Here is a 144,179-nt window from a genome sequence, read left to right as displayed (position 1 = left end):
ATGGTCGGGGACGCCGACCGGAGCGCTGCAGCCCGCAGGACGCCTTGAGTGCTCCGGGGAAGCCACGGAACCCGGAGCACTCGGCGTTACAGTACCCCCCCCTTAGGTCTCCCCCTCTTTTTGGAGCCCAGGTACCTGTGGATGAGGTCCTTGTCAAGGATATTGGACTCGGGCTCCCACGACCTCTCCTCAGGACCACAATTCTCCCAGTCAACCAAAAAAAACTTTTTACCTCTGACGACCTTGGAGGCGAGGATCTCTTTTACTGAGAAAACGTCAGAGGACCCAGAGACAGGAGCAGGAACGATGACCTTGGGGGAAAATCGGTTAAGAATGAGGGGTTTGAGGAGGGATACATGAAAGGAGTTGTGAATACGGAGAGAAGGAGGAAGATGGAGTTTGTAAGAGACAGCATTAATTTGGCTTTTGATTTTAAAAGGCCCAAGATAACGTGGACCCAGTTTGTAGCTGGGGACCCGAAACCGGATGTATTTGGCAGAGAGCCACACTCTGTCCCCAGGAGAAAAGACAGGAGGAGTTCTTCTTTTCCTATCTGCATGTCTCTTCATACGAGAAGAGGCGAGGGTGAGCGACTTTTGAGTCTCTTTCCAGATGGAGGAGAAGTCCAGGGTCAAGTCATCAACGGCAGGAACTCCAGAAGAAGTGGGAATGGGGAGGGGGGGAAGCGGGTGACGGCCGTACACCACAAAAAACGGGGATTTGGTGGATGACTCAGAGTCTCTAAAGTTGTAAGAAAATTCGGCCCAGGGCAACAAGTCGACCCAATCATCCTGACGGGAGGAGACGAAATGTCGCAGGTAGTCACCAAGGATCTGGTTAACCCTCTCCACTTGTCCATTGGACTGAGGGTGGTAGGCAGAGGAGAAGTTCAATTTGATCTTCAATTGGGTGCAGAGAGCTCTCCAAAACTTTGAGATAAACTGAACGCCTCTATCGGAGACGATGTGTGTTGGAAGACCATGGAGACGAAAAATGTGTAAAAAGAATTGCTTTGCCAGCTGTGGCGCAGAAGGGAGGCCAGGGAGCGGAATAAAATGTGCCATTTTAGAGAACCTGTCGACAACCACCCATATGACTGTGTTGCCATGGGATACAGGAAGACCTGTGACGAAGTCCATTGCTATGTGGGACCAGGGCTGTTCAGGCACTGGCAGAGGGAGAAGAAGACCTGCAGGCTTCTGGCGGGGAGTTTTATCACGTGCGCAGACAGTACAGGCCCGAACGAACTCCGTCACATCTTTCTCAAAGGAAGGCCACCAATAGTGTCTGGCAATTAGTTGAGTCGTCTTTTTAATTCCAGCATGACCCGCCAGGTGAGAGGAGTGACCCCATTTGAGAGTCCGCAGGCGAAGACGTGGAGGAACAAATGTTTTCCCTGGAGGAACTGGTACCAGTGAAGCAGGGGCAGTTGAAATTAGACACTCAGGAGGAATGATGTGTTGAGGAACGGTTTCATCCTCGGAGGCATCGGTGGAGCGTGATAGGGCATCCGCCCTAATGTTTTTATCAGCAGGACGAAAATGGATTTGGAAGGTGAATCGGGCAAAGAACAATGACCACCTGGCCTGGCGTGGATTAAGGCGCTGGGCAGACTGAAGGTACGAGAGATTTTTGTGGTCAGTATAGATGGTGATCGGATGAGGGGATCCTTCCAGAAGGTGTCTCCATTCTTCCAGTGCCAATTTAATGGCTAGAAGTTCACGATCTCCGATGGCGTAGTTCTTTTCAGGGGGAGAAAAAGTTTTTGAGAAGAAACCGCAGGTGACGTTTTTCCCTTTAGCAGATTTTTGAAGAAGAACCGCTCCGGCTCCAACAGAGGAGGCATCTACCTCCAGGAAGAATGGTTTCAGCGGATCAGGCCTATTCAAGACTGGAGCGGAGGCGAAGGCGGCTTTAAGACGAGTAAAGGCTTCTTCAGCTTGGGGAGGCCAGGATTTCGGATTCGCATCTTTCTTGGTTAGGGCCACAATAGGCGACACGATAGTGGAGAAATGGGGAACAAACTGACGGTAATAATTGGCGAATCCCAGGAAGCGCTGAATAGAGCGAAGGCCTGAGGGGCATGGCCAATCCAAGACTGCAGAGAGTTTGTCAGGGTCCATTTGAAGACCCTGTCCAGAAACTAGGTATCCCAGAAACGGCAGACAGCTACGTTCAAAAAGACATTTTTCCATTTTGGCGTACAGATGGTTGACACGAAGGCGCTGGAGCACTTGACGAACATGGCGACGGTGTTCCTCCAGGGTGGAGGAGAAGATTAGAATGTCGTCGAGATAGACCACTACACAAGTATACAACATGTCTCGGAAGATCTCGTTGACAAAGTCTTGAAAGACTGCAGGAGCGTTGCACAGGCCGAACGGCATGACGAGATACTCAAAGTGGCCATCTCTGGTATTAAAAGCGGTTTTCCACTCATCTCCCTCACGGATTCTGATGAGATTATAAGCGCCCCTGAGGTCAAGCTTGGTGAAGACCCTTGCTCCGCGCAGACGGTCAAAGAGTTCCGAGATGAGAGGCAAAGGGTAGCGATTTTTTACCGTGATTTTGTTAAGACCGCGGTAGTCAATACATGGGCGTAGTGACCCATCCTTTTTGGCAACAAAGAAAAATCCTGCTCCGGCAGGAGAAGAGGATTTCCTGATAAAACCTTTCTTAAGGTTCTCCTGAACGTATTCTGACATGGCCTTGGTTTCAGGGATGGAAAGAGGGTAGATCCTGCCACGGGGTGGCGTGGTACCAGGAAGCAAATCAATGGGACAATCATAGGGTCTATGTGGTGGTAAGACCTCCGCCTGCTTCTTGCAAAAGACGTCAGAGAAGTCCAGATAAGCCTTAGGAAGACCGAGCAATGGTGAGGAAACGGAGACTTGTCTAGTAGGTACCGACTTGAGGCAATGAGTGTGGCAGGTAGGACCCCATGATTTAATGTCCCCAGAGGTCCAGTCGAGGGTAGGAGAGTGGCGCTGGAGCCAGGGCAGGCCAAGAAGGACGTCAGAGGTGCAGTTCGGTAGAACAAAAAATTCAATGGTCTCTTGGTGGAGGACTCCTATGGTCATGAGCACAGGTTCTGTGCGATAACGCACGGTACAGTTTAGATTCTCACCGTTAACTGTAGAAATGAAGAAAGGCTTGACGAGACGGATCACAGGAATGTTAAAGCGGTTTATGAAGGAGGCTCTAATGAAGTTTCCTGCAGAACCAGAGTCCAAGAAGGCCTGTGCAGGGAAGAAGACTTTAGCGGTAGAAGAAATCCGTACTGGAACCATCAAACGTGGAGAGGAAGACTCTACACCCAGCGACGCCTCTCCTACGTTCACTAGGTGCGAGCGTTTCCCTGACGCTGTGGACGAACTGGACAGTCCTTTAAGAAATGTTCGGAACTCCCACAATATAAACATAAATTCTCATTCCTCCGGCGAGACCTTTCTTGCTGGGTCAGGCGAGCCCGATCCACTTGCATGGCCTCCTCGGCGGGAGGCGCAGCAACCGGTTGCAATGGTTGCTGGAAGAGAGGTGCCAGGCGTGGATAACGCCTGTTGCGAACAAGATTCTTTTCTTGGCGAAGTTCCCGGCGTCTTTCAAGGAAGCGCATATCTATGCGAGTAGCCAACTGGATGAGTTCCGTCAGGGAGTCAGGTATTTCTCGTGCGGCTAGAGCATCCTTGATATGGCTGGATAAACCTTTTTTAAAAGTTGCGCAGAGGGCGTCGTTGTTCCAAGACAGTTCGGAGGCCAGTGTGCGAAATTGTATAGCATATTCGCCTACTGTAGCGTCTCCTTGGACGAGGTTTAGCAAGGCCGTTTCTGCTGACGAGGCACGGGCAGGTTCCTCGAAGACACTGCGGACTTCAGAGACGAAAGACTGGACGGAGGCAGTGGCAGGATCATTGCGGTCCCAAAGTGGTGTGGCCCAGGCCAAGGCCTTCCCAGACAATAAGCTGACCATGAAGGCCACCTTAGATCGTTCCGTAGGAAACTGGTCGGCCAACATCTCCAGGTGTAGGGAACATTGGGACAAGAATCCCCGGCACATCTTAGAATCCCCATCAAACTTGTCCGGGAGAGACAAACGGATTCTAGCGGAGGTGGCGGCCACCGGCTGCGGAGGTGGAGCGGAAGCAGAAGCAGAAGCAGGCGGCTGCTGCGGTGCGGTAGGAAGCTGTTGCAGCATGGCGGTCAACTGTGCCAGTTGTTGTCCTTGTTGGGCAATCTGCTGGGACTGCTGGGCAACCACGGTAGTGAGGTCAGCGAGACTAGGCAGCGGCACATCAGCGGGATCCATGGCCGGATCTACTGTCAGGGTCCGGACTGGCGGCAGGTGATGGCACTGGAGGTGGATCCTCTGTGTCAGTGAGGGATTGGCGTGGACCGTACCAGGGGACCGGTTCTAAGTTACTACCGGTTTTCACCAGAGCCCGCCGCAAGGCGGGATGGACTTGCTGCGGCGGTAGCAACCAGGTCGTATCCTCCGGTAACGGCTCAACCTCAAAGACAGCTGATTCAGGCGCGGTACAGAAGGACAAGGCAAAGGCAAGGTCAGACGGAGCAAAGGGTCAAGGAAGGCGGCAAGGTTCGTAGTCAGGGGCAACAGCAGAAGGTCAGATACACAGGCAGGGAACGATACACCAAAAGCTTTCTCAAGGTACCAAAGGCAACAAGATCCGGCAAGGACAGGAAGGGGAAGTGGGTTTTTATTGAATTTGGGCTGATTGGACCAGGCACCAATTAGTGGTGCACTGGCCCTTTAAATTTACATGCTGCGGCGCGCGCTCGCCCTAGGGAGCGGGGCCGCGCGCGCCGAGAGGAGGAAGGAACCCGGCGTGCGCCGGGAGCAGAGAGGACCCGGCGGGTGAGTTTCACTAATGCGGGGGAACAGCGCTCATGGTCGGGGACGCCGACCGGAGCGCTGCAGCCCGCAGGACGCCTTGAGTGCTCCGGGGAAGCCACGGAACCCGGAGCACTCGGCGTTACAACTGAATGGGTTTCAATTATCCTACAGCTGATTTATACAGATTTACAGTTACACCATACGTTCAGTAACATAACAGGTAAATGGTATTGTCTCAAGTATTACTCTCTTTTGCCTATTTGATTTACTTTTTCAAGTATATATGTGTTTTGATGGTGTTAATCCCAGATCCTGAGGAAGCTAACAGTCTACCCAGAAGAGGACAAGGAATTTTCGGCCTGGAAGGCAAACACCACTAATTGGTTCTTTGAAAGTAGGCACTTTCATAGTAGGCCTTCCTTGTTTTTTCTATTATTAATGACATTTTGTTAATATTAGCCACAGATTCTGAAGAGGCCTTTAATCTACCCAGTGATAGACTAGAAATGTTTGCCCTGGAAGCCAAATGCAACCAACTGATTCTTTCATGGTAGACACCTTGATGGTAGTCCTTCATTGTATTTTCATTAGTATTAGCATTTATTTCATAATAGCCCCAGATTCCAAAGAAGCCTATAATCTACCTATTGGTGGACTAGGAACTTTTGGACCAGTTGGCAAATACAACCAACTGGTCTTTTCGTGGTAACATTAGATTTCTGTGGGCTAATGAAAGTGGACCAGCATTGTCTTTCTTTGTGGCTCTCAGCATGTAACATGACATCTAAAGCCACAAAGGAAATTAGTGCTGGAAGATGTCTTGCTAGAAGCTGTGATCCCAGGTCTGTAAAAAGAAGTGGTTTGCTATATCATACTCACCATTTACCAATGACTATAGGTACCTCTCTGATGTACATTAAAAAAGAACATGCAAAAGAAATTTTTACCAAATTTGAAGACAATCCATAAATAAAAATGGGGATTTGGTCCCACCATATGGCCATATAGTGCTCAAGCCCACCACTGCGTCAAAGTACCCCATTATCAGTGGGTCCTACACTATCCATGAAAAAGAGATGAATCCAGCCTTTCTAACCCTTGGAGATAATACTCCTTGCTGGGAAAGATGTGCAAATGCACTACAGGGGACTCCTCCTATATCCACTTGATAGTGGACACTGATAGAGTACAGGTGTGTGTGGGGGGTGGGTGAGGGTTGCTCAACCTCGGTAGTCTGGTCAGACCGAATACATAATAAACAAGCAAAACATTTTGGGGGAGCATACCCATGTATTTCTAAAGCTGGTGCAGCTATGAACCAAAAGATGTAGGTCTATGCCACACCATAACAGGGACTTCCCAATTGTGCTCCTACGTTGTCTACCTGTCACAAATGCTCTACAAGCGACTGTGCGCAGACATGGTTCACCGTTGTCGATAATGGGAAGCCGGCCCAGAATAATGATGTGCAGCCGACTCTGCAGTTTGTGCATGTAGACAAGAGGTGGCTCAATGAGACTGGAGGCAATCAACAGTAATGAGTTGAAAAAAAGGAAGAAAAAAAACAAAATAGATTTTTATTAACCACTTGCCGACCGCCGCAAGTACATATACTGCGGCGGTCAGCCCCTCACAGGCAAAGTGACGTATATTTACGTCACTAGCCTGTGAGGCTCTGGGGAGCGAGCGCGCGCCGCCGGAGGTGCGCTCCCGCGCGGTCACGGGCCCCCCCCCCGTGTGTGTGCCCGGCGGACCCGATGTCCTCACCTGATGTAAATAGGCCGCCTGTCATTCTCCCCTGTGTAGGAACAGTGATCATATGGTTCTACTATGTAGGACCGTTGATCACTGTTCCTACATCTCAAGCCACAGCCAATCACAGTTAGAATCACGCCCCTAGGGACACACACCACCCCTCCCTCTCAAAAAAAGTTAACCCCTTCACTACCAGTGTCATTTTACAGTAACAGTGCATATGTATATCACTGGTAACCCCAAAAGTGTCAAAAATGTCAGTCAAGGGTCCGATCTGTCCGCCCCAATGTCGCAGTCCCGCAAAAAAATCGCAGATCGCCGCCATTACCCGTTAAAAAAAACAACAAAAATCTTTCCCTTAGTTAGTAAACGCGATAACTTTTGCACAAACCAATCAAAATACGCTTTTTGCGATTTTTTTTTTACCAAACATATGTAGCATAAAACAAATTGGCCGAAAATGTTAAAAAATTTTGATTTTTACATTTTTTTGGGGGAATTTCATATAAAAAAATGTGAAAAATATTGTTATTTTTGCAAAATTGACGCTCTTTTTTTGTTTATAGCGCATGATAAAAAAATCGCACAGGTGATCAAATACCACCAAAAGAAAGCTCTGTTTGTGGGAAAAAAAGGACGTCAAATTAGTTTAGGTACAGCGTCGCACGACCGCGCAATTGTCCGTTAAAGTCAGGCAGTGCCGAATCGCAAAATACCCCCTGGTCAGGAAGGGGGTAAAATCTTCCGTGGCTTAAGTGGTTAAAGAATTTAAAAATGTTTAGCTTAGTTCATCTTAGACAGTGCTTTAGCAAACGAAACATCATTTGGAGTGTGCGTCTACTTTAAACTTTAGAAAGCCTTCAACTGCTCTGACACTAGTTACACAACATTAAGTTGTTGGTGTATGTTTGAAGAAAGTGTATGTTTGGAGAAAGTCTTCCCACCCAGGGTGAGCTTCTTCTCTTTGTCATATGGAGAAGATTTCCTGCTGAGCTGAGAACTTTAAATAACCAAAGAATAACAAGTCATTGAGGTGCTGAGGCTCAGATCATGTTACCCATCCATCCTTTCTTCACTGTTAATGTGTCTTTGTGTTACAAGAGGTCTTTTGCAGGTCTAAGTCTTGCCTGTAGCGGATGACTTGAATGAGTGCAATGAAGCTCCGGAGGAATTTAGTTGGTATTTTCTTCTGTCTCCTCTGTGGCCTCTCTTCTGGAGATGTTGGGTGGCAGCTGCCAAATAAGAACTTCTCAGAAGCAGATATCAGGAAAGAGCTTAACCAGGCTCTCCAGATTGTGGACCAACCAACATTCCAAGGATGGAGACCTGAACTCATAAAACAGGTCAGCACAACATTTTCTTTAATTTGGGAAAGACTTGTTTAAGTTCTCTTGTGTTATTGCTATAGTCTAGAGCAGCCTTTCTCAACCTTTTCAACGCAAAGGAACCCTTGCAATAACTTTACGATCCCGCAGAACCCCTGCTAAAAATGACTATATCTACAACTCATGATACATTAGTGCAGTATTTCTCAACTCCGGTCCTCAGGGCACACTTACAGGCCAGATTTTAAGTATTAAAGCGGTAGTATCCCGCTTTTTTACACTTTTACCTACAGGTAAGCCTATAATAAGGCTTACCTGTAGGTACAATTAATATCTCCTAAAGCGGCACGGTTTAGGAGATATTTGCAGTGCATGCAGCCGCTCACGCGAGCAGCGCATGCGCTCTGAAGGTCCGGGGGGACCTTCAGTTTTGCTTGCCGGAAAATCACTCCCGGCCAATGACAGCGCCGGAGCTGCCGAACCCGGAAGAGACGGCGAGGGATCATGGCAGCGACCGCAGCGATGTCCGGGGGTCTGTGTCGGGGCTTCGTTCTAAGGTAAGTAATATATGCGATGCATACTAGCTCATTATGCCTTTGTCTTGCATTTTTTTTTTTTTGCGTTTTAGGGTTTGCAACCGCTTTAACTTGGGGAGATGCAGACTAGAGTACTGCAATCACTGCGCAGCAAATGATATCACCTGTGATGTATTTCAGTTTTCTTGCAAACCTGGCCTGTTAGTGTGCCCTGAGGACCGGAGTTGAGAAACGTGTGATAGTCATTGGGAAGAATGCTCCTTTCACTTGTGGTTATTGGAAAAATTTACCAGTGCACAGATAGCTAAAAGGATCAATGGTGTCAGTGGGAACGTATCTGATAGGCAGAAACTGATCATTGCTCGAGGAACTGCTATCAACATTTGAAGGAACCCTGGTTAAAAAACCCTGGTCTAGAGAGACTTGTTTGGGGAACTATTGGCAATTACTTGAAGCAGTGACTTTTTTCAAGATACCCTGTCACCTTGCACATTCATGGCAAAGTAACAAGGTTTTATTTAATACACCCCACTCCCCATTACCACTCTAAACTAACCATCACAGAACTCCCCTGCTGATTCTTCCTCTTTTGCAGCAGTCACAAAATCTCTGGTGCTTCTAGGTATAGAAGAACATGTGATTTTCTCCCTGATATAATGCTTAGATTTAGCGGCCAACTGTTTGGCCCTAACACTGTCACAGGGCAAAAGGGGGTGGCATTTTCACCCAGTGTAAGCCCGTACACCAGGTATTTTGCAGCAGCTGCGGAAGAGATGGAGCAATGGGAAAGAATTGTGAAGGTAAGTATAAGGTGGGTGGGTGGTGGGCTTTATAACAACCCTATCACATGCCCTGAATAGACAAGATTACAGGGTCTCTTTAAATTAAAGTTGACGCTTCAAGTAATTACCAAAAAAGTGCTTCCATTTAGGTCATTTCAAGGACAAAGAATACAGATTTCATAATACGTTTCTTAACTATTAAAGCTGGTGTTGAAACTGGTACACTTTGGTGATTGCTCGACCAAAGCCCGACCAAGTCTTCCATAGCTTTTTACATCTAGATACTTTGAAAAATTCCCGTGATCTAATAGACCAACATCCATAGTTGCATAGTAAACAACAAGAAAAAAGGGGTGAATTCAGGCTTTATAGGCCACAAAAGGAGGGGTGCTTACAATTGATGTAATTGTAAATTGTAAAATGTATTGCTTTGGAGACCTTCACTATGTGTTTGGAATCTGTACATCATTCATATTCCTATTTGGAATATTTTATTATGTATTGTCTTATCCTATGCATTTGTTTTTTTATGTTTTGTATCAAATAAATCTATAAATGTTTTATCAATTGTAAGCACCCCTCCTTTTGTGACCTATAAAGTCAGAATTCATCCCTTTTTCTTGTTTTATACTATACGTCTAGATACCTAAACAAAAAGGCCTCTTTCACACGGCCGCTCTGCTGTTTTTCTCCGCTGCAGGACTTTTTTTTTTTTTTCACGGAGAGGATGACACTTGTGTCATCCGCTCCGTATGTCCGCATGTCATCCCATCCGTTTGCGGATGATATGCGGACATAATGTAAGTCTATGGGCACTGCGGATGTCAGCGGATGACACCGCTGACATCCAATTTTCCTTCCTTTCCGTTTTTTGAACGGAGGAAAAATAGGGTTCTGTTCCGTTCCAAAAAACGTAACCGAACTGAAAGGAAGAAAATCGGATGTCAGCGGATGGTATTCCGCTGACATCCGCAATGCCATTGACTTACATTATGTCCGCAAATCATCCGCAAAAAAATAGGATGATTTGCGGGCATACGGAGCACCCGTGTGAAAGGGCCCTAACTTTTCCCTGCCGTAATTCCGGACTCTGTTCCTGTTCACCAGAGGGTTTTGTGTTTTCCTACTATTGTGTGTTCCAGCTTAAATAAGATAAAATATCTAGCAGTGATGGTGGGGCACCCCTACAATTGGGCAGAGCAGGTGTGCAGAATCAGAATCTTAGCATAGAGATCTCACCAATAAAGTCCCCAGGAAATAGAATAAACTGTGAGGGGTTTTAATTATCCAGCATCTACCAAACTCTGAATGATTCGTTTCTGATGGACTGACTCTTAAAGGGAACCTAAGCTTGAAATTGAAAGCCATAGGCTATAATGGTCAACATTGGCATGGCGTTTTGGTGCAGACGTGTAGTGTAGAAGTTACAGTATCAGTGTCATATCAGCTGGCTCTCAGATCTCATACAGTGAGCCGATTATCATCTGTGTTTCAGGCTGTCCCCAGGATGTACATTGGACTGGTTGAATTATGGCTTCAGTTCCAAAATTTGCAGAAGGAGCAGGAAGAGGCATGGAGGAAAGTGAAGAGGATGACAAGAATGTCTGCCGGATCTTGCCACGGTACATGATTTCTCTTGCACCTGTATACCATTTATGGAACAATTTTTACACTTCTGCTATGTGCCTATTAATTCAGCATTAACCTTGTAATTACTTTAGTAAACAAAGTAGTACACATATTCAGGGGCATAACCATACCTCCCAAACATCCCGGAATGGGTGGGATCATCCCAAGACTTCATTGAAATCCTGGCGTCCTGCAGATCCAGGCTACATCCCGGATGCCGGAAGTATATTACCATTTTATTTTAAATTATTACACAATTGGTTGTTAGTATTCCTAGGCTCAATATTTTTTTAAAACGTCTTTAAATAGTGGCTTATTCTTTTTAGCTGAAAAGCCGCTCTGGGAATTTTTACCTTTGAAAGGGCTGTGTAAAGCAAGCCATACATGATGGGCTAAACAAGAGAAGATCAACAGATAGCCCCATCCAGGGTTGCTGTTAGAAATCACGGGGCCCCATACAGCCTATCTGACTGGAAAGCTGAAAATTACATAGATTTATTAGTCCATTTCCCTGCAGCCTCAGCTCCTCAGATGAATGAATAGGAAGCACTCTGAGGCTTCCGGCTCCTTCACAAACTGAAGCACAGTTTACTATGCTTCAGTAATGCATGGACACAGGAGTGATTGGTACCAATTTCTCACTGTGTTCATTCAAAGGAAGGGGCCAGTAAATTACATATTTACCAGCCCCTTCCCCTGATCTCCATTGTGAAACATCCCCCTGTGTACCCGCAGAAGCTACCAGCAGAAAAGAGGGGAAGCTGGCAGCGCTGCAAGGGAAAGGGGCACAAAGGGGAGCCCGGGCAGAAGATGGAAGGGGCGCATGTGCTAGAACCACACCCTTTTCTGTGCAGCCAGGGGGAGAAAGAGGAGGAGAAGCTGGCAGCACTGCAGAGGGAGGCAAAAGAGAATTAGGGTCTGCCATAAGACAGTACAGCCGGCCCTCCTATTCAGCAGGTGCCTGGGTCCCCCTTTTTAACTGATAGGACCAGGCCCAGTACAGAAGGGCTGGCTGTATTGCCTTATCAGCGGCACTGGCCCCATCTATGCTAAATATATGATTAGATAGATCAGTGATGGCGAGCCTTGGCACCCCAGATGTTTTGGAACTGCCGTATTTATCGGCGTATAACACGCACTTTTTCCTCCTAAAAATGGAGGAAAAAGTAGCAGTGCGTGTTATACGCCGATATAAAAAAAAAAAAGTCCAGAAAGCACTAGCAGCGCTGAGAGGTAGAAGGGGGCGGGCGGCGCCGAGGAGAAGGGTGTGTCATTGGAAGTCCCGCCTCCTATGCCGACATCAATTGTAGGCGCTGGGACTTCCGATGACAGCGCATCCTTCCTTCTCCTCGGCGCCGCCCGCCCTTCTACCTCTCGGCGCTGCTTTCTGGACAAGTGATTTGTATAGTGGCACTGGCGCTGGCGAGGCTGTAATTATGGGCGCTGGCAAGGCTGCAATTATGGGCGCTGGCGAGGCTGCATGTATGGGCACTGGCAAGGCTGCATGTATGGGCACTGGCGCTAGCGAGGCTGCAATTGTGGGCACTGGCGCTGGCGAGGCTGCAATTATGGGCACTGGAGCTGGCGAGGCTGCATGTATGGGCACTGCGCTGGCGAGGCTGCAATTATAGGCACTGGTGCTGGTGAGGCTGCAATTATGGGCACTGGCGCTGGCGAGGCTGCATGTATGGGCACTGGCGCTGGCGAGGCTGCATGTATGGGCACTGGCGAGGCTGCATGTATGGGTACTGCACTGGCGAGGCTGCATGTATGGGCACTGCACTGGGGAGGCTGCATTTAAGGACACTGTTCAAGGCTGTTTATTTTAAATTTCAGCTTTTTTCCTGAAATTTCTGCCCTAAAATTTAGGTGCGTGTTATACGCCGGCGCGTGTTATACGCCGATAAATACGGTATATTTACCATGATGCTCAACTACACTGCGGTGTGCATGAGCATCATGCAAAATTTAGTTCCAAAACATCTGGGGGGCCAAGGTTCGCCATCACTGCTATAGATGGATCGAAATTCAGGCCGGTCCCTGCTAAACCGGCTGAATTTCCTTCCATCTATGGCCGGCTTTGGTTAACAAACCTAACACACCAGGATAAGGATGTTCTATTTATCTTCAGCTGAGTCCAATAACATCTGAAAACAGTCACATGGCTGAACATAGCGTGCCTTAGGCTTGTGTAAAGTTTTGTGAATCGAGCCGATTGTCTTACAAAATGATTCTATTTCCTTTACAATTTATTAAAAATAAAACGCAAAATAAACAAAATCTTAAAAGAAAAAGAAAAATTTTTTTTAGCTTCAAGTAAATTTCAATCAGGAAGTTTAAACAGAGCTGTTGGACAGAAGTGGAGATTTTATGGTGACCACGAACACCACCTGCAATGCTCCCGGTTGCAAACATTTCTTGCCATCACACGGCACATATTCTCACACAGGAAGGTTTAACCACTTTAGCCCCGGAGGATTCGGCTGCTCAATGACCAGGCCCTATTTTGCGATTCGGCACTGCGTGATTTTAACAGACAATTGCACGGTCGTGCGACGCTGTACCCAAACAAAATTTAAGTCTTTTTTTTCCCCACAAATAGAGCTTTCCTTTGGTGGTATTTGATTACTTGTGCGATTTTTATTATTTGCGCTATAAACAAAAAAAGAGCGTCAATTTTGAAAAAATAACAATTCTTTTCACATTTTTTTATATGAAATTCTCAAAAAAAATGTAAAAATCTAAATTTTTTAACATTTTAGGCCAATTTGTTTTCTGCTGCATATTTTTGGTAAAAACAAAATCGCAATAAGCGTATTTTGATTGTTTAGCAGAAAAGTTATTGCGTTTACTAACTACGGGAAAGATTTGTCATTTTTATTGTTTTTTTTTTTTACTATTAATGGCGGCGATCTGCAATTTTTTTTTGCAGGATTGTGACATTGCGGCGGACAGATCGGACCCTTAACTGACATTTTAGAACTTTTGGGGGTACCAGTGACATTACTACAGTAATCAGCGCTATAAATATGCACTGTTACTGTAAAAATTACACTGGCAGGGAAGGGGTTAACTTTACTGGTAATCAGTGAGTTAAATGTATCCCTAGGGGGCGTGATTCTAACTGTCAGGGGGAGTGGCTTGTGAAGTAATCACAGAGACATGCGATCCTATATAGCAGGATCACATATTACTTCAGGGAGAATGACAGACGGCTGTGTTTACATCAGCCGTCTGTCCTTCTCTCTCTGCTGCGGGAGATTGCGAGTGGCCGGCGGCCATCGGAGCCGCCAGTCACACATGCTGGCTCCCCTGCTAACGAGCGGGGGTGGGAGCGCGCCGCTGCCGCTGGTGCGCTTGCCCCCTACAGTCTCCTGAGCGAGCGGCGTAGGGCTACGTCGCTTTGCCCAGCAGCGGCTGAGTGCCGCAGTAAATGTATGGTGGGTGGGGCTGAAGCGGTTAAAGAATAACAAAGCCCCCCATTCACAATAAACACGGCTTTGAAATTGCGCAACTTCAACTGAACTCATATGATTTCAAAGCCGCATTTCAGTCCGGTTTCGGGGATGACTTAAAAAAAGACATCTGTGCGGGTTCATGCACACACGTCGAAGTCGCCCCCGAAGTCACCAAAAGTAGTGCAGCAAACTACTTTTGGAAGTCGGTGCGGCGCACTGATTGGGACGGTGCAATTGCCGGCAATAGGCTGCGATTTGACATGCGATTTGACTTGTCAGATCTCACTGATGTGAACGGGGGCAAAAGGGAAAACTTTTTTTTTTCTTCTGTTGGATAGATTGGAGAGGGATTAGAATGCTTGTCAGTTTTAATGTTGTCTGTGCCCCCGATAAAGTGGTGCTCCAGCCCCCCCCCCCCCCACGAAAAATTAAAAGTCAGCAGCTACAAATACTGTTGTTGCTGACTTTTAATAATAGGACACTTACCTGTCCAGGGAGCCCGCAATGTCAACTACCTAGCCAACTCTTCATTCAGCTCTTGGGTATTCCTGCCACTATTCCTTTTAAGAAAAACTGACAGTAAAGCCTTTTGGTGGCGGCAGAGAGACAAGGAGGGCGGCTGAACGTCTGGTGGACCTTGCGGCAAGGTCACCCAGATGTGGGGACAGGTACCTGTCAAAAACAAGTACTTGCTCCCCCTCCCCCCGAAAGGTGCCAAATGTGGCAGCAGAGGAGGGGGGGGGGCTCCGCTTTAAGGAGATCCCCCCCCCCCTTCTATTTGTCCTGTTTTCCATTATCATTGAAAATTAAAGTAAAAGAAAATCGCTAATTTTGGGTTGTCCCCAGAAAAGTAATAGAGCGGAAATCTTCCAATGGGGACACTAGTTCTGGTGACCTGGGGGACCCAAGGAATTCCCTCGAATTACAGGGATTTCCTCTCACTTCCTGTTTGGTTAGGGGACAGGAAGTGAAGGGAAATCTCCCTAATGGGACACAGATGGAGGAAAACACTCAGCAAGGGTTATAATCCTCCATTACTCTATCCAAAATAAAAAAAAAAGAAAAGTTTTGCCTATAGTTCTACCTAAATTCCCCATTGATCCTTTCCTTGGACATGGAGCAGGTGAAAGGATCACAGTAATGCACATGTACTGCATTTATCGTTGGTCCCTATGAGGAACTCTATTAATCCTTATCAGGGCTGGGGTTGTATCAGAATACCGCTACCCATCAGAAAATGCAACGGAAGTAACGCTGTGAACAAAATTGCTTACTGCGCTATGCGTTCCAACATGGCCGCTATGCGTTTCAATTAGTGATCGTCCGATATCGTTTTTTCATTGCCGATACCGATATTTTGGTCATCGCGTATCGTTATAGGCCGATATGGGCTGATATTTTCGTACATTTAAAAAATCATTTTTTTTTTTTTAATTTTTACTTGACAGGTACTTTTGTGGAGGGACCTGGGGGTCTACAAGACCCCAAATTCCTCCTCTGCACTTAAAAGCATTCAAAACGCTTTGATCAGGTCTTCAGCGGCCATGCAGGTAGGATGCCCGGGTCTCCCGGTGGGACGGGAGACCCGGGCGAGCCGCAGAAGGCAGCGGGAGGGGGGGGGAGGGGACGTCTCCTCCCGCTTCTTGTAATGACAGCAGAGTGGCTTCTCAGCACCATTGGTTATCATTACAAGACAGCCGACTGTTGGCTATGGACGGCGGTCCCGGGGTGATGCCTCTAGCTGCAGGCATCACTCCAGTACAGCACTTTCCCAAAGTATCGACAATATCGGGAACCTCAGGGGCCGATTCCGATATATCGGGGAAAGTGCAGATCGGCCCCCGATATATCGGCTTTGCCGAAAATCGGTCCATCCCTAGTTTCAATAGGTTTCCTAATCTGACAGAATAGGAAGGTGGCAGGGGAGATCTTCTTACACCCAAGCAAGTCTTAAATTTCACACTTATTTTAGTAGTTAACTCCCCTTATATACTAAAATAGCCTATTTCACTATATAATCAGTTTGGGGCTGAGCAGTGCGGGGTGTACCAAGATGGCCGTCGCAACCTTCTACATGCAGGCATGTCGCTGTATATACTATAATACTAATAACACTATAATAATAAAAGTTGAATCTTGTATCTCAGCATATAAGGTGAGTTTACTGCTAAAATAAGTGTGAAATTGAAGACTTGCGCGGGTGTAAGAAGATGTCCGCTGCTGCCTTCGTGTTCTGTCACATTAAGAAACCTATTGGAACGCATAGCGGCCAAGTTGGAACGCATGACGCATGCGCAGTAAGCATTTTTTGCCCAGAACCTCACTTCCGTTACATTTTTTGAGGAGTAGCTGTATTCTGCAAGGACACAGGGACAAGGGTTGGGCGAAAGGGAAAGCTGCCCTGGGCACTGTGGTATCATATGAGGTGTGGGGGGCACCACGAGGAGATTGGATGAGGGATTTGTGTTGGGGGGTGAATTCAGAGAGGGGGGCAGGGGATAAGAGTTGTTCTAGGAGGGAAAATTAGGGGGTTTTGCTAGGAATGATGATTCGGGGAGATTTGTGTTAGGAGGCGGGATAGGGAAGAGAATTTGTGCTAGGAGAGGGTATTTAGGGGGGTTGTGCTTAAAGAGATGATATGGTAGTGGGGGGGGGGATTTGTGCTAGGTGGGGAATTGTTTTTTTTTTTGGGTGGGGGGGGGTATCTGTGCTAGTAGGAATGTTTTTGGGTATTTGTGCTAGGAGAACACATTTTTTTTGGGGGGGGGGGTTTGTGCTAGGGGGGGGATTGGGGGGGAGTTTGTGCTGGGAGGGGGGATTTGGCAGATGGGATTTGTGCTAGGAGGTGTGACTTTTTTTTGGGGGGGGGGGGATTTGAGCTAGTAGTGATGGTTGGTGGTATTTGTGCTAGGGTGGGAAATTTTTGTTGGGGGGTGATTTGTGCTAGGAGGGGGAATTGGGTGGAGAGTTCATGCTGTGAGGGGAGATTTGGGGAGAGGATTTGTGTTAGGAGGGGTGATTTTTTTAGGGAGGGCGATTTGTACTGGGGGGATTTGGAGAGAAAGAGGATTTGAGCTTGGAGGGGGGGTCAAAGATTTGTGCTTGCAGGAGGGATTTTAGCAGGGGGGACAGATTTGTACTAAGGCTTTTTGCTTAGGGGGTAAGCATGCAGATTAGTGCTCGAGGGGGGGGGGGGATTTTTGCTAAGACAACATAATGCACATACATTTTGGGAGGGGTGCAGTTTGGTATGTTTACCCTGTAGTTGACCTTGTCCCGACACTTATCCTTATAACCAAATCTTGTTTTTTTCAGAACTAAAAGAAAATGTTACAGAACTTTTCAGCCGAGTGCCTGCCAGACTGGACACCATAGAGAATCAAATGGTCTTGATACAAAAAAAAATGGAAAATATGGAAGAAACATTAAAACCGGAATCTGCAATCCAAGCCCCCGTTGACGCCACAGAACCCGGGAACCAAACAGAAGTAAACCAGACCATCTCCGAGCCGCCAGCTCACAGGCCCTGCAGCTCAAAGACTTGTAGGGATAACATGACGGGGCGCAAGAAGGTCAAAATCAGCAATACCCAACTCGCCCACAAGGTGGCCGCTCTCACTGAGTTATTGAATGGCCACAATGAGCTCCTGGAGGAACTGTACCAGCGGGTCACCGCACTGGAGGCGGCACGGAAAACAGGCCAGGTGTCACCAAAGTCAAAGGAAGGGAGTGGAGGTGGCCATTAAATGGAGGCAGACCAGTATTTACGTGGTTAGTCTAAAGAGGACCCGTCACTTTTATACAATTGGATTGAGGGTTGTTAAAGAATGTTATCTACTATATTTATCCCAAATAGCTTTTTTTTAAGATGCCCCATTTTTTAAAAAAAATACCCTCCATGGCTGGTCTATTTTAAAGCCCAACGCTAGCCAGATATTTTTTTTTAGTTTTGGATACATTGAGCAAGTAGGAGAACTTCTATCAAGTTTTTATTTATTGTATATGAAGCAATTTCCCTTCACTGTGTGTTTCATTGATAACCAGTAAAAGAAATGGGAGGAATGGGGGTCACTGGGACAGAAAGGTGCACAAAGCACAAAATCTGAGCAATGGTGTAACTTTCCGCTATACCAGAGAGATTCCGACCAGAGCAAGTTTACATTTCCACTATCAGACTCTTTATTTGGCAATCACTTTGTCTTTACTCAAAGTGTCATTAAACCCAAAAGCAAACATTTATTATGTTCCCGTTTACCAAATGTTAGATGTGATGGCTGCATTCGTTTTTTTTTTTAGGCTTTCTTTCCTTTATTTTCACCTGGTGATCCTGCCAGTTAGTCTGTTGTTTTTCAACAGAACAAGCTGTCCTGCAGATGTATCAGCTAGAGGGTTAAGACAAACCAATTTAACACTGAAAGGGGTTGCTTACAATGGTCAGGCTTTATTTATGTATGTAAAACCTTTATCCCAAAAGCAACTTGTGACTTCTTAAAACGTTTTACCTGGAGTCTGGCTTCAATTTGTTAGTTTATCTAAATCTGCTAGTACATTGAACACTCCTTTTCCCCCCAGATTAACAATGCTGCTGTCCAAAAGTGTCTCTGTTTCTCATTTATCCAGAGTGGGGGCGCTCTAAAACAGGAGGTGTGTTCTTTCACCTTCACCTTTTAGACACTGGCGAAAAAATTGAGGTACTTCCTGAGTGGGAGAGGTTATATAGGGGGTCATCACTTCTGATTGGTTGCCAGTGTCCTTCACCTATAGGTGGCTATATAACCCATATGTTATGATTTATGGCTCTGTGTCCGGTGATGTACGAAAAGAAAATTAAAGTGGTTGTAAACCTTTCCATATACCCAGTGAAGTGACAGGCCTCAGCTGATACAACTCCTCCTACATTAGTTGTATCTGTCTATCTGCAGTCTTCTCTTATCCACATCAGTTCAAAGTGCTGAATTTATAAAGCTTGCCTGAGCTGTCAGAAAACAGGGGGCGGAGAGCTGAAGTTACACTCTGCAGAGCTCAGTGAGGAGAGCTCTGAGAGCTGATTGGAGGGAAGAGACACGCCCCCTCCACACAGCACACTGGGACAGAGCTGAGGCTGTCAGTCAGCTGTAGATCCCTCCCCTGTCACCATTTTTCTCTTGGTGTCACCAAAACTTGTCAGAAGTGATAGCAGAGGACAGGGGCGTAACTACAGGGGTTGCAATTGCAACCGGGCCCCATGCTCCAGGGGCCTGTGCAGCTCCCCTGTACACCTGGATAGGAGGGGCGGCGGGGGCAGCATGTAGAGAAATCACTGTCCTCCTTTTTCCTCCTGTAGCTGCAGGAGGAAAATGGAGGAGATTGGTTCCTCTGTATGCTGCCCCCCGCCACTCCTCCTATCCAGTTCACTTGTGTTCTGCTGTCTCTGGGCCCCTGTGTGCTCCCCTGCCCCCCCCCCCCCCCATTGTGCTGCCCCCACTGTGCTCCCTCCCCTCTCCTGCCGGCTGCTGCAGGGGATGTGTCACAATAGAGAACCAGGAAGGGGTCGGCAAATATGTAATTTACCAGCTCCTTCCTTTTCTGAATGGACAGAGTCATAGTCAGTGACATTGTAAAAAAATAAAATAAAATGATAAAAAATAATACAATAAAATACCAAAAAATAAAAACTACTGACACCAGTGGGTGAACTTCCAGGATTGCAAAGGTCACACTTGCGACCGGGCCCTGGCATTCCACCACCATGGGGAGGCCCCAAGATGGCAGGAAGGGGGCCCACTGCAGAACTTGTGAAAGGGTCCCGCTGCAGGACAGTAATAAAGGGCCCTGCAATGAGAGTAAAGGGCCCCAGGATCAGTGGGAAGAGCCCCAGGCTTAAAGGGAAGGGCCCCGGCCAGGGGTCTGGAGGGCCCTTCATGGTTTCTTGCACCGGGGCCCTGAAGGTTCTAGTTACGCCTCTGGCAGAGGAACAAAGCAGCAGACAGAGTTTACACTTAGAACTCTGGATTGAGACAAGTACACACTATAGAGGGATATGCTTTGTTCAAATGTCATGTCTGAGATTTACAAACACTTTAAAGCAGAGCTCCACCCAACAGAGGAAGCTCCACTTGTCTGCCTCCTCCCCCCCCTTTGGTGCCACATTTTGCACTTTTTTGGGGGAGGGTTGAGCGGGTACCTGATTTTGACACCTGGGTTTGGCTCCCACCTCAGGCTGAGTTCGCAACGGAAGCTCAGGTCCCCTCCTCACCCCGCAGACTGCGGCCCATTCACAAAGAGCAGTGCACTTCGCGCATGCCCAGAAGTAAACCAGCTGTGAAGCTGCAAGGCTTCACTGCCGGTTTCCCTTAGTCAAGATGGTGGTGACAGCACCGATAGCCAATTGAAGAATCGGCTCGGGTGAGGACACCGCTGGATCCCTGGACATGTATATTAAAAGTAATAAGCTACAGTATCTGTACCTGCTGACTTTTATTGTTTTAGCAGGAGCTCCTCTGCAATATATCATATTTTTGGTTTTGGATTTAATACTGCTTTAAGATAACAAAGTAATACAATGATTTATTTTATTTTGGTTGGGGGAGGGGGGGGGGTTTAGGGATAGACTCTCTTTTAGCAAAATCAATTTGCAAAGATGTTATTTTCTATGGAATATGCAGACAAAAAAAATCAATAAAAGAAAAACATAATTTTGTTTTACAGTTTTTTTCTTTATTATTATTATTATTATTATTATTATTATTATTATTTTTTTCTTTTATTTTTTTTTTCTGTTTTTATTTTAAGGGAGAATGCAGTTAACATTAGGGGTGGCCGCGAAATACAATTGGCCAACGACATGGTACAGGTCCATAGTCCCAGTTTTTGTTTTTGTTAAAAGAGTATTTTTACTGTACATAAAAAAATGTACAATTTATTTTATAATCTGTCCCATCTAAAATGAAGTTCTTGGCACAAAGCATGGCAACGTTATTTACTATAGAATAAAAGGTGTTTTGTTTCACTGAAAAAGTAACAAACAAAATGAATGAAAAAGAATAGATTAATGAAAAAAAAAAAGCAGAAAAATTACAGTTAAAGAAAGAAGGGTAAGAAGGGGTTAATTATGGTTAATTAAGGTTAACTAAGGGTTAATAAGGGGTAAATAGAAGGCAAGGGATGTCATATGCAGTTCAAAGCTCACACACATGATCTACATGTGAATGACATAATCAGGGCTGCTGTTAGAAATCGGAGGGCCCCGTACAGACTACCTGGCAGGGCCCCCCAAGAAAATATTAAAGATGTATTTAGCTACAATTACAACAAAATCACTATTATCAGACACAAATATAACATAACTCACATAATTCCTGCTAAATAAAAAAAAAACTATGTTAATAAATAAAAATGAAGATAAGATGAAAAAAATATACAGGCGGGCAGTTGGAGCTCCTGGATCAGAGAGACAGAGGGAGAGAAACAAAGTTACAAATAAACTCCTGAGCAGAGATAACATTAGAGCCAGTGCTGGGAGGGGGGACCACACAGGAAGGGGGATTAGTGAGGGACGACTGTCTTTCTCAGCAGTTAAAAGCTGATAGCAGGGAGAGGGACAGATCAGATTCAGGTGCTGGAGGAAGATTTCTGTATTTATTGTCCATCACTAATCCCCCTCCCTGTGTGGGCCCCCCTGTGTGCTAGGGCCCCCTACAAGAGGGCTGGTGGTCCCCCCCTATCAGCGGCCCTGGACATAATAAATACAATGAAACAATACATTGTTCCATTGGAATTACTCAATGACTGTTGCACACAATGTATAAGTGTTATTTTACGTTGGATGAGGTGGAAAGTGTGATGTCACTGCCCTGCCTCTCCACTTCTTCCAATCACAGAATACTTTGCATTCATTCAGAAAATGTAAAGTGGTTGAGTGGCCGACCTCCTGTGTTCAGAATGCAGCAGGGCAGTCACTCAGGACGGGACCCAAGTGCAAGTGAAGATCACTGGAGACTGCAACAGTGATTTCCATTCAGAAATCGTGAATCGGAAAGGTATGGTATAGTACAGTGGTCTCCAAAATACGGCCCAGGGGCCAAATATGGCCATTTGCTTGCCTTTATCCAGCCCTTGGGTTGCGTTGCGTTAGTGCCTTAGGGTGCCATTCAAAATGACTGCCATACATGTAACATACTGCCGTTCTCACAAGGGGAGCAATTCATTTCCTAAGTATATGTGTCAGTAAAACACTGTAAAAGGTTGGAGAACATTATGTTTTGGAAAAGGGAGGTGGAAAGGGTGTGGAGATGGAGGATTATAGAAAAAATTGAAGAATTAATTTAATATTTGGGGTAAAGGAGGGGAATAGGGCATGAAGAGGATATGCCAGATGTAGGGTTGCTGTTGTTCTTCCTACTTTCATTCTTTGAAGGTGGAAAAGTAAAGGGAAGAGGAGTCTGAAGGTATAGATCAGCTTTTCTCAACCTTTTCAAACCAGAGGAACTCTTGAAATAAATTTCTGGCCTCCTGGAACCCCTGCTAAAAATCTATAACTCATGATACATTAGTGTGACAGTCAGTGGGAAGAATGCTCCTTACTCTTCTCATCATTGGGAAGAATTACCCCCTTACATAGAGCTAAAAGGAACAATGGTGTCATTGAAAACTTATTCGAGAGGCAGAAATTGCTCATTGTTTAAGGAACCCCTAGCAACCTCAGGAGGAACCCTAGTTGAGGAACCCTGGTGTAGAGACTAGCATGTTTGGATTTGTTATAATTCCTCTGTATAGAAGTACTTATTCCAACAGAACCAAGCAGCGCAACATTGTTCTGTACTTTCCAGAGATCTTGTTAAGTCTTCTATGCGTCTAATATCTTTGACATGGAGAAACCATTGCTAGATAAATGAGAGGGACGTCAACTTCCATATCACAAGGATGCAGGAACGTGCTGTGTTAACTAAACCAGTGTTTCTCAACCTTTCTTCAGTCAAGGCACCCTTTAAAAATGATGGACAGTCTCGAGGCACCCCATTCTAAAATGCAAAAACTATTCTAATAGTTTTACATAATGCAACAACATCCACAAGTTCAAGTAGGACACCCAACGTTACAGGTGATTCATTCTTCCAAAGCAAATACACTTTTTGGTACTGACTAGTATTCCAATGTTTCTCTTCTCCCTCATTTTTTCTTAATCACTCAGCAAACAAGGAGGCTATGCAGGTGACTGACATCCTCCTTATGAACTGATGATCTCATTGGTTGTTAGGACGCTGGCAGCTAAAAGGTTGTAATTGTGCACAATGAAAACCTTTGACTTCGTGTAACTAAAACGCAGCCTTCATTCACACGCTGGCTTGTATACAATTTTTGGGCAATTTTTTGACATTTTGCCAAGGCACCCCTGAAGAAACCTCAAGGCACCCTAGGGTGCCTGGGCACCCTGGTTGAAAAAGGCTGAACTAAGCAATGCACCCCCATTTTTTGTAGGCTTTCATGGGGACCTTGTTATGGTTCAGAATTTGGGTACAGGCTATTCAGTAAATTTTTGGATGATATTGCGGACCTGCGTCAAGAAGGAATTGAAGGGCTGGGCTGGGCTGGACCAAAAAATATGTACCGCATCTCCAGCAGGTTTTGGGCATTGAGAGGTACATTTTGTGCAATGTGGATGGCATTCAGTACTAGTGGGTACTATTTTATACCCCAACTCTTGGTATTCACGGATGACCTATAGAATGAGGTCAAAATGTTTGACCATTCCTCAGGTGACAACGTGAGTTAAGACATTTTTTTCCATTGATCTAGAAAGTGAAGTGGTGTTTGCAGAGCCTCCAACAGGAGTAGCTGGTAAGCCCAGGAAAGTTTGTGTTTTAGGGATCCCATGACTTGGTGTTCGTGTTCAGAATGAGTCAGGCCCTCTTCTGGCAAGGTTTTGTGGTAGCAGGAAAGTTGTGATGGCCTTAGCCTAGCCAAGTTTGGGTTCACATAACATTTGACTGGTTATCAACCATTTGGGACCATGTAGAAAGTGCATGGCACAGATTCAGAGTAGAAAGCCCCGCACACACGCAACGATTATCGGCCGACCGATCGGCCGACTTTTGTCCAGTGTTGTTGTGTTGGTTGAAATGTGCTCTAGACTGCACACGAATTTTCTCGGCCAACAAAAATCTACTTCAGAAGTGATGTCATGTGCTGGTTTACTTTCCGTGTGTTCTTTCTTCTCTGAGCATGCCCAGTCTTGCTCATCAGATTTTTGTCTGCCGAAATCTGTACTGACTGACGGAAAATCGGCCGTTGTGTTAATGGCCAACAAAAATTTTATAGCATGCACACCAGATTTTTTTTGGCCGAAAAGTCGGAGTCGGTTGTCGAAAGCATCATACTAAGGGCTCTTTCAGACGGCCGCTCCGCTGCTTTTCTCCGCTGCGGGACTTTTTTTTTTTTTTTCACGGAGCGGATGACATTTGTGTCATCCGCTCCATGTGCCCGCATATCATCCCATCCATTTGCGGATGATATACGGACATAATGTAAGTCTATGGCATTGCGGATGTCAGCGGATGACACCGCTGACATCCGATTTTCCTTCCTTTCCGTTTTTTACACGGATGAAAAAATAGGGTTCTGTTCCGTTCCAAAAAACGGAACAGAACTGAAAGGAAGAAAATCGGATGTCAGCGGATGGTATTCCGCTGACATCCGCAGTGCCATTGACTTACATTATGTCCGCAAATCATCCGCAAAAAAATAGGATGATTTGCGGACAAGCGGAGCGGCCGTGTGAAAGAGCCCTAAGGGTTCTTTCACACGGGCGTTCCGTATGTCTGTTTTTCATCCCATCCGTTTGCGGATGAAAAACGGACATAATGTATCTCTATGTAAATACGGATGTCATCAGATGATCATCCTCTGACATCCGTTTTTTGTCAGTTCAGTTCAGTTTTTTTGAACGGAGGAGAACCCTATTTTTTCTTCCTTTCAAAAAACGGAACGGAAGCAAAAACGGATGTCAGTGGTGTCATCCGCAGACATCCGTATTTACATAGACATGCATTATGTCAGTTTTTCATCCGCAAACGGATGGGATGAAAAACGGACATATGGACCGGATGACACAAGTGTCATCCGTGTCCGTTACAAAAAAAAAAAAAGGACCTGATCGGGCAAAAAAAAAAAAAGGAACGCCCGTGTGAAAGAGCCCTAACAAGCCGAAAATCGGCCGATCGGACGTTGGCCGAAAATTCACGGCTAACTATCGACGCGTGTGTACGAGGCAGAAGTGTAGTGAAAGTCACAATCTAATTGGTGGAGAGGGGGGTGGGTGAAATTCCATATGTTGTAAAGGCATGTACACATGCTTGCCAAGTAGGGGCAATGGTAGGGGAGTTTAGCCTTTGTATGTGTTTGAAGCTGTGGACCAGCCTGCCTGATTTAACATGCGATTATTGCTAGTGGCTGTTATAGCCACTGTCAATATACTCTGCCCCCCCCCCCCCCCAGCAGGGAGAACACAGAAGGGTTGATTTACTAAAAGCAAATAGACTGTGCACTTTGACAAGTGCAGTTGCACTCTGTAAGAGCAGTTGCTCCAGAGCTTAGTAAATGAGCAAAAGCTCTCCTGATTCCATCATCTGATCACGTGCAAGCAAAAATGCTTTTTTTTATTTTCCTTCCACGTGATTGGGTATTCATTACAACGTGAAGCTTTACCTCATTTACTAAGCTCTGGAGCAACTGCACTTGCAAATTGCACAGTCTATTTTCCTTTAGTAAATCAACTCCAATGGTTCTGTGGGAGGGATTCCCCTGTCAACACTGACTGCACCTGTGGTTGCAGGAAATAAACTATGGCCGGCCTTTAGTCGTATCTGTTTATAATATACATAGTTGCAACATTTTTATAGTTATTTACCAATGCCCGATGCATGTATCATCAATTATGTATGACACCAAGTAATCCGACTGAGTTACACAGAAACCTGTTATCAATCCTGACGTTTTATCTATGCCTTATTATTTGTCACCATTTATCACTTTATTATCTATCAGTTTACAGCTTCACCTTGTCAGTTAGAGTTGTGTGTACTGTAGGATTGCATTGTTGCCAAAGGCTCCAATGTATGTACTATGGACTTTTATTGTCAACACTATCATGTTTTTTTATTTTCTGAAACAATATATTTTATCTCATCCTTTTATAATAAATAAGATCTGTTTCTATTATTGTTTTTTCTACAAGCCTTTTGTCCTGTTTTATAATGAATTTTGTCATGATTTTTATATTTATGTGTAGCACCCTACAGGTAGGTGCTAGGTAAAGTATAGTGGGCCTTGGCTGCCTAACAGCAGGGCCATGATTTCAGCTGGACTGTCATGTCTCCCAGGTGAGGTTACTGAGAGGGGAGTCTCCCCTCTGGCTCTGTGAGAGGATTCTCATTGGGCAGTGGAGGAAACCCAATCAGTGGCTCAGTTGGGCTTGTATCTACCCCAGAAGATTCTGCTGCAAAGGATTCTGGGAGTGGGTATAAGTTTGAAGGGAACACATGACGCAGTCAGAGGAAGCGGGTTTCCCGGGTGGCGGCCTGGGAATTCAAAGAGTGTAAAACTGAGCTGCTGAGGGGATCCGGTGTGCCGAGAACCAGCGGAGAGAGAGAGAGAGGGGTCCAGTCCCAGGAAAGCCTACAAAGGTTGTGAGTACTGTGGACTACCCCTGGGGGTCTGCCTAGAGTCAGAGTGGACCACTCCGGAGAAGGTTCTAGGGATCCAGGAGTCAGCTAGCTGTTAAAGGGGGTGCCTGGTCAGAGGACCCCGAAGTATTAGAGGGGGTACCTAGGTAGAGGACCCAGAAGTGTTAAAGGGGGCGCCTGCAGTTTGGGCCCTGAAGAGTCAGTGTACAGTGGGAAGTGTACACGTTAACCGCTTGCCGACTGCTCACAGTATATTTACTGCGGCAGTCAGCCCCTCACAGGCAGAGTGACGTAGGTCTACGTCGCTCGCCTGTGAGGCTCTGGGGAGCGAATGCGCGCGCCCGCGGAGGCGCGCTCCCGCGCAGTCACGGAGCCCCCCGCGCGTGTGACCGGCGGACCCGATGTCCGCCGGTCACTCGGCGATCGGCGGGGGAGAGGGAGAATGTCAGGCAGCTTGTGTAAACAAGCCACCTGTCATTCTCCTCGCTGTAAAAACACTGATCACATGGATCTACTATGTAGATCCGTTGATCAGTGTCCTTACAGCTCAAGCCACAGCCAATCACAGTAGAAAGCACGCCCCTAGGGACACACACAGCCCCTCCCTCTCAAATAAAGTTAACCCCTTCACTACCAGTGTATTTTTACAGTAACAGTGCATATATATAGCACTGATTACTGTAGAAATGTCACTGGTAACCCCAAAAGTGTCAAAAATGTCAGTCAAGGGTCCGATCTGTCCGCCCCAATGTCGCAGTACCGCAAAAAAAATCGCAGATGGCCGCCATTACACGTTAAAAAAAAAATACCAAAAATGACAGAAATCTTTCCCTTTGTTAGAAAACGCGATAACTTTTGCACAAACCAATCAAAATACGCTTTTTGCAATTTTTTTTACCAAACATAGGTAGCATAAAACAAATTGGCCGAAAATTTTAAAAAATTTTGATTTTTACATTTTTTTTGGGGGAATTTCATATAAAAAAATGTGAAAAATATTGTTATTTTTGCAAAATGTACGCTCTTTTTTTGTTTATAGCGCAAAAAGTAAAAATCGCACAGGTGATCAAATACCACCAAAAGAAAGCTCTGTTTGTGGGAAAAAAAGGACGCCAAATTCGTTTAGATACAGCGTCGCACGACCGCGCAATTGTCTGTTAAAGTCACGCAGTGCCGAATCGCAAAATACCCCCTGGTCGTTTAGCAGGAAAATCCTCCGGGGCTTAAGTGGTTAAGAGTTGCAGCAGTTCTTTTGAGCTAAAGCAGTGTCTGGAGTCAAGTGTTCTACAGTCCTGGATCTTCTAAGCTAAAGTCGAGGTTCCAGCACAGTTTCAGTACTACAGTATCATTAGGCATCAGGAAGCGCTGGTCGGCATTCAGCTGGCGCCAAGACAGCGCCAATAGGCATTTTTCTTCAAGTGTCCCAAAGTGTACCTAGTTGAGCCAGAGGAGTATCCCACTCATTTCCTTCTCCCATCCCCTAAAGACAATAAAACAAAACTAACCAATGATGCCGGAATGGTCATTGTCTCAGTTCTCACACCTGGGTTCACAACTCAAAAGTGTTGGAGGTGTCACCGGTAACAATGGCAGACCCACATCAGGTACAAGGCCTGGAAAAACTGCTACATATACTGTATATCAGCCCTAAGGCTGATATATGCCCTAAGATATATGCCCTAAGATATATGCCCTAAGATATATGCCCTAAGGTTCTGGTGATTGTACACACGTTCTTGCAGTGAATGTTCTGGTAGGCGCACTGTGGTGCCATTCATTTTAAAGGCACACCAAATGCACCAGCAACCATACAGGAGCTAAGTCACACCATAACACATAGTAACTTATTGCCATGTGTTGTAGTATAATGAAAAAAAAAAAAAAAAGGTGACTGCCCTTCACTTGTGCAATTGTCACGCATAGAGCAGTCCACTGAAACTAATAGACTACCCTACACACAAGGCACTAAAGCACATGTGCATCATTGTATCTGCATCAGTGTGAATGGAGCCTAGCATAAACTGAACTGATCTATAGTTTATATCTAAACTGCGGACCTTTGCTTGCCTATATCCAGCCCTTGTTGCACTATTTCTTCCACTGACACCAACAATGGGACACTATTGCTCTCACTGACACCAATGATGGGGAACTATTCCTCCCATTGATACCAACGATGGGGCACTATTCCTCCCACTGATACCAAAAATGGGGAACTATTCCTCTCACTGATACCAAAGATGGGGCACTATTGCTCCCACTGACACCAATTATGGGACATTATTCCTCCCACTGATACCAATGATAGGACACTATTCCTTCCACTGACATTAATCATGGGGCACTATTCCTCCCACTGACACCAATGATGGGGCACTATTCCTCCCACTGATACCAACGATGGGGCACTATTCCCCCCACTGACACCAATGATGGGGAACTATTCCTCCCACTGACACCAATGATGGGGCACTATTCCCCCCACTGATACCAATGACGGGGCACTATTCCTCCCACTGATACCAACGATGGGGCACTATTCCTCCCACTGATACCAATGATGGGGCACTATTCCTCCCACTGACACCAATGATGGGGCACTATTCCTCCCACTGACACCAATGATGGGACACTATTCCTCCCACTGATACCAATGATGGGACACTATTCCTCCCACTGATACCAATGATGGGGCACTATTCCTCCCACTGATACCAATGATGGGGCACTATTCCTTCCACTGATACCAATGATGGGGCACTATTCCTCCCACTGATACCAATGATGGGGCACTATTCCTTCCACTGATACCAGTGATGGGACATTATTCCTTCCACTGACATCAACAATGGGGCACTATTCCTCCCACTGACACCAATGATGGGGCACTATTCCTCCCACTGACACCAATGATGGGACATTATTCCTTCCACTGACACCAATGATGGGCACTATACCTCTCACTGACACCAATGATGGGGCACTATTCCTCCCACTGACACCAAAGATGGGGCACTATTCCTCCCACTGATACCAATGACGGAGCACTACTCCTGCCCTAATACTAAACGTGGGGAACTATTACTCCCACTGATGCTGGGACATTTTCTACTGTACTCTCATTGGCCACAGTCTTGCCCCTCTAAGGTCTGCATGACAAAAAAGTTGCCCTTTGTATAGAAAGTTTGGAGACTCCTGTTCTATAGAAATTCATATATTTACAGCCATTTTTATATCTATATTTTAGCACTGGTCTATGTTGTCTTATTAGGAACTAATACCAATATTAACCCCTTGCTGACAGATCCTGCTGGCCTCTTAAGCAGATCTTTCCACTGGTAGGTGGAGTTCCTGATCATCGGACCTCTGTGATTGGCTGTCACAGCAGTCGCATGATCGGGAGCCCATCCCACCAGTTGATTGTAAACGGTGACTAGGAGCTGTAAATGACTGCTTAGTCAGTGTGCTAGGAGTGCGCTCTAAGCGCCGAACGGTGAACGCATACATGTGGAAGCCCAGTGTTAAAGAAAAATTCCAGGTTTGGAGATTTTCGACATAGTTACATTGGTCCAACTTGGTTCAACGTAACTCGCTCATCCATGTCTTTATGGACCTTGCTTTGTGCACTGGTGTGCAGTCATGTTGGAACAGGAAGGGGCCATCCCCAAACTGTTCCCACAAAGTTGGGAGCATGAAATTATCCAAAATGTCTTGGCATGCTGACGCCTTAACCACTTAAGCCCCGGAGGATTTGGCTGCTAAACGACCAGGGGGTATATTGCGATTCGGCACTGCGTGACTTTAACGGACAATTGCGCAGTCGTGCGACGCTGTACCTAAACGAATTTGGCGTCCTTTTTTTCCCACAAACAGAGCTTTCTTTTGGCGGTATTTGATCACCTGTGCGATTTTTTGATCATGCGCTATAAACAAAAAAAAATTTTTTTTATTTTTTGCGCTATAAACAAAAAAAGCGTAAATTTTGAAAAAATAATCTTCTTCACATTTTTTTTTTTATATGAAATTCCCCCCCAAAAAAATGTAAAAATCAAATTTTTTTTTAAATTTTTGGCCAATTTGTTTTCTGCTACCTATGTTTGGTAAAAAAAAAATCACAAAAAGCGTATTTTGATTGGTTTGCGCAAAAGTTATTGCGTTTACTAACTAAGGGAAAGATTTTTGTCATTTTTGTTGTTTTTTTTTTTAACACGTAATGGCGGCGATCTGCGTTTTTTTTGCGGTACTGCGACATTGCGGCGGACAGATCGGACCCTTGACTGACATTTTTGGGGTTACCAGTGACATTTCTACAGTAATCAGTGCTATATATATGCACTGTTACTGTAAAAATACACTGGTAGTGAAGGGGTTAACTTTATTTGAGAGGGAGGGGCTGTGTGTGTCCCTAGGGGCGTGCTTCTTACTGTGATTGGCTGTGGCTTCAGCTGTATGCAGAGTGATCAACAGATCTACATAGTAGAACCGTATGATCATCTCTCATACAGAGGGGAGAATGACAGGCAGCTTGTTTACACAAGCTGCCTGACTTTCTCCCTCTCCCCCGCCGATCGCAGAAGAGTCGCGCGGGGGGGTCCGTGACCACGCGGAAGCGGGAGCGCGCCTCCGGCGGCACGCGCTAGCTCCCTAGACCCTCACAAGCTAGTGACGTAGCCCTACGTCACTTTGCCTGTGAGGGGCTGACCGCCGCCGTAGATAGTCGTGCGGCGGTCGGCAAGTGGTTAAGAGTTCCCTTCACTGGAGCTAAGGGCCCAAGCCCAACCCCTGAAAAACAACCCCACACCATAATCCCCCTCCACCAAATGATTTGGAGGAGTATCCCAATACTTTCGGCAATATAGTGTGGATGAGAGAGTTTGGGGTGGAGGAACTTTACTGGCCTGCACAGAGTCCTGACCTCAACCCAAAAGAACACCTTCGGGATGAATTAGAGTGGTGACTGCAAGCCAGGCCTTCTTGTCCACATCAGTGCCTGACCTCACAAATGAGCTTCTGGAAGAATGGTCAAACATTCCCAAAGACACACTCCTAAACCTTGTGGCTGCAAAGGGTGGGCCAACTCAATATTGAACCCTACGGACTAAGGCTGAGATTCCATTAAAGTTCATGTGTGTGTAAAGGCAGGCGTCCCAATACTGTTGGTAATATATTGTATGTGGAGATCACTGAAGTAATGAAATCTGTTTAACCACTTAAGCCCCGGAGGATTTTCCTGCTAAACGACCAGGGGGTATTTTGCAATTCGGCACTGCGTGACTTTAACTGACAATTACGCGGTCGTGCGACGCTGTACCTAAATAAATTTGACGTCCTTTTTTTCCCACAAACAGAGCTTTCTTTTGGTGGTATTTGATCACCTGTGCGATTTTTAATTTTTGCGCTATAAACAAAAAAAGAGCGTACATTTTGCAAAAATAACAATATTTTTCACATTTTTTTATATGAAATTCCCCCCCAAAAAAATGTAAAGATCTAAATTTTTTAACATTTTCGGCCAATTTGTTTTATGCTACATATGTTTGGTAAAAAAAATCGCAAAAAGCGTATTTTGATTGGTTTGCGCAAAAGTTATCGCGTTTACTAACAAAGGGAAAGATTTTTGTCGTTTTTGTTGTTTTTTTTTTTAACGTGTAATGGCGATCTTTTTTTTTTTTGCAGTACTGCGACATTGCGGCGGACAGATCGGACCCTTGACTGACATTTTTGACACTTTTGGGGTTACCAGTGACATTTCTACAGTAATCAGTGCTATACATATGCACTGTTACTGTAAAAATACACTGGTAGTGAAGGGTAACTTTATTTGGGAGGGAGGGGCTGTGTGTATCCCTAGGGGCGTGCTTTCTACTGTGATTGGCTGTGGCTTGAGCTGTAAGGACACTGATCAACGGATCTACATAGTAGATCCGTGTGATCAGTGTTTTTACAGCGAGGAGAATGACAGGTGGCTTGTTTACACAAGCTGCCTGACATTCTCCCTCTCCCCCGCCGATCGCCGAGTGACCGGCGGACATCGGGTCCGCTGGTCACACGCGCGGGGGGGTCCGTGACCGCGCCTCCGCGGGCGCGCGCTCGCTCCCCAGAGCCTCACAGGCGAGCGACGTAGACCTACGTCACTCTGCCTGTGAGGGGCTGACTGCCACAGTAAATATACTGTGAGCAGTCGGCAAGCGGTTAAGACCCCTTTCACACTTATACGACGTGATTTTGACGCGACTTTGCCGCGATTTTGAAAGCTATGGCTATATACCTCAAAACACATTAAAATCGTGCGACTTCAAAACGCACAGATATGAATGGGGCTTATTGAAAATAATGGAAAACAACTTGTAAAGCGATTTTGCGGTCCAAAATCGCGGGACAAGTCGCACTAGTGTAAAAGGGGCCAAAGTGATTTCCAGATTCCAGGGACATTGGTGAAACATGCTATATTAGTATTCTACAGGATTTATATAGTGCCAACAGTTTACACAGCAATGTACAATATAAAGGGGGACAGTACATCTACAATAAACTGAACTTCAGTACAGAAGGAATAGGAGGGCTCGCTCGTGGAGCTTACAGTCTAACGTATATGCATTAGTTACATTGGTCCAAGCTGAATTAATGTAACTACATATAAACTATTCATACCTGGAATTCTTCCTAAACTTTCCCCTTTATCTAAAACTAAAAAAATAAATAAAATTTGCTGGCGTAAAAATGAATTTGTTGCTCTGAGCAGCACCAGTACCTTCCTTTCTTCCAGATGTCTCCTCTATGATTGCCTACATTTATATTTTCTTCTATAGATACTTTTCATGAATTATGTTTCACAGATTTGTCATACAAATAAACAATGTAACGAAAATGATAATTGTTGTCAAAGTTGAGCCTTTATTGGACTTATTTGAAATTCAGGTTATAGTGAGAGCACTGGGTACAAGGTGACCAGCCGAGATGCCGAAGACCTATGGGTAGCACCAGGATTCTGGTTGCATCCATCTAGGACAGGGGTCTTCAAACTATGGCCCTCCAGTTGTTCAGGAACTACAATTCCCATCATGCCTAGTCATGTGTATGAATGTCAGTTTTACAATGCCTCATGGGATGTGTAGTTCCGCAACATCTGGAGGGCCGAAGTATGAGGATCCCTGATCTAGGAGGACCAGGGTCATAGCCGAGGAGGTTCAGACTTAGCCCAAAACACTTTGAAAAGTGATAAAAATATTTAGAAGTGTACAAAATGAAAGCTAAACTCTAGGAAGCTATAATGCAGCTCTGTAATCATTAATATGTTAAACAAAAATCTATATTTTTAATGCAAGAAGTGTCATTTCCAGAATCTGACCTGTAGTCCCAGTACAACTGGAGCAGTGAGCTGGAGTGTGGAAGCCCATCAGTTCATGTGCTAACAAGAACAATGCTGATAGGAGGAGAAAGCAAAGTGACAGAGAGATGAACTCATCACAGCGCTGCTTCTCCTTTCACTGTCCAGTCACAGGCTGGGGGCGGGTCCAGGGCAACCTGGGCTCAGAGGAACCGGGTCGAAGGATGCTGGCCATCAGACTGAGAATATCTAATGGCAGAAAAATACTGTGGGGGAAATGTCTGGATCAAAGGTAAATAATACCACCAAAATTAGTTCCATTTTTTTTTTGTCTTATACCGCTTCTGCACTGTTTTACTGCGGCAGGCAGCCCCTCCTGAACGAACCAACGTAGCTCTACGTCGGTCACGTGCCTGCAGCTAGGGGGTGAGCTCCCACTCATCAGTGGAGACTCCGATGCATGGGGCAGGCGGCTTCGATAGCGGCCGGCCACCCGCGATCGCTCCCCGCTGAGAGAGAACGGTCAGCTGTGTTTACATTCCGTTCTTCTCTCTGGAATGATCACAGAGCGCCTGTGATCCTGCTATATAGGATCACAGGTCTCTATGATCATTGCACAAGCCCATCCCCCATTAGAATCACTCCCCTAGGCTCACATTTAACCCCTTGATCACCCACAGTGTTAACCCCTTCTCTGTCAGTGTCATTATTTCAGTAACAGTGCATATTTTTAGCACTGATTACTGTAGTAATGTCACTGGTCCCCCCAAAAGTGTCAAAAATGTCAGTTAGGGGTCCGATCTGTCCGCCGCAATGTTGCAGTCCCGCAAAAAATCGCAGATCGCCGCCATTACTAGTAAAAAAAACCCAATAAAAATGACATAAATCTTTCCCGTAGTTAGTAGATGCAATAACTTTTGCACAAACCAATCAAAATGCGCTTATTGCGACTTTTTTTTACCAACAATATGTAGCAGAAAACAAATTGGCCTAAAATGTTAAAACGCCAAGTTTGGCTGTTTTGAATGCTGTCATTTATCTGAATCTGGCGCTGAGTACCCGGAAGTGATGTCATGACATTACTTCCGGGTGCGGCTTTGATGGGGTCTTCTCCTCGGTGGCCATGCAGGATGGTTGCCTAGGTCTTCCGGTAGGACGGGAGACCCGGGGGAGCCACGGAAGGCGGCGGTGGGGGGGCGTTCCCTCCCGCTCCTTGTAATGACAGCTGAGCGGCTTCTCAGCCACATCGGTTGTCATTACAAGACAGCCGACCGTCGGCTATGGACGCCACTACCGGGGTGATGCCTCTAGCTGCAGACATCACTCCAGTACAGCACTTTCTCTAAATATCGGTAATATCGGTCACCTCCGGGGCCGATTCCGATATATCGGGGAAAGTGCAGATCGGCCCTTGAGACATCAGCTTTGCCGATAATCGGTCGATCCCTAATTTCTGATCCCTATTTGGATTGCTCTTCAGAGATCATTGGATAGGTGGGAAGGAGGAATTTGTAGCACATCCCCTAAGGAGCCGCTGGTGAATACGGTCCTAATTCACCAATAATAATAATGGGTTTATTGATCAGAGACAGGTGGTCAGGGTTATCCTGGGGTCAGAGGTCAGGAGGCACTCACACACATACATGTAATATACAAGAATTGTCAACAGCAACCAATCACATCCCTCCTTCTATTACTTCCAGCCAATAGGAGTGGAAACCCTGAGAAGTTGCTATAGGTAACAGCCGCACGTGCAGAGCGGAGAAGCAGCGATCAAGTGGCTACACCCAGACTCTGCCGCTAGGACTACATCTCCCGGCATGCAGCGGGGGGTTCACTTCCCTGTGTGGTCTCAGGGGCGGTCCGTAGCCGGTTGGTCACGTGATTCAAGTGGAATCTGTGAGAGCTGAGGGTGTCACGTGCCCAAACACTGACCGGCGGAGACCCAGCGGGAGAGACATGGCCAACGTGGCCACCCGAGAGTCCTGGTCCGGCCGGCCTGAGGAGGAGGGGGGAGCCGCCGAGAGGACCCCGCTACTCAACGGAGCCGGGACCCCGAGACGGGTGAGAGCCCCTCATAGGGTGACACCATGACTGAGAGCCCCTAGGGTGACACCATGACTGGGAGCCCCTCATAGGGTGACACCGTGACTAGGAGCCCCTCATAGGGTGACACCGTGACTGGGAGCCCCTCATAGGGTGACACCGTGACTGGGAGCCCCTCATAGGGTGACACCGTGACTGGGAGCCCCTCATAGGGTGACACCGTGACTGGGAGCCCCTCATAGGGTGACACCGTGACTGGGAGCCCCTCATAGGGTGACACCATGACTGAGAGCCCCTCATAGGGTGACACTATGACTGGGAGCCCCTCATAGGGTGACACCATGACTGAGAGCCCCTAGGGTGACACCATGACTGGGAGCCCCTCATAGGGTGACGCCGTGACTGAGAGCCCCTCATAGGGTGACACCGTGACTGGGAGCCCCTCATAGGGTGACACCGTGACTGGGAGCCCCTCATAGGGTGACACCATGACTGAGAGCCCCTCATAGGGTGACACTATGACTGGGAGCCCCTCATAGGGTGACACCATGACTGGGAGCCCCTCATAGGGTGACACTATGACTGGGAGCCCCTCATAGGGTGACATCATGACTGGGAGCCCCTCATAGGGTGACATCATGACTGGGAGCCCCTCATAGGGTGACACCGTGACTGGGAGCCCCTCATAGTGTGACACCGTGACTGGGAGCCCCTCATAGTGTGACACCGTGACTGGGAGCCCCTCATAGTGTGACACCATGACTGGGAGCCCCCTCATAGGGTGACACCATGACTGAGAGCCCCTCATAGGGTGACACCATGACTGAGAGCCCCTCATAGGGTGACACCATGACTGAGAGCCCCTCATAGGGTGACACCGTGACTGGGAGCCCCTCATAGGGTGACACCATATGACTGGGAGCCCCTCATAGGGTGACACCTCATGACTGGGAGCCCCTCATAGGGTGACACCTCATGACTGGGAGCCCCTCATAGGGTGACACCTCATGACTGGGAGCCCCTCATAGGGTGACACCTCATGACTGGGAGCCCCTCATAGGGTGACACCTCATGACTGGGAGCCCCTCATAGGGTGACACCGTGACTGGGAGCCATCTCATAGGGTGACACCTCATGACTGGGAGCCATCTCATAGGGTGACACCGTGACTGGGAGCCATCTCATAGGGTGACACCGTGACTGGGAGCCCCTCATAGGGTGACACCGTGACTGGGAGCCCCTCATAGGGTGACACCGTGACTGGGAGCCCCTCATAGGGTGACACCGTGACTGGGAGCCCCTCATAGGGTGACACCGTGACTGGGAGCCATCTCATAGGGTGACACCTCATGACTGGGAGCCCCTCATAGGCTGACCCCAGCACTGACCACACTCCTATTGACTTGGTGATGCAGTACTACACAGAGAACAGACTACAGACAGGTGACCGCACTACAGAGCCCAGCCCAGTCAGGGTATATCAGAGATGTGAGTTGATAGAAGACACATGAACAGGACCAGAGAGAGACCGCATGGAGGACTGATGAGATGTGGTGGTGATTGGTGACAACACACAGATTACAATCATCAATCCTCATCTAATCTGTCTGCTCATTGTGAGCCATTCAGTGACATGGGGGAAATGTACTAAAACTGGAGAGTGCAAATTCTTGTGCAGCTCTGCATGGAAACCAATCAGCTTCCAGGTTTCATAGTTTAAGCTTAATTAAACAAGCCAAAGAAGCTGATTGGTTGCCATGCACAGCTGCACCAGATTCTGCGTTCTCCAGTGTTTAGTAAATCTCCCCCAATGATGGACACTGCCATTCACAAGCAGATCAACCCCGGCCATTAAAGCTGGATACACACTATACAACTTTTGTTGGTAGATTTGCCTTCAACTTTGTAGTGCAGGGTCCTGCCTGGTTGCATACAAATTGAAAGTGTTTAGGTCTGACCTCATATTATGGTAAGTCTGAAGGAAAAAATCTAAAGAAAATTGTATAGTGTGTATTAGAGCTGCACGATTAATCGTATGAAAATCGCGATCTCGATTCACCCCCCCTGACGATCTAAACCTGACATATTCTCGATTCTTTGCATAGCTGAGGGAGCAGAGAAAACAGCTGTGGAAAACTCCCAGTAACTATAAACAAAATGATTACATTGTATCTTTTCCTTCCCTCTGCCAGGGAGAAAGGAAGTTTAACCTCTTAAAGACTAGACCTTTTTATTACACTTGTTGCTTGCAAGTTTAAAATCATTTTTTTTTGCTAGAAAAGTACTTAGAACCCCCAAACATTTTATATATTTTTTTAGCAGAGACCCTACAGAATAAAATGGCGATTGTTGTAATATTTTATGTCACACTGTATTTGCGCAGCAGTCTTTCAAACGCAAATAAACTTTAATGAATAAAAAAAAACGTAACAGTAAAGTTATCCCAATTTTTTTTGTTACACAGAGAATCGTGAGAGAATCGTGATCTTTATTCCAAGCTAAAAAATCGTGATTCTCATTTTGGCCAGAATCGTGCAGCTCTAGTGTGTATCCAGTTTAAGCCATAGAGATAAGATGAGAGTTGGGCATATGGGAACTCTCCTAAGGACAATCACTGGCGTTTATAGAGCGGTAAACGTAGGGTCACATCAGCCTGATTGTACAGATCCCCCAACCACCAGTCTTACCCCCCCCCCCCCCCCCCAGGATGATCATCAGGGAGTGTCAGAAGGCATTAAACCTCGCAGGGCCAGTTATTCTGGAATCTTTAGGACAATGTTCAATCAGATCTCATCTACCATCCTACTCCTCAAAGTCTAATTTCATGCTGCAACCACCTACCCCATAGACCCGTGTACTTATCTCTGCAATCTTCATAATCTAGTAGTAGTAGTATTATGTGAATGGATTGTTCTGCAGGGGGGGGGGGGAGGAGACCTCCAATGTTTACCAAAGCAGTGAACAGATACACTATCAAGACCATATCAGCAATATTCTCCTCCAGCAGGCAGGTGATTGGGTGAAGTGCGGGGATGTCACAATGTAACGGTAGATGTAGCAAGGTGCCGGGTTCAGCGGTGATAATGAAGAGTCCGTACATCTGGGTTACTGTAAGGGAAGAGATAAGCCAATAAAGAGCTTGACAGCTGAGAAAATAGGATGTACCTTCTGAAACGCAGATCTCACTTTGAAGACATGACCGGCCTGTAAGAAGGAAATACATTATTATAATATATTTTATACTATTATGTATCTTTTACATTTCACCAACTTTTCTATATAAACTGATTTTGCTACAAATGTGCAACTTTGTCTGCAGAGTCCAATAACAATTTCCAGAGCTTCTTCTGAAATATTTCAGCAATTCCTACCCCCTGGTCTGTGCAGATGTTACCGGCTTTATCTGTTGATGTTTTCTCCTCAATGGGTTGTCTTGCTCTTTGCCAGGCACTCATTGCTCCCCGCAGACCAAGGGTTTTATATAACAAATCTGTTTATTATCTTTAAAGCAGGACTCAAAACGTGAAAATCTGCCATCTGTTTCCCGTTAGGCTCCGCAGCCAAGAGGTAATCAACGCCTGGCCGTTTTGGCAGCGGAGCCACTACAGGTCCCAGCAAAGCCAAAAGCTCGTTAGGAGTTTGCAGAAATTGGTGGGACTTTTAGGTTGACTGCTGTGGATTGCCACAGATTGCCCAAGTCGTTTCCCAGTATTGCGTGTGAGGTTTATTCTGGTGTCCGGCAGGACAGTTCTACTTCCTTTTGCAGCAAATCACAGATCCCGATTGTGTACAGTGGAGCTTTTTTTGAGGCCTTTGTGTGCAGTTTCACAATAGATCTTATAGTTTGACAATCCAGTATTTAGCAATCTTCCAAACCGAGGTTGCAGAAATCGTCATCAGTTTTTTTTTTTTGCTGCCTCCACTTGGGTATCAAACCCAATATCTAAGATCTCATATAATAAGCTTTAACTTGTTTTCAGTCTTTTTATACCTGCAGTGCTCATTAAAATAACACCTGGTGATCCTGCCATGAAGATCATTGTTCAGGCATTTCCTGTTAGGCCCCTTTCACACTATCCGTCTGTCGGACGGACTCCGTTTATCTCAGCGGGGGATCGATCCGCCGATCCCCCGCTGAGCAGGAGAATGACAGCTGTTCTCCGCGCTGTGTGTGCGGAGACACAGCTGTCAGAGCCCCATACATCTCTATAGGGGAATCGGATGGGAACGGACCATATATAATCTGGACGGATGGAAAATAGGGTTTCCATCCGTCCAGATTTGACAGATCGGATTGGATGTCAGCAGACATGTCTCCACTGACATCCGATGCCCCATAGGGATGCATGGGGGGACCGTTCAGATCTGCCTGTCAGTTTTTTGGCAGATCTGAACGGTCCCCCCATGCATCCCTATGGGGCATCCGCCTGTGTGAAAGGGGCCTTATGGGTTACAACTCTTACACCCCTGCGTCATTACCCAGTCACAGGAGACTGAGGTGGAGACTACCAGTGGCAGTGCCATCATACATTGCACATCCATAGTCTATTGTTAGTGATATTGAAGATTCAATTTATATTTTCTTAAAATAACAAACACGTTATACTTACCTGTTCTGTACAATGGTTTTGCACAGAGCAGCCCTGATCCTCCTCTTCAGGGATCCTCTGCCAGTCCTCCTAGCCCCCCCCTCCCCCTTTAGAATACCCCCCTAGCAAGCTGCTTGTTGTTGGGTTACTCATGCGGGCTCGATCCCGAGCTGTACTGTGTGCGTCTAGTGACACGCATACTATGGCTCGGCCCCGCTCCCTTGTCACTGAATTTGATTGACTGCAGTGGCTCCCACTGATCCCTGAATATAACATCATATCAGCTGTGTCCAGTCACAGCTGATTGGACACCAGCTTTGCCCAGTAATAGCTGATCACAGAGAGAGCAGCATCTGCTGTCGTGCACAGCTCTGGACCGAGATCGGCTTAGGTAAAGTCCCGTACACATGCACCGATTGTCGGCCGATCGTTCGGCCTTCTTTTGTCCGGTGCTGTCGTGTTGGTTGAAAAGTGCTAAAGACTGCACACTAATTTTGTCGGCCAACAGCCGACTGCAGAAGTGATGTCATGTGATGGTTATCTTTCCGTGTGTTTTTTCTTCTCTGAGCATGCCCAGTCTTGCTCATCTGACTTTTGTCGGCCGAAATCTGTACTGACTGACGAACAATCAGCCGTTCTTTGTTGGCCTACAAAAATGTTATAGTCTGCACACCAGATTTTGTTCGGCCGAAAAGTCGCAGTCGGTTGTCGGAAGCATCATACTAACAAGCCGACGATCGGCCGATCGGACATTGGCCGAATATTTACAGCCGACAATCGGTACATCGGGCTTTAAGCTTTGACCAGCTGAGTGGGACATAGGAGTGCAGAATGAACTGCACTCCTGTGATCTATAAGAAAAGTACAGCCAAAAAATCTTTAGCTAGACTTCTCCTTTAATGCATTCTCTGCATTAACCTCTTGATGACTGCGCTATAGCTGAGTGACGGCTACAGCGCGGTTGCACATTGCTTGGGCGACGCCATATGAAGTCCTGTGATCCTGCTTCCGGCGTGCATCAGAAGTGATCTGTGATCGCTGGGTCCTTCAGACACAGCTGATCACAGATAAAGGTAAAGCGCAAATCACAGCGGCTCTTTACCATGTGACCCTCTGTGTCCAATCACAGCTGATAACAATGTAAGCAGGATTATATGGTTATTGGACATACCCTCCTCACTCTGACAGTGCCTGAGGAGAGCCAATAAGCGGCGATCCACACAGGAGACATCTTCACTTTATAATCAGGGCACTGATCATCAGTGTCCTAATTATCAGTGCAGCCACCAATCAGTGCCGCCTTATCAGTGACCATCAGTGAAGGAGAAAAATTACATATCTACAAAATTTTATAACCGAAACTACAAAAAACTTTCTTTTTTTTTTTTTGTTTGTTTAGCAAAAATAACCCAGTGGTGAATAAATATCACCAAAAGAAAAAAATTAGCAAAATTTCGTATGGGTACAGTGTTGCATTACCCTTGCAATTGTCATTCAAAGCGTGAAAAGCTGAAAATTGGCCTGGGCAGGAAGGGGTGAACGTTCCCAGTAGGCAAGTGGTTAAGGTAAAAAAAAACTTCTGCAACCATTCCCCCCCCCCCAGCATTCCCTAAATACTTACCTGAGCCCGATCTCGATCCATTGCAGTGCACTAGAGCAGAGGCTCTCTAAGCTCTCTCCCTCCTCATTGGCTCAGGCACAGCAGCAGGAGCCATTGTCTCCTGTTTCAGTCATTGACAGCCAGTGAGGAGGGAGCGGAGGGGAGGACACACAGAGCTGGTTCAGGAGTCAGCACTCATGAGTATTAGTAGCAGGTAAGTATGACATGTTCGTTATTTTTCGTAAAATAAATGTTATCCTTTATAATCACTTTAGGTCCCTTTCACACGGGCAATCAGATCCGCCTGCCAGTTTTTCAGGCAGACCTGATCTGACCCTCTGATCTCTTCTATGGAGCAATGGATGTCAGCGGACATGCTGCCATCCCATCCCGTCCCCCAAAACAGAAGGATGGTGGTCCTATTCCCCATCCATCTGGCGGATTAGATGGCATCAGTTGGAAACACACACTTGGTCCGTCTCCATCCGATTGCCCCATAGAGGAGAGTTGGACTGTGTCCGTGTCTGCTCTGCATAGCGGAGCGGACGCGGACCTGTCCTCCTGATACGCAGAGAGACCCCCTGCTGAGCAAGCGGATTCTGCTTCACAGAGGCACCAGTTTTAAAGGGTCCTTAAGCTTGTGGATCCAACCCTGCATGCAGGGACTGGAGTGGTCTCCCTACACTGTGTGTATTAATAGAAATACACAGCCTTGTAGCCTAGGAATGCCAACAGCATTGAAAGGTGTAATCATTTTTGTGAATAGCTTAGAATTTTTATATTATGCATCGCATACTAGCTCATTATGTATTACTTACCTTAGAACGAAGCCCCGACACGGACCCCTGGACATCACTGCGGGCGCTGCCATGATCCCTCGCCGTCTCTTCCGAGTTCGGTGGCTCCTGCGCTGTGATTGGCCGGAGCCGCGATGACGTCACTCCCGCGCATGCATGCGGGAGTGATTTTCCGGCAAGCAAAACTGAAGGTCCCCCCGGACCTTCAGAGCACATGCACCGCTCGCGTGAGCGGCTGCATGCACTGCAAATATCTCCTAAACCGTGCCGGTTTAGGAGATATTAATTGTACCTACAGGTAAGCCTTATTATAGACCTACCTGTAGGTAAAAGTGTCAAAAAGCGGGATACTACCGCTTTAAGCTAAAAAAAAATGCTATGGGTTTAATAATTAGGCTTGATTCTGATAGTTTATCTCTGAGTTGGTTATGGGTGAGGTGTTATATGGCCACTTATACTGCTAGTGATAATCTCTGAAAAGCGCTTGCAGAGTCTTATGCTAGCCATACACGTATAGATTTTTGGACGGGAATATTCTTTGAACATTCTTTGAATAGGCAAATGTCGTTCGAAAATTGTCTTTTGCTTTTAACATTTAATTTTAAAATGAATGTAATTTCTGAACGATTACCACATACACTGCCCGAAAATTCGTTGATCGAGAAAAGTTTTCCCTTCTGCCCCTACGAATTTTCCCGTCGCTGCAGTCGAAAAAGGACATCGATTTAACCCCACTAACGATTAGAAAATCAAACGAATTTTCTTGAAACGAAAATTTCCGGACGAAAATCTATACGTGTATGGCCAGCATTAGTACAGGTCATACCTATTTTTATTATGAATTATTCAATAAACAAAAGACGATGAAGCAGTTATAGATAAAAACATTCATTTATATTCCTGTTTACTACACATTTGTGAAAAGCTGGCTGTTCAATGTCCTGTGTGAGGTTTGTCTGATTCAACCTAAAAATTAGCCGTCTCCTCCAAAGTTTGCATTTGCAGGGCAAGACGTGGAGGATAAGAAAGGGCATAAGTACATTCTTTAAATCAGAGCAAACACACTAAAATGGTTTGCACAGTTTAGTCATGTTGTTTTAACTTCTTTAGGTGAATCTGTACTTTGCCCGCATTCTGAACAGGAACAGGTTTGATTTTCTAGAAGTTCCAGAGAGGAGATCCAGTCTCTGGTGAGAAAAATGAAGTGCCCGCTGTGCATGCGGGATCAGTGCTGCGCATTGTGAATGGTCTCCCAGTCTTCTGGTCACATGTCCCAGCAGACTGCAGGGGGGAGAACTTCCAATCGCTTAGGTGGTCGGACCTAAAGCATCTGTCAATATTGGGTACCCCTTTCCCCGCCATCTACTCCCTGCTCCTCAAAAGTGCCAATCCTTCAATAGGAGTGGGGGCGTGTCCTTAAAGGGGAACTTCCTTTTTTGGGTTGAGCTGCACTTTAAAATCGAATTTCAGAATATATCTAGCGAGTATACCTGCCCCACTCCCCCCTCCTATCGCCTATACCAGGGATTTTCAAACTACGGCCCTCCAGCTGTTACAAGACTACACGTCCCATGAGGCATTGTAAAACTCTGACATTCACAGACATGACTAGGCATGATGGGTATTGTAGTTTCTGAACAACTGGAGGGCCATCATTTGAAGACTCCAGGCCTATACTAACTAACCTGTGTAGGAAAATATAAAAGTATACTTACCTATTTTCAAGCTGCTCTGGTCTGGTCATGTTCTCTCCCCTGTGTCAGGCAGCGGTAGCTGCAAGGGAGGGGAGAGAGCGCTTGACAGTGGCTGGTAATGCCTGAACGGCAACATCACCCATAGGCTTACTATGGCCATTGGTTTTTTGAGCTCTCCCCTGCAGCTGACACAGGAGCTAATCATGTGACCAGGGCGTTCCGAAAATAGGTAGGTATACAAAGCTTTTTCCCCACAGGGTAGTCAGTATATAGAAGAGGGGGATGGAGTAGCTTTAAGATTAGTTATGTAAATCCCAGAACACTAGTTTAATAGAATTTACTTGCCAATCATCACTTCCCCCCACCATCCCAATCTGCTAACCAAGTACCCTGGGTTCTGTGTAAAGTTTTCAATGGTTGAGCCTGAATGGTGCACATTTCCCCACTGCATGGTGATTGGCTGCTTAGCTATTGAGCACTGCTTATTAGAGGGGAGGGGGGGGGTGATTGGGAACTCCAGGTGGCTTACCACCCCACCTAAAAAAGTAAAAAAAAAACTACAACTTTTTTTCCTGCAGTCTGGTCTGGTGATGTCATGGCAGTTTCCTCTTCTTTCTCCAGCAGTGGTAGTGGTAGGAGGTGGCATCCTTCCAAGACTGAACGGCGCTCACATAAGGAATCTTGTAGTACTGTCAGCCCAGCCGTCACTATGATGGGCAAAATGACATGACTGTCATTGGCCAGTGGTCTGGAGTATAACTTTTATTAAGCTGTAGTATGGAGTGGTTCTGATCTTTGGGTTACAAATATGGAGTGACTCTGCTCCTTGGGCTGTAGCATGGAGCATGACTGATCATTGGGCTGTAGCATGGAGCATGACTGATCGTTGGGCTGTAGCATGGAGCATGACTGATCGTTGGGCTGTAGCATGGAGCATGACTGATCGTTGGGCTGTAGCATGGAGCATGACTGATCGTTGGGCTGTAGCATGGAGCATGACTGATCGTTGGGCTGTAGCATGGAGCATGACTGATCGTTGGGCTGTAGCATGGAGCATGACTGATCGTTGGGCTGTAGCATGGAGCATGACTGATCGTTGGGCTGTAGCATGGAGCATGACTGATCGTTGGGCTGTAGCATGGAGCATGACTGATCATTGGGCTGTAGCTTAGAGCATGACTGATCGTTGGGCTGTAGCTTAGAGCATGACTGATCGTTGGGCTGTAGCTTAGAGCATGACTGATCGTTGCGCTGTAGCATATGGGCCATACACACTATAAGATTTTCTGAAGACTTTTTCCTTCAGATTTACCTTTTCTATGTAGTGCAAGGGCCTGCCAGATTGCATACAAATCGAAAGTGTTTAGGTTTGACCTCATATTACCGTATATGGTTTTGGTAAGTCTAAAGGAAAAAGTCTTCAGAAAATCTTATAGTGTGTATGTCCCATTAGAGCATGACTGATCGTTGGGCTGTAGCATGGAGCATTACTGTGATCATTGGGCTGTATAGCATGGAGCATGACTCCGATCATTGGGTTGTAGCATGACTCCGATCGTTGGGTTGTAGCATGACTCCGATCGTTGGGTTGTAGCTTAGAGCATGACTGATCGTTGGGCTGTAGCATGGAGCATGACTCTGATCATTGGGCTGTAGTGTAGGGCATGATTGATCGTTGGGTTCTAGTATGACTGTGACATCATCAGAAAGTGTACATTGTTCCTTTGGGATAACGGCATTATACGCCTTGTGACTCCGCAGTCAGATGACCAGGAATAATTTGTCCCTTCAGTTCTAAAATAACTCATTTTCCAAGATCTGTATTTTCCTGTTGGTCACGCTTCATATTGAGCATATTCTGAAATTCCACTCAACAGACACAATTTCCATCTAACATAATATGGACAAGAGAGAGATCTCTCTATCTCTTTATCTTATAAAGTTTTACCTTTTTACTGAACTTCTCTATCTACACTCATTGATTATAGATAAACAAAGTGAGTATAGTTCTTTGGATAGAAAGCTGGTCAAGACTTTGAGGACACTTTTATATTTTTAAATCAAACAAATTCAGTCACATTGAAGTTGTCTTTTTTCCCCAAAGTAGACAATCCAGTTTTTCTAATATTTGAGACTGAGACCTCCTATTGTTTTATTTGCTCCCCCGACTGCCTCTTCGATGTCCTCTGTTCACATTTAGGAAAGGTGATGCAGACAAAGCGATGAACTGCGCAAGAATTTTGTGGCTTGATTGCAAGATTCAAATTAAAAAAAAAAAAACCCTCTCATTTAGCGCTTGGCGTAAAGTTGAACTCCAGAATCCTTTAAATCTTCCCTTCAAAAAAAAAAAATAAAAAAATTTAAATATATATATATTTTTTTATTTCAGTTCCTTCCTGTCCTGTAAAAAGATAAACAAGTATTTTAGCATGCTGTGACATCATCCTTATTAGAATCCCAATATAGGATTATCTGGTGGCAGGGAGGAGGGATGTCACTTCCTTTTCTTATTCAGCCGCCTCGTTGAACTATTAGACAATGGTGGTGGCCAGGATTATGGGTGGTATAGTGAGTGGGCATTTTCATTAGTCAGTCAAGTGCAGGTATGAATGGGTGGGACAGGCGACTTTTGCCCTGTCAATTTATGCAGGCAAAATGGAAGGAACGAACCGGGAGACTCGGCAGCCCGAAACCTCCCACAGCAGAGAGCGTTGACATCCTTACATTATCACATGACTGTCCATTTGGGAACAGCGGCTGTGTCCATGCAGACACTGTGTCCCTATTCACATGAAGGGGATTGCCTGCATGGCGATGCATGGAACCCCTGCATTTCCCTATCCCTTGCATGGGCGTACACTTAAAGCGTAACTCCCCTTTTGTTGAGAAAAAAACATTCCCCCTCAAGGAGCTTACAATCTAAGGTCCCTAACTCACATACATACATACACAGTAGGGCCAATTTTATACAGGATCCAATTAACCTACCAGCATGTCTTTGGAGTGTGGGAGGAAACTGGAGTACCCGGAGGAAACCCACGCAGGCACAGGGAGAACATGCAAACTCCAGGCAGGTAGTGCCGTGGTTGGGACTCGAACCAGCGACCCTCTTGCTGCTGGGTGAAAGTGCTAACCGCTACACCACTGTGCCGCCCACCACTACACCACTGTGCCGCCCACCACTACACCACTGTGCCGCCCACCACTGTGCCGCCCACCACTACACCACTGTGCCGCCCACCACTGTGCCGCCCACCACTACACCACTGTGTCCCAATTGTATACGCTATATTGTTTTTTCTTTATTTGCTATTTTCCCCCCCCCTACGAAAGTGGTGTTACCCTTTAAGCACACCCATATAAATGAGGCCCTAAAGCTAAACTTAGGGCAGATAGTTACACATAAATGAATGCAACTTTCATTAACACATCATGAAGTGTATTTTAGTGCATGCAGTGTAAGTACCTGGATTTGCCCTGGCATCAGCCTCTTGCCCCATAGACATCAACGCTCAGACTAGAAAAGGGAGAAGCAGCACAATGAGCCAAGCATTGGTGCAGCAGTGCTAACAAGGAGCGTGCTGATAAGAGGGGAGAGCAGAGTGACAGAAATAGGAGCTCAGCAGTCTACTGCTTCTCCTTTCACTGTCCAGTCACAGGGTGGGGAGAGAAAAATCAGATCTCCCATCATACCAGACATAGGTGTGCTGTTAGGTTGAGTTGTGGACCGATAAAAGAATGACGTTAAGATGACTATGTATGTATGTATGTGTGTGTGTGTATATATATATATATATATATATATATATATATATATATATAATATAGTAGCTTATGCACCTGATACTAGTTTGATTTTTATGGCTTTAATGTCTAATTTAATGCAACATTTGTGATTGAACGTGCCAACTTCTTTATCAGTGGTTGTAGTTTTGATAGCATTAGAATTCCCTTTCAGTATAGAAGGCCTCAGCGTCACACCAGGAAATTGGAATCGGCATGCTAGTCATGTAAAACATCAGGCTGTTAATGGGAGCTTTGTTTGGGCAGAAGCGGAGGAGTCACACTTAATTGGCAGGCATATCGTTTAGATCTGGTTTTATCTGCTGCCAGGATAATCCACAGCGTCTGAAAGTTTGTTGTAACTCAGCCTTTATATAGAGCACTTCTACCTTGTAGCGCCATGGTCATCATCTGTTTGAATCGCAACCAGGAAATTATTTGCATGGTCTTTCCATGTTCTCCCTGAGCTTGCTTGAGTTTTTTCTCATGGGTGCTCCGATTTCTTCCCACACTCCAAAGACACCCTGGCAGGGGGTTGGTGTGCGATTTAGCTGTATTTTAGTGTGTGTAGGGTACACAGAAGACAACTTTTTTTTTTTTGTGTGTTACGTCGCAGTGATTGCCATTTTATAGTGCGGTAAAACGCCCATCTCTGCACTAGTGTGAATTTGTCCTTACTATGTGTATATGATGAAGGGACCTTAGATTGTAAGCTCTTAGAGAAATGGGGGCTGATGTAGAATATAAAAAGTGCTCTGTAAATTTGTCGGCGCTGTATAATACCTGTAATCAAAAATTTGATAGTAAAGGAGTTGTAAACCCTCCATTTTTTTTTCTTTCTAATAAAAAATAACAAATATGCCTATACTTACCTGCTCTGTGCAATCGTTGCACAGAGCAACCTGGATCCTCTTCTTCTGGGGTACCCCACTGGCATTCTAGGCCCCTTCTCTTCATTGGGTGCTCCTATGAAAAGCTGCTTTCCCAGGGGACACCGGTGCGGGGCTCCCTTCAGAGTCCCTCTGCTGCGTCCATTGACACAGACACTGGGACTCTTCCCCACCCCACGCTCCTGTGTCACTGGATTTAAATGACAGCAGTGGGAGCCAAAAGCCATGCAAATCGCTGGATCGGATCGGGTTAAGGTAAGAAAAAGGGGGGGAGGGGAGCTGCAGCACACAAGGTTTTTCACCTTAAAGGACAAGTCTATCCTAACACTAAAGTCTCTACATCTACAGACACCTACAATCTAAGCAGTGGCGGCTGGTGCATGATAATTTGGAGGGGAGGCGGCAAAACCAACACCTCCTCTGCGGGATGGCCAGCCAGCTGGCAGTCAAATCACCTAACCTTAACCCTTTATTGACACCCTCAGCGATTCGCATATGGCAGTGTGAACTACCTGCAATTTCAATGCGATGTTGCAGTGGATTCGCAGGGTTCCCGCATCGCAAATATGTGAACTGGCACTTAGGGGGTAACAAAACTGGATATCCAGGCATTTTATGTGGGAAAGAGAAAATAATATAGATATGCAAGTGTTAGCATGGTTTCTTTGATTACAATTTAGGGTGTAATATGGTGCTGAGAACACGAATTTCTGTGAATGATTAAACTACAAGTCCTATCTTGTTCACTACGGTAGTGAACAAGCACGCTGGGAATCGTGTGAAACATGTCTACTATCCATTTTGCTGTACCTTGCATCCTTGTTTAATAAGACTTTCATTGTGAGCTATTGCCTGGTGTGCGGCCATTTCTCTTGTATCCCATCTACCACTGGGGCAGACAGACTTGTTGTTTTCAATGGACTACAAGTGCAGTTATCGGCATGCTTGTAGGGCATTGATACTTTCTGAAGCTTATTAAGTGAAAATCTGCAGAGAGGCATGGGCAGAGAGCTGGAGGATGTTTGCAGGAGTCTTTTTATATATATATATATATATATATATATATATATATATATATATATATATACAGTAAAACCTTGGATTGTGAGCATAATTCGTTCTGGAAACATGCTTGTGATCCAAAGCACTCTTATATCAAAGCAAATTTCCCCATAATAATGGAAACTCAGATGATTCGTTCCACAACCATTTATTCATAAGTCCTTCAGTTTATAGTCCATATAAAAAGATTATAGCATTGCATTATAGCATTATAACCATAAAATGTCCATCCACAAATAGCCGCTTCCACAAGGGGATTAGAAGCAAATTCCAGCAGGAGCTACAGGGTATCAAAGAGAAGAGAGGCGCCTCTAAGTGTAGCAATATGGTTCCATTTAATGAAGGTACAACATTTAGAAACTCACATGGTTGATGAATAAAACAGTCATGCAGGCATCCGGGGTAAAGCTGTCCACATAGACCATCTTCTGCACCGCCGGCTGCCAGTCTGTAATTCTGGCCGGGAAGACCACCCTGGAGTAAAGCGATTTGAAAGCGAGGGGTAGCATGGAAGGGATAAAGTAGATGTCAGTGCGGAGGATGGTCCTATGTGGACAGCTTTAGCCTGGATGCCTGCATCCTTAGATGTGCCTGTTCCAATCATCAACCATGTGAGTTGCTAAATGTTGTACCTTCATTACATTTAACCATATTGCTACACTTAGAGGCGCCTCTCTTCTCTTTTATACTCAGCTGTGACATGACGCTACTTGTATATCAAGACATCGCTTGTATATCAAGTCAAAATTTATTTGAAAATTTAGCTTGTCTTGCAAAGCGCTCTCAAACCAAGGTTTTACTGTGTGTGTATATATATATATATATATATATATAAAATAAACATGTTTTTGCATGTAAAAAAAAAAAAAGATATATATATATATATTACATCCTTTTTTTCTTTTTTTTTTTTTTTTTTTTTACGTGCAAAAACATGTTTATTATTATTATTTTTTTTTTTTTTTTTTTGTTAGAGGTGAACTTGGCCTTTAAGGAAAATAGATTTATTGCGGAGCCCATCTAAAGTGCAAGATTAAATTTATTCAGAAATTGCTCTGCAATGTTCATGCATTCTTTACCCATTTGACAACTTTCATAGTCATTTAAACACTGGAGGTTGATTGTGTGGGAAACCAGTTTATCTGCTTTGCAGGTTGTTTCTTCACCCCCTCCAGCTAGAGCAGAAAGTGGCCAGTTATTCACACAATTTCTCAGAGCGATCGTCCTGGCAGATGTGTGTTTGCAGTGTATACACCCCATCAGAAAGATTGTTATGGGTTATGTTTTTTGGCAGAGAATCAGAGCTGAAACGCGTGGATTCTGCGACACAGCGGGCCTTGCACATGGACTGTGCGATAAGGGCCCTCTCACACTTATTCTTAGCTCTGAATGCCTTTTATGTTTGACATCCTCCTTAGCTCAGCATGCAAAGTGAAGGCTAAAAATTCTGAATAGAGATGTTCTACGGTGCAGATGTGTTAAAAAATGAACAAAACTTCTCCCTGCGTCTTGTGAATCTACAAGCTTTTTAATAGGCCTGCTCAATTTTCACAAATGCCAAAAATTGCAGCGTGTCTTATATTTTTAGAATTCTAAAGACTGCAGCTCATTGGTGTGAACTAGTCACTCCTGGAATGTAGACACGTATGAATGGACCCAGAGATACAAGGGCTTGATAATTATTGTGTGACATAAAGCAGTTTTTACATTCATGCACAGCATGCTGTGGGGTGCATTGCAGTGCCATTTATTTGGAATGGCATCTCGGCCCACAAGTAGACCAGGCCCCAACAGGCCTCCACTACACAACGGCACACGTCTACAAGGTGCAGGTCTGGTCGGTGTTATGTATTGGCTGCCTATTTTTTATACTACAGTGCATATTTCATTTTAAATTAGTTGACTGCCGTAACTCCCGCTGACCTGCAAAGTACAGCGCATTAAAATGCATGCAGTAATGCACCTCAACTCCTGGATCCTTGTCAGGTTTTTTTTTTTCTGTGCCCGGTCAATGATTTGTTGGAGCAGGCTTTCTCATCCAGGGTTATGCGGAACCCCAGAATTGCTCTGGATTTGGGGGAGGGGGTTCCTTGAGCAGTGACAGATTGATCTCCTGCCTGCAATAGCTACAAATGTAAGGGGGGGAATTCACCACTGACATTCAATGATTGGGGTCACGTCTACAATACAGCTCAAGTGGGCTTTTTCTCCACCATCGGCCAATGCAAAGGGTCACTTCTCCACCGACCGCCAATGCAAAGGGTCACTTCTCCACCGACTGCCAATGCAAAGGGTCACTTCTCCACCGACTGCCAATGCAAAGGGTCACTTCTCCACCGACCCGCCAGTGCAAAGGGTCACTTCTCCGCCGACCCGCCAGTGCAAAGGGTCACTTCTCCGCCGACCCGCCAGTGCAAAGGGTTACTTCTCCGCCGACCGCCAATGCAAAGGGTCACTTCTCCGCCGACCCGCCAGTGCAAAGGGTCACTTCTCCGCCGACCCGCCAGTGCAAAGGGTCACTTCTCCGCCGACCCGCCAGTGCAAAGGGTCACTTCTCCGCCGACCCGCCAATGCAAAGGGTTACTTCTCCGCCGACCCGCCAATGCAAAGGGTCACTTCTCCGCCGACCGCCAATGCAAAGGGTCACTTCTCCGCCGACCCGCCAGTGCAAAGGGTCACTTCTCCGCCGACCCGCCAGTGCAAAGGGTTACTTCTCCGCCGACCGCCAATGCAAAGGGTCACTTCTCCGCCGACCCGCCAGTGCAAAGGGTCACTTCTCCGCCGACCCGCCAGTGCAAAGGGTCACTTCTCCGCCGACCCGCCAGTGCAAAGGGTCACTTCTCCGCCGACCCGCCAATGCAAAGGGTTACTTCTCCGCCGACCCGCCAATGCAAAGGGTCACTTCTCCGCCGACCGCCAGTGCAAAGGGTCACTTCTCCGCCGACCCGCCAGTGCAAAGGGTCACTTCTCCGCCGACCCGCCAGTGCAAAGGGTCACTTCTCCGCCGACCGCCAATGCAAAGGGTCACTTCTCCGCCGACCCGCCAGTGCAAAGGGTCACTTCTCCGCCGACCCGCCAGTGCAAAGGGTCACTTCTCCGCCGACCCGCCAGTGCAAAGGGTCACTTCTCCGCCGACCCGCCAATGCAAAGGGTCACTTCTCCGCCGACCCCGCCAATGCAAAGGGTCACTTCTCCGCCGACCCGCCAATGCAAAGGGTCACTTCTCCGCCGACCCGCCAATGCAAAGGGTCACTTCTCTGCCGACCCGCCAGTGCAAAGGGTGTTTGTTTCTTTTCTGGCCAATATTATTTATTTTAATGATCATTTCTGATTAGAGCAAGGGAATAATGTAAAATATTTGGCTATGGGTGTCAGATACTCCTGGGTATACCATATTCCTTATTAAAACTTTGAACAGTTTAATGGTTGTTCTGTAGAACTGTAAAATGTAATTATAAATATTTTTACTGTTAAAAGTATTTCAAGGGTTCTTTCAGGTTAATAAAAGTTGTGTTAGAGCATTTACCATGGGAATGCAGAGTCTTCATATTCACTATTGAGCTGAGTGTTTAAATAGTTAATGTTACTTAGTGAGGTCGCTTGTGTTTCCAAGTAGATTAGATTCTGTGAATTTCGTGGAGGAACTCCTCCTGATGGTTCCTGTTAAACGTCGTCGTTCCTCTTTCTGCTCTTATACTTCCTCATTAGTCGTTCGCATCTTGAGGCCTAAAATCTTCTAGTTGTGTTGGTCACTTGCTTGCAGAACTGTCAGACTGATCTAGTAAGGACCGCAAAGAACTGAGACCTAAGGCAACCAATCAGTTTAGTTCATATAGGTAAACATGTCTTCTGATGGCTGCACCCATTCTCATATCCAGCAAGGGGTTTAGGTTCCCCCCTGAGACCTGGTACCTTCCACCTACCATCCGGTTGAACAATCAATACTCCTTGTGTAAGTTCCAGTTCAGGCCTGAGTTCTTCTGTCACCACGTTTGGTCCTGGCACTGGGGAAGGAAGATGTTGAGGGGCCACTGGGGTTTTTTCCACTGGGCTCAAGCAGGGTAATAGATGGCAAATAAGTAAGTGGAAGCTGAACTAATCACAGGATAGGTAAACATACTTGCAGCTTCCAAAATCACACCAGAATAGACATTTTACAGGTCTTACTATCCTGAATAAAGGGACCGTTGGAGCCCCTGTAACGCGTTGGCTCTCTCCATTATTCGTTTAAAAAAAAAAAAAAAAAACACACACACATTCTACACCAGGGGTGTCAAACTCAAATTCTGCATGGGCCGCATCAGCATTATGATCTGTAAGACTAGATGTCCAGAGCACCCCACCCGCTCTTACATCAGATGTCAAGAGCCCCTCCCCCATCTTTAGAAGTTAAGAATCCCCCACCCTCCCTTACATCACAGTACACCCCCCCCCCCCTTACCCTGTGCTGCTGCTGGAAAGAAGCTGGGGCATTGTAGGGAAGCAGAAAGTGCAGGGTCTGGAGTAGGACCAAAAGAGGGCTGGAACTCACCTGCAGATGCAAGTGAGGTGCAAGGGCCACATTAAATGGCCTGGAGGGCCGGATTTGGCCCACGGCCTTGTTTGACACATGTTCTAGACTTTTATTACCATTAGTGTCGTGCTCTTGGGCTTGGTTCACACTGCTGCCACCCCACAGTCATGTAAGTTCCAGTTTGACTTTGCATTGCGCCTTGCAACTTGCTTTGACTTCAGTGCGGCATTCATGCGACGTTTTATATATTTAAATATTTAATATTTTGGGACTTTAGCTTTGGCCAATGATAACAATACAGAGTGTCACATGGTATTTAACTTACAAACCTCCTCTGAAGTTGCAGGAATGAGTCAAAGAAACAAATTCCTTGCAACTTTTGTGATTTTAACATTGCAGTCTATGGCACTCATGTCGCACGGAAGATTCAGGAAATATACATTTTTTTTCTATTTGGTTGCTGCGACTCAATTGATCCATTGAAATGAATGTGTTTTGACTTGTCAGGTGACTTTGTGTCGCACATCTCTGTAAGTCGCATGAGAAGTTGCAGTAGTAGAACCGGGGTTTACTATTTGTGCTGGTGAGCATTGTCACCAAGACAAAGTGATGGGGAATCCACTGCATGGAACGGAACGGTTCGGCTCGCTTTTGTGCTTTTCCACTGCTGGTACCTCATGGTATAGTGTAGGAACGGTTCGGTACGGTGCGGTACGGCGGCGCTTTTCCACTGCATGGAACCGAACGGTACGGCTCTCTAAAACAGTACCACCTCGATTGTGGTTCCAAGAGGTACCATACCCGGTACCATATCCCACAATCCTTTGCATGCAGTCACTCCTAGCCACTGATTGGTCAGAGAATCGTTGTTATCCCACCCACTTAACCTTAGTACTACTTTAGTGGAAAAGTAAACCGTACCAAACCGTTCCAACACCGTACCATGCGGTACCAGCAGTGGAAAAGCAAACCGGGCCAAGTAGAGCCGAGCCGGTACTTGCAGTGGAAAAGTGCCATTAAGAGTTGTCACCATAGCAAGAGTTGATGGCATATCTTCTAACGGAGATGTTGGTTTCTGTGACCGTTAAAGCGGTTGTAAACCGATGGATGTTTTTTTTTTTTTTTAACCCAGTAAGGCAGTGGTTCTCAACTCCGGTCCTCGGGGCCCACTAACAGGCCAGATTTTAAGCATTACCTTGGGGAGATGCAGACTAGAATACTGCAATCACTGAGCAGCAAATTAGATCACCTGTGATGTAATTTAGTTATCTTGCAAACCTGGCCTGTTGGTGGGTCCTGAGGACCGGAGTTGAGAACCACTGCTGTAAGGTAAAGCTATAATGTGCTAGTATGCGTTGCATACTAGCACAGTATGGTAAACTTACCTTAAAAACGAAGCCCTCCCGCTCCGAGATTTCAGAGCTGCCGGCGCTCCCATCCTTACCCATCCTACTTCTGGGTTTGCGGACTCCGACTCTGTGACTGGCCGAAGCCGTGATGACATCACTGCTGTGCGGGAGCCACCGATTGCGGCACAGGGCTCTGAAGGAGCGGCACAGATGGCCCTTCCTTCGGAGCGAATGCGCCATTGATGTCACTGGCTGCATATAATGTATATACCTCCTAAAGGGTACATGTTTAGGAGATATTTACAGTACCTGATCAGTAAGCCTTATCATAGGCTTACCTATAAGTAAAAGTCGTGTATGGAAGTTTACTTCCACTTTAGGAGTCATTGAGAGAGACTGAACAGTTCCTAATGGGACACGGGAAGGGAAAAAAATAACTGATAAGGGCTTTAAGGTGGAACTTCGCTCTCAATTAACATTTAACTATTTTTAATCCTTATGCTGCTAGCATTAGTAAATAGGAAGGTACACGATATTACCAAAAGTATTGGGACGCCTGCCTTTACACTCACATGAACTTTAATGACATCCCAGTCTTAGTCCGTAGGGTTCAATATTTAGTTGGCCCACCCTTTGCAGCTATAACAGCTTCAACTCTTCTGGGAAGGCTGTCCACAAGGTTTAGGAGTGTATCTATGGCAGGGATATGCAAACTGTGGCCCTCCCAGATGTTGCAGAACTACAAGTCCCATGAGGCATTGCAAGACTCTGACAGCCACAAGCCAGGCATGATGGGACTTGTAGTTTTGCAACAACTGGAGGGCCACAGTTTGCATATCCCTGGTCTTTGGGAATGTTTGACCATTCTTCTAGAAGCGCATTTGTAAAGGTCAGACACTGATGTTGGAGAGAAGGTCTGGCTCACAGTTTGCACTCAAATTCATCCCAAAAGAGTTCTATTGGGTTCAGGTCAGGACTCTGTGCAGGCCAGTCAAGTTCCTCCAACCCAAACTCGCTCATCCATGTATTTATGGACCTTGCTAGGGGAGGTCATACATCCAGTAGTTGTCATGGACTTTTTATTTCATCTGTAAGAGGGGAGGAAGGATTTTCTCGGCTAAGCACACCCTCCCTCCTTCCTGCCTGCCTGAGCTAAGGGCAGATGGATTCCAGGAAGTAAACATGATACATGATTTATCTGCCCTTACTCAAGATGGCAGAGGCTAGAAATGATAGGGGGGTGTTTTAGAAAGTGATATCTCAAAGTATGGAGACGTGTATGGATAGGGGAGTTTGCTTTAAATATTAAAAATGAGTTCTATAGCGCTTTTAGTTTGCAGTGCTCAGATTCAGTTAAGTTCCTCTAATTCTTCTCTGTATTCTATCAAAATTATTCATATACTTTAGACCTCAACAAATCTCTGTTGCACTTCAAGGCCAGCTAGACCTCAGGGTTGGTAATAATATCATGGGGAAAAAAAGGTTACACAATCAAATCTCGCTGATACGAATATTACCATCACACTAACACTTTTATGTACGAAGACAAATTTATGGAATATATGAAGGACAAACGTGAAGGTGCTGCAATCTGAGGCATCTGATTGATTATTGGCATCCAAAGAGCTTCCAGGTCATATTAGCAACTAATGCGATTGGTGCAGACTACAATGTCACTTGTCCCTCTGAGCTTAATACAACTTACTATGCGTTTTTAACTTTTATTTTTATTTTTTTCTCAGTTTTCTAGTTCCGCCCTGTTCCGTATCGGGCAGCTGAGTACTGTGGACCTCGGAGATGAAAACCAGGAAGCGGTTAGTTTTTAACATTTAAAATGACAAATCCTTTCTTTTTAGTGTTCGATAAAGTGTAAGTCCCGGCTCACATTATAACCCACATGTGAATTGCTCAGGAAACACACTGCATTCCTCTGCAATTTGCCAACGTGGTGCAATTTGAGTCCATTCATTTTGAGCCCCAGTTCACACTATAAACCTGCATGTGATTCGCACAGGAATCTTACCGCATTCCTGTGCAATTCACATGCTTTTAGAGTGGTGCAATATGAACCCATTCATTTTGTTGCCCTGGTATAACCCGCATGTCAATCGTACAGGAACTGCACAGTGTTTCTGTGCAATTCACATGCGTTTCAGTGCAGTGGGATTTGAGCACCGGTTCACACTTTAACCCGCAGGTCAATCGCACAGGAACCGCACATTATTCCTGTGCATTTCACGTGCGTCTCAGTGCAGTGGGATTTGAACACTAGTTCACACACTATAGCCTGCATGTCAATTGCACTGAAACCACACTGCATTCCTGTGCAATTCACGTGTTTCAGCGTGGTGCGATTTGAGCCCTTTTAATTTTGAATGGGCTCAAATTGCACCAAAGAAGCGCACCTTTTTTGGAGCTGCACCTCACCTGGATCACATGGTCATATTGTATCATGCGACCCGGTGCAGACAAACCGCGATGCATATGGGGTATCATTGACTTTGGGTTGACACACGCAGTAGATTGCAAACAGCGGATCACACCGCATGTGTGAGATCCTAGGCAACTGTGTTATACTTTAGCAGTGCCATGCAATCATGACGGTGGTCGCTGCTCACCTCAGATCACCTAAAACTAGCAGTCAGAGGCAGCAGTGCCTTAGCTCTCGTGGTGCATAAATTCAGCAGTTTGGTTATAGGTACAGGAGTGCCTAGGCACCCTCACATACCAGGAAGTGCACTGCTATATTTTAGGAGAAATTCGAGACACGGGTACTGTTTGGGCACAATTAACATTTCTAGATGTTCCCTAAGATAGCAAATATTCACTTTTTAAGTTTAGGTTTACTCTAGGCACCTTTTAGGTGCCATCACCAGGCACCTGCCAAGTGCATTATGTTGGCACCACACACAACAATTTTCAGTCAGGTGCTACTGGTGGGTCATTTAATTGACACGCTTCCTTACAAAACTGATATATCAATTTGAGTAGACCCAGCATATACTGCCATTCTGAGTTACTAACCATGGCTGAAGAGAAGACACTCTCTCTTGGTGCAGCATAACATTCATTTCTTATACCCCCCCTCCTTGCTGCAGAGTGCCCTGAAAACCCCAAGCAATAAGTGTAGAGGGAATGGGCACACCACTCCCAACAAGGCTCAGTGCCTTTACATGTGAGGACAGTCATAGTGCAACATAACATTAATTTCTTATACCCCCCCCCCTCCTTGCTGCAGAGCGCCCTGAAAACCCCAAGCAGTAAGTGTAGAGGGAATGGGCACACCACTCCCAACAAGGATCAGTGCCTTTACATGTGGGGACAGTCATAGGGAAGAGAGTGTGCCTAAGCCTGTGCAAATGTTGACGTTCAGGAAGTTGATATTTGCATATTACTCCATTGGCATTTGGTAGGGGAATGAAAGGTATGCTGCAGCTCCTTAAGGTTCCTTCAACTCATCACTTGCCTTAACTAGCATTTCAGCCTGACTGTACTGGTACACCATGAGAACTGTACATTTTTTTTTTTTTTTTTTTAACTTTTATGTTTGTTTTCATTGTAGGAAACAGAACTTCATTCTATGGTTCTTAAAGAAATTCCGCACACTGACAACCTGCTCTCGCTCAAATATGAGGTATGTGTCAGTCGAAGCTAAGATTTTATTGGGGTTAAACCGAAGCTCCATTTTTATACATTTAGAGTTGAACATGTACAAACATATAAAGAAAGAAAGCTGCGCTAATGTGAGCAACATATAAATTGATAATAAATGAATAATACACCAATCTCAGTATTATTAATATGAGTTATAATTTGTGAATGAAAGACACCTGAAATGCCGAAATACTGCCGAAATGATAAGTGAAAGACACCAAAAATGCTAATAAATTGCATAAAAACTGGGTGACCACTATGAATCACAAAAACATAAGAAATATAAATAAAAAATAGTCCATAAATGAATATAATATAGGTCCTGAAGATGAAATCCAAAAATAATAGGAGTGAGTGAAGTGGATAAAGGATAAGAAGCCAGTGTCTGTTGTCACCACGGTGCTCCAACAAATGTGACATGCATATCTGCTTACCACATTCTGGTATAAAAGCAGCCTGTATAAATGGTCTCCTCACAGCACCACTCGAAATAGGAAATTCCTTGCTTCAGCGAGCCCCCCCCATGAATATGGCCAGAGAAGGAGGGATGAAAACTGATCCTGATCTTAATCCCAGGTGGGAACTCCGGTGGCAGCATACAAGGAAAGACAATGGGCTCGATAGTGTAATATTGTTAAACCAATTTATTATAAAGGATAAAAAACTAACACTCACATGTAAATTAATAAATATCGCAAAGAGTTCAAAGGAAGCCGGCCGGCTCTCGTGTAGCCCGTCCTCAGGGAAGCGCTATGACGTCAGCACGCCGTACCCTACGTGCTCGTCTGCAAAGACTTCTAATGGGGATGTACAAAACATCCCCATTTCTACAAAATCCATTGCTATATTGCAATTGTGGAAGCATGTAAAAGATTTATATTTCCCACTTTTGTTCCGAAAGAACGCACTTGGGTCTTTTTTTACATGTTGGCCAAACGTCTCACACATTCGTGCAGGCTGCACTTTAATTTCTCTAATAGATTTATTCCTGTGATCGTCATCTCCATCTAGTGGCTAAAATGCAGTATAGTTTTCTAAAATACCGCAATGAGAAAATATATTGCATTTTTGCCACTAGATGGAGGTGATGATCATAAGAATTCTTCTACTAGAGAACTTACAGTGAAAATTTGTGTAGCCTGCACAAGTGTATGTGGGACATCTGTCCAATGAATGTTTTATACATAGACTCCATAGTCTCTCAGCACCTATTTGTATTTGGCAGTGTAAGATAAAAGAGCCTCATTGTTTGTTTCTCTTTAACCACTTGCCGACCGCACGCCACATATATACTGCGGCAGGCTGGCTTGGCTGTGCGAACCGACGTCCTGGTACGTCGGTTCCCGGGAGTGGTGCTGGGGGGCGAGCGAAAACCGATACTAGCGGGGATGCCAATCCACAGGACACCCGCAATCGCCCCCCGCTGAGAGAGGACGGTCAGCTGCTGTTCTTATCTCTGAAATGATCAGAGCGCCTGTGATCCTTCTATATAGGATCACAGGTCTCTGTGGGCATTTCACAAGCCCATCCCCCATACAGATAGTAAACACTCCCCTAAGCACACCGTTCACCTGATTTGGATGTAAATCCCCTCAAATTAAAGCTGAAAGTCTGCAGTTAAAGCACATCTTGTTTGTTTCTTTTCAAATCCATTGTGGTGGTGTATAGAGCAAAAGAAATGGTCTTTTAAAAAGGCCAAATACAGCGCTTGCTAGCTGGATAACTAGTTTGATGGCATCATCAAATGCCAATCTTTAAAGTAGAATTAAATAAATTATATTATAAATTGCATGAATGGCTTGATATATGACATATAAATATATAAAATCCACAATAAAAAGTGAAAAGTGATTTTGTGCATGAGTGACTGTGGCATAAAATTCAGGTGGAAATATCAAACAATAAATAATTTTGCAATCAGCAATATACGTTATTGTATTAAAATTCAATAATAAAAAAACAGTCCAATGTTAAGCGGTGACTTTGTGCTCAAAATAATGTCCTTAGTGAGAGTGATTCTTCACAATTGGAAGGTGCAAGTGCTGTGACTTGATTGGCTATAGTGTTTATTCCTTGTCCCAAGTAAATGAATGAATTGGGTCACTTACCAGATGTAGTGGGTCTTGTATGTCATATGACATTAAGACCAATCAAGCTTTGGTGGCCTCCTGAGCCAAAAGGTTCCCCTTTAAGCGGTCCTTTGGACTGATAAAAGCTCCTCTGGACTCCGGGGTGTAACAACCCAGTAGATAGGGAAGGAGAGAAAAGAAAGCTCCAAATAGCGTAATAAAGTCAAATATAAAGTTTATTGCCCATACATGGGGTTCCGAACAATGAAAGCAAAGTAAAACACTCTCCCTAGTGGTCAGCGGTGCGGGCTGCGCGTCCTCGCGGGATCAGCGGGCTTACTTCCGGCTTGCGTTCCACCCAGGGTAGCGTAATGACGCTATGCGTTCCAAACTGACGCGTTTTGTCACATCCGGTGACGTCTTCAGAGTTTTGGTGTTGTATAGAGCCAAAAAGATTAGAATTGTGTCGATGTCCCAATATTTATGCACCTGACTGTATGCACTTAAACCACATGTTGCAATTTTTTAAAGTGGAACTTTAGTCAGAAAATTAAGTTCTGCTTAGATGACTTCAGGCTGGCCCCTTTAGCAGGTATAGCTAAAAATAAGTGCCTACACTGTATGCAATCCAGTATTACACGGTCTCACCCTGCTCTGCACATGCTCAGTTGCACTCTATTTTTAAGCACTGTGCCGAATTTGTAGAGGCCGGTCTGCTGATTTACTGTTGCTCAGGGGCTCGCAGGATTCAGCAAAATAGCAGCCTCCAGCAAGAAAAAACAGGCGCAATTCTGGAGGCAATTTACAGCACACACTAATTTTAAAAGCATGCTTATTAATGTGGAATGTATGTTCCTTGCTAAATAACATTCATTTTTCAGAAGTTATTATGGGTAAAGTTCCCCTTTTATGCCATTGTGTACACCTTGGGAGGTGCTGGGAGATCTCTCTGTTAAAGCGTTAAACCCAAAAATAAACTTTTATTTTATTGCAGCTTACCAATTCTTAGATGTGATGGCTGCATTCATTTTCTTTTCTTTTTTTTCACCTGGTGATCCTGTAAGTAAGTCTGTTGTTTTCAAAAGAACAAGCTGACCTGCAAATGTAGGAGTTACAGGTTTAAGACAAACCATTTACTACTGACAGGGGTGCTTACAAGGATTTGGATACAAACCATTTACTACTGACAGGGGTGCTTACAATGATTTATGTATGTAAAAACCTTTATCCCAAAAGGGAAAAAAAAGCATTTGCTGTAATGGATTATAAAGTGTGAGCTGGAGTTCAGCTTCTTTTTGTTAGTGCATCTAAATCTGCTAATCCATCTTACACTCCCCTCCCCCCAGACTGACAATGTTGCTGTCCATAGGTGTCAATGTTGCTCCTTTATCCAGAGTGGGGGCACTCTAATACAGGAGGTGTGTCACTGGCCAGATCACCAGAAAACAGAGGGAAAAGCCCTAAAAAGAAAACTAATGCAGCCACCACATCTAATGATTGCCTTTTGTTTTTTGGTTTAATACAGCTTTAAGAGCCCATTCACACTGCTGCGACTTGTCAGCCTGACAAGTCGCAGCCCATTGAGTAGTACAGGACCGGTTCTAATAGGAGGTACATAGGTCCTGTAGTACTTTGGGGCGACCTCGGAGCGACTTGCATAGACTTCCATTATGTGAAGTCCCTGCAAGTCGCGCCGAAGTCGCGGTGCACGCGACTTCACAGGTCCCCCCCGAAGTCGTGTCGCCTCAGTGTGACCCGGCTCTTAAGGTTCTCCAGAGAAATAGACAGCTATTGGGGGACGTAACCCACCTGACTACACCTGTAACTGAAATATCACTTTAAATGAAGCTCATTGTTCACCAGCAGGAATGTTTGCAACCTTTGAACTTGTTATCCATTTTGCTTTCTTCCTAGAGTTTGGATTATGACAATAGTGATAACCAGCTATTCCTTGAAGAGGAGCGAAGGATAAACCATGCGGTAATTTGTTCTCTGTTGTTTTTCTCCTGTAAAGCTTTTGTAGCATAAAATCAAGAATATCTACAAGAACAAACGTTTTTCATTAGAGCTTGCAATTCTTCGCCGTGCAATACGAACAATGAAACCCTCCACTTCCACAGATTACCCTATTTTTGGACTCTATAAGGACGTTTTTCTTTTTTTTTAAGTGTTTTTTTTTTTTTAACTTTTTGTCTGTTTATATGCTTAATCCGATGTGCTGTTGATTTTATATAATATTCTCAAGTATATTAACCACTTTACCACTGGAGGATTTTGCTGTCTTACGTCCAGGCCACTTTTTGCGATTCGAGCGCTGTGCGACTTTAACTGACAATTGCGCGGTCGTGCGACGCTGTACCCAAATGACATTTACGTCCTTTTTTTCCCACAAATAGAGCTTTCTTTTGGTGGTATTTGATCACCTCTGCAATTTTACTTTTTGCCCTATAAACAAAAAAAGAGCGTTTATTTTGAAAAAATAACAATATTTTTAACATTTTTTTTATATGAAATTCCTCCCAAAAAATATGTAAAAATCAAATTGTTTTAAAATTTTTGGCCAATTTGTTTTCTGCTACCTATGTTTGGTAAAAAAAAATCACAATAAGCGTATTTTGATTGGTTTGCGCAAAAGTTATTGCGTTTTACTAACTAAGGGAAAGATTTCTGTAATTTTTGGTGTTTTTTTTTTTTTTAACGCGTAATGGCGGCGATCTGCGATTTTTTTTTTTTTTTTTTTTTTTTTTTTTTTTTCAGGACTGCGACATTGCGGCGGACAGAGCTGACCCTTGACTGACATTTTTGACACTTTTGGGGGTACCAGTGACATTACTGCAGTAATCAGTGCTATATATATGCACTGTTACTGTAAAAATGACACTGGCAGGGAAGGGGTTAATTTTATTGGAGAGGGAGGGGTTAATGTATGCCTGGTGCTTACTAACATGTGGGGGGGGGGGTGACTGAGTGAGCCAGGGACAGATCGGATGTTCAGCGCCGCCTACTGGGGGAGGAGTCCAGCGACGTAGGTCTACGTCGCTGGACGATAACGAGCCACTGTGCCGCAGTAGCAGCACAGTGGCTGGGGGTAAAGTGGTTAAAGGAGTTGTAAAGGCAGAAGATTTTTTATCTTAAAGCGGAGTTCCACCCAAAAGTGGAACTTCCGCTCTTTTGCTCTTTTTTTTTTGTCAGACGTCAGGTCCCTGCACCGGCATGTTTCCATTGGGCAGCCGGCTGTGATTACTTGCAGCTTCACTGTCGGCTGCCCACTGCGCTTTGTGAATGGCCCCACCTTTCTGGGACCTGTGACATGGCTCAGAAGGTTGGGGGGTAGAACTTCTGGTGAATCACAGCAGCGATCGGACCGGAATTGGGAGCTGGTTTTTACCTGTCAAAACCAGGTATCTGCTCCCCCCACCCCCTCAAAAACAAAAGGGGGGAGGGGGAGGAGGGCATAAAGCATAACTTTCACTTTAGGCCCCTTTCACACCTGTCCATTCCATTTTCTGTCAGCGGGGGATTGATCCTCTCTGTGTGTGGAGTCGGAGGTGTCAGATCCGCGCTGTCCTCTATGGGGGAATCTGATGAGAATGGACCGCCTGTCCGTTCTCATCCGATCTGCCAGACGGAGGGAAAATAGGGTTTCCATCCGTCCGGATTTGACAGACAGGATCGGATCGGATGTCAGCGGACATGTCTCCGCTGACATCTGCTGCCCCATAGAGATGCATGGGGCATCCGTTCAGGTCCACATGTGTGAAAGGGGCCTTAGGGTGAAATTCCGCTTTGACAGGAAGCAGAGTCTTTGAGTGACGAGCAGATCCAACTGAATCCTATCATAATACACTGACAGGTGAATTTGACCAGCAGTTGACCTCCAGCTGGCCTGCATTTGAACTGCTTTAAGTGGGCTTTGTATTCCCGTAGACTTGGATGCATAACTCACTGGACACGAGCAGAAGCCTTGACAAAAGCCCTAATGGTTACTCTCCTATTACTCGCCTAATGGTGTTTTCTTTTTGCCCCAGGCTTTCCGCACTGTGGAAGTAACGCGGTGGGTCATCTGTGGAATGATCGGGATTCTGACTGGGCTTATCGCATGCTTTATTGACATCATGGTGGAGCAGCTGGCCAATATCAAATACCAAGTCGTTAAAAGCAGTATCTTTTTATTTAAAAAAAAGTCTATAAATTATGTATTTCAGCTCATGAAGAACTGATGATTTTCATATATTTGGCTCTCCGACTCCTGACAACCCTGATGCAGTGCTTTGGCAACTGAGATGTCCAGGAAAGATACGATGGGTTGGTAGATGGGCTCAGAAGCAGGCTGCTACTTCTTACCTTATCATATGAGCCCTCTTACTCCTCTACATTTACAGGCCACTCTATGCTGAGGCTGAATTGGAGGTGCAAGGCTAGAACTTGGTGGGCAGGTGGACTGCATCTCAGTTGCTCATGTATTGGTGGCCAGGATCCATGCCAACATTAATGTGGTGCTGTAGAAAGAGGAGGATATAGCCTGGCTGCTGCACACCTTGCCTGGCTCGAGTGGTTAGCAGGTAAAAGCAGCCTCTGTTTGATTCATCCAGGCCATGTACCCAATATGTTCTGCTCTCCACGATTAAGCCCCAGGGACAGAGCGAAACATATTGGGTGCGTGGCCTGAATGAATGGAGCCGAGGCTGCTTTTACCTGCTAACCACTTAGGTTGGGTGAGGTCTGAGGGGGGTGGGCGATCTCTTCCTCTTTCTACAGCATGCTTTGGGTCTGGGCAAACCTTTCCCCAGCCTGCACCCTCACTAGTCAGCGGCATCTAATTCATTGGTAACAAAAAACAAGAGGGAAGATAGCTGCGCTTGATGGACAAGAGAAAGCCTGCTCATGCAAAGGTGTTATCAAACCAGAGAGAAATATAGGAAAAAGTACAGCGCCAAACATTAAATTTGCATCAATAACATCAGTAAATGGAAAGACTAATCAAAGTCCATATAAAGTCCGTGAAACCAAGTGCTAAGTGTCAGATGTGAAATAAGATGAAGATTCCAACACCGTAGTAGAGACCTAAATCCTGGAAGAACCCCGTGCTCTAGTGTAGTAATTCCCTTACCGGAACATTAGACCCCCGATTTAAGGAAGGTCAAATGGGCATGGATCACAAACACCACCAGACTGGATAGGGTCCACTCAGATATCTGGCATCGGGTTCCTCATGGTAAACTCATCATAAACGACATTTCCCCACTCATTCATGCTCCATGAATGATGGATAGATGAATATACCCTCCAAAAAAACAAATGGGGCTCCAATAGTGAAGTATGCAAGTTTATTTGAAAGAAAATAATGGATATATGCAGTCACGCCTCTAGCTGTGGCCTTTATACATACATGCCTTGATTCAAGCATATGTCATGTGAGTTTTTTTATCCATTATTTTCTTTCAAATAAACGTGCATACTTCACTATTGAAGCCCCATTTGTTTTTTTGGAGGGTATAGTCATCTATCCATCCTTTGTGGAGCATGAATGAGTGGGGAAATGTCGTTTATGATGAGTTTACCATGAGGAACCCGATGCCAGATATCTGAGTGGACCCTATCCAGTCTGGCGGTGTTTGATCCATGCCCATTTGACCTTCCTTAATCGGGGGTCTAATGTTCCGGTAAGGGAATTACTACACTAGAGCACGGGGTTCTTCCAGGATTTAGGTCTCTACTACAGTGTTGGAATCTTCATCTTATTTCACATCTGACCCTTAGCACTTGGTTTCACGGACTTTATATGGACTTTGATTAGTCTTTCCATTTACTGATGTTAGTGATGCAAATTTAATGTTTGGCGCTGTACTTTTTTCCTATATCTAATTCATTGGGCCTTGTCAGCCTGAGTCGGGAGCCCCTAAGCATTTATCATGGGTAATATGGCTGTGGTCCTCATATAGGGGCCCTCTCACATTTTGCTGGACCCAGAGAAGGTGGATGCCCTTCCAGGAGCTGTGTGAGCTGCAGAGATCACCTTCCTTCACAGAAGCTAAAAAAAAACCCAGCGGGACGTCTGGTGGTTTTTATTGAATGTAGCATGCCTGGTGTCCTTGTTAAACATCTGCTAGTATCTTGAGGACTCAAAGCTGCTGGAGTGGTAAGATGGGCAGTCTGTCATAATGATGGGGTGCAGATTGGTTTAATATAAGAGTCTTGTAAGTGAGTACACAGCTAATGTGTAAGGTAAGGTGTACAGGCTTGGAAAAATCCATTTCTAAATTGATAGAAAACTGTCTAAAAGACCAAATTCAGCGGCTGAGTAGTGTGTGATGATTCTTAGTCTAAATCGTCTAGGATCATTAGTGGTGTACCTCAAGGTTCAGTGTTGGGACCCTTACTTTTTAATATCATTATAAATGATATAGGGTCTGAGATTAAAAGTATAATTTCAGTCTTTGCAGATGACACCAAGCTATGCAGTGGAATAATGTCCTTACAGGATGTCTCCAACTTGCAAGCCGACCTCAATGCACTGTTTCATTGAGCAACTATGTGGCAAATGAGGTTTAATGTTGATAAATGTAAAGTTTTATGCACTTGAGGGGCTAAGAATATGCATCCATCACACATACTAGGGGGGAGTACAACTGGCGGAATCCATAGTGCTGGATCAAATTGAATCATGCTGTGCTGGGGTTTTTCCCTTCCTCTGGAACAACTGTGGGTATAGGATTGTGTACAGGCGATTCCCCGGGTTACAAACAAGCTAGGGTCTGTAGGTTTGTTAAGTTGAATTTGTTTATAAGTCGGACTAGGTAAAAATTTTTTAAGTGTAGCTCCAGCCAAAAAAAGTTTTTTGGTTAGCTTAGGGAAAGGGTTAACACCCCTGGTTTTCTTGTTTGTGCCCCTGTTCAGAAGATTTCACCTCACTTTCTCTTCCTATGACAACTGGATTTAGAAAATTTTGGGTTGTTGTGGAAACAAGGATTGGTGATAAAGCTTCAGTGGAAACTCCTTTTTTCCCTTGAGAACTTACAGGAGTGAATTTCCCTTCCTAGGGGGAGATCTTTTTTAACTTCCTATTGTCTTCCTTTACTTGTAAGTAGGAGTTGTTTGTAACCCGGAGACCACCTGTATATAGGATTGTATCATTTTTTCTTTTTCTTTCTTTTGTTTTATTTTTCTTGGTTGAACTAGATGGACTTGTGTCTATTTTTTTTTTTAACCTGACGGTGACTATGTATTTCCAAAACACCAGGATTCTGCAGCTGTTATTGCCTTTATCTGCCTTTCTCTCCAGAAGGATGACACCACCTTTGTTCATGTATCACACAGGTACATCCTGAACTGATATGGCAGCTCAGATGACACAATCATGTAAATCCTGGTGACGCTAAAGTTCTTGATGGTGTCCATGTATGTCTGACCTCTCGAGGCCTTGTGAATTTCTACAAGGTTTCAATGTTGCAGTCTGATCATTAAAGGAGAGGAGACTAAGGAAATGCTTTTTTCTGCCTGCAGCAGATTGAATGTTTTTGACAGTGGGATGAGTTCTACAGTGCCTTGCAAAAGTATTCACCCTCCTTGACTTTTTACCTATTTTGTTACAATACAGCTTTAAGTTCAATGTTTTGTTAATCTGAATTTTATGTGATGGATCAGAACACAATAGTCTAAATTGGTGAAATGAGAAAAATATATACATAAAACTATTTTTTAGAAATAGAAAACAGAAAATTGGCATGTGCGTATGTATTCACCCCCTTTGTTATGAAGCCCATAAAAAGCTCTGGTGCAACCAATTACCTTCAGAAGTCACATAATTAGTGAAATGATGTCCACCTGTGTCCAATCTAAGTGTCACATGATCTGTCATTACATATACACACCTTTTTTGAAAGGCTGCAACACCTAAGCAAGAGGCACCACTAACCAAACACTGCCATGAAGACCAAGGAACTCTCCAAACAAGTAAGGGACAATGTTGTTGAGAAGTACAAGTCAGGGTTAGGTTATAAAAAATATCCAAATCTTTGATGATCCCCAGGAGCACCATCAAATCTATCATAACTAAATGGAAAGAACATGGCACAGCAGCAAACCTGCCAAGAGACGGCCGCCCACCAAAACTCTCGGACTGGACAAGGAGGGCATTAATCAGAGAGGCAGCACAGAGACCTAAGGTAACCCTGGAGGAGCTGCAGAGTTCCACAGCAAAGACTGGAGTATCTGTACATAGGAGGACAATAAACCGTACGCTCTATAGGGCTGGGCTTTATGGCAGAGTGGCCAGAAGAAAGCCATTACTTTCAGTAAAAAACAAAATGGCACATTTTAAGTTTGGGAAAAGGCATGTGAGAGACTCCCAAAATGTATGGAGGAAGGTCCTCTGGTCTGATGAGACTAAAATTGAACTTTTCGGCCATCAAAGAAAACGCTATGTCTGACGCAAACCCAACACATCGCATCACCCAAAGAACACCATCCCCACAGTGAAACATGGCGGGGGCAGCATCATGCTGTGGGGATGTTTTTCAGAAGCCAGGACTGGGAAACTGATCAGTGTTGAGGAAAATATGGATGGTGCTAAATACAGGGATATTCTTGAGCAAAACCTGTACCACTCTGTGCATGATTTGAGGCTAGGACGGAGGTTCACCTTCCAGCAGGGCAGTGACCCCAAACACACTGCTAAAGCAACACTTGAGTGATTTAAGGGGAAAAATGTAAATGTGTTGGAATGGCCTAGTCAAAGCCCAGACCTAAATCCAATAGAAAACCTGTGGTCAGACTTAAAGATTGCTGTTCACAAGAGCAAACCATCCAATTTGAAGGAGCTGGAGCAGTTTTGCAAGCAGGAATGGGCAAAAATTCCAGTGGTAAGATGTGGCATGCTCATAGAGACTTATCCAAAGCGACTTGGAGCTGTGATTGCTGCAAAAGGTGGCTCTACAAATTATTGTCTTTAGGGGGGTGAATAGTTATGATCATTAACTTTTTCTGTTATTTTGTCCTATTTGTTGTTTGCTTCACAATAAAAAAAAAAAAAATCTTCAAAGTTGTGGGCATGTTCTGTAAATTAAATTATGCAAATCCTCAAACAATCCATGTTCCAGGTTGTGAGGCAACAAAACACGAAAAATGGCTTTTGCAAGGCACTGTATGTGAGGATTTTCAAAATACCTTTCTGCTTGCTCCTCAAAAAATTCTCATGCGTATTTATGTATAAAATCGTACACTTACAGAAAGTGAGCGCTGGTGAAACCAAATGCAGCAACAGTAGCTAGCTCACAAAGGTGAATATATAACCCCCAGTTTTTGTTTACATGTATAAAATCATGTAGCTGCTATTGTAGGTTATTTTAATGTCCTTATCCAGAACTCTGTTAGATATCGACACGTATACAGCAAAAGGAGGACTCTCTATCTCCTTGCTGCTGTGGGTGACTTTAAACGCTGTAATTGTCATGTTCGGGTCACTAATTGTCGCCTTCGTGGAGGTAAGACTTTGATGGTTATTATAATAATTATAGATTTTTGGCTTGCTACCATAAGTCTCTTTAAGTTTAATACCTCCTATTTACTTGTTCTGCCTTACAGCCAGTGGCAGCCGGAAGCGGCATTCCTCAGATTAAGTGTTTCCTAAATGGTGTGAAAATTCCACATGTTGTGCGACTTAAGGTAAGTGAAAAAAAATCTCTTTCGCTCTCTTATCTACTGTGTGTGTGTGTGTGTGTGTGTATATGTATGTATGTATGTATGTATGTATGTGTGTGTATGTATATATATATATATATATATATATATATATATATATATATATATATATATATTATAAAAAACAGTGGATATAAAAAGTCTACACACCCCTGTTAAAATGTCAGGTTTCCGTGATGTAAAAAAATGAGATAAAGATAAATAATTTCAGAACTATTTCCACCTTTAATGGGACCTATAAACTGTACAGCTCAGTTGAACAACAAACTGAAATCTTTTAGGTGGTGGGAAGTAAAAGTAAATAACTAAAAAAATATGGTTGCATAAGTGTGCGCACCCTTAAACTAATACTTTGTTGAAGCACCTTTTGATTTTATTACAGCACTCAGTGTTTTTGGGTATGAGTCTATCAGCATGGCACATCAGACTTGGTAATATTTGCACACTCTTCTTTGCAAAAACACTCCAAATCTGTCAGATTGTGAGGGCATCTCCTGTGCACGGCCCTCTTCAATTCACCCCACAGATTTTCAATCGGATTCAGGTCTGGGCCCTGGCTGGGCCATTCAAAAACGTTAATCTTATTCTGGTGAAGCCATTCATTTGTTGATTTGGATGTATGCTTTGGGTCGTTGTCATGCTAAAAGATGAAGTTCCTCTTCATGTTCAGCTTTCTAACAGAAGCCTGAAGGTTTTGTGCCAATATTAGCTGGTATTTGGAACGGTTTAGAATTCCCTCTACCTTGATTAAAACCCCTGTTTCAGCTGAAGAAAAAACAGCCCAAAGCATGATGCTGCCACCACCACCATGCTTCACTGGGGGTATGGTGTTCTTTTAGTGATGTGCAGTGCTGTTTTTTATGGCCAAAAAAGTTCAACCTTGGTTTCATCGGACCATAACACATTTTCCCACATGCTTTTGGGAGACTTCAGATGTTTTTTTGCAAAATTTAGCCGGGCTTGGATGTTTTTCTTGGTAAGAAAAGACTTCCATCTTACCACTTTACCCCATAGCCCAGACATAGGAAGAATACGGGAGATTGTTGTCACATGTACCACACAGCCAGTACTTCCCAGATCCTTTATTGTTGCTGTAGGCTTCTTGGCCTCCCTGACCAGTTTTCTTCTCGTCTTTTCATCAAATTTGGAGGGATGTCCAGTTCTTGGTAATATCACTGTTGTAAACAAAAAAAAAAAAAAAAAAAAAAACGGAATTTCTGCGCTACAAATGTGACAATTTGATAATGTGATATAAAAAAAAAAGTGTGTAAGCAGCTTTCACAGATCTATAGAAAAAAGTCCAAAACAAATATATAAAAGACGTGTAGCGCTTACGATAATGTGTCAAAGTGAAACTTAAATCAGTGAAACCATAATTCTAAATAAGTACCAAGTCCAAAAAAAAGTTCACATATATATATATATATATATATATATATATATATATATATATATATATATATATATATATATATATATATATATATATATATATATATATATACATATATATATATATAAAAAAAAAAAGTGGAACCACAAGTCCCAGCATGCAGATGAGTGTCTCAGTCCCTCCACGACAGATGAGAGGAAGCCGCCAGTGGGATAACACAAAAAGGGGAATGGGCGCTTACCAGAGGCTGTTGGCTATCCAAATAAATGGATGGAAAAGCCAAAAAGCGCTTGTAAAAAGTTGTAGACCACCGGATAAGGATCATCTGACTCGGCTGCTCAGGTCAACTCACAGGGAGGCATATAGGGCACATGGGGTCCATATACATGAGGAAGTAACAATAGCACATAGCGTAATATTGTTTTAAAAATAATGCATGCTGGACCAGACGCTATGACCACGCCCCCAAGCCGGCTCAAGCAAACGAACGTCGTGGCGTTTGCTTCCCTATTGCTATCTGGAGAGACTGTTTTTATTCCTGGCATTCTCATGTTACATGGAAGTGCACTACCTTTTTTTAAATACATTTTTTTTTTTTTTAAAACAATACTACGCTATGTGCTATTGTTACTTCCTCATGTATATGGACCCCATGTGCCCTATATGCCTCCCTGGGAGTTGACCTGAGCAGCCGATTCAGATGATCCTTATCCGGTGGTCTATATGTTTTTTTTTTTTTGCCTCTGGTCTTTTATAATGGACCTTGCTGGGAGAAATCGCAAATGTAGCACAATAATTTTCTAAGGGACTTGTAGAAAGCACACATGTTGGAAGCATTGATTGCTAAAAGGACTGTAGTGAACGTGATCTTTTGCAGTCTCATATAATGCATCCCCAGTCTCCATAAACTCCTAAAGCATGTTTGCAGTCTCTGGCCATCACTTGTAGCATGCCTGTAGTCTCTGGCAATCTCCTGTTGCATGTCTGACAGCTTTCTGTAGCATTACATTTACTGAATGTTATGTGCGGCTCTTGAGGCCTCTTCTGTCAAAATGGTTGACCACAGCTGGTTCAGGGCTTCTCGCTGTGGAATAAGGGTACTACAATGAAACGAACCTAGTTTTTTAAAAAAAATCCTTTTTCCCCCCTCTATCACTTATTTATATATTTTCTGCATTCATCTGTTAATATCTTGTTCTCTGTGTTTTGGTAGACCTTGGTGGTGAAGGTGTGTGGAGTCATATTTTCTGTAGTCGGAGGGCTGGCTGTGGGCAAGGTAAGTAAAAACAAAGAAAAAATGTGCATGCCTTTTTTAAAGGCTAGGTTTGGTATCCTTTGTATTGGGTTTCTCTGAACACAGCAGGTCCTAGAGATGTAGTAATACATATTAACCCACGCGGGGCTGATTCCTAGATAAGATAAGCAGCTGCTGTTCACCTAGTTTGGAAAATAAAAAAAAATTATATAGAAAAAACAGTGCTTGCTAGGGAAGATCAAATAAATGGATAAAATATATGCTAAAAAAAATGCTATATGAAAATGTATAGCAGCATTTAAAGTGCAAACAATTCCTATATTATATAAATAAAAATGCAGCGCTTGATATAGTCCACAATATATGATGAATCCACACTCAGATGGTATATAGAGTTTCCATATTCACAGAAAACACCTTGACACGTGGGGATGTAACATCACTAGTGAATACTAGAATAGAATAGTTGGAACAGTAAGCACCTCCACCACACTGAAAGAACCAATTGGCCTCTTACCAGATCCTGACGATCACTGCTCACACAGTGATCACAAATGCCTTAAGAATCTAATGGAGATCAGCCTTGACCCGATCCAGGTAAATCCAGGATCCTCCAGAGCAAGATGATGCACAAAAACAGCTCTGTTCCTTCATGTCTATATTAGATTCCTATATTAGGTGAGTAAATATAAATGTGCAAACTAAGCAAAAATGTATAAATAAATACAAAAAATATAATTCATAAATACATAAAAAATTGAGTTCAAGAAGTGAGTGCATGTTATAATCCTTTTGAATTCAATAAATAAGGAAATGCAGTAAAAGTTCATAAAATGTTTGGAGAAACTGTGCAAAGGTGCTCAGGTGCCTTAATAATCTTAGTGCTCATCCATGTCAGGGTGCCCCTCCCCTTCTTGCACCCCCACTCACCAGAAATTAGGACCCCCTCTGGGCCAATTGCAGCCTTAATAATGAGTGTGGAGTCCTGGGTGTCATCCAGCAGTAACCTATGGTTCAAAAGCCCAAAATTATTTTCCTTGGCAAGCTCAGCCCAGACGAAATAAAAAGATCATAGTGTGATATTGTAAAAGGATCGTTTATTGATATATATCAAGTTATACTCCCAGAGTGGCAATAAAAATAGGCAGTAGACCGCATTAGCCAGAACTTCCTGGAACGCCGACCAGGGTTTCAGGACATCCTGGATGTCCATTGATGATGCTCGGGATGGAGTGCGAAACGCATTGACGTAATTTCCGGTTTAACCAAGTACGTCACTTCCTGTCTCCTTGTGGAACGGACGTTGGTCTGCGTTCCAGGAAGTTCTGGCTAATACTAACTACTGCCTATTTTTATTGCCACTCTGTCTTCATTTGTGGTGAGTGGTGGTGCAAGAGGGGAAGCGGCACCCTGGCTGACACTGATGAGCACCTTTCAGCACTAAGATTATCAATTCACCTGATCACCTTTGAGCACTTTTGCACAGTTTCTTCAAACATTTTATGAACTTTTACTGCATCTACTGATTTATTGAGTTGAACCGGATTATTACATGCACTTACTTATTAATTTTAATTTTTGTATGTATTTATTGAATTTTGTATTTATTTAAATATTTTTGCTTAGTTTGCACATTTATATTTACTCACCTATTAGAGATGTATTTGATTTGTAGGAAAAGCAGGTTAAACGCATGCATTTGTGCTGCAATCTATTATAAAAACCTTTTGTTTAACAGTTGTAACTGTGTAAACAATCCATAAAGCTGGCTACAGTCCATGTATAATAGCCTTTAGATTTACCAACACTATGTTATATAAGTACAGTTTGTCTGCAGGCAGGATTTGGCATTACATAGTTGTTCATAGATCAAAAAAATAGAGGGTAATTTGTATGGCCAGATAAAATCAAACCTGTGCTATGCTCATGTAGGGCAAAGCAGCAGGTTCACTTTAATGGTAGGAATACAAGCAGTATATACTCCCCCACTCTTAGATTGGCCTCTGGGAGCAAAGGAATAGATTGTACTTCTGGGTATGGGGCAGCTTGTGACTAATGACCCTTGCTCTCAGAGAGTCTCAGGTGACAGCACTGGTGATTGGCTGCTCAGGCTCCTTGTCCTGTGACATAGGATCAGGAGAGCAAGTGCTCAACCCTGTGTAAGCTCATGACCTCCTGTATGAGAATTTGCAGCTGGGGAGTATGGCACTTAAGTGAACCTGTTGCTTTGTCCTGCACAGGCACTGTACCTGTTCAAGCAGTCCAGCATCCTGGTATTTTATATTTTTCTTAGGCTAAATAAAAAAGCGCTGTGCAGACTGGTGTTCCTTCTGTATTTAGGAAGGGCCGATGATTCATTCTGGAGCGGTGGTGGCAGCCGGTATTTCTCAAGGCAGGTCAACGTCTCTCAAGAAAGACTTTAAGGTAAGCTCTATCTTACAGGAACCAGATCTCCTTCTGTGGCTTTTGTTCGATGTGTTGCGCCATAGGTTCACAGAATAACCTGATGTATACATTTTAGAACTTCCTTTGTTGCCCACAGCAGCCGTCAGCTTTTAGCTTTTCATTTTTCAGCAGCATACCTAAGAAAAAATGTTGTGAATCTTATTGGTGTATCTAAGATATTTATAAATGCCAGTTACTGAAAACTAGGACATTTTACACAGAAATGAGGAGAAATGTAGAAAGCAACTTAATGTATATCAGAAAGCCATCCAGATGTTTTCAGCTGCATTCCCTACATAATGTTGCCATGGCAGTAGAATAGAAGCGTCCATATAGCTGAATTCCAGGTCTGGATTTTTTAGCATCGTTACATTGGTCCAGCTTGGTCCAATGTAAGTATGTATGTGCCAAAGCGGTGGGATCCCTGCGGAGATTTGAAGTGATCTCCACCTCTACAGTGATCGCTGATGTCTTACAGGCCCCTTGCTGATCAGCCGCCCTGGTCCATAGTGAACACCTGGGATCGCACAGGAACCCCTCACAGAACTCCCTACGTCGGCAGTCAGCCCCTCACAGGCAAAGCGGCGTAGGGCTACGTCGCTAGCCTGTGAGTGTCTAGGGAGCGAGCGCGCGCCGCCGTAGGCGCGCTCCCACGCGGTCACGGACCCCCCCTCGCGTGTGCCCGGCGGACCCGATGTCCGCCGGTCACTCGCGATCGTCCGTTAGAGCAGGAGAAAGGCAGGCGGCTAATGTAAACAAGCCGCCTGTCAGTCTCCCCTGTGTATGAATAGTGATCATACGGTTCTACTATGTAGGACCATTGATCACTGTTCCTACACCTCAAGCCACAGCTAATCACAGTTAGAATCACACCCCTAGGGACACACACAACCCCTCCCTCTCCAATACAGTTAACTCCTTCACTGCCAGTGTCATTTTTGCAGTAACAGTGCATATATATAGCACTGATTACTGTAGTAATGTCACTGGTAACCCCAAAAGTGTCAAAAATGTCAGTCAAGGGTCCGATCTGTCCGCCGCAATGTCGCAGTACCGCAAAAGAAATCGCAGATCGCCGCCATTACACAAAGAAAAAAAACCCAACGAACATGACAAAAATCTTTCCCTTAGTTAGTAAACGCAATAACTTTTGCGCAAACCAATCAAAATACGCTTTTTGCAAATTTTTTTTACCAGACATATGTAGCATAAAACAAATTGGCCTAAAATGTTAAAAAATTTTGATTTTTACATTTTTTTTTTTTGGGGGAATTTCATATAAAAAATGTGAAAAATATTGTTATTTTTGCAAAATTGACGCTCTTTTTTTGTTTATAGCGCAAAAAGTAAAAATCGCACAGGTGATCAAATACCACAAAAAGAAAGCTCTGTTTGTGGGAAAAAAAGGACGTCAAATTCGTTTAGGTACAGCGTCGCACGACCGCGCAATTGTCCGTTAAAGTCACGCAGTGCCGAATCGCTAAATAGGCCCTGGTCAGGAAGGGGGTAAAATATTCCGGGGTTTAAGTGGTTAATACAAGGCCGCCTTTTGTTGGACTAGGTGGCACAGGACCTGGAGGATGGTGGTAATCACTGTAGTAGTGAAGACAGCTACAGTGATTTTCCTCTTCCACAGATATGGGATGCATTGTTACATGGGTCCAAGCTGAACCAAAGTAACTATGCTATAAAATCCAAACATGGAATTCAGCTTTTGTATGTGTGGTTTCTTCAGTGTATGTATGTTTTGTTAAATTTGTTCAGTAAGTGTGAAAGAATATCTTTTAATTCTGTCTAAAATAATGTCTGCTGACACCTTTCTGTGTTATCTTCATCTGCAGACTGCTATCAGTTCCATTGTTCCCAGCTATCTCTGAGGGCTACAGAACCCTTGTTTTTGCAATGGAGGAAAGGGGGTGGCTATTGTATTCCTGTCTTAGGGTGACAGCTCTGCTCCGCCCTTCTTACAATAAAGTAGGAGCGTTGTCACCCTAGGCCAGGGAGTGTTAGGCAAGTCCTACATTATGTGGTTTTCATTCCTTCAACACTGAATCCCTCCTGCTGTGCTAGTGCTTTCTGACAGCGGGAGGTTACCCAGCCATCAGAATACAATAACTGCTGGTGGCTATAGCCACAGGCAGTGTTCAAATGAAATAAAACCCACAGGCTTGTTATAATGAAGTCGAATGATGGATCAACTTCAGTACAACCAGCCTGTCCATAGATGGATCTAAATTTGGCCGGTTCATCAGGAAACAGCTGAATTTCGATCCATCAATGACTGGCTTTATTGGTAGCATCATCGGGTGTATACAAAGGAATAAAAGCTTAAACAAAGAAACAAAGGCAGCCACCACATCTTAAAAAAAAAAAAAAGCTACAATAGATTACATTTTGTTTGTTCTTGGGATTAGATACGCATGGGGGGATTTACTAAAACTTGAGAGTGCAAACCAGTCCGCTTCCAGGTTTTATTGTCCAAGCTTAATTGAACAAGCTGAAGTTAGAAGCTGATTGGCTACCATGCACAGCTGCACCAAATTCTGAGTGCTCCAGTTTTAGTACATCTCCCCCCTGCAGTCTGTTATCACTCGGTCCTGAGGCCTTATGCCTCGTACACACGATCAGATAATTGGACGACTTATCATTCGCATTTTGTTGCATGATACTAGAATCGAATTCAACAATGAGTACTAAACGTATGATTTCTTTTTTTTTTTTTTTTTGTACGATTCTGGAAAAGCTTTGTGGTTGCGTAGTTACCTATCAGTGCAAAACAAAATCAATGGCAGCCAGGCTTTTTCAGGGTTGTTTTTGTTTCTGATCATGCGCGGTCTTTGGCTATCAGTTTTTAGCGGACGCATAGTGTACTGATTAAAAGATTGTCATTCGCTAGGCTATCGTACGACAAAAGTTTTCGTTTGTCCCTTCGGATTTTGTCTGTCAATCGAAATGTCGTGATCGGTTGTTGAAAGCTGTGTACTAACGTTCAGATTATCGAGCGATCAATTCGAAAGTAATTCTTTTTCTACGATTACCTGATCGTGTATACGAGGCATTACTTGCAGCTTGAAGGACTTCTCAGGGGTGTTCACAGCATGACTTGTTTGTGAATGATTATTTTGTGTCTTTGCAGATCTTTGAGTACTTCCGCAGGGACACAGAGAAGAGGGACTTTGTGTCAGCCGGGGCCGCTGCTGGGGTGTCGGCAGCTTTTGGAGCACCAGTCGGTATGTGTTTTCTTTGTGAAAAGCTCAGCAGCTTGGTATTTATTGGGGCCTCTCCTTATAATATAATAGTAGGAAATATTTAACTGATCAAATGCTTAATGGGTTTGTAAAGGCAAAAGTTAAAACAAAATAAAAAAACAAACATGTCATACCTAGTTACCTGCTCCGTGTAATAGTTTTTGCACAGAGCAGCCCCGATCTTCCTATCCTCGGGCCCCTCCCCCCTGCCAAGTGCCTCCATAGTGTGTGCCTGCTCCTCAGCGCCACTCTCTGTCTCCATAAGATACGGAGAGAGCGTGGCTCAGCCCCACCCCCTCCTCACTGGCTGCAAATGAACGCATCTCAGCCAATCGTGAGGGGGAGAGCTGCTGCTCTCGTTGAAATCGCTTGATCATTATCAAGCTCAGGTAAGTAACCACGGCTTGCAGAAAAGAAATTTGCACAATTTCCCCATCAACAAAGACCGTGTTGACAGGGGAATTCCTCCTCCTGAGCAATTGTCTTTTCCGGGGTGGGGGGGCGTTGCCCTGCTGGGAGAAGACCATGATTATCACTGGCGGCTATAGCAGCCTTTTGCGATAATCGGCAGCGAATCTGGCAGGCTGGTTGTACCGAAGTTAATCGATCGATCAATGGAACATTCAGCTTGCCCAAACATGGTTCGCAATTCGAACCATGTATGGCCGGTCTTACTTTCAGGACTCGGCACTCAGCCTGAGCAGCCAGTTGCCAGGTCAGACACTTTTTATATGGGCAGAAAAAAAGGCTGTTAACCCTATGTAAGTTCCAACATAGTCCAACACACAAATAGAACAGTGGCAGGGGAGCAACAAAGTTATCAGTGGACAGTGATCTTTTAGGAGAACTTGTTTTATTGCCTTGAACAAACCCTATAATAAAGTCATAAGTTGAAAAGACCTAACCCCTAATTTTAACCCATAATGCATAAAGTAGATATCCAGGCCAATTGCTAAATACCAAGTTCAATTGCCTTTTTTTATTTTTTTATACTATTGTGTCAAATATAATTTTGTTATTTTAAGAGAAGTACTGCTTAGGCATTCAGATGATTTACATCCCTCTGCCACACTGCACATGCACGAACGTCACCTTTCTACATTCCAGTTTAGCTATATGTTGAGTTTTACTGCTTTCTGAATCCCCTCCCTAATAATTGAATTTTCACTGCTAATTCATTGTCCAATGATCAGGCTGGGTGGGTATAAGAAAGGAACCAATGCAGAATACGCATTGCAAATGTGTTAATGTTCTGCTTATGCAGTGGGGCAGACGTGTGTAATTCACTATTTATTTGTTTATGCATTAATATTTTATACAAATATTATCCATTTAAAACCTCAATTAACTTTAGGAAAAATAGTAACTAGGTGAACAAATTATTATTCTCTACTTTTATGGTAGAACTGGTAAATTACAGCTGGCTAAAGGACAGCTGTTGATCCCACCACCAACCAACCCCCCCCCCCCCCAGGTTCCAGTTTGCATACTGAAAAAGGGCATGTTTTGTGTGCTGCAAGGCTGGATTACTTTGTCACCCAATACAGCTTTTTAAACCAGAAGAGTTATTTATTTATATAGATAAGCCCACACAGCCATGTTATAGCCCTTATTTTTGTATTTTCCTGGCAGTGGCTTCAGTTTCTTTTTAGAGCAGCTATTTGTGGCCTTGCAGAAATAACGTTTCTTGGCCTGAGCAGGTGTCTGAAGAGAACCTGTTTGCCTACGTATTCCACTCTAAAGCCTCGTACACACGCAACGATTGTTGGCCGACCGATCGGCCGTCTTTTGTCCAGTGTTGTGTTGGTTGGAATGTGCCTAGACTGCACACAAATTTTCTCGGCCAACAACAACCAACTTCAGAAGTGATGTCATGTGATGGTTTACTTTCCGTGTGTTTTTTCTTCTCAGCATGCCCAGTCTTGCTCATCTGATGTTTGTCTGCCGAAATCTGTACTGACTGACGAAAAATCGGCCGTTTTGGTGACAGCCAACAAAAATTTTATAGCATGCACACCAGATTTTGTTTGGCTGAAAAGTCGCAGTTGGTTGTCGGAATCATCATACTAACAAGCCGACAAACGGCCGATCGGATGTTGGCCGAAATTTCACGGCCAACAATCGGTGCGTGTGTACGAGGCATAAGTATGTTAATTATGCAATGGCTCCTTGCTTCCTGTTACTACCTGGACTTCAGCGAGAACTGGTTAAGGATGGGTTAATAGTGATGACAATACTGTTACACTTGAAGTTGACTACATTTGTTCGATGTGTGTCAGCATTTTAAAGCTGGAGTCCAAGTAAACGGCTAAATTCTCAGCAACGGCACACTGATTTAATGGTTTAACCTGCCTTTGGGTTTGTATTTTTAGTTGGGCATTCTTGTGATCCAGGCACCCCTGGGCAAAGAGCACAACCAGGTTCTGGACACTGCTTGCTGACTATTTTGTTGCAAAGCAAAAAAAACAATAAAGCGTGCTCTAGGATCTGCCTCAACCTGTAATTTGATAATGTAGAAGCAGTGGCACTGGGGTTAGAGCATTCCTAACCATAAAGACCTTAAGCATCAAGACCTCAAGCATGTTAAATTTGTAAACAAGAAGAATTCTGCAAAGCCTATTGGCTAATACTGCTGCCGTGGCTCTCCTTGTCTAATGGCACTTTTCCACTGCATGGAACCCGAATGGTTCGGCTCGCTTTTGTGCTTTTCCACTGCTGGTACCGCATGGTACGGTGTAGGAACAGTTCGGTACGGTACGGCGGCGCATTTCCACTGCATGGAACCGAACGGTACGGCTCTCAAAAAACAGTACCTACTTGATTGTGGTTCCAGCAGGTACCATAACCGGTACCATATCCCATAATCCTTTGCATGCAGTCACTACTAGCCACTGATTGGTCAGAGAATCCCACCCACCCCGTTATCCCACCCACTTAACTTTAGTATTACTTTAGTGGAAAAGAAAACCATACCGTACCATGTGGTACCAGCAGTGGAAAAGCAAACCGGGCCAAGTAGGGCAGAGTAGAGCCGAGACGGGACTTGCAGTGGAAAAGTGCCATAAGTGCTGTGCTGGCAGCTGCTTATGCTTGTTCTATTTAATTAAAATATTTTGCACACATAGCTGTATTAAATGATGCTTTTTTTTTTTTTCACGTCCTGTAAAATAGTTTCCGGGACAAGATAAGGAAACTTTGTCAGATGTAATTATTTCTTTGGGAAGTCTGAGAACTCCAACCACAGCTTCCCCTTGTGACTGCAGCTTCCTCCTACCTCAGTGACTGATGCAGTTGGGAAACAGTAGTTAGAAATACTGACCTTAAGTCTTTTGAAGGTAGCCATTTAATTTGTACAATCTAGTCTTGCAGAAAATTGAATATTGTAAAAGAGGCAAGTAGGAGAATGCAAGCACAGGATGAGTGCCTTCGAAGGAGTAGTTCTGTGTTTCTTTTCTGCTAAAAAATGTCACTGACTGCTTCAGTTTTTGCTTATATGAGTAGCATTAAAGGGGGTGTGGAGCAGGATTTTCTCCTGAATGGCCAAGCATTTCAGCCCTTGTGCTGTTAAGAACAGGGAGAACTTATTTACTTTGACTGTTCCCAAACCAAAAAAGGAGACATTCGCCTTCTCTTGGATCTCAGAGCTTTGAATGTTTACATAAGCGGCCTTACCTTTTTATTGCAAGGTCCATTTTAACATTTAAAGGCTAAGGTCGCCTTTAAAAAAAAAAAAAATAAATAAATACACCTTTTTCTCTTTCATTCCTTGACTGACACAGCTCCTCATCTTCTTAACTATGTGGGTTATACTGCCCTCTACCGGAGTAGGACACTAGTCAGAAAATAATTTGACTACGCCTATGGGGCAGTCCCGGGGGGGGTATATGTCCACTCTCTGCCATAGGTACTTTTTTTTTTTTTCAGCCTAGTCAGGAGTAGGGGCCTAGTTCTTTGCTGGGATCTCTGGTCCTGGCAATTTTTTTCTTTTTAAATGGAATTTTTTTTCCTCTTTTTATTATTTTGTTCCTGTGAGATCTACAATCAAGTGCCGGACTGGGCGATGGACTTGATAATCTAGATCCAGGGGTCCCCCCAGTCTGGCCAGCGAGCACGTGCAGACCGCAGCGCCGCGATAGGTCGGCCACGTCATAGCTCCGCTGGAAGGGGGCTGGCCTGTGAGTTAAAAGTCTCGCGAAAGTGCATACGAACTGGCTTCAGCCTGAGTCGCAACGTTTCCTCCTGGTCGACAGCACCCACATTGCGATGAAGCGGTGGTCTCTCCTGAGCAGTGCCCACCCTGTTCCTGGTGTGGTAAGTAGCTTTCCCCCCTCTACCCCTGGAGGATTTTGGGTTGGACGTGGGCCCCTCCCTGGGATGGTCAGATCCCCGGGTTCCCCCCCCCCCCTTTCACCGTGATGTTTTGCAGGTCTTCGCCCTCACACCCCCCCCCCCCCCCCCGGGGTGGACATATATCTTTTTAGGTCGGCCTGGGGTGTTGAGCTGGCGATGGGGGTAGGGGGGGAGGGCGCTGCCGGCGACTGAATGATCAAACTTTGGAAGGGGGATGGGCCTGGTGGGGGCGCCTGCAAGGGCCCCCCTTTCTGTTGGGATTGTTTTCGAGCTTCTGGGGTCCCCCCTGGGAGCCGCCTGGCGCCGCCATTTTTTTGTTGCCTTTTATGCTACAGATCGGCGGCCATATTGTTGTAACCTTGGCCGCCATTTTCTTTAGGTTTCCCTTTGAAAATAGCGGCGGCCATGTTTTTAGAGCCGGATGGGCGGTGATTTGTCGGTGGGAGCCCCTATTCGGCCTCTAGTGTTGATCCCTGGATATTCCTCTTCCTGATCACTGCATGGTGTGCAGTTAGTTCAGGGCTGTGAGTCTGTTTGTGGGGTTCTCTCTCCCTCTCTCTGCTGTTGCAGCGGTAGTGCTCTGTGCTGGGCCTTGTGGTGGGGTGTCCCTTGCACTTTTTTCTGTGGGTTCCATTCTCCAATCATGGAGTCCCTGAAGCATATTTCTCAACCTGATCCCCTCTCTTGGAGATTACTTTGTGAACTCTGAGGGAGTTCGGTTGGATTCTGATTCTTCAGAAGTCTGCTCTGGTTCTGTCCACATGCCTGGACTATCTGGGTCAAACTCTGGACTCGGCCTCAGCCAGCGTTTTTCTTCCTCTGGAAAAACTTCAGAAATTGCAGGAGGCAATTCAGCTTCTGCTGTCCAGCTGACACTCATCTCATGGGTCTTGCATGCGGGTACCGGGCCTAATGGTGTCTACCTTCGAGGCGGTTCCGTTTGCACAGTTTCTCACGAGACCTCTGCAAAAAGATTCTGGTGAAATGGAACAAGAATCCTCAGTCTCTAGACAATCTGATCCTGTTGAGCCAGAGTCCGAGGGGGTCCGGTTTGGTGGCTTTGTTCTCCGGCACTTCGTCAGGGCAAATTGTTTCTTCCCCTGTACTGGACGGTCGTCACCACGAACGCCAGCCTGTCCGGGTGGGGAGGCGTCTTCGGCACACTGTGCTCAGGGGGTCTGGACTCTGGAAGAGTCCAGGCTACCGATCAATGTACTGGAACTCCGAGCGATCAGACTCTGGATTATTGGACATGTCATCTCCCAGGGGTGTCTGGTACTGATTCAATCGGACAATGCCACAGCCGTGGCCTATATCAATCACCAAGGGGGCACGAGAAGTGTCCTGGCGACTCGGGACTTAACCGGTATTCTAAGGTGGGCAGAGCAAATTGTTCCAGCCCTCTTTGCTGTGCACATTCCAGGGGTGGAAAATTGGCAGACGGATTACCTCCATCTACAGGCTTTGGACCAGGGGGAATGGTCACTTAATCCGGAGGCGTTTTATCATTTGTGTCTCCAATGGGTTACACCTGAGGTGGATCTGTTGGCCTCTCAACTCAACAGGAAAGTGCAGAGGTTTGTAGCACGGTCTCGGGATCCTCTAGCTGACACCACAGACGCATTAGTGGCTCCTTGGAGTGATTATCTTCTGACTTACACTTTTCCTCCTCCCAAGCTTGTGCCGAGACTCCTGCGCAGGATCGAGGCAGAAGGGAATTCCGGTCATCCTAGTGGCTCCAGACTGGCCTCGCCGGTCTTGGTATGCCGATCTGGTACGGCTGGTTGCTGATGCTCCTTGGAGACTTCCTCTCAGGGGAAGATCTGTTGTTGCAAGGGCCAATCTTCCATCCTGTTTTGCAGTCGCTGGCTTTGGTGGCTTGGCTGTTGAAAGCCAGGTGCTGAAGGATAGAAGGTTGTCTGACTCAGTGATTCCTACGCTGTTAAAAGCTAGAAAATCTACTTTTAGGAAGATTTACCATCGTACTTGGAAGACGTACATTGCTTGGTGTGAATATCTCAGGATTCACCCTCGCTCCTTTTCGGTGACTCAGATATTAGCTTTCCTCCAACGAGGGGTTGAGCAGCACCTGGCCTTGAGGAGTACCATCAAGAAGGGACAGGTTTCGGCTTTGGCAGTTTTCTTTCAACATCCGTTGGCCACACACTCCTTGGTGCGTACCTTTCCCAAGGAAGTGAGAAATTTGGTTCCTCCAGTGCGGTTCCATTGCTGCCATGGGACCTCAATTTGGTGTTGTCAGTTCTCCAGAAGCCTACCTTTGAAATCATTCAGGAGGTTCCCCCTGCTTACATTGTCTCAGAAGGTGGCCTTTTTGGTGGCTATTACTTCTGCGAGCAGGGTGTCTGAGCTGGCGGCGCTGTCTTGTCATCCACCTTACCTGGTGGTTCACAGGGACAAGGTGGTTCTTTGTCCATGTCCGTCGTTCCTTCCAAAGGTCGTCTCTGATTTTCATTTGAATGAGGACGTCGTGTTGCTCTCCCTGTGTACCAGACCTAAGCATTCTAAAGAAATTGCCTTGCATTCCTTGGATGTGGTTTGGGCAAAAAGGGTGGACCAGGCAGCTACGGAATCTTTTAGAAAGTCAGACTCCCTATTTGTCCTCGTGGATGGACCTCGCAAAGGGTTGGCTTTGTCTGCTGCGACCATTTCCAGATGGATCAGACAGATTGTGGTTGAGGTTCCTCCTTTCCATGTTAAGGCTCACTCTACTCGGGCTCTTAGTCCCCTGGGCCTTCTGTCATCGGGCATCAGTGATGCAGGTTTGCAAGGCCTGGTCGTCTGTGCACATGTTCACAAAGTTTTAGAAGGTGGATGTGTTGGCATCTGCGAGTGCTTCCTTCGGCCGCAAGGTTTTGCAGGCTGCTGTTTAGAAGACTTGGTTCTCTTTGAGGGTGTCAAGTTTTTTTTTTTCATGTGAGCTCCAGTTGTTTTATGGTTGAGCTCCATGTTACCTGGGAAGTATTTTTTTTCTTGCTGTTCCCACCCCTCATGTTTGTCACTGCTTCGGGATGTCCCACATAGTCAAGATGATCAGGAGCTGTGTCCGTCAATGAACGAAAGAGGAAATGGGATTTTTGTCTTATTGTAAAATCCATTTCCCTGATGTTTGACGGGACACTGCACCCACCCCTCTATATGGTGTTGGGTTTTTTCTCTTCTGACACCGCTTGTAACAAAACTGAGTACCTATAGCAGAGAGTGGGAGTATACCCCCTGGGACTGCCCCATAGGCATAGTCAAGTCCTTTTCTGTCTATTGTCCTACTCCTGTAGGGGGCAGTATAACCCACGTAGTCAAGAAGATGGGGAGCTATGTCTGTCAATGAACAAAAGAGAAATGGATTTTACGGTAAGTCAAAAATCCCATTATTTTTGCAGGAAACAAAATGTGCATTTTTTTTTTTTTACCAGGAGGATGCAGAGAGATTGCAGATGCAGTGTTTGGCTCCTGCTGACACTGCCTCCTGCTTTCTTGCCTGTACCTCTGTACGTGCCGTGCTGTCAGTCTGAAAGCTGCATGAAGTATCCTTGAACTTGGAGGGTACACATCAATGCTCTCACAGTTCATTGAGAACTACAAGCCGTCTGCCATGGTGGAAGACTGGATTTGTAGTTTCTTCAATCACACATTCCTGTTATGAATGACATGGCTTTGCAGATAGAGCCCCGTACAGCCGTGCCAATTTTGAAATATGACAGTGGGGGTCAGGATGTAAGATGCACATGCCTCCCGCTCTTCAATATGGATGTAACACGTTCCAAAAGATGAACTTAGTCTTTAAAGTGTTAGTAAACACCACTTGTAATTAAACTTACATGTAGGTACAAGGAATGACTCCTAAACGTGCACTGTTTAGGAGACATTCACTATTTCTGCAGCTGTTAACATCACTGGCACATACGGACAGCATGGCGTCCATTATGAGAGCTGTGCCACAGTCTGACCTCATTGTGGCTCGGCCATTCAAATGGCCAGAGCCTGTGAACCCAGAAGGAAGACCGGGTGAAGATAGAAGCCCTGTCAGCGGTAACAGCACACCACTGGAGAGCTTCATTTTAAGGTAAGTCTTTCATAATGTCCTAGTACTAGCACATTATGACATTATGTTGCAGAGAATGGATTTTTATTTTATTTTTTATTGCGTGTTTACTACCGCTTTAGGTGGATGTAGTGCACATTACATTGGATCCTGTGTCACCTGCTTGTGTTCTTTCTGTGTGTTCCCTAGGTGGTGTACTTTTTAGCTTGGAAGAAGGAGCCTCATTCTGGAACCAGCTGCTTACATGGAGAATAGTAAGTGCCCTGCTCTTTCTGGTACATGTTTTGTATTATAACAGTTTGCTTTTAAAATCATTGACAAGTGCCTACACTGTGTGATAAATGGCACCAAATGGTATAAGTAGATAACTGTGCCTTTTAATAAAACTCTCCTGTGTGCACCAGGATCAGATTCACCTCTTCTCTCCCCACTGACATCCCATAAAGCAATGTTTAAAGCCTCAAAACCTTTTTGGAGCACAGCCTTTAATGTATAAATTTACAGTATCTCACAAAAGTGAGTACACCCCTCATATTTTTGTAAATACTTTATTATATCTTTTCATGTGACAACACTGAAGAATTTACACTTTGCTACAATGTAAAATAGTGAGTGTACAGCTTGTATAACAGTGTAAATTTGCTGTCCCCTCAAAATAACTCAACACACAGCCATTAATGTCTACACCACTGGCAAAAAAGTGAGTACACCCCTAATTGATAATGTCCAAATTGGGCCCAAAGTGTCAATATTTTGTGTGGCCACCAATTTTTTTCCAGCACTGCCTTAATAATCTTGGGCATGGAGTTGACCGGAGCTTCACAGGCTGCTACTGGAGTCCTCTTCCACTCCTCCATGACGACATCATGGAGCTGGTGGATGTTAGAGACCTTGCGCTCCATCTTCCATTTGAGGTTGCCCCTCAGATGCTCAATAGGGTTTAGGTCTGGAGACATACTTGGCCAGTCCATCACCTTTACCCTCAGCTTCTTTAGCAAGGCAGTGGTCGTCTTAGGGGTTTGGGGTCATTATCATGTTGGAATACTGCCCTGCGTCCAGTCTCTGAAGGGAGGGGATCATGCTCTGCTTCAGTATGTCACAGTACATGTTGGCATTCATGGTTCCCTCAATGAACTGTAGCTCCCCAGTTCCGGCAGCACTTATGCAGCCCCAGACCATGACACTCCCACCACCATGCTTGACTGTAGGCAAGACACACTTGTCTTTGTACTCCTCACCTGGTTGCTGCCACACAAGCTTGACACCATCTGAATCAAATAAGTTTATCTTGGTCTCATCAGACCACAGGACATGGTTCTAGTAATCCATGTCCTTAGTCTGCTTGTCTTCAGCAAACTATTTGCGCTTTTCTTGTGCACTGTTTGTGGCTTTCTTGTGAATCATCTATAGAAGAGGCTTCCCTCTGGGATGACAGCAATGCAGACCAATTTGATGCACAATGTAACGTATGGTCTGAGCACTAACGGGTTGATCCCCCCACCCCCACCACCCCTACCACCCCTTCAACCTCTGCAGCAATGCTGGCAGCACGATTTCCCAAAGACAACCTCTGGATATGACGCTGAGCACCTGTACTCAACTTCTTTGGTCAACCATGGCGGGGCCTGTTCTGAGTGGAACCTGTACTGTTAAACCGCTGTATGGTCTTGGCCACCGTGCTGCAGCTCAGTTTCATTGTCTTGGCAATCTTATTATAGCCTAGGCAATCTTTATGTAGAGTAAAAATGTTTTTTTTCAGATCCTTCGAGATTTCTTTGCCATGGGGGTGCCATGTTGAACTTCCAGTGACCAGTATGACAGAGTGAGAGCGATAACACCAAATTTACCACACCTGAGACCTTGTAACACTAACGAGTCACATGACACCAGGGAGGGGACATGGCTAAATGGGCCCAATTAAGAAATTTTTCACTTAGGGGTGTACTCACTTTTGTTGCCAGCATTTTTTACATTAATGGCTGTGTGTTGAGTTATTTTAAGGAGACAACAAATTTACACTGTTATACAAGCTCTACACTCACTACTTTACATTGTAGCGAAGTGTCATTTTTTCAGTGTTGTCACATGAAAACACAATAAAATATTTACAAAAATGTGAGGGGTGTACTCACTTTTGTTAGATACTGTAAACCGCTGGAGGACTCAAGCAGTTTTGATGCAAGAAAACAGTCAGGGAAGACCTCTTCTAACAACCAGATTATACCTGCAGATCTGAATGAAATCTGCACAGAATAAAGGGCAGTTGTCTGTAGGCTTCCATTTCAGGCCTTTTTTTTTTTTTAAATGCTAATTGTCTCATTTTTGTGTTTTTTGGCTTTAGTGTGTTTAGTGGCTGACTCTGAACGAGCAAAGGTGAGGACCTTGTGCTGTATCTGAAGTCCTCAATGCAAACCGCTAGCAGCATTAGTGGCACCCTACAAATTGCTTTTTTTTAACAGATGTGCTTTAAAGTGACACTGAATTTACATTTCTTATAAATGCAATATGTCTAAATAACTAGAATGTACATTCTATTTCTCCTTTCCTTTTGCTTTATCTCTCAAATGCAAGATTTTTTTTGCTGTTTTCACACTTCCTGTTATAGGGTGGCTACGTTTGTTCTTCACTATTCCCCCCCCCCCTTGTGCATGTGAATGTAGGGACCCTTTCCTGCTCGCCCCCGAAATAGACTAAAAATTACCTGCAGACACATTTATCCTTATGGAAATTGTAGTACACATCGAGAGGCGCAAGTGACCAGTAATAATGACACTTCCTGCTCTACACTAGTAGCAGTGAGGTGCATCAGTGGAGGATGAGGAGTGTGCACGGGAGAAATAAGCCTGAAAACAATTATACTTTTTAAACAAAAATCAGCTATGGTATACTTGATATTTTAGCACAATTGATGTAAAATAAAATGTAAGTTTAGTGTCCCTTTAAAGGATAAGTTCGCCTTTTAGCAGAAAATAATACAGCATTAAGAAAAATTCTGGTAGTCCTGGGGTAAATTCTGATGGGTATAAGACGTCCTAAAGACTCCATTTATAGGTGTAGCAGGTTTTCTAGGCCTTGAGCCTAAGGTGGGTCTGCCATTGTTACCGGTAACACTCTCAGCACATTTGAGCTGTGAACCCAGGTGTGCGAACTGAGACAATGACCATTCCGGCATCTTTGGTTTGTTTGTTTTATTGTATTTAGGGGATGGGAGAAGGGAATGAGTGGGATACTCCTCTGGCTCAACTAGGTACAAATGGGACACTTGAAGAAAAATGCCTGTTGGCGCTGTCTTGACGCCAGCTAAATGTGTAGATACTTGTGCTGCTGCAACTCTTATCTTGTACACTCCACACTGTACACTGACTCTTCAGGGCCCAAACTGCAGGTGCCCCCTTTACACTTCAGGGTCTTCTCGCTGGGTACCCCCTTTACAACTAGCTGACTCCTGGATCCCTAGAACCTTCCCCGGAGTTGTCCCCTCTAACTAGGCAGACCCCCAGGGGCAGTCCTCAGTACTCACGACCTGTGTAGGCTTTCCTGGAACTCGAACCCTCTCTCTCTCCGCTGCTTCTCGGTACACCGGATCCCTCTGCAGCTCAACTCGGCACTCTCTGGATTCTCAGGCAGCACCTGATACATCCACTTCCTCTGACAGGAGGGGAGACAGCCGTACTCTCCCTCCTGGGATTCTGCTTCCCGCCAAAGACGCTGAGTCATGCGCCCCCTTCGGACTTATACCCACTCCCAGAATCCTTTGTGGCAGAATCCACCTTCTGGGGTAGATACAAGCCTGAATGTGTCCCTGATTGGGTTTCCTCCACTGCCCAATGAGAAGCCTTTCACAGGGCCAGTGGGGAGACTCCCCTCTCAGCAGACACACTTGGGAGCCATGACAACCTGACTGACAAAAATAAATCATGGCCCTGCTGTTAAGCAGGCAAGGCCCACTATACTTTTCCTAGCACCTACCTGTAGGGTGCTACATAAGTAGAACACAACCAGGGAACACTATATAGTGTGGTAATTTTTGCGATTGATTGGAATAAAAACATACTAACTCATATCTCAGTAGAGAAAATGCAGCAGTGGCATCTGTGTTATAGCGTCTGTGTAGCCCACACAGTCCACCGACCGCACTTCCGGGTTAGCCTATCGTCTGACGTCCTGAAACGTATCATCACATTCCTCAGGGAATACTATTTTTAGTTTTGGCAGCCTGTTAAGCATTGCGGTACTCCTGCATGGCATCGTTTTGCTTGTACCTCTTATGGGCAAGCAGATACTCACTGACAGGAAGAATGAACTACCAAAGCACTCAACAGCACTGTGGTCGTTTATTGAGAACTACAAGCCAACAGCTGCAGGACTTGTAGTTTCTCGATCACAGAGGACTGCATAAAATTATGTGGCCTGGGTGGACGGAGTCCTGCACGGCCATGTGAGTTTTAAAGAGTGACAGCAGATGCCCGCCCGCTGTCACTGGGGAGAGTGGGAAAGGGATGCAGCTGCTGGAACATGTTGCATGTTCCACCCTAAATATGGGTGGAACATGTAACATGTTCCAAAGGGTGAACTTAACCTTTAGGCCCCTTTCACACAGGCGGACCGTTCAGATCCACCTGTCCGTTTTTCAGGCAGATCTGAACGGATGCCCCATGCATCTCTATGGGACATCAAATGTCAGCGTAGACATGTCCACTGACATCCAATCCGTCAAATCTGGACGGATGGAAACCCTATTTTCCATCCGTCCAGCGGATCAGATCGGATGGGATCACATGAGAATGGACTGACTATCCGTTCCCATCCGATTCCTCCATAGAGAACAGCGGGGACCTGACAGCTCTGTCTCAGCACACAGCGTGGAGACACCGCTACCATCCGTCTGCTTAGCGGGGAATCGGCGAAGAGATGAGATAAACAAAGTCCGCCGACGGACTCCTATGTGTGAAAGGGGCCTTAAGTCCTCATGGTGTGCACACCCGCTGGCCATTATTCACTTTGGGGCTGATTAACTAAAACTGGAGAGTGCAAAATCTGGCGCAGCTGTGCGCGATAGCTAATCCGCTTATAACTTCAGCTCGTTCCATTCAGCTTTGACCAAAAAAAAAAAAAACTGCACCAGATTTTGCCCTCTCCAGTCTTAGTAAATGGTCCCCATTGTGTATATAGATTCTTCTACTTGTTATCAGATAAAAATGTAAAAGGAATATTTGGTGTTTTTTAGATCAGTCTGTGTTTCTAGTAAAATGCTGGAATTTTCGCCAGCAGCTTTTATAGCAGACAGAGCGGACTTTGTTCTGTTCCCGTACTGGAAATATTATCAGATGGCTCAGTATCTTGAGATCAGGGGAGATAAACTGACTGATCCTGATCACAAGGATTGGCAAAGATTTGTTCTCGACCTCACCTAACCCAGCCAAAAAACACAGAATCAGTGGAACACTGCAGGAATTGCCTGCATAGGTTAAAGGGTGACTCCAAGCAGGCAGCGGTCTTTTTTTGTAAACTTGAGGATAGGTGTCAATACTTGAACATGAAAAAAGGGAGTGAGCTGAGGGTGGTCAATGTCAGTTTGATGCTTGCTAGTAAGTCAAAGCTTTGGAAAGAAAGGCTGTGGAAAGTCCAGTGGAAATGTATAGCATGGCAGGCGTTGGTTGATCACAGATTTTACCTTTTTTTTATACCTTTTTTTTATAGATATTTTGGAAATGAAACAAATCCAGCATGTGCCCAAAAAATTAGAGTTCAGTGTCACATCAGTTCTAAAATATATATATTTTTTTTTTTTTACCTTTTTGGTTTTCAGGCTTCTTTTGTGCCCTGTGCACACTCCTGATCCTCCACTGATTCACCTCACCGCTATTGCTGTAGACCAGTGTTTCTCAACTCCGGTCCTCGGGGCACACTAACAGGCCAGGTTTGCAAGAAAACTGAAATACATCACAGGTGATCTAATTTGCTGCTCAGTGATTGCAGTATTCTAGTCTGCATCTCCCCAAGGTAATACTTAAAATCTGGCCTGTTAGTGTGCCCCGAGGACCGGAGTTGAGAAACGCTGCTGTAGACGCATGAGTGCTCAACCTGTGGCCCTCCAGCTGTTGCAGAACTACAAGTCCCATTATGCCTCAGCCTTTGGGAGTCATGCTTGTAATTGTTGGCCTTGCAATGCCTCGAAGGGACTTGTAGTTCTGCAACAGCTGGAGGGCCACAGGTTGAGCACCCAAGGTGGTATAGAGAGTAGTGCTGTTATTTCTGGTCACATGTTCCTCTCTATGCGTACTACAGTTCCCATAGCGCTGAAATTGTTGGCACAAAGATGTGTAGTGCATCTTGGGGCAAGCAGGAGGTGGTGTCTATGTTCACATACACATAGAAAATGAATGTAGCCAACCTAGAACAGGAGGTCTGATTATAGCAGAAAAAAAGCTTGCATTTGAGAGTTGAAGCAAAGGAAAAGACAAAGTGTATTCTATGCTAACATTTTGCCTTTATTTTATAAAAAAAAAAAGGTGAGTTTAAAAAAGTTTAAAATATATAAAAGTTTTGTCACTTTTATGTATAATAGGAGAGTAGTTTCTGCAATAAATGAAACCAATCTGTGAGCTATGAATTCCCTGCAGCCAACACTGGGCTCAAAATCAAAATGTTCACATTATGTACCTTAAAGTGTTACTAAACCCAGATCCTGCCTTCACTATATCTGGTCTCCTACAGTACACAGAACATGAAAATGCAATTATTTTAGTAAATATAAACTGTTAAATACCTTTTCTCATCAGCTGTATATAGCAATTAGAGCAATCTTGTGACTTGTATCAGTGAGTGCTTATAGATTGTAGGAGGAGTTTTCATTTCTGTGTGTTGGTGGTTTCAGCGCTGCTTAAAATATACTGTGCAAATTCGCTTACAAATATATATGAGGCAATGATGTCTTCAAAATTCATAAAAATCCTAAATGGTGAACAATTCATAAAAATCAAAAATAATAATGTATAATGTCCATAATCAAGTCCATCAAAGAAATGAAAAGTGCTTCAGTGCTTAATCCGTGCTTAAAGAGGGGTCCCCCCCCCCCCCCATGGTTATCTACTTACCACAATGTGGCTTTAAGCAGGCATGAAATGCTGATCGCACTCTGTGCATGGATTCTCTGATGCTGCTGGTACGTTGCTGCTGGTACGTTGCTGCTGGTACGTTGCTGCTGGTACGTTGCTGCTGGTACGTTGCTGCTGGTACGTTGCTGCTGGTACGTTGCTGCTGGTACGTTGCTGCTGGTACGTTGCTGCTGGTACGTTGCTGCGGGTAAGATCCTTGCTAATGGTTGTTAGTCCCAGGTGTCCTCATGAAAGAAAGAACTAATCATGGTGAAGATCGTTTGAACAATCGTTTATTTAGGGTAAACAGGGGTATACTCACAAACATAATGTAATCACACGCATGTAAAACTCGGCACGGTGGTTCGCTGCTCCCGCAGCGTGCGCTCCACCGGCCGGAAGTGACGTGGCAATCTGCTCGGCCAATCGCTAGACACGTTTCGCTGTCAGTCACAGCGTCATCTGTAGCTATCGTGCTGAGCGTGCCACTGTGTTATATATGCACTCAAGCCACTCCTTCCTTCTAGTGTTTGTGCGAACCGCTACGATCGCTTCTTAACATAAATTTGCTACATATTACTAAATGTATATTGGAGTGGAATGATCTACTATGCGTTAAAGAAAAATTTGTTGTTTTAAAATTACAATAACTCAATTACGGCCGTTATAATAGAAGCAATACAAATATCCTAAGGCTAGACGTCTACGTGCTGCCCTCTAGTGGTTAATGTGCTGCGTCATTTCTCCCATGATTTCTCCCATGATTGTCCTATCAGGCTTTAAGACCAATAATTCTCTGTCTGACCATGTCTGGACAGTGCTGATTTAATGACTGAAGAGACCCCATTTGTCTCTTCTGTCATAAATACTTCTCCCAGCCTGCCAGTGATAATGGCGGCCATGCATGCACAGCTCTGAGTACGTTTACCATTTATGGCCCTGCTCTTCATCGTGATGAAGTGACTCCCGTACACATACTAGCACATTATGGCATATACTGGGGGGACCATTAAAAAAAAAAAAAAAAAATGAAAAGTTAAGTTTGTCCTAATGTGTGGCGCATACTGGCACATTATGGTATTAACCTGCAGGGGCCCAGCTAAAGGTTCCAGTTAAGAACAGATTCAGTCTGTGTTGAGCCATCTCCGGTATGAATGAGATGGGATAACACGGTTGTTCCAGGTACAACTGTTTCTCGTTTTCTGCCTAATTTCATCTTCATTTGTATCCTGTAACGTCTTCCTCATCTGGAGCTATCAAACTGTCAAGTCCCACATCTAGCTATTTTACCCATTGACTAAATATTTGTTTTTTTTCTCTCCTTTCACAGTTCTTCGCTTCTATGCTCTCCACCTTCACGCTGAACTTTGTCCTCAGCTTTTACAACCGCAAACCGGGTGACCTGAGCAATCCTGGTCTCATAAACTTTGGAAGATTTGATACAGATGTGAGTCTGGCCCACGATTTTCTTTGCCTTTATGTTGGGTCCTAGCCTGGCTAAAAGACTTGGCAATGTTGCAGAATTTCATATTAATCCATGTAAATCAAATTATTCATATTCATTTGTATATGTTATTAATATAATTATTATTATCATCATTAATTATGAACAAGTTTATAATTATTATAGTAGTAGTGGAATTCTCAATATTATTATTAATCAATAGTAAAGCAATAGTTATTAGTCTTAAGTGCTGGTTCACACTATCGCGATGCGGGAACACTGCGAATATACTGCGTGTTCCCGCATCCGCAGCACAGGCAGTTCACACTGCCATATGCGATACGCTGGGGTGTCAATTCAGAGTTAAAGCGGAGTTCCACCCTAAAATTATACTTGCCTCCATCTTCTTGGTCTGGTTCACCTGAAAAACAAATGGATAATCGCAATTTTTTTTTTTTTTTTTACTTGTTTAGAAGAAAATATACTTGACTTACTTCCTCCCTTCGGCGGTCACAGCGACTCGTCACTTCCTGCTTGCATTGATTCCTGGGAGCTGAACGTCATCGCTCCCAGGAATCCATGCGCCTGCACCGACCTCGACGTCAGTTCCGGTGCAGGCGCCGTCATACCTTGCTAAACAGCTTCTGGGCATGCCCAGAAGCTGTGCAGGGACGACGCTGCGGCCCCGAAATTGACGGCGGGGCCGGTGCAGTGCATCGTGGGACCGAAGAAGATGGAAGAGGACACAGAAGAGGATCGCGCTGGCTTCAAGCTGCCCACACCTGAGATGACAGCGCTGGACAATACATTTTCAAGGTAAGTATTTCTTCTAAAAGGTAAGTGCAACCCGGGACAGATCAGAGGCTAGCCATTGTGGAATGCACTAGCCCTGACTGTCCCGGGGGGATTTTTATTAAAAAAAACTTTCCCAGGGTGGAACTCCGCTTTAACGACACCCCCAGATCAGATCGCATATCGCAGTGCGATCTGACAGTTCGCACAGAAATCGGATCGCACTGGTGTGAACCACCATGCGATCTGTTTCTGCTGCGGACCAAAAAAAGGGTCCTGTGCGAGTTCACTGCGAGTGCAGTGCGAATTCAGCCATACACACTGTATGGCTGAATTTGCACCGCACAGACCTCGCATGTGATTTTAGGAGCAGTGCGCTCCGAATTACATGCGATGTCTGTGATCGCATTTGTGTGAACCGCCACTTGGGAATGTATACTATAATATTTCATATCGTGGAAAGCTATATCTAAAAGTTGAACTCTAGATAACCTCTCTGCGTCATATTGGTATTTCTTTGGAAGACAGTCACAAGTTTACTGGGTGAAAGTTTACTAGTAAAGGTCAGACAGTTTCAGACATCGGTGTCTGAAGCTGCAGATGTCTGTCATTTTTTTTTTTTTATTCATGGTAACTACATTGATGTATGTTTTGACAACCAATCATATTGTACCACATGTAATTCTATGGTCAAAAATTGTTCTAAGAAGGCTTGCGTGCCTTTCATTCTTTGAACAAATGAATTTGTTCCCAGCTGCAGCTGTTGTTAAACCTCCCTTCTTTTTTGGAAATGTATTGCCTGGTCTTCTGTTACTTTTCTACATCAATAATACCTTCTTACAGTCATTTATGTTTAATCTTTTGTGTAAGCTCTAAAAAGTCAGTGTGTAACTTTATCAACTCTACTGACGAACAAAATAACAGTGTAGGAGGACCATACTGGTTATACTTATTTCAAAATCTTAGTGTAGAGCAGAACTAAATTTACCTGCACTCCAATTATATAACATCTGCAAGCTTCCTTGCTGGAGCTGATGTGTTCACCTGCTCATCTTCCATGTTCTGCCTTTTTTTTTGGGCTTTCTTTGATTGGCCAACTTGGGATGATGTAACAACTCCTGCATGTATGCATAGGAGTAATTTTACCCCAGCACTCAGGACGTTTAATTGCAGGCAGGTGAGAACTGCAGAACAGACATTTTGGGGAAGATTTAGGGCCCTTTCACACGGGCGCTCCGTATGTCCGCAAATCATCCTATTTTTTTGCGGATGATTTACGGACATAATGTAAGTCTATGGCATTGCGGATGTCAGCGGAATACCATCCGCTGACATCCGATTTTCTTCCTTTCAGTTCTGTTCCATTTTTTGGAACGGAACAGAACCCTATTTTTCCTCCGTTCAAAAAACGGAAAGGAAGCAAAATCGTATATCAGCGGTGTCATCCGCTGACATCCGCAATGCCCATAGACTTACATTATGTCCGTATATCATCCGCAAACGGATGGGATGATATGCGGACATACGGAGCGGATGACACAAGTGTCATCCGCTCCGTGAAAAAAAAAAAAAAAGACCGGAGCGGATCGCAATGCGGTCCACTCCGTGTGAAATAGCCCTTACTAAAACTGGTGCACATGGCATTTGGTGCAGCTGTGCATGGTAACCAATCAGCTGCTAACTTCAGCTTGTTAAATTAAGCTTTAAAAATAGGCCCCCGTTAACATTGTCGTGATTTGACATAGCAAATCCCAGCCTAATGCCAGAAGCGGCACTTTCCCAACTGGTGCAACGCCGACTTTGCAGCACCGCACTGATTTCCAAAAGTAGTTCCTACACTACTTTTGGCGATTTCAATAGAAAAATGTGCATGAACTTACACAGGTGTCTTTCAAATCGCCCCAGAACTCGTACTGAAATGTGGTTTTGAAATCATGCGAGTTCAGCTGAACTCACATGATTACAAACCTGCGTTCAGTGTGAACGAGGGCTAAAACCTGGAAGCTGATTGGTTACGCTACACCAGATTCCGTGTGCTTTAGTTTTAGTAAATCTCCCCAATATGTCTCATCTAAAAATAAAAGCCTCCTTGCTAGCCGTTCCACATAAAAAGTTATCCCTTGCAGTGGGCTGATCCCCCCCCCCCCCCCTGCTCTAATTGCCTGGGCTCCTGACGTCATCAAGACCAGAGCAAGGTCCATGGCCCTGCTGTGGACGTAGGCATGCCAAGGCACAGTCCACTGCCAGATTGGGGGGGGGGGGAGCGTCATCTATCAGAGGAGTGGAGGGTCAGGTAAGTAAAATTGTTTCTCTTCTCCCCTCAACAAAACAAGCTTTTATCACTTGCAGTGCAGACACAGCCTCACTGCAAGAGATATTTTTTTTTTCTGAGCTTTAATGATAGTAAAGTTGTGTATACACTATATGAATTTTTTACTGGTTCCCGAGCAACTGGGTGAATTTCACTATGTTGCCTCCTGCCCTACATCTTTCGTTTGACAATTTGGGTAATCTAACAGGTGCCAGCTGTGGCGAGCGCACAGGAAAGGGTGACAACCACGCTGTCAGATTTACAGACAGATATTTGGGGCAAACTTTACTTTCAGATGCGGGTTATGATGCAGGGATTGGGGAGTTGGAGAATCCGGTGTTTTTTTTTTTTTCCCTTTCTCAAATGAAGACACACAGATCTTTGTTCTTCCTTCCACTGTATGAGCGATTACTTTTGCATGTGACATAATAGGGTTAGTAAATTATGGAGACAAATCCCACAATTCTTTTATTACTTAAATCTCTTGGTGAGAAAAACTCAAGTCAGGAGCGAGTCTCATGATCCTAATGACATGTCCTGGTGGTCTCATGGCTCATCCCTCCTCAGAAGAAAAATGGAAGCCTATAAGGGTTTAGAATAGTGTATGATCACAGAATGAATTATTGCTTTTGGGCATGTTTGAACTCCTGATGGCTGCTGACTGCAACCCTTTCCTTGGTAGCGGCCCGTGTGTATGTGTGTGTGTGTTTTTTCTTCCCAAGAGAAGTAAATGCAGTAAGTTCTTCTAGGTACGTTTGCACACAGGATCTTGTTAGGTAGGTTGTTCCAAATATCTTGGAGAACTAACCACAAATCTTCTGTGGATGTAGGCTGCCTCAAATCCTTCTGTCTCTTCATGTAATCGCAGACAGACTCCATGACGTGGAGATCAGGGCTCTCTGGGGCCAAACCATCACTTCCTTGTTCTTCTTTATGCTAAAGATATTAATGACATTGGCTGTATGTTTGGGGTCATTGTCCTGCTGCAGAATTTATTTGGGGCCAATCGCACACCTCCCTGATGGTATGGAATGATAGAGAAGTATCTTCCTGTATTTCTCAGCATTGAGGACACCATTGATTGGGCAACGCTGAGGACCGTAGACTCAGTGGGCAGCCAAAGAAACGTAATTCAGTATATGAAAGACACATCATGTTTATCAGAAGATGTCCAGCAGTGCCATCAGCCCAGAACTGACAGAAACGGGCCCAGGTACACCCATCTACTGTCCAGAGAGGTCTGGCCAGATGTGGTCTTCATGGAAGAAATGCCACCAAAAAGCCAAACCTCTGACATGGAAACAAGGCTAAGCAACTCAACTGTGCACAAAAACATTGAAACTGGATTGCAGAAAAATAGCAGCAGGTGCTCTGGGCTGTTGAGTCAAAATGTGAAATATTAGGCTATAGCAGAAGGCAGTTTGTTGGTGAAGGGCTGGAGAGTGGTACAATGTGGGTCTGCAAGCAATCGTGAAGCATGGTGGAGGTTCTCTTCAAGTTTTGGGGCTCCATTTTCTGCAAATTGTTGGTGATTTGGTCAGAGTCAATGGTGTCCTCAATGCTGAGAAATACAGGCAGATACTTATCCATCATGCCATACAATTAGCTAATGTCATTAAAGCGGTGTTCCAGCCTTTTCTGTGTTTAGTAAAAGTCAGCAGCTACAAAAAGTGTAGCTGCTGACTTTTACTAAACACACACTCACCTGTACAACGGTCCAGCGATGCGGCCGCCCGAAGCCTCGATCCTCTCCCTCGGGTCTCAGCGGCGCCGGCATCCCTGGTGTGGGCACCCGGCTGTGACAGCCTGCGGCTTCACAGCCGGGTACGCACTGCGCATGCGCGAGTTGCGCTCCGCGTCTTGATTGGCTGGCAATCTTTTGGGACCTCTGACATGTCCCAGAAGATTGCAGGGAGGGAGGGGGAGAGGAGAACTTGCAGGGAAGGAGGGGGAGCGGATGTAGGAGCGGGTACCTGTCAAAACTAGGTACCCGCTCCCCCCCCCCCCCCCCCCCAAAAAAAAATGACATGCCAAATGTGGCATGTCAGGGGGTCAGGACTACCTAAAGCGGAAGTTACACTTTTGGGTGGAACTCCGCTTTAAGAACTATCTTCAGTGTAAAGCAGAACTAGGAGTCCTGGAAGTGATGGTTTGGCCCCCACAGAGCCCTGATCTCAACACGAGTCTGTCTGGGATTACATGAATAGACAGAAGGATTCGAGGCAGCCGACATCCACAGAAGATCTGTGATTAGTTCTCCAAGATGTTTGTAACAACCCACCTTCTGCGTTTCTTCAAAAACTGCAAGTGTACCTAGAAGAATTGATGCTGTTTTGAAGGCAAAGGAGGTCACACCAAATATTGATTTGGATTTCTCTTCTGTTTACTTTCTATTTTGTTAGTTGATGAAAACAAACTATTACTACTTCTGTTTCTGAAAGCATTCTTAATTTACAGCATTCCTGTTCACACCTGCCTAAAACAATATTGCACAGTACTGTGTGTGTGTGTATGTATGTGTATATTTTATATATATATATATATATATATATATATATATATATATATATATGTGTATGTATGTATGTATGTGTGTATATATATATATATATATATATATATATATATATATAAAATATAGCCTTATAACTGTATATCTGCAGTGTGAGGTCATCTAAGGAATTGCTGCCTCAGTCTTCTAGTCTTACCAGATTTGGGGTGAGGTTTGGTGATGTCACAGCTGTACTGCTGGAGAGGAAGCTGTATCTAAAGACCTGCAATGCAAAAATCTCCTTTCTTTCGCTGTGTGTTTTCGGAGTACCACCTGTTTTTTTTTTTTTTTTTTTTTTTTAATACTCCCTCATTAGTCATGGGGGGAGGGGGGGGGGTGGATCTGAAATGCGGAAGCAAAGCCCTGCTCCTCTACCAAGCAGGCCATCTCCACACAGAAGCAGAACAAGGTGTGGCAAGTCAGTAATAGAGAGAAGATAAGGGAGACCACAGTCAAAACTGGTGACTATTCATTTATCCTTGGCTTCCCTTTTTTGGCCATACAATTCACAGTACAGGTCATTTTTTAATCCCTTTTCTATCAGGGTATGTCAATAAACATCATTTGTTCAAGGGGTAAAGCAAGCTCACAGGTGCAGCAGCAGCCACAGGCTTGGTACTGAATTTTAGAACTGGTAAGGGGCTCTTTCAAAGGGGCTCTGAAGGTTTGCCACCTTGTGATAGCAATATTTTTTTTTTTTGTGCCTGTGTCTTATTGGGGAGATTTCTCTTCACTTCCTCTCCTGGAGATACAATAGGAAGTGAGGTAAATTTCCTCCCCTTTAATGTTTGTTACTGGAAAGTAGGATGTTCCGACTGGAAGAGTCCCTTTTTTATTTGCGTTTTGTTGACATCGACTTAAGGAAACGTTGAACGATTTTTGTTAAGGGTACTATATGCTGTAAAAGAGAGATAGATAAAATGCTCCTTTACTCATCTATTGCTGTTTTTGTTGATTGGCAGGAAAACAGCTACAAGTACTTTGAACTTCCAATCTTTATTGTCATGGGAGCAATAGGTAAGACCAAGGAAGACCTTTTAATACTTAATGAAGATGAAATATTTTGGTATTAATTATGCAGCAATTTATTGTTGTAATTTATTTTTTAGAATACCAGTGCATTTAAAAGAAGCATATGAAGCACAAATACATTTATTATGACACCAACATGAATCAAATATAACTTTCCCATTATCCTCTCTCTATCCTTTCTTGGCAGGGGGCATGCTGGGAGCGCTGTTTAATGCCTTGAACAACTGGTTAACAGTGTTTAGAATCCGGTAAAGTGATGTGTTCCTTATTCTTTTTTTTTTTTTTTATTCTTCCTTTGTTGTCTATGTACATGTTTGGTCTTCTTGGGTTTGACACCCTGGTGATGCTGCAGCCTTTTCATATTGAAAATTCACAGTAAGGTTCCACAGGGCTAAAGACACCAATGAATACCCTTCTTTTTAAAGGAATGGGGAATTTAGAATGATTAGATAATAGATCCACACATGCAAAGTATGTGGATGACTCCGAGAATATATATATATATATATATATATATATATATATATATATATATATATATAATATATATATATATTATTGTACAATAAAACCTTGGATTGTGAGTAACTTGGTCTGCGAGTGTTTTGCAAGACGAGCAGTACTGGATTTTTGACTTGCCATAAAATCCTTTTCTCTGAAGTTCATTGACAGACGCAGCGTGTCCTACTCCTTTAGGGGGGCAGCATAACCCCAATGGTCAAGAAGAATATGGAGCTGTGTCTGTCAATGAACGAGAGAGAATTTTTTTTTTTTTTTCTCCAAATTTTAACTTGATATACAAGTAAAGTCTTGCTGTGCGAGTAGGGTCGAGCAGCGCCAACTAAGTGTAGTATGATCACAGTTTTAATGTTAAAAAAAGTGGAATGACACTTGCAATGTTAAAAACCGTATCCAACGTTAAGGAGTCTGTTGCTCATCCACGTAAAAGCCTCTGGTTTATATACGTGCCCAGAGGTCTGGGGGCGCGGTGGCTCCCAGTGCTTTCTGGAGAACTCTGAGACACTCCCATCTGGGTGGGGCGGGCAAAGCGCACATCCAGATACACGGAAGTGACGTCAATGGTTCCCCCGTGTCTCCAAGTTCTCCAGGATGCGCTGGGAGCCACCAGCACCCCCAGACCTCTTGACGCATATACACCAGGGGCTTTACACGGATGAGCACCAAACTCCTTAATGCTGGATATTGTTTTTAACATTGTGAGTGTCATTCCACTTTTTTTTTTACATTAAAACTGTGATCATACTACAGTACACCTAGATGGCGCTGTTCTTTGTGTCACCTGATTAGGACTGCAGGTAATTTTTTATTTTTTTTTATTTACAGGACACTTAATACTTCAGAAGGTAAAGCCATTTTGCAGGAGGTTAACAGTAAAAACAAAATTCGAAGCAAAAAAAAAAAAAATCATTGCTGTAATTTTTTTTTATGAATATTATTTCTTATGGGGAAATTTTGCTTTGACATACGGGTGCTTTGGATTACAAGAACGTTTCAGGAACTAATTCTGCTCGCAATCCAAAAAAATACTGTATTTTTTTTATTTTATTTTTTAAACTGCAGTATAAATATAACAGATGTGCTTCGAATTTTGTTTTTACTGTTAACCTCCTGCAAAATGGCTTTACCTTCTGACTGTAATAGGATGAAGGTCATTAATTTCTTTCTTCCTTAGTGAAATAGTTTGAGCTTTCATTCAGGTTTTTGTTTTGCCAACAATAGTTTTCTAGACGATATGTCATTGTTTGGTAATTTGAGAATTCCATGTGCAGTAATGAATGGAGCAGCAAGAGTATATCCTGTGATGACAGCGTAAGTGGGTGTAAATGCCAATCCCATTCGTAAGAATACCGGCTGTGAAATAAAATGTAGATGATGATAAAATCAGATGTGCAGTTAAATTGTCTTTCAGCTGTAGATGTTTGTTGAAGCGGACCTGTACTGTGGAAGCTGTGCCCAGAAATAGCAGGACGAGGGAAAGGGACTCATAACCAGTATTGCATGTGGTCACCCGGCATCTGATTTGTCCACATTACTGGTTTTCCATGCTTTTTTCTGTACTGTTGTGTGGAGGCAGCCATGTTGGTAGAGGCAGAGCTTTGCATTTTCATTGATCCTCACGCTTTCAACTGAACAAGTCCATGTTTAACCCAAATGCAGAATTGCTAATGCTTCCTATTTGCTTGCTATTTTAACCACTTGAGCTCGGGAAGGTTTACTCCCCTTCATCACTATGCCACCTTTTGCTATACGGCACTGCATTACTTCAACTGAAAATTGCGAGACTGTACCCAAATTCAATTTTTGTCCTTTTTTCCCCACAAATAGCTTTCTTTTGATTGTATTTGATCACCTTTGCATTTATTTTTTGCGTTCTAAACAAAAAGCGAATGACCATTTTGAAAAGAAAAAAAAAATATTTTTCACTTTTTGCTCTAAAACATATCCAATCAAAAAAAAACATGTAAAAAATCTAATTTCTTCATCAGTTTAGGTCAATTTGTATTCTGCTACATATTTTTGGTAAAAAAATAAAAATCCCAATAAGCATATATTGATTGGTTTGCGCAAAAGTTATAGTGTCTACAAACTAGGGGATATAAATGGTATTTTTATTTATATATATTTTTACTAGTAATGACAGGGATCAGTAAAGTAAAAGAAGAGGAAGAAGAGGAAAGTGCCTCTTGAGTGTGGTAAAAGTAGAGTTTTATTACAAAACAATGTAGTAACTTACATATGGGTAAGAAGATGCGCGAGTTAGTTCGTGACGCTCCGAGAGCAGCTGATGGTGGTTGCATCCAGGTGTCCAGGCGATCACTTAGTGTCCGGGGAACTGAAGAGACCCGCTCTTGCCTTCCGGATTCACAGGACAGCGATGGAGGAACTGGTTTGGCGGTCAGCGGCGGCGTCTGACGTCACGGAGGTATGGATGGGTGGTGTGGGCAATCTGGGCTCACAATGCGTTGCAGAGCATGCGCGGATGTCCGATCCTGGGTTGAGCCAGATGGACTTGTGTCTTTATAGCAACTTATAGCAGGACTGCGATATTGCGGCGAACAAATTGGACACTGACACTTTTGACACTTTTTTGGGAACCAGTGACATTAGTGATCAGTGCTAAAAAATATTCACGGTTGTTGTACTAATAACACTGGCTGGGAAGGGGTTAACATCAGGGGCAATCAAAGGATTACCTGTGTGCCTAGCTAATGTTTCAGAGTAGTGGGGGAGGTGTTTTTACTAGTGTAAGGATGGATGCTTTGCAGGAACACAGGATCATTGCCTTCTGCACTGACCGAATGGCAATCTGCTTTGATACATAGGCAGATTTCCATTCTGCCTGTGTACCGGACAGTCAGCGGGACCCACTGATCGGCTCCCACTTGAAGAGTTAAAGCGGGAGCGAGCCGCCAGTGCCACACACTCATGCCCGCTACCAGGAGGTGCAAAATCGCGTGTATATATACACGTGATCCTGCACAGTGTAGCCTCCTTGTAGCAGTAAAACTGCTATAGGGCGGTCAGCAAGTGGCTATCGAAATGGTAAATGTGTCTAAGCACTGCCCTGAAACATTTTCCCTTTTTTGTCTTGATAGCTCCTGATATGTTTGTGCCTAGGGGCCTCATGGCTGTAGATCAGTAATGTAAGATCATCCAAAACACCAATTAAAATGAAGTGATTAATGTGTAAATACACAACCAACCCTTCACCCAGCGCTCAAACTAAAAGAATCTCAATCTGTTCCTCTCTCAATAATAATTAGACAAAGCTGCTGCTATAAACAAATAAAATCTTGAAAAACTCACCCAATTTGCAATAGTACACAACCATCACAATTGGAAAAAGCTCAACATTAGCAGCGCTATAAAAAGTCCTTATTTACAAAAGACTTCTGGTAGAAATTGACAAACTAATAGTCCAATAATGTCCTTTCCTCCAACCCGGTGTACATAGAACTTGGATGTTCACACCATGTGCCTTCACCACACCTCTTGTGATTCCCTTTCAGGTAATGGACACTCACCAGAAAGCCGATACACTGCGCCTTCAATTGAACAAACCATTTGGGTGTCAGCCTCCACTCCATCCTACACCTCCACAGAGAGCTTGGAATCCTCCCCTTCCTGTTAATTTGGTCACCCTTAGATTGTCCCTCAGAGGTTGCCACCTATGTTCCTTCCATAGCAGAAGCCTCCATAAAATGATCATGAAAGAAAGGCGACTAATAGTGTAATATTGCTAAAAACTATTTATTGAATATAAAATTGTGTCCCCTTCTCCCCTCATAAAATGCGCTTACACAGTGTAAATCAACTTCAAGTATAAATATATCACATCCAGGTTAATGCCTGACATCCAAACTCAAATAGCAAGTAGCTGACTGGTACTGCTCTCATCGCTCATCCTGCTCAGTGTTGATCGCGGTGATTCCCGGGGCAGCATGTACAGCGTCCAGTGGTCTTGGTAACCTTATGCTCACGTACTGACGCGTTTCGTCATCACGACTTCGACTCAACATCCAAAACATGAGAGGCAGCAGCTCTGACTGCTAGTCTCAGGAGACTTGGAGTGATATTTGGTGATGCCACCACTGTGCTGCTCACTGACTGATGCAAGCATCTCCGTTCTTCTGCTTCATTCATTGGATCTATCTTTCCTCCACCTCTCCTGCTTCTTCTTTATCATTTGTCTACCAGTCATCCGATCACCGTTCATCAGAGGGACTGCTCTGATATCAAGAAGCAAAGCCCTACCCCTTCAAAAATGGCTGCCTCCACATGGGGCACAGTGCAGAACAATGCATGGTAATTATGGGGAAAACAGCTGCAGGGAGATCACAAACCGTACTGATGAGTAGTCCTTAGCCCATTGCCTGCCTCATATTTCACAGTAGAAGTCTTTAAGAACCCTGGGAGTGAGATGTTTCTTAACCCTTCCTCCATCACAGATGGGGGGTGGATGGAATACATTTCCATTACAGTCATACACATGGGAACACCAAAATCACCATAAATATTTGTATTTTTCTCAGGAAGGTGTTACACATTGCATTGGTATAAAAATATGGTGTGGTCTTCGTACTCCATAACTAAACATTCGTCCTTCTTTAGGTATTTACATCGTCGCTGCTTTCAGGTGATCGAGGCCATGTTGGTAGCAGCTGTGACAGCCACCGTTGCCTTTGTTTTGATCTATTTTTCCTATGACTGCCAACCACTACGGGAGAATTCCGGTGAATACACATTGCAGGTAGTCTATCAGGCTCTTATGTTTCTTATATGCTACAGGCGACCCTCTGTCTTAAATCACTCCCTGAACTACAGGGGGCACCTTATGATTTGGAAAGCAGGGCAGTGACACTGAAATTATTTCTGTCTTAGATAAAGTTGTCCCATTTAAATGATAGAAGCAATAACAGATTTTTTAAGAAGCAGGTCATCTTAACCACTTCCCGCCTGTAGGATGTCATATGATGTCCTTAGGTTGAAGTGGTGATGTCTGGATGATGCCTGCAGCTACAGCCATCACCAAGAGATCTTTGTTTTCAGTTGGCAATTTCCTCACTTGTAAAAGCTATCCTAGTGGCTGGATTGCTTTTACAGGCAGCGGGGGACGTTCCCTCCGGTGCCTCTCCGGGCTCTCCCATGCGATCGACAAGCGCAGGTTTACCATAAAGCTGGCAGTGGATCGGATTGGTCCACGGTCATCTCAATGATCCTGGGAGACGGGAAGCGGCGTCATGACGTCACTTCTTGCTCTGGTAGATGAAGACATTGCCAGTGTTTTTCCCCTGGAAAGCAGAGATTGATGATTTTTTTAATTATTATTTATTTATTTATTTTCTCATTTTTTCCAGTGTAGAGGAGATATCTGAGGTCTTATTGACCCCAGGTGTCTACATAAAGAGGACCTGTCATGCCTAATTCCTATTACAAGGGATGTTTACATTTCTTGTAATAGGAATAAGCGATAAAAAAAAAATGCATAATGCAAATGCATATTTAGGTCATGGCCGCATATGTAAACAGCATTCCCACCACACACGTGAGGTATTGCCACAAACGTTATAGTGAGAGCAATAATTCAAGCAATAGACCCCCTCTTTAACGCTAAACTGGTAACCTGTAAACATTTTTAAAGCGTAGCCTATGGTGATTTTTAGGTACCGAAGTTTGGCGCTATTCCATGAGTGTGCGCTGTTTTAAAGCGTGACATGTCAGGTATCTATTTACTTGGGATAGCGTCCTCTTTTATATTTTGCCAAAAGATTGGGTTACATATTGTGTGTTTCATTCAAGTGTATTTTTTCCCCCAAAAAATGAGTTTTAAAAATTGCGACCGCCATTTTATTCTCTAGGGTCTCTGCAAAAATATATATAATCATCTTTGGGGGGTTTGGAGTAATTCACTAGCAAAAAGGATGATTTTTACATGTAGGAGAGAAAAGCCAGAATTGGCCTGGGCTTGAAGTGGTTAAGTGAAGGTACCATTTTAAACTCGTGTTTTTTTTTTCCTTACAGCTGTTCTGCCCAGACGGCCAATACAATGCTATGGCATCAGCCTTCTTTACCACTCCGGAGAGCAGTGTACGCAGGCTCTTTCATGATCCCGCTGGTGAGTTTAGTCTATGTGCTCCTTATACCTGACTGGTTTCAGATATTGGTAAAGTGGATCTAATTTCATAAAAGGCATATGTGTATATAAATAGGTATTTTCCATTATACATGGAAATGTTAAATCCCAATTCTAGGAACTGAGATCTTGCTAAATATTGATACATGGACAAATGGACAAATGTTATCTTCAACTGTAAACCAAGGTTCACAGTAGTGCAGTATGATTTTTAATCTGATTTTTCAATGCGATTTTGTAGTGCTGCTGCAGTGCGACTTACTGTGATTTGGATATTTTTTTAATGTCAGTTTTTACTACTGCGATTCATCCCTGCTGTCAGCCAGGTTTGACATTTTTTACCCCATAATCATTCACATGGGGGGGGGTACCTTGTTAAACGGGGTTCCATTTTCCTATAAGCTGTCCCGCGCACCCCCACAACCATCTGGCCAGAGTTTTGGGTAAGAGACCTTTGTCATCAACAGGAATCCCCTCACCCTGGCACAGTGCCCCTCCCTCCATAATAAGGGGCATTTAGCCTGGTATGGTTAAGAATAGTGGGGGCCCCCATTCTTTCTTGGCCTGCACACTCTGATAAGGGCCTGGTGTAAAATTGGGGGGGGGGGGGGTACATTTTTTTTTTTTTTTTTAAAGAAGCCTGCGGTTGACAGCGGGGATGAGTCACTGGCTGTTGGGGGGCCCGGGGGTTGCCGGCTCCTAACTACCTGCACTAATTGCATTGTAAAATGGATTAAAAAAGCATGCAGATTCAATTTTATTGGGTGTTCATTGAGGTCTATGGACCACAAAATCGCACAGGACCCCTTTCAAAGTTGGATCGCGCTCGCACTGCATGTATGTGAATGGGCTTAACAGAAACTATTCACTTGTCATGCAATTCAATGTGTTCCAACTTGCTTAGAAATCACATTGGTGTGAACAGGGGCTAATGCATTGATTGCTTCACATTTTGTTAAAATCAATTATTATCTATCTGCTAGAAATTACTGCTTCCCCTCTACTTGTGGGTATAAGAGCTGCAGGTGTCATAGTTTGCGGCACGGGTGTCTCTCCGCCCCCCCCCCCCCCCCCTCTCCTTGGCCGTTCTAAGTTACAGGTCAGAGGAGCCACCTTTTTTGCTTTCCTTTACTTAAAGCTAAAGGGCTGTTGGTGTCCTCTGGATCCATTACCAACTGAGTCACTGACCTGGAACAAACATGCTCCCAGCAAAATATGAAAATGGCATCTTCCTGTCTTCAAAGGTTCCCTTTTTGAAGGAATATATAATCAGTTATTTTTAAAGAAGTGTATAGCTGGGCTAGAACGCACGTTTTTGTTTGTCCAGCGTTCTCCTTTAATAACTTGTACATTTTTCCCCCCTGTAGGTTCTTTTAACCCCCAGACGCTGGGCCTGTTCACATTGCTGTATTTCTTCCTGGCCTGTTGGACATACGGCTTGACCGTGTCTGCAGGTGTCTTTATTCCGTCTCTTCTCCTCGGAGCTGCGTGGGGTCGACTGTTTGGAATCCTGCTGAGCAATCTTTCTCCTGAAACTATCGTAAGTCTCTTTTAGGGAAATTCTAATTTCTGTTTGTTAGGTGCACCTTCACTTCACCTTTTTGATTTTGATGCTCTAAGTGGAACGTATATAAAATTGCATTGTCCTACATGTGTTGTGAGGAAAATCCCAGCATCCACAGATGAGTGTTTTAGTATGCTCTGCCTATACATTGATGGGCGTACTTTGTCGACACGTGTGCTATTGTTGTTGCAAATTTTGTACCCCTGAAAATGGTGTACAAGGAGTTCTGCAAATGATCTGCAGAGGCCTGTATCTGAAAAAGAAAGTGCAATCGCTATCTCAAATGATGCAAAATTTTTACAGATAACAAAAGATGCAAAAGCATGAGGAGCTTGTGCAGTTTGCAGGATGGAGCAAAAAACATGTACAGGACATTGCCAAAAAAGAGCATGGAAAAGCACCGACAAATTTCCCTAATTTAATTCCCTTTCCATAAATTTGTACGAATTGCTCTAGAATCTGCAGAAGTCATTGTCCATGGTGCACTGGAAATCCATTATGTCTAAAATGAATTGCAAACAGTATGCTGTTATTGCTTTTGTAATATCCCCCTCTGGTGGTTGGAAAAGGGATTAATCATTTCAAAACTTGATAAACTTATTCCGAGACTGATGTCAGCAGCCAGGGTGAGGGATCTGCAGTGTACCTGATGTCTATTCCTCCATGGGTTTGTGGGTGGTATCCTGTGTCATTACTTATGCTCCTGTAATATAAGAGAATGTCAGTGGGGTCAGAGGAGGCAAGTACAGCCTGTCAGGTGGTCCTTCAGTGGTAACTGCAAGCAGCCTGTTATAGCAATGTTAGTGATCCCTGAACAGAACTTCAAGGGGGCATTGTGCATACTCGTCCTATAATTTGACAGAATTGCATATACAGACCAGAACAGGGAATGGACCATTTGCTTCTTAAGAAACAAGCAGTTTATTTTTCCTAATGTTATTCTTTTCTCTGTGCTAGGATCAGAGTGGCTACAAGCAGGAGCTCAAATTTAAACTTATTTGTGAATGGCAGTTTGAGTAACAGGAAAACTTTGGACGTTTTTCAACAGTTTGAATTCTGTATAGTATGGAAATGTCATAATCCATGTGTTTTTTTTTTTTTTGGGCTCATATAGGCATGGGCCGATCCAGGGAAGTATGCTCTGATGGGAGCAGCAGCACAGCTAGGTGAGTATGTTAATTTTAGTCATGACTTGCGCATATTTTACAGCAACAACTAAAAATGTGCTCCTGCTGTTATCATTGAAATCCTGTGATCCTAGCTGTGTCTAAAGACGCTGACAGCACAGCTCAGGATTGAACCTGCAGATGTGCCACAATAAGAAGCAGCTTCTTATTGTGGCACACCGGGAAGAGGAAGTACCAGGAGCGTCAGTGAGGGATATGAGGAGAGGGAGATCAGGGCCACCCTGTGCAGGCAAGTATAACATATTTATTTTAACCTTTTCGCTGCCAGAACCATTTTTGCATTTTTTGCACACGTTTAGAAGTCATTTTAGGCCTGACGATTACATGAAACCCCCAAGCGTTTTACATTTTCTGAAAGCAGACACCCCAGGGAATAAAGTAGTGGTAGTTCCAATTTTTTTTATGTAACTTATTACTGCAACGGTCTAGCAAATGCAAAATTTCAGTAGAAAACACTCTAAAGTGAATTTTAGGGCAAACAAACGCAATAAACTACCCACATTTTTGGTAAAATATAAAAGCAGAGGCTAAAACAATTAAATAGATACCCAACATGTCAAACCTTTAATTTGGGTCGTGCCCATGAAATGACGACAAACTTCAGTACCCTATATTTTCTATAGGCGATGCTTCAAAAGCTCCCCATAGGTCATCAGTGTAATGTTACAGTGAAGGTCTTGTGCTAGAAATATTGCTCTCAGTCCGGCGTGTGTGGTAATATGTAGTGCAGTCAAATTTCACATATGGGCTCCCCCAAAGCATGTGTTTTAGGTTCGTATGTGGGGGGCCTCAACAATTTTTTTGGGGGGGGGGGGGGGGGAGTGGTTGTAGAATTGTATCTATATTCAGTTTTTTGCTTAACCTCCTTTTTTTTCATCACATAGGGGGACACAAATTCTCTTTAATGAGACATGCAGGGTCTAAAAGACCCTGCATGTCTCCTCTGGGCTCCACTAAATGTATAGCAATGCACATTGCATTGCAAAACATTCCTTCCTGGCCATGCTAGCTTGGGACACTAAGAGCCTGACCTGGAAGTTACATCATAAACGTCGCTTTCCAGGTCACAGCAATAAAGGGATGAAGAGTGGATGTGTCTGCTCTTATCTGTCCCTTCAACCTGCTTGCACCCACCATGCAATTTCCAGGCCCACAGTTGGCAAGCAGAGCCTGGAATACATGGTGGGGGGTGGGAGGGTGGGAGGGTGCTGGTACCGGGGATATGTGGAGGCAATCAGGACAGTCTGCCTGTCAGTTTTACAAACAATCCCGCTGGCTGCAACCACCAGATTGTGTGTGAAAGCTCCCCACTGTTGTAAGGACCTGGCAGCGAGTTAAAAGAAAAAAAATTTGAATTTACAAATGCGTTTAATAAAAGTGTATTGAATACAGAACTGCATGTTTCTTTTTTTTTTTTTAATCTGCATTTAATAATAGAGGTGTGTGTGTATATGTATGTATGTATGTATGTATATGTATATATATATATATATGAGTGTCAGTGTACATTTTTCCATTAGGAGTCATGTTCTAGTATAACATGTCATCTTGTCCTCCACAGGCGGCATAGTACGTATGACACTGAGCTTAACTGTCATCATGGTCGAAGCCACGGGAAATGTCACCTACGGTTTTCCCATCATGCTTGTTCTCATAACAGCAAAAATAGTTGGAGATTTCTTTGTAGAGGTGAGGATGACTAGATTTAATACTTTTTTTAGGGTTCTTTTTTTTTTTTTTTTTTTATATTTGCCATTTGATATGTTGCTGACGAAGACATCCATATGAGATATTGGTGACCCTTGTGGTGTTCCGTCTTTCAGGGTCTGTATGATCTCCACATCAAGCTGCAGAGTGTCCCGTTCTTGCACTGGGAAGCTCCAGTCACTTCTCATTCTCTCACTGCCAGGTAAGTACAGAGATCCTGGCGATTAAGACAGACTTTCACTGTTTTTTTGGTAAATAAAAAAAAAAAATTAGTGTGGTTGTTATGGGAGCATTCATTTTCGCATGAAGTGACTAAAAAAGGGAACCCCAACAATACCTATAATATCTAAAATGGCACCTCTAAAAAATGTTGCTTGACCGTTTATAATAGACACACCCTTCCATGAAAGCCAACGTTCTATTGCATCCCAGAGAACTTTTCTGACTGCATCGACTTCAATACCTGCATCCTCTGTAATGGCATCTGGTGATCCGACAACCTTTTTGTCTTCTAAGCTTGCCCCTGATGCACCTCCGATGCTCGTGTGCACTCAAAGCTCTAGCAGGAGAATTAATGCAGAAGTTAGGGGAACAGAAACTAAAAAAAAAGTATTTACAAAATTGCACACCACTCTTTATTTTTTAAAGTTGAGGGGGTAAACAGTAATATTCGTACAGGTGTGGCGGGGGGAGATCCCCTTAAAGATGGGCAGGATTTCCGTGGAACAATAGGTGGAGATAAACCAGCCAATCATTGTCTGTCTTGTCACTGTTCCTAAAATCAGAGCCACTTCCGGCCGATTAGCCTACAGCTTTAAGATTTACTGTTGCTGAAGGAGAAAGAAGGGAACATGAATGACACGCTGTGTGGTGAGAACACACATTAGGGAGAGAGAAAAGAAAAGCAGGTGACAGGACAAACTCTGCTTGAAGTTATCTGATTTTAAACAAAGCGTGTGGCAAAGTTTTTGAGACGAAGGAGAGGTAGAGCGTTTCCAATAAGGAAGGGATTGTTTCGGGCTTTAACAAAATGGCGGTCTCCAACAAGCATAAACAGGAGCAATGCTGGAGGCAATTTACAGCACACATTCATTTTGGCAGCATAATTATCATTGTGTAATATGCATTCTTTTGTTAAAGAGCATTAAAGTATAAGCAAAAGCAAAATATATATTTTTTTTTTCATTTTGGATAGAGTGGAGAGGGATTAGAATGCTTGTCAGGACTTATTACTGTCTGTGCCCCTGTTAAGGAGATTCATCCTCTCTATTTGTTCTGTTTACCATTATCATTAAAATTGAAAGTAAAAGAAAATTCCAAATTTTGGGTTGCCCCAAGAAAAGTATTTGAGGGGAAATCTTCCAATGGGGAGGGTGATCGGAGGGTCCTCAAGGAATACCCTTAGATTACAGGGATTTTTTCTCACTTCCTGTTTGGCTATGGAACAGGAAGTGAAGGGGAATCTCCGCAATGGGACACAGATGGCGAAAATAAATCTGGCAGGGGTTATAACCCTCCCTTAATCTATCCAAAATGGAAAAAATGTTTTTACCTATAGTACTAATTTATCAAACTGTTATGGGAAATGTTTCGCTTAAAGATACCCTTGTAGGGTAAATAACACAGTAAAGAGATTTTATGTTGTTCTCAGTCTGTTTATGGCTGTCTTTATCACACTATAAAAGTGTAATATTATATAAGTTAAAGACCACTTTCTAGAGTTTTGAGGCTTGCCACTTGTGTAATCTTATCAGAGATATAATTTGCAGAATACTGTTTCTGTTCTGGCTATTTGAGGTTTGGCTATCAGAATATTTGTCTTTCTCCAAGCTGTATCTGATGTTTTTCGGCTGATTCTACCCAATTTGAAACTCGAGTTTTAGCTAGCTTGAAATTCTCCTTAACAAATAACAGAATGGGGATCTGTACAGTGTAGATTTTGAAGGAATCTTCCCATTGAAATCTATTTTCCACTTGACGTAAAAAAAAAAATATATATATATATTTTTTTTTATGGGTATGCCAAGTGCATTTTATGAGTCATAGCTTTTCATCCTCCATGAACATGCTTTATAGGAGAACTGCAGATTTTCAGCCGTCAGCAAGACTGTTCAGTATTGAGGACAATATAAATGGGCTTGTAGATGAGCTACAATAATATATGATGAGTTATGACAGGATGTGAGGTTAATAGAGGAGTTAGTGCAATAAAGGTGGGAATATTAATGACCCAAGATAATATAAAATAGGCTATAGATTATTTGGAACAATGAGAGGTTATAGATGAACTAGAACAATATGAGAAGTTATAGATGAACTAGAACAATATGCAAGGTTATAGATGAACTAGAACAATATGCGAAGTTATAGATGAGCTTGAACACTGAGAAGTTATAGATAAGGTAGAGCAATGTGCAGGGGGGGGGGGGGGCTGTAGATGAGCTAGAACAAAATGAGAGGGTATAGATGAGCTCGAAACAATGTGAGAGGTTACAGATGAGCTAGAATGATATGACCGATTATAGATGAGCTAGAACGATATGAGGGGTTATAGATGAGCTAGAACAATGTGAGAAGTTTATAGATGAGCTAGATTGATATGACCGATTATAGATGAGCTAGAATGCTATGAGAGGTTATAGATGAGCTAGAACAATATAAGGGATTATAGATGAGCTAGAACAATATATGGGATTATAGATGAGCTAGAACGATTTGAGGGGTTATAGACGAGCTAGAATGCTATGAGGAGGGGTTATAGATGAGCTAAAACAATATAAGAGGTTATAGATGAGGTAGAACAATATAAGGGATTATAGATGAGCTAGAACAATATAAGGGATTATAGATTAGCTAGAACAATATAAAGGATTATAGATGAGCTAGAACAATATAAGCGGTTATAGATGAGCTAGAATGCTATTAGGAGGGGTTATAGATGACCTAGAACAATATAAGAGGTTATAGATGAGGTAGAACAATATAAGGGATTATAGATGAGCTAGAACAATATAAGGGATTATAGATGAGCTAGAACAATATAAAGGATTATAGATGAGCTAGAACAATATAAGGGATTATAGATGAGCTAGAACAATATAAGGGATTATAGATGAGCTAGAACAATATAAGGGATTATAGATGAGCTAGAACAATATAAAGGATTATAGATGAGCTAGAACAATATAAGGGATTATAGATGAGCTAGAATAATATAAGCGGTTATAGATGAGCTAGAACAATATAAGGGATTATAGATGAGCTAGAATAATATAAGGGATTATAGATTAGCTAGAACAATCTAAAGGATTATAGATGAGCTAGAACAATATAAGGGATTATAGATGAGCTAGAACAATGAGAGGTTATAGATGAGCTAGAACGATGTGAGAACTTATAGATGAGCCAGAATTATATGAAAGTTGAGCAATATGAGGGGGTTGTAGATGAGCTAGAACAATAGAAGAGGTTATAGATGAGCTAGAACAAAATGAGAGGGTATAGATGAGCTTGAAACAATGTGAGAGGTTACAGATGAGCTAGAATGATATGACCGATTATAGATGAGCTAGAACGATATGAGGGGTTATAGATGAGCTAGAACAATGTGAGAAGTTTATAGATGAGCTAAATTGATATGACCGATTATAGATGAGCTAGAATGCTATGAGGGGTTATAGATGAGCTAGAACAATATAAGAGGTTATAGATGAGCTAGAACAATATAAGGGATTATAGATGAGCTAGAACAATATAAGGGATTATAGATGAGCTAGAACAATATAAGAGGTTATAGATGAGGTAGAACAATATAAGGGATTATAGATGAGCTAGAACAATATAAGGGATTATAGATGAGCTAGAACGATTTGAGGGGTTATAGACGAGCTAGAATGCTATGAGGAGGGGTTATAGATGAGCTAAAACAATATAAGAGGTTATAGATGAGCTAGAACAATATAAGGGATTATAGATTAGCTAGAACAATATAAAGGATTATAGATGAGCTAGAACAATATAAGCGGTTATAGATGAGCTAGAACAATATAAGCGGTTATAGATGAGCTAGAACAATATAAGGGATTATAGATGAGCTAGAATAATATAAGGGATTATAGATTAGCTAGAACAATCTAAAGGATTATAGATGAGCTAGAACAATATAAGGGATTATAGATGAGCTAGAACAATGAGAGGTTATAGATGAGCTAGAACAATGTGAGAACTTATAGATGAGCCAGAATTATATGAAAGTTGAGCAATATGAGGGGGTTGTAGATGAGCTAGAGCAATAGAAGAGGTTATAGATGAGCTAGAACAATATAAGGGATTATAGATGAGCTAGAACAATATAAGGGATTATAGATGAGCTAGAACAATATAAGGGATTATAGATGAGCTAGAACAATATAAGGGATTATAGATGAGCTAGAACAATATAAGGGATTATAGATGAGCTAGAACAATATAAGGGATTATAGATGAGCTAGAACAATATAAGGGATTATAGATGAGCTAGAATAATATAAGGGATTATAGATTAGCTAGAACAATCTAAAGGATTATAGATGAGCTAGAACAATATAAGGGATTATAGATGAGCTAGAATAATCTAAAGGATTATAGATGAGCTAGAACAATGAGAGGGATTATAGATGATCTAGAACAATGTGAGAAGGTATAGATGAGCTAGAATTATATGAAAGTTGAGCAATATGAGGGGGTTATAAATGAGCTAGAACAATATGACCAATTTATAGATGAGCTAGAACGATATGAGGGGTTATAGAGGAGCTAGAAGAATGAGAGGTTATAGATGGGCTAGAGCAATAGGGGGCTTTAGATGAGCTAGAACAATATGAGTGGTTATAGATTAGCCAGAGCAATATGAAGGGGTTATAGATGAACTAGTACAATATGAGAGGGTATAGACGACCGAAAACGATATGACTGATTTATAGATGAGCTAGAACGATATGAAGGGTTATAGATGAGCTAGAAGAATGAGAGGTTATTGAAGAGCTAGAATGAGATGACCAATTATTAATCCCTTTATGGAGAAACCACAGGTTTCTTTTTTTAGGCTGTCAGCACAGATTTCTTCCTGTTTTGTATTGCTTTGTCCATTAATTTCCTGTTCTCTTTGTAAGGGAGGTAATGAGCACACCGGTCACCTGTCTACGACGGAGAGAAAAAGTAGGCATCATTGTGGACATCCTGAGTGACACTTCATCAAACCACAATGGATTCCCAGTTGTAGAAAATGATTCAGGACAGGTGAGAACAGACCATAGTTTGGTGATCATTTTTTAAGTCAAGAAGAAAGTTTGAGTGTAACAAAACATCATCCAGAGCACACAATTATTGCAAAGAGCATGAAGTGATACGAGCATATACATATGTACATGGGAGTAGCGCAATAATATTCCTGGCAAAATATAGCATACTAGAAATCTAAAACAACAAGAAAAGTACAGCAGCGCACCATACCATGAGGCGTACACAGCAACCCACTTATAGAGGCATTGAGTCATAACCGAATAGGAAAATAGCTATAGGAGTCTATCCAGTACAAGATCAATGGGGGATAGGCCTTGTAACGGATCAACCAGCACCCCGACAGGGTACCTCCGTTGACAGATGCTCCTAGTGCTTCCCAAGGGCTCCAAGCACTCCACCAGACACCATAACCACGTCAGACCCCACGTACCGCTGCAGCTTGGTTGGGGTCTCGCCGTCTCCTACCCACCCTGGACCTACGACAAGGCTCCAGGTTCCCGTGGGTGAACTTCTTTCCCCAGAGAGTGACCCAGGAACAAGAACAGGAACAAGCTCTTACAAGAGCTTGGTGATTATCCAAGGGAGTATGAAGAGCATAGCAATCCCTTGTTGTAGATCCCCCCCCAATAAGAGACAGGACTCTCGATTGAGGGTGAAGTATGACTCAAACCTTAATGGTACAACTGCTCTTTTATACAGTTTTCCCCCACAAGGTTACCGCCCAGGTGGACCTTGTTGGGGACAGGACATGGCATTTACAATCCAATAGAAACAGGGTTTTACACTCAAGTCATTCCCATACAGTGTACACAATCCCTCCCCTCTGGCTGATTACAGTATCCTATGCAGATGAAAGTGTATACAGGAACTAATTATCTAGCCATCTGGACAGAACAATGGGAGGTCATTAACATTAACAACGGGACAGAAACAATCCACATTCCATTTCAATACACAAACAATAGGGAAGTCTGTCTATGACAGTCTGTATGTCTCTCTCCTAGATAATGTGTATTCTGTGTGCTTGTCTTCAAGTCAGACTTCATGGCAATGGTCTATAACAGTCTAAGGCTGGCCATACACTATACAATTTTCTTATTCAATTTCCTTTAGATTTACCTTAAACTATGTAGTGCAAGGGCCTGCCTGATTGCATACAAATTGAAAGTGTTTAGGTTTGACCCTATATTACATGGTTTTGGTAAATCTAAAGGAAAGTTGAACAAGAAAATTGTATAGTGTATGGCCAGCCTAAGTCTCCCAGTGTAAAGTGGGAATAAATCTTCATATTTCTATATGAAGATATTGCTGACAAATATTACTGTCCCATCTGAAGCAATTCAAACCATTAATTATCTGCTCCTCACCTCCAGTGACAGTGAATACCGTCACAGGCCTGCTGTAGCTAACCAGTAATCCCACAACGTTTTATGTTTCCCAGGGCATTCAGTGATGCTGAAAAATAAGTTTCTCTAAGTGCAATGTTTGGCCCATACGTTCAACCCATTCTCGATGTATCGGCAGCTACTCCGCCTCCCAGTGCTGCAGGATGAGATTTCTGGCTTGGAACAGAGCCCTATTAATAGCTACCCAGGAGTAATCAGTTAATTGGGGATCATCCAATTTACCCAATAAGCACATTTTGGGGTCTAAGGGCATTGCAACTTGGAACGCCGTGTTCAATATCTTGGTCAAATACCTGTGGAGTTTTTGACAACGCCAAAGCACATGGATAAGGTTGCACTGGTCACAACAACACTTGCAACAGATATGAGAATCTAATAGGCCTGTGGCATATAATTTATTAGGGGTGTAGTGAGCCTATAAGATAATGTTCAATTGTGAAAGCCTCTGGGATGCATCTAGGGAGCTAAGATAAACAGTTTTCAGGACACTATCCCATCGTTCCTTCCCAAAGGTGCCTACATCTTTCTCCCAACATTCTAGGGCTTTACAGGGATAACCCTGTAGGTAGGTAGGCTAAGAGGAGCATCCTATAGCACTGGGAGATTAGACCTTTTCTTAGATGGCAAATTTTGAATGAGGTGGACAATAGGGGTAGGGGACAGATGCCAGTCCCATGTGCAGCCACTGCATGTTTGAGTTGCATGTAATAAAAATGTATTCAGTTCAGGAGCTGGAACCTAGTCTGCAACTCCTGAAAAGGGAGCAGCTCCCCTGTCTGAAATATGATGTAAGTGTGTGAAGCCTTTCGCTCCCCACCTAGGTGCAGGCTGTAGTTTGGCAAATTCAGGGATAACTTCATTGTGCCAAATAGGAGCATAGCTAGAAAAGCCCTTAAATCTTTCTAGCGGTTTAATTTAGTTCCAGACCTTATGCATCAACACATAAGCAAGATAGAGCTTATTGGGTTTGACGGAAACTAAGGGCTTTCAACCCACCTGGTAAATCCTGGAATGTAGTACAGGACTATGGCAAGAGTGGAATCTTTGTAGGAGGAAAAGTCTGATCCTGGCCAGTGCGGAGGTGCTGTACCTGGGCAGCCAGGTAGTAAAGCCACCGGTTAGGTAGTGCAATGCCTCCTTTCTCTTTGGGTCTCTGTAACTGCTCCAATCTAATTCTGGGTAACCTGTCCCTCCAGAGTAAGGACCTAAAAATAGAATTACCTGTGCGAAAGATTCGCAAAGGTACCACCATAGGGGTATTATGCACACTAAATACAGTTAGGTCCATATATATATATATATATATATATATATATATATATATATATATATATATATATATATATATATATATATATATATGGACACAGGCACAATTTTCATACTTGTGGCTCTGTCACCAGAACCAAAAGACAACAAAGGCATCCAAATGAATTCCCCCACATTTTCAAGGGATCAAATCTAATTGGACAAATATAATCATAAATAAAATGTTCATTTTTAATATTTTGATCAGAATCCTTTACTGGCAATGACTGCCTGATGTCGGGAACCCATGGACATTACCAAAGACTGGGTTTCCTCATTTCTGATGCTTTGCCAGGTTCTAACTACAGCTGTCTTCAGTTGTTCTTTGTTTGTGGGTCTTTCTGCCTTTAGTTTTGCCTTCAGCAGGTGAAATGCAAGCTCAATTGGGTTGTGATCGGGTAATTGACTCATCCATTGCAGAATATTTCACTTCTTCTTTTCCTTCAAAAGCTCCTGGGTTGCTTTTGCAGTGTGTTTTGGATCATTGTCCATCTGTACTGTGAAGCGCTGTCCAATCAACTTTGCTGCATTTGTCTGAATCTGGGCTGACAGTATATCTCTAAACACTGCAGAATTCATCCGGCTGCTTCTGTCTTCTGTCACATCGTCAATAAATACCAATGACCCAGTGCCACTGGAAGCCAGGCATGCCCATGCCATCACACTGCCTCCACCATGTTTTACCAATGATGTTGTGTGCTTTGGATCATTAGCTGTTCCAAGCCCTCTCCACACTTTTTCCTTCCCGTCCTTCTGGTACAGAATAATCTTAGTTTTATCTGTCCAATGAATGCTTTTCCAGAACTGGTCTGGCTTTTTTAGATGTTTTTTTTTTGGAAAAGTCCAATCTGACTTTTCTATTCTTCAGGCTTATGAATGGTTGCACCTTGTGGTGAACCCTCTGTATTTGTTCTCATGAAGTTTTCTCTTGACTGCAAACTATATATATATATATATATATATATATATGGACACAGGCACAATTTTCATACTTGTGGCTCTGTCACCAGAACCAAAAGACAACAAAGGCATCCAAATGAATTCCCCCACATTTTCAAGGGATCAAATCTAATTGGACAAATATAATCATAAATAAAATGTTCATTTTTAATATTTTGATCAGAATCCTTTACTGGCAATGACTGCCTGATGTCGGGAACCCATGGACATTACCAAAGACTGGGTTTCCTCATTTCTGATGCTTTGCCAGGTTCTAACTACAGCTGTCTTCAGTTGTTCTTTGTTTGTGGGTCTTTCTGCCTTTAGTTTTGCCTTCAGCAGGTGAAATGCAAGCTCAATTGGGTTGTGATCGGGTAATTGACTCATCCATTGCAGAATATTTCACTTCTTCTTTTCCTTCAAAAGCTCCTGGGTTGCTTTTGCAGTGTGTTTTGGATCATTGTCCATCTGTACTGTGAAGCGCTGTCCAATCAACTTTGCTGCATTTGTCTGAATCTGGGCTGACAGTATATCTCTAAACACTGCAGAATTCATCCGGCTGCTTCTGTCTTCTGTCACATCGTCAATAAATACCAATGACCCAGTGCCACTGGAAGCCAGGCATGCCCATGCCATCACACTGCCTCCACCATGTTTTACCAATGATGTTGTGTGCTTTGGATCATTAGCTGTTCCAAGCCCTCTCCACACTTTTTCCTTCCCGTCCTTCTGGTACAGAATAATCTTAGTTTTATCTGTCCAATGAATGCTTTTCCAGAACTGGTCTGGCTTTTTTAGATGTTTTTTTTTTGGAAAAGTCCAATCTGACTTTTCTATTCTTCAGGCTTATGAATGGTTGCACCTTGTGGTGAACCCTCTGTATTTGTTCTCATGAAGTTTTCTCTTGACTGCAAACTTTGACAATGATACGCCCACCTCCTGGAGTGTCCATCACTTCTCTGGATGTTGTGAATGGGTTTTTTTTTTTACCATAGAGAGGATCCTGCGATCATCTACCGCTGTTGTCTTCCGTGGACGTCCAGGCATTTTTATGTTGCTGAGCTCACCAGTGCGTTCTTCTTTCCTCAGAATGCACCAAACTGTTGATTTGATGACTCCTAATGTTGCTGCTCTCTCTTTGATGGACTGGTTTCGTTTTTGAAGCCTTACAATGGCCTCTTTCACTTGCATGGACAGCTCCTTTAAACGCATGAAGTAGGTTCACGGCAATAGATTGCAAATACCACACTTAGAATCCACTCCAGACCTTTTACCTGCTTAATTGATGAAGCAATAACAAGAGTAGCCCCCACCTGGCCATGAAACCGCTTTTTGATTCAGTTGTCCAATTACTTTAGGTCCCTTGAAAAAAGAGGGATGGCTTTTCTTTAGAGCTGTAATTCCTAAACCATTTCTCCAATTTGGATGTACATACCCTCAAAGTAAACCTGAGAGCATGCACTTTCAGCCCATATCCATTATGTAACTATAGCTTCATAATGCTTTGGTAGATAACCTGAACAAAACTAAAATTGTGCCTGTGTCCAAATGTATATGGACTTAACTGTATAACAGCTGGGGGACATAGTGATCATTTTTATTAGGTTGGCTTTTCCAACTAGGGAGAGCCATCGTTTACCCTAGATTTATATCTTTGCTCTCTTGAACATGGAGAGGAAGGGGTGGGGTCAACGAGGCCATCCAATGGCAATACAGCAGATTTGAACCAATTAAGGCCCAAGTAGGTAAACAAAGTAGAAATAATGAACATAGCAGTACGCAGGGAGAGCCCAGTGTCACCCAGGAGGAGGAGCATATCCTCCAAGCATAACATTGTTTTCTCATTTAAGAGACCATATTAAAAACCCGCAATACCCTCAAGCAGACCTAATGAGGGCCGCTAATGGTTCAGTGGAGACGGCAAATTGGAGGGGGGGCAATGGGCATCCCTGCTTAGTACCTCTCTCCAGTTGAAAGGTCCCCGAGATTCTACCCCCCACTCTAACGACAGCACTTGGATTATGATACAGCAACTGAACCCAAGAAATTAATGTATCCCCAAATCCAAAATGTTCAAGGGTTTTCCAAAGGTACATCCACTCAATACAGTCGAATGCCTTTTTGACGTCGAGCGACAGCGAGTGGCACCCTGTGGTATTAGTTGGGCTCTGCATATTATCAAACAAGTGTCTCGGGTAAATTGCTGTCAATTTTTGTGGCATAAGTCCGGATTGATCTGCATGGACAATATTGAAGATCACCTTGTTCAACCTGCTAGCTAAAACCGTGGCCAGCATTTTAAAATCTGTCTGTAATAACGAGATGGGCCTGTAGGAACCCTGGAATGTAAGGGGCGTGCTAGGTTTTGTAAAGGGTGTGGTGATCATACTGCTAAATAAATATCAGGAAAAAAAGGTGTATTCTGCTCCAGGACCTTCCTGTGTTCTAACCTGGGGCTTAATATTTGTGAACTGTGTGTTTTCTGAATGCAGGAGTTTCCTTGGCACACAGTGGAGAAATTGTCTGTATGTAGCGCCACCTTGTGGTTCCTGCAGTCATGTCCTGTTGTGTTTGTAATGTTATCTACTCTGACATGTTCACTTGCCCAAGGGCCCAGTAGTTGGTGTTTTCCTTGCCTAGGTGCATACTCAGACGTGATCAGTCGGCGCAGGTTCTGTAACGGAATGTGCGCTCTCTTCACTTTTTTTTTTTTAAATATATACTTTCCGGTGATGTTTTTAATGGATCTTACTGCAGGTAAAATTGAATGTGTTGACTGGTATTTTTTAAGTGGCCTGTAGCAAAAATGTGGAACCATTGATTTCTAAAATTCTCAGCTATTGGTGTCCTTTTTACAAGCTCTTGTAACCTATTCCCAATCTCTAAAAGAGGTTATAATAGCAGTGATCTCCAGCAGTCTCATGGCTCAATCTCCTGCAGTTTGTCTTAACATGGTGTTAAACCAAAAACCCATTTAGTGATCCAGCCAGCAAGTCTGTTTTTCAACTTCCCTTAACAGTCCAAACTGTCCAGCAAAAGTGGCAGTTAGAGGTTTGGGTTAAAAAAGACACAAGTCCATCTAGTTCCTGTGTCAAACACTAGGTCCACGGTCCAAATTTGGCCTGTCTGGCCATTTATTGCGGCCCTCACACCTATCTTGTAGCTGCGGCACTCCCCCTTTTCTCTTCTCCTACTTTGTCTCATCATTCGACAGCAGAGAGGACAACAGAACTTTTCCGTCAGATCCTGCGCCTCTCTATGCAGTTGTGGAGAGGCTTGTCTCTGCCCACCCCCACCTCAGCAGTTGGCAGTAGAGAGGACGACAGAACTCCTGCAGATCCGACACCTCTGTGTGCAGCTGCAGCACCCCCTCATATCAGCCTCCCCTGGTCTCAGGATTCAGAAGACTCCTGCGGATGACTCCAGCCCTCCTCTGGTCCTCCTCCAGGCCCTGCTCTTTCTGCTTCCCAGATCTTGCCCCCATTTACTTTCCGTAGCATCACATGGTAAGAGGGGTGCACTGTGATATCAAGGAGGGTAGGGGACTCTTGGCTCCTGATGGTGGTGGTGGGGGGGGGGGGATGCTCTGGACATCTAGTCTTATAGATGCAACCGGCCCTTTCAGGGCAACCAGAATGTTGCTGTGGCCCACGCTGAAATTGAGTTCAACCAATAGACAAAAACAAATAGAAAACCTCCATATACGGTACCCTTTCTCCAGACTGACAGTGTTGCTGTCCAAGGGTGTCTCTGTTGCTCCTCCATCCAGCGTGGAGACACGCTAAAATGGGAAGTGTTACTGGCTAGATCACCAGGAAAAAAGTCTAAAAGAAAACGAATGCAGCCACCACAAATTGCTAAGCTGCAATATATACATTTTTATTGTTTTGGCAGAATGGGGGGTCCCCCTAGGGTGTGGGACAGATTAGTTACATGACAAAACGTTTATGTAACTAATCTAAACAATGCTTACTATGTCATGTAGGAAATCACAAATCTCCCCACTTCAGACCCCCGAAGAAAGGCCTGCGTGCCTGAAACGCGTCGGGTGGGAGGATTTCCTTCAAGAAGTCAACATGTACCATTGAGTATATGCAACACAATTCTCTCCATTTTCTTTTAAAAATTATACCTATATACTATCTGTACAATCTATGTGACCTGTTTGATCTATGCAAGATCAATTTTAAACTTTGTTTAATAAAATGATATAATTTTTATCTACTTGTGGAAGTGTGTTTGCCGGTAAAGTCCCACACCCTAGGGGGACCCCCCCCATTCTGCTTGTTCAGTTCATAGGGATGTTGGCAAACCACTTCTAAGCTTTCACATAGCTGGGGTATACAATTTCTAAATCATTTTTATTGTTTTGGGGTTTAATTCAGCTTTAATTTACTAAATGCATCTTTGTCAAGTCTCTGCTGTCTGACAATCCCCTGCATCATGTTTGCAGTTTCTATCTGCTTTACCAAGTCCACAGCCTCAGAAATTCTCCTTTGGCATAATTAATACTGAATATCATGGGTGCCCCTTTAATGGTGTCAGGTGCTGCAAGATGGTTTTCCTTTGCTTACAGTCTCTGTCTCTTTTTCTTTTTACAGCCACCACGATTGTGTGGTCTGATCCTGAGATCTCAGCTTATCGTTCTTCTAAAACATAAGGTACGCTATGAACCCCTCTGTTGCATCATACTGGATTGCTTAAAGTGTTCTACAGGTAGTATGGATCCTTGCTGTGACTGATACAAAGTGTGGCTTAAGCAGCCCATAGATGATTCCCCCATTAACACAGTCAGTGAGTATGGGGGATGCCTTTTGCAGTATCATTGTGTTCTGCTAGTGTGTGTCTGCACTTTCCTGGCCTGGCAGAACACAATAATTACTGTTAGCGGCTACAGCCACCGGTAGTAATCACATGTAATAACTCTGACAGGCTGGTTGTACCTAAGTCGATCGGTTGCCGACCGCCGCAAGTACATATACTGCGGCAGTCAGCCCCGGCCAGGCAAAGTGACGTACCGGTACGTCACTAGCCTGTCACTGGCTTGTGAGCCAATAGCGGGCGAGCGCGCGCCCGCCCCGGCTCGTTCCCTAACCAGTCAGTGCGTGTGACCGGCGGACCCGATGTCCGCCGGTCACTCGCGATCGTTCGCCGGGAAGGGAGAAAGGCAAGCGGCTAATATAAACAAGCCGCCTGTCATTCTCCCCTATGTAAAAATGGAGATCAGACGGTTCTACTATGTAGGACCGTTGATCTCTGTTCTTACACCAGTAGCCATGTCCCATCACAGTTAGAATCACGCCCCTAGGACACACTTAACCCCTCCCTCTCCAATACAGTTAACCCCTTCCCTGCCAGTGTCATTTTTACAGTAACAGTGCATATGTATAGCACTGATTACTGTAGTAATGTCACTGGTAACCCCAAAAGTGTCAAAAATGTCAGTCAAGGGTCCGATATGTCCGCCGCAATGTCGCAGTCCCGCAAAAAAAATCGCAGATCGCCGCCATTACTCGTTAAAAAAAAAAAACAACAAAAATGACAAAAATCTTTCCCTTTTGTTAGTAAACGCAATAACTTTTGCACAAACCAATCAAAATACGCTTTTTGCTATTTTTTTTTTTTTTTTTTTTTTTTTTTTACCAAACATATGTAGCAGAAAACAAATTGGCCGAAAATGTTAAAAAATTTTGATTTTTACTTTTTTTTTTTGGGGAATTTCATATAAAAAAAATGTGAAAAATATTGTTATTTTTGCAAAATTGACGCTGCTTTTTTGTTTATAGCGCATGATCAAAAAATCACACAGGTGATCAAATACCACCAAAAGAAAGCTCTGTTTGTGGGAAAAAAAAGGACGTCAAATTCGTTTAGGTACAGCGTCGCACGACCGCGCAATTGTCCATTAAATTCACGCAGTAAAAAATCGCAAAAAACCCCCTGGTCAGGAAGGGGGTAAAATCTTCCGGGCCTTAAGTGGTTAATCGACTTTGGTACAATCAGCCTGCCCATAGATTAATTAAATCTCAGCTGGTCCCTCCTTTTACCGGCTACGTGTCGATCCATGCATGGCTGGTTTTAGGGTTTTTAGTATTACTCCACACAATGTAAAAGCAAAAAAGCATTTAGTCCCGTCATGCATTCAATAAATAGATTTTAAATTATTGCTATTATAACTGTCTTCACCATATATCCATTCACAATTTTGTACACAGCAGAAATCCAACTTTTAGTGGGTATGTGCAGTGTCAGCTGGTAAGCCTGTACTGCATTGCACAGGGCTGTCAGACTTGCACATCTATGTTTTTGGCATAATGAGATTTATATGGTATGAAAATAGCACATGTAATAAAAGGTAGTTTGATCCTCTCAAGTTGGTTTAAGGTTCACACTGGCATTAAAAAGGGTGTTTGAGAGGCGTTAAAAATGCCCCTTAAACCCCCATGCAGAAGATACAATAGACAGCACATAGTGCTGTTCACACTATCAAAACTTGAAGCGTTAGCGTCGCTTCAGAATTAAATCTCATGTCGAGTCAGGAGGCGTTTGAAGCTTTCAATGCCTCCCATTGAAGTCTATGGTAACGCTTCACAAATGCTTTGGAAGGCAGTTGCTGGGCATTAGGATTAGCCTATTAACTGTAATGGGATATGCGTTTGTGGAGCAGTATTTTTACACACCTTACCACTAGGCAAACGCTTCAGAACTGCTCATAGTGCTTTTGGGGAGCATTTTTAACTCAATGATTTGTAAAATGCCAGTCTCACACCCATACTAATGCTAATTAAAGCGAGTTCATTGCCCATACTTAACGCCATAGGGAGGAGTGTTTGTTAGGCTTTAGAAATTTAGTCAAGTGTAAACAAGCCTTTAAGACCCCTTTCACACTGGGGCGACCTGTCAGGCGACCTGGTCGCCTGACAGGTCGCCTGCCATAGAGAAGCTGTGGACCCGTTCTAATAGGAGCGACACAAGTCGCTCCGACTTAGAAAAAGGGTCCGGAGCTTCTTTGGGGCGACCCGGAGCTACCTGCATTGACTTCAATGATATGAAGTCCGTGCCGGCCGCTCCGAGGTCACGGTGCGAGCTGCGCACCACGACCTATGATGTCGCCCTGGCAAGTAGCGTCGCCCCAGTGTGAACGGGGTCTTAAGCCATATTGGTTACAGATATGCTGTCAGGTAGATATTCAATTACCACCCTAAAGCTGACCATAGACTGATCAAATCTCGGTCGGTTCAGCAGGTACCGACCGAGATTCGATCCTTGTATGGACAGGCTGATTGTACCCAAGCCGATCCATCAATCGACTTTGGTACCACCAGCATGCCAAATTTTTCGCATGCGATTATTGCTAGGTACAGGCACGATCACGTACATGACCCTGGCAGTCGCCTTCTGGTTTTGGGGCAGGCATGCGCCCACCCCCTGCCTACCTATTCTTCGCACACAGCACGAGTTTGGCAGCTGATTTCCGCCTATGATTTCAGCTGAAATCAGCTGACCGGTTGTGTCCAATTACACGGTGTTCTGTGTTTCTGTATTGGTTGAGCCAGATGGACTTGTGCCTTGGAGACTTGCTGCTGACTTCCAGAGATCAGTGATGGAAAAATGTCTGCTTCATGTGTTTGGGGAAAAAGACCCCTTTAATTGCCCTATTTGTTGTGTGTATATATATCATGCAAAGTGTGTTTTTTGTTGTGGTGGTGGTTTTTTTTTTTTTTTCTCCCTAACTACTCGATCCTCTTCTCTGTAGGTGTTTGTAGAGAGAGAGAACATGAGCCCAAGTCTGAGGAGCTTAAAGCTGAAGGATTTTAGAGATGCTTACCCCCGCTTCCCACCAATCCAGTCTATACATGTGTCACAGGATGAGCGGGAGTGCCTAATGGATCTCTCGGATTTCATGAACCCCACGCCATACACGGTGCCCCAGGTAGGTCAATTTTAATTTATTTTACATTGTGTAGACATTTATTTTTCTCATCTGAACCCTGAGGTGGGGTGACGATTGGACTTTCTTGTGTAGGCTAGCTCTGAGCCTGGGCCTCTTGTCTGGTCTGGCCAAATGCCTCCCTTGCAGGTTCTAAATAAGGCAGCCTATGGCTATGAGATAGCTGTAAGGCTAAAAGCACAAAACATAAATATGCACACTAGATTAAAACAACTGTGCTCATGCATGCTTCAGTTATTCCAACTGAGTGTACAGACTTGCCCAGTTAGTTTTGAAACCATAGGCTTAATGCGTCAGCCTATCCAAAACCGATAACTGAATTTCCCACCATGGTTCTATATCTCTTGTAGAGTCCAGCTACAGTTGGTTGGGGTTTCTGGCACAACACCAACCCTGCTATATAATCAGCTCTCTCCTGCTGTGTTCATCGTAATGTTATAAAGGAAAGTCTCAGTAGGAATAAAAGATCACTTGCTGGTCCAATTATTCATGGTAAAATAAATAAATAAATCTGAGCTTCAGAAATGATACGCATAACCATTTGGCAGAAAAACACCACTTCTTCATTTCTTGCATTTTTGACTGTGAGCTCCACCTCTGTATGAAGCCCAATATATGAGCATTTATATAGGGCAGTGGTCCTCAACTCCGGTCCTCAGGGCCCACTAACAGGCCAGATTTTAAGTATTACCTTGAGGAGATGCAGACTAGAGTACTGCAATCACTGAGCAGCAAATGAAATCACCTGGGATGTATTTGTTATCTTGCAAACCTGGCCTGTTAGTGAGGACCAGGGTTGAGGACCACTGAAGTAAAAACAAAGCCCAGTAGCTATCACCCCCTCTGCTATGCCCTCCCGCTGTCATTCTAACTAACCAACACTCTGTTGTCAATTTCATCTTCCTCCCACCTCCCGCTTTCATTTACACCCGTCACCTCTTTTGGAACCTTTAACCTTCCCCAGTCATTCCTCTTCCCTCACCTCCCACTGCCAATGTAGTTCTGCTTCTGTCATTCTCCTCCAGCAATGACATCTTTAAAATAGATCAGATTGGACTGGAATGCAAGCACTCCCCAGTGTGAAGTGCTGCAGTTCGCCTGTCATATCGGCGTGGCTGGCTGATACGAAAGTGATTGATACCAGGGAGGTGGTTGGTAACATTAAATTGTTGTTGGTTGATGAAAGTTCAAGATGAGCTCAGATGGGGCATGTGTTTGACACTCTATAGAATGTACCATTGTGCAGTCATTATAGGCCTCCCCCCTGCATGAATAGTGATGGCATTAGTCTCAGGTGAAGCCTGCTGCCCGATTACAATTCTGTCACTCAGGACTCATTACTTTCTCTCTTTGTGATCTACTCGGTTGAGCGGCGGGGGAGTGAGGGGGACACGCTGTCAAACATTCTAACTCCACTGGTAGCACTGACCTGCAATACTTGGTGTCTCTCCCTAATCCCTCCCCAGGTCCATAATTTAGGTAATTCCCGAGTTGTCTGTTCATTGTTATGGAGAGTCCATAAGAGCGGGAAACCATCTTTGGCCTTTATTACGATCACAGCAGCTAGACCGAAATGGAAATTCTTGTACTGAGATCTTGTTACTAGAGAGCCTGACCAAAAAAGATTATTTATCTGGCCAGTATCCACACAAACCTGAAATATCAGGGTACTGTGGAGCTGTCCTTTTACAAAACCTAGTAAAATAGAGCTGGTACTTGTGTTGCCCACAACATTCAATGATATTGATGCAAATCAATGTACATATTCTAATCCTTGTGTGTATGCAATTCACAGGAAGCATCATTACCGCGCGTGTTCAAGCTTTTCCGTGCACTTGGACTGCGGCATCTGGTTGTGGTAGACAGTCATAACAGAGTAAGCACACCATTTTTTTGTTCTATCACATTTTCTAGAATTATTGCAGGTGAGATTTCTGAAAATGAGAAGAGCCATGACATTAATAAGAAACATTCCAGCTGTGATTTTCTTTCCAACCTGTGCAGGAAGAATGACAGCTGGAATCTGTTTGGTTAGTATTGGCAGCCCAGACATCACCTTTTTCTCCAGATGCTATTAGGTAAAATAAGGGTTGATTTATTAAAACTGAAGAGTGCAAAATCTGGTGCAGCTGTGCATGGTAGCCAATCAGCTTCTAATTTCAGTTTGTTAAATTAAGCTTTGACTAAAAAAAAAAAAACCTAAAGGCTGATTGATTTCTATGCAGAGCTGTACCAAATTTTGCACACTCCAAGTTTAGTAAATCAACCCCGTAGTCACTGTTATGATCCAACCGAGTAAAAATGGCAGCCTCTGTAATGCGTTTATAGCTAGCATGGCTAAAACAATTAGGGCAGATATAGAAGAAAAACATTTAATACAGCTCTGTAATCCATTAAATATCATTGAATATATTTGTTAATGCAATAAGTTTAAGTGCCTGAATGTAACTGAGATCTGCTGCACTGCAAGAAGTTGATAGCTAAAGTAGGGGAAGGAAGGAGGAGCCAAAAAGTTTTGCTGCAGGAGCATTCTGATGGGATGATAGAGCAGAGTGACAGAGCTGAGCTCATCAGTCTGCTGTTTCTCCTTCAGGATACACTGATCAGCATTGCCAGCTATAGCCAGCAGCACTGATCGAGAGAACATTTTCCAATAGGCTGGTTGTACAAAAGTCAGTCAGTGAATCGACTTGTGTACAACCAGCTTGCCCATACCTGTACCGAAATTCAGCTGGTCCCTGCTGAACCAACCAGATTAGGTATTATTGAGCTACAGCAGAGAAAAAAAGTGTTCTGCCCTACTAGACAGGACTGTTCTGTGAGGCAGAGCCCTGTAAGACTCTATTTACACTTGTGCAACTTCAGAGTCGTGTGGTTTTCATTGTGACTTGCAGTGTGACTTGATTTGTCTTTGGAGGAGTGCAACTTTGTTGCGACTTTGAACATTGATAACCTATATGGTGTGACAGGATTCCTTTTTCTGCTGCAGTGATTAGGGTTAGTGTTATGGCTAAGGTTAGGGCAAGAGTTAGGGTTATGGCTAAGGTTAGGGTTATGGTTTGATTGGGCTAGGGTTGGGTTTAGGGCTATGGTTAGGTTAGGGTTAGAGCTCATTTCTCTTGCAGAAGGGACACCAGCAACAGAGATGGTTGGACAATTTTTTTGGGAGGGGCTTCTCTGCAGAAGGGATGGACTGGGTCAGGAGGTCAAAAAGCAGACTATGATGTGATTGTTTGTGCTTTACAAAGTATGCAGGTGTGACTTTCATGTGAATTTTGAGGGTTTACATTGAAATCTATGGCCCTCAAGTCACATGGAAGTTGGACCAATGTAGTGTGGTAACTATTTTAAAGTCGCACAGATATAAAAGATACTCATTGGTAAACCTGGGTTGCGACTTGTCATGCGACTCTGGGGTCCAAAGTAAGTTGCGCAAGTGTGAATGGGGCCTAAATGTCAGGAGTATATAAGAATAAATACAAATCCTTGGGCAAGCAAAACCACTCCCGTATACAGTATATCCAGCTGTAAGCCTTTAACTCTGCTTTAGCAAAAAATCCAAAGCACTTTATCCAGCTTGCCAGCACAAAAAACAAAAAAAGAATAAGAAAGGTTAAATAACATTTAGATTAGAGTATTGTACTGGGTTAGCCTTTGATTATAGCAGAAAGTTTGGAGTTTAACAATATCATTTATTGGCTAAATAGAAGTTTATAAATAGGTCTTTAAATAACTTTAGCCAATAAAGGGTAACTCTCAAACTCCAAATTTTCACCATGAACATTTTACATTAATACGGAATTAAAGTCTCATTTTTAAAAAAATGTGAGCAAGCAGGCTCTTCAATGTCTTGTCTGCAATAAAATAAATCTACCTGCCTGCTTGCAGTCTTTTTTTTTTTTTTGGAATGTACACTGAGCTGTGCATGCGCAGCTCGGTTTGCATTTCAGCACAGATCCTGTGTGCCAGGATGACTGAACTCCTCCGCATGTACAGGAGTGAAGTTAGCTAATGAGGATGTCTGCAGCCAGAAATTGTTGTAATTTTATGATCCCAGCACAGAACATCAGTGCTAGGATACCTGTTGTGAGATTGTTATTCACACATAGGAGGGGACTTACTAAAACTGGTGGACACAGAATCTGGTGCAGCTGTGCATAGGAACCAATCAACTTCCAGGTTTTATTTGCAAAACTTAAGGCCCCTTTCACACAGGCGGACCGTTCAGATCCGCCTGTCAGTTTTTTTTGGTGGATCTGAACGGTCACCCCATGCATCTCTATGGGGCCTTGGATGTCAGTGGAGACATGTCCGCTGACATCCCATCCATCAAATCTGGATGGATGGAGCGATTCCCCCATGAAGATGCATGGGGACCGGACAGCTGTGTCTCCGCACACAGCACAGAGACACAGCTGTCATCCTCCTGCTCAGCCGGGGATCGGCGGATTGATCCCCCCCGCTGAGAAAAACTGAGTCTGCCGATGGACTCCCTAGTGTGAAAGAGCCCTCATTGAACAAGGTAAAGTTAGAAGCTGATTGGTTGCTATGCACAGCTGCACCAGATTCTGTGTGCACGGGTTTTAGTAAACCTCCTCCATATTCTCCATGCACATTCTAGCATTACGCTGGGGGCTTCCGGGTGTGTGCCTTTGTGGAACAGCTAGGTCTCATTGTATGTAAGTGTGTGCTTTTTACCACCCTCTGGTTAAAATATCTCCAACCACTGAAACTACCAGAGTACTGAGGGTCTTTACTATTCCCAAGCTATGCCTCTTGCCCAAAAGCCAACATCACAGCCAACACAGGAATTGTGAAACACAAGGACTATGTGTGCTTCTTCACAAATTCTAATGTGCATGAGGGTGTGATGGCCCTAGTTAATTATTTTGATTTTGCCTAAAGCTAATTGGTTATTTAGTCACTGACTTGCTGGAACTAAATGTTTGTTGCATGCAGCTGACAACTTGCCAGCCCCAGGATTGCTAAAGAGAGCACTTTATCTGTCCTGCAGTGGCACTTCTGTGACTCATCATTGGGTTCAACCAGCAAGATATTGCTGCCATAGAAATAGGCAAGTCCCCTCTGCTTTACTAGCAATCCTGTTGTTGCAGTTTGCCTTCAGTGACAGGATCACTAGTATGACATGAGCCTAAATTTTCTAATTGCTTGTTATTTCTGAGATCCAAACATATTCTTTTTAGGTATCTTTCTGGTTAACTGTCTATAAACAGTACATTTCACTACTTGTTTAAGGAAATTCTTTGCTACCCAACCAGAACTGCTAACTCATTCTCTTCTTTCTCTAACCTGCAGGTTGTTGGTTTGGTCACTAGGAAAGATCTCGCTCGCTATCGGATTGGCAAAAATGGCCTTGAAGAACTATGCCTAGCACAGACGTGATAATACCTTTCCCTAGGTTCTAGCCAAATCCACTTTCATCTTCTTTCCTTGGAGTAGACGTTACTGGTTCTGTGAACCCGTAGCACTGCCAGACTTGAAGCCTCCTGAAGGACATTCAGACTCGTGTGGCCATACATGGCAAGACCTTTATTGTCAGAGCCCCTTCTTGGTTTACACTTCTGACATCAAAGGACTTAACTGTTAGAATAATTAAATTTGGCACAGGGACTACTGTCTGGCTTTGTATGTACAGATCAGGTTCAGGAACACATCCTGCTGTTAGAATATTCAGATCTAGTGCAGGCTGTCTGCTTGTGTCCGAATATTCAAACATGGTGCGGGATCGCTACTCACTTGTGCAGGAATTCTTCAGATCTAGAATGCTGTTCTACGGTGTTCAAATCTTCATGTCCTGGTGCTGGATCGCTCTAATCCATTGTTACAGATATATCAAATATAATTTTACAGACTAGCTTTTAAAGGGAACCTGCTCCGTGAGTTTTTGAGGGAGGCAGCCACTTTGTGACCCGGACCACTATCCAATTTAGGGGGGGGGGGGGGGGGGTGTCAGACATGCAGGCATAGTCCAGCTGCCTTCTGGCACTGGACTTGTGGCTCTGCCTCAGGCACATCTACTAAAATACTAATCTCCAGGTGGGAAATTAAATTGTTGGAGCAGGTCATCCAACCTGTGTGATTACTCTTCCACCTGGGAGAGGTCAGCTAGTAGGTGTCAGTCTTGCCCATAAACATGAGATTGTCACCTGATCAGGCCAAAAACGTGAATAACTTTTCCTGTCTATGGGAAGGCTAAGGGCTCCCAAGAAACAACAGTCATTCCGGCTTGAGGTATGTTGGTTATAAATGCACAAAATGGCTGCTTCTTTGAACTCAACAGGTACCCTTTATTTACAGGTTGTTGTCATACAGGTCATGTTTTGCAACTCTTTTAAAGCGGCACTTTCCCCTTGCTTATTCAGGGCAAAGTAATATTGTAACTCCACGACCACCACCACTTTTATACTCTTCTATCCAGTGACACTCCCATAGCTCCTTCTTCTGTGGTCATCGCTGCAAAATACTTGGTACTTGCAACAGGTATGAGGTAGTATGTCACCTCTTTCCATTATGCAGTGCTTAGGCCTAGCAGCCAAACTCAGGCGTGAAGGCTCTGACACCAGCCAGCGTTGGGTATTTTGGTAGCAGCTGCAGAAGGGGAGCGCTGGAAAGGTGTGTAGAAGATGGTCAGGGCTGGGCTTTCAATAAATATTGTCACTTTGCCTTGAGCAGGTGAGGCGATGATGCCTTTTTTAAATCTCACCAATATATCCAAGTTTTTTTCTTGGATCATTACACTGAAATAGATTCCGACAACAGATTTGACCAGAACAGAACTCGCACAATAGTCAAATCCACAATGCACTCTGGTGGTCAGGAGCAACAGCTTCTTACTTTTTTTTTTTTTTTTTTTTTTTTTTTTTTCATAACCCCCCTCCCCCCCACCCCCCTATTTCATAATTTAGGTTTTGATCTTTTTTTTTTTTTTTTTTTTTTTTTTTTTTATGTTTTATGCTTGTAAATGTGAGTTTGATATTTGCACTGAAACGGTGCTACAAAAACACTTTATTAAACTTCTGATTTTTAACAGTTTGATTTGTATTCAAATTAACATGTTCCTGTGAGCAGCAGTTATGGTTTGCAGCAGTTGGTGATGAAAATATAGGTTCCATGATAGATCTGTTATTTTGGTTGGGTTACATGACAAGCCAGACCACATCATCTCCGGGCTATATAAGCAGCACAAGTGTTTGTGGCTATGCTCTAGGCTTCATTTATGAAGGTGTCTTGGTGTACATTGGTCCCTTAGTATATAACATAATGCCGTTGCTGTGGAGCAGTACAAAGCTTGCAAATGTGAACTTGACTAAAAGCTCTTTTACCTGGGAAGGACTCCGCCAGCAGATCCGCCTGCTCAGCACATGTTCGTTTACATCCTCGGCTCCATATAGAGCAATGGATAGTCTGATCGGGTCCGCCTAAAGAACTGACAGCAGACCCAATCGGTCTGCCCATGTGAAAAGGGGCCTAACACAGTGTAATCCAGTCCAGATTGCCTAAAGATTGATAACATTGTCTGTAGACTTCTTCACACACACAAGTAGTTGTGTCAAAAAAAAGCCTTGCTGATATCCCTTTAAATATTACAAGGTCCCTCAATGACCGATAACCGGAAGCTGCAAGTTTAAAACAACATGCTTTGGGCACAGTCAGTGAAATATTTATGAAGGCCACTGAAGTCCATTTATAACAGTTGATAAAGAGTATTTAATCAGCGCTAACCAATAAAGGACGGAAAAAGCTGGTACCCCAATAAAGGCTAAATAGCCAGATATGGGGACCAATGGCTGCCAACATAATTTATACAGCGTTTATAACTAATAATTATTTTTTATAGAGAGAGACAGTTTTGTTATGCTGTCACCTACAGGAAGATGGCAAACAGAAAAATCATAAGCCAGCCCCTATATAACCTCTGTCCAGCACTTTTCTATCAAGGTTCCACATTGACATTGCAGCTTGAGCTGGCAGCTATACAGCAGCTATGCGGATCAGCATTCCTCAGCCTAGCTTTTGAGGCCGTACCCTGCTGGACTGGATGTGCATGGCTAGCCTCTAAGGGTGACCTTTAGGCACTTAGCAGACCAGAGTGTACTGTTGATTAGCTCCCTCATGTTCGCAAGTACCTTTAGGGCCATTCAGGACTTAGCTGTTTGTAATGAGCTATAGGGACAATCGGCCTACAGAGGTTCTATGTGCATTTCTGTTCCAACCCCCAGCAGAGTGTCTCTAATGGGCCATACACACTATAACATTTTCTGAAGACTTTTTCCTTTAGACTTACCAAAACCATATAATATGAGGTCAAACCTAAACACTTTCAATTTGTATGCAATCTGGCAGGACCTTGCACTACATAGAAAAGGTAAATCTGAAGGAAAAAGTTTTCAGAAAATCTTATTGTGTGTATGGCCCTTAACTTTCCTGAGCCCTTAAACCAAGGGTGGTTTATAGACTGCTACTATCACCTCAGATTCAGATTTCCAACAGTTTATTTCTAAAGTTTTTGAGGCACCGCAGTCTGCCAACATTGATTCAGATTTGCTGGGGATTATTTCTAACCTTGTTGGTGCAATTTGTATTACCCTGCACCTTGGAGATCGGCCTTCTTTTCCAGGCCTTGGGTCTTTTATTGCTGCAAAGACCTAGTCGTCTCTGCGGACTGAAAACACCCTTGAAAGGTCCTGGGACACACATGAGAGGGTGTTGGAACTTTCCCTTTTGAAAGGGAATTTGTAAGTTGGTGACCTGTTCCTATTATTGATACACCAATGACCCACCTTAACAGAAATACCACTAGACAGGTTCAGGGTGTGCTCGTCTTTTAGGATTTCCCTGAAAGGCAGCTAATGCCTCCTTTAATTTCCAGTTTGACCTCCCCAGCAGAGGGTCCAGTTTTTGGACCCTTGTAGTCAGAACCCTTTGGAGGGGTCTAACACCTGCAAGCTTAGATTGGTTAGGGCCTTGAAGGTGTGTACTATTGGTGGCTATTCAGCTTAAATCCATGCTAAAAAGGTCTGTACATTGTCTTGGACCCTTTGTCAGGGAGTTTCCCCTTTTCTTATAGAAATTCCTCTTACGTCCTACCCTCCGACCCCCCCCCCCCCCCCCCCCAGTAAAAGCTGACCTTATGGTTGGTACCCATGAGTTTGCTACCAGTTTCAGTGGTCACATAGCTATTCTTATCTGACATTACATAGTGTGGATTCTCACATTCTTGGATATCTGGTTTATAGGATTTGCCGTCCTCTCATCATGGACCATTACTTCCCTGAATCCAATGGGTTTGGGATATAAGGATTATGTGTTCACATATAGACCGGCTGGAAGACCTGTTGTCAAAAAATCTCCTCTGGGGTTTTTGTTTTCCTGTGGATTTGTCCCTGTGTTTTTTCTGTTGATTGCCTCTTGTTGGTCTAATTCTTCCTTTTTTGTTAGTTATGTGGTTCCACCTATTTTTACAGCCTCTCGCTTGTTCAGGCTTAGTGTTCCTTCAGGTGGAGTCATTCCACCATGGAAGGAATCTCTTCTATCCTCGGTTTCAGCGTTGGGTTGATCCTTTGTGGTCATTGGCCTCTTCCCCTGTTTTGCAGAGTTTCACCTCATTTTGGTTCAGATTCTGGTGTTGGTCCTTGAGGTAGTCCTGGCTTGCAGAAGTGCCTATTTCTACCATTTGCACCTGCCAGCAGCTGTTTTCCATCTCAGTTGGACTATTTTGGCTGTCCAGGCTGTTTCTGAATTGCTGAGCTTGATGGGCAAGAAGGCAAATTTTGTACTTGCAGGTCCCACCCCATTTTTTTGTTCTTAATCGTGGCTGGCTTACGGCTTATGACTGTTTGCCAGTGTCCCAACCTCTAGTAGCTGGCAGCATAACCCAATTGTTTCTGAATTCCTTTATTTCTTAAATTAAAGTAAAAGATTTTTCGCTACCAAATTCTTACTGGCTTGCCAGGCAAAGGATCTTCTGCATCCAACGTACATCTGGCCATGTTCGATGCTTGCTGCCCCTGTGTGCAATGGTTTTATTTGCCTGCCCCGGTGTCACTACTCCGTCATGTGACCTAGCAGTCAGTGGGCAGACAACTTATAATAAATAAAAAAATTCATCGCAACTGTATAAAATCATAGAAAGCTGCTATGCACTAAAGGATCAATAAACCAATAAAGTCAGTGGGCAGAACCACAGAACACAGTAGAGGGACCAGGCAACCAGGTGTGTTGGATGCTAAAGATTATTCAGACACCTTGGCTCTATAAGAGATGGAAGATCTGGCTCACCATCTGCCTGGTAAGTAGGTTGCCCCAGAGAGGAGCGATTGTCACTGGGACAGGAAGGCATGGACTGTTTTAATAACATGACAGAGGTTTTAACCCTTCCCAGTTTTACTGAAAAATGAATGTTTTGTCATAGTCTGTGTGTCTGTGTCCATACTGGAGGGATTTTATACCACTTCCTGTATTGACAGGAAGCTAGGGAAAATCTTTCCAAAAGGGTCACAGCAAAAAAAAAAAAAAATATAATCTGACACAGGCTTTATATACCCTTCCCCACCGTGTGTAACACTAAATGTAAAAAAAAAAAATCGAAGTTGGGCTAGCAGTTCATGTAAGAGGCTCATTCTTGTAGTAGTGATGCTGCAGTGCGTTTCGAAAAGGTCCTACATCCACCCATGTCAGTGGGTTCCAATTATAAGTTGATTCAAATTGTAACACCTCTGAAAAAACATGGCACCCCGTTAAATTGCACGCCATATACTGCTCTCATTGTAAACAATCATGAAAGGTGAATTTTAACGTCCGATGTCACCGGAACACGTGGAACAGACAAAATGGCTCCAGGAACAGACAGAGGACCACGATTCTTCACCAAGTGACCACTAGCTATATATGCCAAATACTGCGGATCCCAACAGGGTTATCACATTGTATTAGTGTGTTGCTGTGTGTGTGTGAGTGTGTTTTAATTGTGCAAGCAAGGTGTGTGAGAGTTTTTGTCTTCCTTACAAATTATTGTTTAATTTCATCTGAATATGTCCCAAACATTGCTGCTGTTTCTGAAATCCTTTTAATAAACCACTTAGTTCAGTTAACTCCAAATGTACTTGGTCTCTTACTGATGCTGTACCTTTTATTGAACAGAAGATGGCAGTGTACTACTGCCCAAAAAAAAAAAAAGTTAAAAAATGTTAAGATTGTGTTTATATTTTATGTGCAAAAGCCATTAAAGTATACTATAAACATAATAAAATAAATATGTGTATACACTGTATACAATTATATATATATATATATATATATATATATATATATATATATATATAAAAAAAATGTGGAATTTTTGTTGCAGCTAATGCTAATAGAACAGTGTTTTTCAAAATAGCCAAGGGACTTCAACAAAAAAAACCTTTATTTTGTAGAAAACTGATCAAAATTAGAGAATAGCAATACACCCCTCACATTTTTGTAAATATTTTATTATATCTTTTCATGTGACAACACTGAAGAAATGACACTTTGCTACAATGTAAAGTAGTGAGTGTACAGCTTGTATAACAGTGTAAATTTGCTGTCCCCTCAAAATAACTCAACACACAGCCATTAATGTCTAAACCGCTGACAACAAAAGTAAGTACATCCCTAAGTGAAAATGTCCAAATTGGGCCCGTGTCAATATTTTGTGTGGCCACCATTATTTTCCAGCACTGCCTTAACCCTCTTGGGCATGGAGTTCACCAGAGCTTCACAGGTTGCCACTGCAGTCCTCTTCCACTCCTCCATGATGACATCACAAAGCTGGTGGATGTTAGAGACTTTGTGTGCCTCCATCTTCTGTTTGAGGATGCCTCACAGATGCTCAACAGGGTTTAGGTCTGGAGACATGCTTGGCCAGTCCATCACCTTTACCCTCAGCTTCTTTAGCAAGGCAGTGGTCATCTTGGAGGAGTGTTTGGGGTCGTTATGTTGGAATACTGCCCTGTGACTCAGTCTCCGAAGGGAGGAGATCATGCTCTGCTTCAGTATGTCACAGTACATGTTGGCATTCATGGTTCCCTCAATGAACTGTAACTCCCCAGTGCTGACAGCACTCATGCAGCCCCAGACCATGAAACTCCCA

At 43.9% G+C, this 144,179-nt stretch overlaps 2 protein-coding genes across 2 annotated transcripts; both read left to right on the top strand.

The window, feature by feature from the left end:
- The first annotated feature begins 7,655 nt into the window (after positions 1–7,655).
- Positions 7,656–18,196, top strand: LOC309557345 (uncharacterized protein). The gene is made up of 3 exons (XM_082260021.1): positions 7,656–7,950; positions 10,746–10,872; positions 17,653–18,196. Exons 1-3 carry the CDS (start codon positions 7,753–7,755, stop codon positions 18,081–18,083), a joined length of 756 nt encoding a protein of 251 aa, XP_082116147.1. The 5' UTR covers positions 7,656–7,752; the 3' UTR covers positions 18,084–18,196.
- Positions 18,197–36,186: 17,990 nt separating this feature from the next.
- Positions 36,187–137,994, top strand: CLCN7 (chloride voltage-gated channel 7). The gene is made up of 25 exons (XM_082260006.1): positions 36,187–36,387; positions 58,389–58,460; positions 60,209–60,280; positions 64,284–64,349; positions 66,398–66,530; positions 71,742–71,851; positions 71,952–72,032; positions 74,675–74,737; positions 77,057–77,140; positions 80,298–80,391; positions 89,009–89,073; positions 97,247–97,363; positions 103,977–104,031; positions 104,234–104,294; positions 109,180–109,318; positions 110,590–110,683; positions 112,069–112,241; positions 113,380–113,431; positions 115,014–115,141; positions 115,276–115,361; positions 120,310–120,436; positions 128,694–128,753; positions 131,849–132,025; positions 133,839–133,919; positions 137,360–137,994. The coding sequence occupies exons 1-25, from the start codon at positions 36,283–36,285 to the stop codon at positions 137,444–137,446; spliced, it is 2,382 nt and encodes a 793-aa protein (XP_082116132.1). The 5' UTR covers positions 36,187–36,282; the 3' UTR covers positions 137,447–137,994.
- Positions 137,995–144,179: the final 6,185 nt, after the last annotated feature.

This window comes from Pelophylax lessonae, assembly GCF_965119305.1.
Source record: "Pelophylax lessonae genome assembly, chromosome: 6".
Lineage (NCBI taxonomy): Eukaryota > Metazoa > Chordata > Amphibia > Anura > Ranidae > Pelophylax > Pelophylax lessonae.
This window is presented reverse-complemented; position numbering and strand designations above follow the sequence as displayed.

Bases quoted from the DNA above. Each gene is read 5' to 3' on its own strand.
- CLCN7 (XM_082260006.1), top strand. From the start codon at position 36,283: ATGGCCAACGTGGCCACCCGAGAGTCCTGGTCCGGCCGGCCTGAGGAG. The intron at 58,461-60,208 runs GTTAGTTTTTAA...TTTTCATTGTAG, and splicing joins GAGATGAAAACCAGGAAGCG to GAAACAGAACTTCATTCTAT. The intron at 109,319-110,589 runs GTAGTCTATCAG...TTTTCCTTACAG, and splicing joins CCGGTGAATACACATTGCAG to CTGTTCTGCCCAGACGGCCA.
- LOC309557345 (XM_082260021.1), top strand. From the start codon at position 7,753: ATGAGTGCAATGAAGCTCCGGAGGAATTTAGTTGGTATTTTCTTCTGT. The intron at 7,951-10,745 runs GTCAGCACAACA...TCTGTGTTTCAG, and splicing joins GACCTGAACTCATAAAACAG to GCTGTCCCCAGGATGTACAT. The intron at 10,873-17,652 runs GTACATGATTTC...TGTTTTTTTCAG, and splicing joins GTCTGCCGGATCTTGCCACG to AACTAAAAGAAAATGTTACA.